The sequence below is a fragment of the Sorex fumeus genome, unplaced genomic scaffold (assembly GCF_029834395.1).
Source record: "Sorex fumeus unplaced genomic scaffold, SorFum_2.1 ptg000058l, whole genome shotgun sequence".
NCBI lineage: Eukaryota > Metazoa > Chordata > Mammalia > Eulipotyphla > Soricidae > Sorex > Sorex fumeus.
In genome coordinates, this window is record NW_026606115.1 from 1,627,942 (window position 1) to 1,772,120 (window position 144,179).

Below are 144,179 nucleotides of genomic sequence, written 5' to 3' on the forward strand. Positions count from 1 at the left end.
ATTGTAGGCCTCCTGAGCACCACTTCAGAAGACAAAAAATATTTTTTAAAGTATGGATACAGGGGCAAAAGTAATAGTACAGTGGTTAGGGTGCTTACCTTGCATGTAGCCAATCAGAGTTCTATCCCTGATAGCCCATCTGGTCCTCCAGACCACCAGGAGTGATCCCTGAGTGCAGAACCAGGAGTAAAAACTGGGGACAGATGGGTGTGGCACAAAGCAAACCAAAAAAAAAAGACAAGGACAGGAAAGTAGATTGGCATGTTTTAGAGGAAAGTTTTTTTTAAAAAAAAATCCCAACAAAGTTAATGATATATTCTACCTGACCTCGTTTTAATCAAAATATGAACCCCTAAGGCATTACTCAGTTGGTTTTCCTGCATTATGCAAACATGTAGAAAGTACCTTTTAACTGAAGACCTTAGCATTTCATTTTTACCTACTTGACTCTCCGTTACCCAATCATTTGTATTAGTATCAAGTAAAGCCAACAGGAATTACAGTAATATTTGCAAGGCTAAGTTTTCTTCAATAAATTTTAGTATCGTCAACCTGTATTTATGATAGTTTTATGAAAATAAGTGAATATAACTTCAATAGAAGTAAATACTGGATCCTTCCTGAGTTAGGAAATAATTTTGTTCCCCTTAATCCAAAGAACATCTGTGACCTATACTCAACTCTGACTTTCATCATCGTGAAAGCCCTCTTAAACCTGCTGAGATGAGATCAGTGATAATAAAATGGGAATTTTCCATTTCTTCGCATTATAAGTGAAATGTAATATAATTTAATTAAGTGGCTACATATCATGTGTCCTAAATTAAGAAATTGCTGGCTCTGTAACAACAGTTTTTTAATTTTTAGAAAAGGTACTCCAAAATCATGTTACCATTTCTAAAAGTGGTGAATGTCAAGGAGAGTTTTCAGAAGGCAGGGAGTACCTCCCAGAATTAAATTTGTATTAATACAAGAAACCATTTCTCAGGACAAAAAAACATATGTACATATAATTCTAACATTCTGTCTAGAGATTTTGGTTAATGTAAATATCTCCTCTAGGCTGAATACTCTTTTGATTAAAATGGTTTACTCAGTAAATTTAATATAGGGGACGTTGAGAAAATTGTGGAGGTAAGCAGATACTCTGATAGAGAATTTGGTGCCGGAATGTTTTATCCATAAAACCTTATTATTAATAGTCAATCACCATCCCCTTAAATAAAAATAAATTTAAAATAAGAATAAAATATATGTGGGCAGGAACAATAAGACAGCAAGGTGCTTACCTTGCATACATCAGACCAGGTTTGATCCCCATCACCACATATGGCCCCCTAAACTCTGCCACAAGTATCCTTGAGCACTAAGGCAAGATTAATCCCCGAGCACTTCTGAGTGTGGCCCCAAGCAAACAAAAAATAACAGAGATGCATGAAAGTCCAGGAATGTGGCTCAAGTAGAAGAGTATATGCCCTGTATGTGTAAGGCTGTCAGTTGGATGCCAGCACCACAGGACTTCTGGAGTACAAGTGATGAGGCCCTAGTGGCCCCTGAGCTATGCCAGATTTTAGCCCCACAGTTAAATAATTAAAGAGATACATAGCATGATATATAACCTTGGCTCAGTTATGTGACCCCTATAAGCTTCCATCTCTCCTTTATAAAGTGGAGAAAATAGAAGTCTTACCTAAAGTTCTTTGCGTTGTTTTGTGTACTGAATACAATTATGAGATTTTCCTGGAGTGCATGGAGTGTTCAATAAGTATTAGATGTTATTTTAAGGTAAAACAAATGCCACTATATTGTCCTAGCAAGCATACAAAACTGGATGTTTAAATCCCTGGACTTGAGTTCAGATTTGACAACTAAATAAATAGCAATAAAGACTTGGAATAAATGACATTTTCCCTTATAATTTAGTTTATTCATTTGTGAAAAATGAAGACTTTGGGTGCCACCATGTGATTAGTGGCAGAAAGCGTGCCTTACATTTATGAGTCCTAGGGTTCAAGATCCTTTACAGTACAGAAAGGGGAAAATAAGGAAGGAAATAGATAAAGGAAAGGGGGGAAAGAAGGAATGAGGGGAGGGAGGAAATGAGGAATGTAGGGAGGATAAAAGAAGAAAATAAGGAAGTAAGAAAGGAAGGAATATAGGAAAGAAAATAGAAAGTTTGGTAGAAAATATATTGATTAACGTGTTTTTTTTCAGAAGCAGAAAAAAATCAACGCAACTTTATAGTTGAATATTAGTCAATTCCATTGGTTGAAAATGGCATTAGGATGGCTAAGGTACATAGGGATATCAAGTGTGCAGGAAACCCACATAGCTAAAGGTCAGGTTCTCACTTCTTAGCCAGAACATCATTTTTTCTATATGGATTGAACAAGCCAATGATTGAGTAAACATTGATAACCCTGATATTCTTCCACCCCTTCTCCAAGGTCTAAAGGTTAGAGGGTGACTAATGCATAGTCCACACCTTACAGTGCACAGGGAGGTGCAACAAAAGCATGTGCCCTTGGATGGGACCCACAAATGTTTAGGTTTGTCTTTAGCTTTTAGGACTTAGGAATTAAATTAGACATCGGCCCCTTATTTTAGAATGGTGATATTCCAGAAATGATTTTCTCAACTGATTAAAATCCCAAGAAGTATATTTCCAAAATGAGTCACACTCTTTGAGTCCTTGCTAATTTACAGGTTCTTTAGAAATTACTTACATTATTTACCTCATTTAAACCTCACAATATAGTCAGGGATATGAAGTCCAGTGGTAGAGCATTTCCCTTGTATGTTCAAGGCCCTTGGTTCGATTGCTGACATTGAATGTCCAGAAAGTGTGGCTCCCCCAACAATTAAAGCAAAAAAAATAAAAATGAACTTCACAATAATTCTGTGATATACTATGAGGCAATGTTTATCCCTACACCGTAGATAAGGAAATCAGATTTCAGAGAGAGTTAGGAAATGGCAGATGTTTATTGTTTGAAAGAAATTATGACATGCCACCCAAATAATAAAGACACAACCTCTTCTCAACTTCCTAGAAGAGCATGGAGAGATGAGAAAGACCCATAGGCAGAAAACCTATTTCTCTTGTGATTATGATCATTCTCATTCTGTTTGTGACTCAACGACTGTTGTGACTCATCAGAGACTTAAGGTCACTCAGAAAATTGAAAATGACATTGGGTCTTAGTTGTAGAGCCAATGTCTGAGTTCTGAGGCTCTGATTGGTATCCTAAGCTGACCTCTTTTCCAACCACTACCACTAAATTAAACATGCTTTAGTCTTCCACTTCTGCCTGCTTTAGATATATATGATCAAAGGCAAAAAGGTATCTGTATGTGCTGTTGTGGGAAAGTGGAGCAAAGAGATAGGTGCTGACACACAAGGGAGCTTGACAATGCAGAAATTTCTAAGGTAGAGGAAGTGAGCAATGTCCCAGAGCAAACTCCCAGTATCTGTTGTGGTTGGTGAAAACGTAGTCTCTGGCACCTATGATGAAGTAAGTGGGTACCGATGTTGATCATGTGACAAGCCTCACTCACAAAGGATTATATACAAATAATTAAACAAAATTTTAAACTGGCCAGTTACATGTAAAAAATTAATTCAAACCTATGTCTCACACTATGAATAAAAGCCCTTCAAAATGGAGTAAAGAACAAGATATAGACCTGAATGCATAAGTTATATTAAGGAAAACACAAGCAGAGCTCTACTTGGCATTGAATCTAGAAGCATCTTCAATGATTCAATGCCATTGATCAAGCATACTGAAGCAAATATCAACAGATAGGATTGCATCAATTCAAGAAGCATCTGCACTACTAAACAAATAGCCAAAGCAAAAAAAGACATCTCAGATTCTCAGAGATAATATTTGTTCACCACTCTTTTGATGACAGGTTAACATCCAAGATGTATATATGTGTATATATATAAATAAAGTGATTACATATGTATGTATATATAGTGCTACATATGTATATATAACTGAATAAAGCACCATCAAAGATTATGGAAGGAAAGAAGGGAGGAAGAGAAAATTCCTCAAAGGAGATACACAAATAGTCAACATATATATGAAATAATGTTCTGCATCTCTTACCATCAAGGAAATGCATATCAAAACAATAATAAGATATCTCACTAGGTATGTCACACCATCTCACACATAAAAAAACAAAAACAATCAATGTCAGTGTGGATATGAGAGGGAAAGGCCTTTGTCCATTGCTAGTGAGACAGTTGGCTGGTTCAATCTTTTTGGAAAACACTATGGACTCTTCTCAATAAATTAATAACTAGGTTTCCATATGAACCATCAATTCAACTTCTTCGTATCTAACCCAGGGAACAAAATATATTTACAAAAGACATTTGCACTTATATGTTCACTGTAGCACTATTGATATTTGCCAAAATCTGGAAACAAGAACAATCTGTCCAAAAACTGAGTAAAGAAACCATGATATATATATATATATATATATATATATGTATTATATATATACATGGACACACAATTTTGTATTTTCAGCTATAAGAAAATGATTATGTATAACAAAATCATACAATTTTCTGCTGCATGAATGGATCTGGAGGGTGTCATGTCAAACAAAGCAAATCAGAAGAAGAGGGACAGATATAGAATGACCTGTCTCATGTTGGATATAAAGAAACAGTAAGGGGAAAACAAATGGCCAAAAACAATGGAGTATAAGAACTAGTCTTCAAAACTGAACTCCCCACAGTGAATAACATGAAGGAAGAGTTGATTGAGGCAGGAGACACTCATATATGGTGTGTAGTGTTGTAAAAGTGTATGTATGAAACCTATCATAAAAAGTATTGAAAAGTATAGTCCCTAAAATTAAAAAATAGAAAACTCAAACAGGTCTGAGTCTTGAAGTTTGGATGATGTGACAGCCATCTCTGGAAGAAACCATTTTGCAACATTTTTTGCCACACCATGCCATGCTCAGGGGTTACTCTTGAATATGCACTCAACATATGCTGATGCTTTACCGTCAGAAAACTCAGTTGAAACCTCGATACCAATACACTTGTCACATATTTTTCTCTTTCAAATCGTTGCCATATTTCCCAGGAGCTATCACTATTTTTTTAATTATTTTTTAAAAAATTTTTATTAACAAGCAAAATAATAGTAAAAAAACACAAAACAAATTGAAAGTTGAAACAGCAGTAAGTCAAATGGCTGCCTAAGTTCACAGATGCACCTGGGGTACATGTTCCCTTATTGCGAGACAAAAGCTTGGCACATGACTGTGCATTGAGATACACATGTGATCAAGAAGAATCGGAGAGCCAGAAACCACTGGAGAACAGAAAGCAAAAGCTTTTCATCAGGCAATTCCAAAGCACTCTGCTCTTTTCCTCTTCTTTGCCTCTGTATCCTCTGTAGTTCTGGTTCCAGCTGAACTTGTGACAATCCCAAATCTCTCCATCCTCCTTTTCAGCTTCTCATCATCTTCAGACTTTCTGGAGATTGAAGAGACATTCAAACCAAATCTTTGTGCTCGTTCCTTTAGCTTATCCAGATTAACCATAGGTTTGGAGTTAGATGACATTCCCTTTGATAAAACTGAAGAAATTCCAAATCTAGCTGCTCGGGCAGCTTTCTTACTCTCCAAAATCACAGGTACATTGGCTTTCTCTGCATCCTCTCAGTCTGTGGTATTTCAGATGTAATTTTTAGCACTTTTTTCTCTGTTGCCACATCAACTGTCTTTTCAGAGGTTCTTCCTCTTTAAAGGGCAGTTCTAAGGGCTTTGGTTCTTCCTCCTCTGTTTCATCTCCCAGTACATCTTCTTCATTTGCCTCCTCTTCAACATGCTTTTAAAGATATGCTTAGAGTCTGTTAATGAGATCTTGTTTTATTCCCTTGGTCTCCAATCCACGAGCAAGACATTCCTGCTTCAGCTCAGCAAGCTTCAGCTTATGCAGCTCCACCGTCTCCGTTGCCATCTCGTTGCCCCTCCCCGCCCCACACACCAGCAGCCTCCGCCTCCGAGAGCCTCTATCACTAATTTTAAGCCTAAATCTCCAAGTATTAGATGAAGAGCAATAAAAGGGTAGCTATTATGCAAGTAGTTAAGACATTTGTATTAGAACATTTCTGTGGGTATGTGTTGTTTAGTTAAGTCCATTTCAATTAGAGATGAGTGTTAAAATCACATAAGAACAATGGGTTTCTTTAGGGTTCACTTTTTTTTAAAGCAAAGTGTTAGTAATATGATCAATGATGGAGAAGATGTAAGTATTTAGGTTTAAGTCTCATCTGGACACTGACAAAATAATTGCTATTGGGAGATTATTTTGTCTTACTGAAGATTAAGTAACTCTTTAAAGATGGTGTGACTTCTGCAAAATATGAAGTTAAAGTTTAGAACATGTTGTATAACCCATATAAAGATGAATATTTGAATTTAAAAAGGTTTTTTTTTGGTGGTAGAGCATAGCTGAGTGTTTACTACCCACTTTACTATCTCTCCAGCCCCAACTTTCTTAGGTTTTGATGGGACCAAGACAGAACCCTACAAATTCTTGTGTGCTAATTAAAACCTCAGATACCTGGCTAGACGGTACCACTCAGTGAAGTTTGCATTGGAACCCTCCTCAACCTACAATCAGTTTTATCCTCATTACCATACTAAAATTATACCTCTAATGATGTCATCATTTTCCCATGCAATTGATGTATATTCATTGCATGTTCTTCAATTGTGCAATACCCGCAGTCCCCTCTAATAAGTATGCATGAATCTACTGGTAAACTACTAACTACATATATATACATATATATGTATAGATATACACACAAATACATACATATATGTATATATTTTTTCTTTGAGAGCCACCCCCAGAGATGCTCAGGGCTTATTCTTGACTCTGCGCTCAGTAATCACTCCTGACAGTATTCAGGGGACCATATTGGATGCCAGGGATCAAACTCAGGTCAGCCACTTGTAAGGCAAATGCCCTACCCATTGTACTGTTACTCTGTCCCCCAACATACATTTTTCACATCACTCTAACTCTACCAAACGCCCACTCATCTTTGAAGCTTGATCTACAGCCTATGGTGGTAGACATCCTGCCCAACCTAAGTTGTTTTTTATCAATAAAGGCATTATATTCTATTCAGTTATTCCTGTACTTTTTAGACAACAAGAAAATGCTGAAAAGATAGGATGTACCTGTTTCTCCTTCACTGGTTATTTCAGACTAGAAACAGATTTGTCTCCGTCAAACCCCTTCTAATCAGTAGCAGGTACAAAATAAGATAGCAGCTTTATGTAGAAATCTGAGTCTCCCATTAAATGAGTCAGTTGATTAATCTCTTTAATCTATGGTTTGCAGAGGTGTCGCTGAGATTTTTGAAAAACTGATGTTGGTGATTCATGTTCAGTCATGTCTAAATTAACCATCAACTTCATACCATACCTGATACCTGTTGGCAGAATGGGAATGTTTATCATTCTTTTTAAGACTGTGGCACCCATCTAACTTTGTTTACTTCCTGCCTATCAGTTGGTCCTCAGTCTCATGTTGTGACCTCTCATTGATGTGATTTTTCACCCGTGGTCCCCATGAAATATCCGGGGGCCCACAGAAATCTTTGGGCTGAGAAGTGCTGTTAAAAATACTGGTCTCGGGGCTGGAGAGATAGCACAGCGGGTAGGGAGTTTGCCTTGGTTGCAGCCAACCTAGGTTCGATTCCCAGCATCCCATATGGTCCCTTGAGCACCGCCAGGAGTAACTCCTGAGTGCAGAGCCAGAAGTAACCCCTGTGCATCTCCAGGTGTGACCTAAAAGGCAAAAAAAAAAACTTAAAAAAATACTGGTCTCACTAGATATTTAGCTCTTTCAATAAGGTATACCCTCAGATACCCTAACCTTTTGCAGGGCACACCCCAACATGTTTTTCTTGCTATGTATGTTTTCTTGTCTCCACATCGCTTTATTATCCAGTAAAATCCAGCAGGAATCACCCGTATGAGTCGTACTTGTCTTTTCAGATTTTAACCTTGCATTTTCTGTTTTCTCGGGTATTCTTTTCCATTCTTTGTTTGTAGAGATGACAGAGATTGAACTCATGAGCTCATATATGGGAAGCATGAACCCTATGCCTTGGGTACATCCCCAGCTCCTTCCCATCCATTCTGTTGGGTAAAGCCCTCCCTACTATCCTGAAAGCATAACACACAGCATATGTAACTCTTAACAGCTCACACCTAGCAGAAGGCCTTACTAACAATAGGGCAATTTGACCCAGCCTTGGGGATTGGTAAATAACCAATTGTCTCCTTAATGGGCAGGCCATAATCTGGTCAGTCAGTTCCCAGAAGCAATCCTATAACCTAGTTCACTTCATAATTTAATTACCTTGCAGGTTAGAAGAGTTGAGATTTCCAGATTGCTACAGAAACCTTCGCTCTACTAACCGTTTTCTCTTTTGTGAATAGAAATTTTGTTTGTTTTGGGGGGAAAGTTTAAATCAGCTATTTGATAGTAATTGGATGCATTTTAAGTATTATTGATCTTTCAAGAGAAGGAAGTTCTTTGACCTCTTACAGTCCCTTTTGTCTCCTGGGTCTTTTATTCTTTGCTCTGTAGTTTTAGGTTTTTAATCAAATAATGCTATCAAGTTCCACAAAAGAGAGCTGCTAACCTGGGAAATGACTCTTAATTGTCAGGCTGTTGCTAAGGGGCATACTTCATTGCACTGTCTAGATGTCACAAACTGAAATAAAAGTGGGGAGGACCTGGGAATTGTAAGGCACAGACAAAGAGAATTGGAGGAATCAGAAGTCTAAAAGTCTGAAGTCACATGAAAAACCATCCGTGGGTGTTGGAGAAATAGCAGGTAAGGAAATTACTTTGCATATTATTTTGCAACTCCAGTTAACCACCTATGGTCCCACAAGCACCAACAGGACTGACCTCTGAGTGCAGACAAGAGTAATCCCTGAGCACTTCTCAGTGTGGCCCCAACCTTCCCTGCCTACCACAACCAAAGTTCAATTCTATTATTTTATTTCATCATTATTACTATTGGGGCTGGAGAGATAGCACAGCGGGTAGGCCGTTTGCCTTGCATGCGGCCAACCCGGGTTCAATTCCCAGCATCCCATATGGTCCCCTGAGCACCGCCAGGAGTAACTCCTGAGTGCAGAGCCAGGAGTAACCCCTGTGCATGCCGGGTGTGACCCAAAAAGCAAAAAAAAAACATCATTATTACTATCATCATCATCATCATCATCATCATCATCATCATCATCATCATCATATATTTTTGTTAATAGCACAGCGGTAGGGCATTTGCAAGCGGCCAGCATGGCTGAAACGAGTTTGATTCCTCCGCCCCTTCGGAGAGCCTGGCAAGCTACTGAAAGTATCTTGCCCACACTGCAAAGCCTGGCAAGCTACCCGTGACGTATTCGATACGCCAAACACAGTAACAATTGTCACAATGGAGACGTCACCGGGCATGTTCAAGCAAATCTATGAACAATGGGAGGACAGAGACAGTGACCATTACTATTCTTGGTTTGAAGGCACCCAGATTGTACTCAGGACTTCTCATATGCAAGTACTGAGCACACCCGGGTGTGGTCCCCACATAAACAAATAAACAAACCCATCAGTAGTTGGCATAGACCAGGCCCTAGGTTCAATCCCAGGACATAAAAGTAAACAAAAACCAAACCAAACTAAGCCAAACCATGCCAAACCAAACCAACCAAAAAGCACATCTGCTGAGAAGTATGCACTAGAGGCAAAGAGGTATGGCCATAATTGCTTCAGACTCGGTGCTTGGAAGATGAATGAGTCGAGTTCTACACCAGGACATCCTGAAATGATACTCCAGCAGGAACCCTAGGAGAAGTGTAAGTCCTTAAGAGTGTGTAATCACAAATAAGTAGCTTGGGCTCTCTCTCCAGATGCATTCAGTGGCCATGAGCTGCTTCTCCAATATGTCCAACAGAGGCATGAAGGAGGGAACAGGACAGCAGGTTGATTGGTGATCGGTTGCTATTTATTCCTATCTTGGTCCCCCATTTATTCCATTCTCCCGATGCACCTACTCCAATCTCACTGAAAGCCCCATCCTAATCTTATCTTGCCCCTCATTCCTGTATCTTCCTGTCCCTCATGCTACTCTCCCATGCTCATTCTCATAGCCTCAGTATAGAGTCCAAACTCCAGGCAGTGGGAGAAGCAATTACACCTTGGTCAGATAGCATAATCAACATATGTAATGCCCTTTCATTTCTTCTGGGGAAGCTCTTCTAAGACAAAGATCTCCTCCGCTAGATCAGCTCAATGGTGGAATGTCATCTAAGCACATACTTCTCCTTTCCTTAGATATATAAAAAATCATCTTAGATTTACTTCTTAATAGTCTTTCTTGTCATTTTGTATGGGCACAGTAAGAGATATATTAAGCTTATAGGATAACTCTTCTGGGGACATCTAGCTATAGATCCCAGACCACAGTCCTCAGGCCACATTAGTACTTCCTAATCCCTGCAGGGTCCTTGTTCAGTCACTTCTCCTTGGATCACAACAGAATTTATCCACAACCATGCTCTTAACTTATTATAAGTTTTACGGTAACTGGCCTGTCCCGTTTTGATGCCAGGGTAGCTTACCGCTTACCCTGGATCCATCCAGTCCCATTACCGGGACCCTGCTTTGGGGCTGCTAGGAACTAAGGACAACTGAGGTTTAAGTTGAGTAAATATGACAGATGTCCAGGAGTAAATAATATTCAGAATTAATTAACTCCCAAGTTACAAAAGCATAGCATTAACTGTCTTCCTGTGTCTATACAAAAAGGATATTGCTCTAAAGTAAACTATGCAAAGGACGTAAGGGAAAGAGAAGAGCAATATTTTACTTACAAATACAATATTCAGAGTCCTTAGAAGAATCTGACCTTATAAGTCACAGAGTCTGATTTAGGGAAATAGGTGATTAACAGATAGGGTAAGAGAGCACAGAGGAGAAGTTAAATATAAACACAGAGTAAAGGGAGTGCTTCAGGAGCACTGCGATGGGTGTAACCAAATAAATCTAAATTCCTTGTGGCAGTGGTAGATGAGAAAGGAAAAATTAATGTTAAACCTAAAATGTTTAGAGCTATATTCCAACATAAAGAAATACTGAATCTTGGGTCTTTTGAGATAATTTTGGTACACTAGATTCTTTCTAGTGTCATAATTAAGCTACAGTGGTACATGGGGCTAAATACTGGCTATGCTCAGGGATTACTCCTAGTGGGCTAGAGGAACCATATGAGGTGGTAAGGGTCAAACCTGGGTTGACTGCATGCAAAGCAAGCATTCGACCAGCTATACTACGCTCCAGCTGCCCAATCAAACCTTTAATTATAACTAGTTATATTTTCTTTCCTAGCAGTCCTCTGACAAAGTATCAGCAGCTTTCTGGCTGCACTTAGCCAAATTAAAAAAATCAAAACATCTGGAGTGCTTCAGTCTCCATATGGTAACTCATATTCTTTTAGATTAGAGATTTGGTTTTGAATTCTTTGTTGAAAGGGCAAGGACCAAATAGATTGAGATTGCTAGGAACATTTAACTTTCATGTTCCTCAAGATTAGTTTTGAAGGAAATGATTCAGAGCAGGGTCATACTGCCCTTTGAAAGATTGCTGCTAATCTTAAGAGGGTACAAACAGACGTCATGATTTTATAAAAGGAAATATATTCCCTTTCCACCACCCCCTTATGTCCTTCTAGAGCACTGAGAAATATTACCACAGGAGTTTGTCTATTTGATTCCATTAAAGTTTTTCCATAATCCTGTTTTTAAATTGATAGTCATGTGGAAGATTGAAATGCAGTTGTTTTGCTTATGAGTCCTTCCCCTAAGCCATAACACAGGGCTCAACCTGATGCTTTCTTTTCTATCCAAATTGGACAAGATATCCTGTTATTTAATTTCAAAACGAATGTATTCACGAGGTAAAAAGAGCTATAATCATATTTCTGACAAAAGAGGGAAGTGCAAGGATGGAAGTGAATGAACCATAGAAGGGTAGTTCAAAATAGACTTTACAAAATATATTAACGTGGGTTTTTGAGTTTTAGGTTGTGTTTTGATACTTGCAGAGGTCTTGCAAGGTCTAGAGGAAACATAATCAAATCTAAATATTTATGGAAAACCATAAAGAAACTCTAGAACAAGTCCGTTTGTGGAGATGCTCAGGATCATCATCTGGGTCAGGTCAAAAGTGACTAAGCATTGGAGGAAAATCCAGAAACTACTGGGTGCAAGGGGAAATTGACACCAAAAGAACAATACTTTAATACAAGCTTCTAGAATATGAGAGCAAGTAGCAAGGGAGGAAATCTGGGTGGAAATATGATTATGGGTCCAAGATGGAATATGCCAAGTGTGGTGAGGCAAGGGCAGTAACTACAAGAGAGGTACAACAGTGGGGGGACCTTTAAGGGACTGCCTAAACTCTAGAGCTAGAGAAAAGGTCCATATCAGAAGATAGAAAGTAGAACAAGATGGTTAATGAACCTATCAGGCGATCTAAGAACCCCCAAATATATATTCCCATATAAGGGGTTTTGTAGCAGTTTCTCAAAAGCAGAACAACTCATACATATTGTCTATTCTCCAGAATAACTCCAGAAAGAGATACTGGAGTACTTAACATTTTCTTGCTCGCTAGGTCCATTTTAGAATAGAATGCCAGCATAGCATGGAGAATAAATCAGAGAGTTATATGGATAAGGAAGTATCACTCTGGGAAAGCTGGAAATTTGGGTTAAGTCCATGCTTATCAGATTGTCCTGATATGCTTAACCACCACCAAGTCACTGAACTCTCCAATCACTGGACTCTCATGTTAACCCTGTTGGGTTAAGTTTTAAGTTTTATAACTTAAAACTTTCAATTATCATAATGGTCCCTTCTCTACTATAACAAAAATAGTTGAAAATGTTCACTGTGGATAAGAACTGCATTCAGGAAAAGAAACAAACTTAATAACCTCTATGTATCTCATCTGTTTTGCAAACCATAATGCCCCGAAGGATTAGAGAGATATAACATTGGAGGGACCTTTAAGGGACTGCCTAAACTCTAGAGCTAGAGAAAATGTCCATATGAGAAGATAGAAAATAGAACAAGATGGTAAATGGACCTATCAGGTGATCTAAGAACCCTCAAATATAATATTCCTATATAAAGGGATTTGTAGCAGTTTCTCAAAAGCAGAACTTCTCTCTGTCTCTATGGCAGTCACTTTCCTTCTCTCTCTATATATCTATAGATATATATCTTTATCTATCTATATAGATCGATAGAGATAGATAGATAGATAGATAGATAGATAGATAGATAGATAGATGAGTAAAACTGGAGACATTGGTGCTGGGAAATGTACATTGGTGGAAGGATGGGTGTTGGAATACTGTGTGACTGAAACCTGACCATGAACAGCTTTGTAATTCTTTATGTCATGGTAATTCAATTAAAAATACTTTCTATTAAAGTTCATGAACTTTAATGTGTGGATGGTTCTTACATAGAGATTCATGCATAGGCTTCATTGGTTCATAAAAGATGTGTACACTATAAGCAAAGTATATGCATAAAATGAGGTGTGTGTATCTTTTTTGAGAGTAGGTCCATTGTGTTCCAAGTTTGTGTGAGACATATAATGGTGAGAAACCACTGAGACAAAGTAATTGAAAGAACAATGGAATAATAAAGTCATCTGCTTAAATGACCAAGAGGTCAGGATATAGCAAGAAATAACAAGACTGATGGTTGTCTTGCTCTAAAAAAGCTGTCAAGCCAGTGTATCTCCTTTGGAAATTACAGTCAGAGGCAGAGTTGTGAAGGCGAGCGGTTCTAATGGTACTTGTGAGGGTCCTCTGCTGCCAACAATGTTTGGTCTGGGCAAAACCTGGGTGGGCATCTGGCTATTTGATCAAAGCCTAACATTTACAAAGGGCCTCTGGATCTAACAAAAAATCCATTTTCAGATATTCACAGAAATCTACCCACAGGATTACTCAAAGTCCACAAGCATCAGACTCTCGAAGCTGGGGTTCCATTCACCAACCATTATGCATATAGTGAAATGCAAATTAATTTATATAAATTATAGATTAACTTTGTGAATCAAAATATCACTGTGTATTCCATTGCTTGGTAATGAAATATGCGAATGTTTTAACGGGACACTTTTGAAACCTTGTCCTTGACATTCTCTGCTTGCTGTTCATACAAACACACAAACATCACTAGAAGACTTTATACATTGTGGTAAAAATCACTTAACATAAAATACATAAGTTGTCGTCTTTAAATATAAAACACAGAGGGTTAACTATATATACATTATTGTGTAACAATTTGCTAAGACGTTTTCTTTTTTTTTTATTCACAATATTTATTTATTTATTTTTCTTTTTTTATTAGTGAAACACCATGAGGTACAGTTATAGGCTTACAAATTTTGTGCTTGGGTTTCAGTTATACAACGATCAAGTGCCCATCCCTCCACCAGTGCCCGTCATCCATCACCACGGGTCCCAGCATCCCCCCCCACCCCCCATCCCCCCTGTCCCATCCTGCCTCTGTGGAAGGGTATTCCCCCTTGTTCTCTCTCTCTTCTTTTGGGTACTGTGTTTTGCAAGAGAGGCGTTGAGTGGCAATCATGTTTGGTCTATAGACTACTTTTAGCATGCTTCTCCCACCCTGGGAGGGTCCTCACAACACCTTTCATTTGGTGCTCTCTTCTCTATCTGAGCTTCCTTTTCACCTAGCACGTGTGGCTGGCCTTTCATTCATGGAGCAAAATTTCTGGTACTAATCTCAGCCATTCCTGGGTGTTAGTCTCCCTTTTTGTTGCTTTATGTTCCCCAGATGAATGCAAACTTTCTGTGTCTATCCCGCTCTTTCTGACTCATTTCGCTTAACATGATACTTTCCATGTAGTACCACTTATATGTAAATTTCATAACTTCATCTTTTCTAACAGCTACATAGTACTCCATTGTGTAAATGTACCAAAGTTTCTTTAACCAGTCATCTGTTCTTGGGCACTCAGGTTTTTTCCAGATTCTGGCTATTGTAAAGAGTGCTGCAATGAACAAACAATTGCAGATGTCACTTCGACTATACCTTTTTGCCTCTCTGGTATATATTCCCAGGAGTGCTATAGCTGGGTCAAATGGCAGATCAAATTCTAATTTTTTGAGAATCATCCATACTGTTTTCCAAAAGGGTTGGACCAGCCAGCATTCCCACCAGCAGTGAAGGAGGGTCCCTTTCTCGTCACATCCGCGCCAGCATTGGTTGCTTTTGTTCTTGTGGATGTGGGCCAGTCTCTGTGGTGTGAAATGATATCTCATTGTGGTTTTGATCTGCATCTCTCTGATGATTAGTGATGTAGAGCATTTTCTCATGTGCCTTTTTGCCATTCGAATTTCTTCTTTGCAAAAGTTCCTGTTCATTTCCTCACCCCATTTTTTGATGGGGTTGGGTGATTTCTTCTTGTGGAGTTTAACCAGTACCTTGTATATCCTTGATATCAACCCCTTGTCGGATGTGTACTTGGTAAATATCCTTTCCCATTCTGTAGGCTGTCTTTGTATTTTGGTCACTGTTTCTTTTGAGGTGCAGAAGCTTCTTAGTTTAAGATAGTCCCATTTGTCTATCTCTGTTTTCACTTGCTTGGCCAGTGGCGTGACATCTTTGAAGATACCATTAGCTTCAATATCATGGAGAGTTTTGCCGACTTTGTCTTCAATAAACATTATGGATTCTGGTCTGATGTTGAGGTCATAAATCCATTTTGATCTTACTTTTGTGCATGGTGTTAGGCAGAGATCTGAACCCACTTTTTTGCATGTAGCCGTCCAATTTTGCCAGCACAGTTTATTGAAGAGGCTTTCCCAGCTCCATTTCACTTTTCTTGCCCCCTTATCAAAGATTAGATGATTATATGTTTGGGAGTAAATGTCAGTATATTCAACTCTGTTCCATTGGTCTGCAGCTCTGCTTTTGTTCCAGTACCATGCTGTTTTAATTATTACTGCCTTGTAGTAGAGTTTGAAGTTGGGAGGTTGATTCCTCCCATTTTCTTTTTCCCAAGAATTGCTTTAACTATTCGTGGGGGCTTATTGTTCCATATAAATTTCAGGAGTGTTTGCTCCATTTCTTTGAAGAATGTCATGGGTATCCTTATAGGGATTGCATTGAATTTGTACAGTGCTTTGGGGAGTATTGCCATTTTGATGATGTTGATTCTCCCCATCCATGAACAGGGGATATTTTTCCATTTCCTCGTGTCCTCTTTTATTTCCTGAAGTAGTGTTTTGCAGTTTTCTTTGTACAGGTCCTTTACTTCCTTAATTAAGCTGATTCCTAGATACTTGATTTTCTGGGGCACAATTGTGAATGGGATTGTTTTCTTGATGTCACTTTCTTCTCTTTCACTGTTTGCATATAGGAATGCCATGGATTTTTGGGTATTGATTTTATAGCCTGCCACTTTACTATAGAAGCCTATTATTTCTAGGAGTTTCTTGGTAGAGGTTTTAGGGTTCTCTAAGTATAGTATCATGTCATCTGCGAATAGTGAGAGCTTAATTTCTTCTTTCCCTATCTGGATGCCCTTAATATCTTTTTCTTGCCTAATCGCTATTGCAAGTACTTCCAGTACTATATTGAACAGTAGTGGAGAGAGTGGGCATCCTTGTCTTGTCCCTGACCTTAGGGGGAAGGGTCTCAGTTTTTCCCCATTGAGGATGATGTTTGCTGTAGGTTTGTGGTAGATGGCTATAACTATATTGAGGAAAGTCCCTTCTATCCCCATTTTGGCAAGGGTTTTCATCATGAATGGGGCTGGATCTTGTCAAATGCTTTCTCTGCGTCTATTGATATGATCATATGATTTTTATCTTTTCTTTTGTTGATATGATGGATTATGCAGATTGATTTCCGATTGTTGAACCATCCTTGCATCCCTGGGATGAATCCCAATTGGTAATGAAGTATGATCTTTTTGATGAGTTGTATTCTATTGGCTAGTATTTTGTTGAGAGTCTTCGCATCCGTGTTCATCAGGGATATTGGCCTGTAGTTTTCTTTTCTTGCGGTGTCTTTGTTTCCTTTTGGTATTAGAGAGATATGGGCTTCATAGAAGCTGTTTGGGAGAGTTTCTGTTTTTTCAATTTCCTGGAAAAGCTTGAGAAGAATTGGCAATAGGTCCTCTTTAAATGTTTGGAAAAATTCGCTAGTAAATCCGTCTGGGCCTGGGCTTTTGTTTTTGGGAAGACTTTTGATTATAGTTTCAATTTCCTTGATGTGAATAGGTCTATTCAGGTACTCTATATCTTCTTGATTCAGCTTTGGGAGATGGTAAGAATCCAGGAATTTATCCATTTCTTCCAGGTTCTCGTGTTTCGTGGCATACAGACTTTCAAAGTAGTCTCCGATGATCTCTTGAATTTCTTTAGTTTCTGTTGTGATATCCCCATTCTTATTTCTGATTCGATTTATTAGGGTTCTCTCTCTTTGTTTCGTTGTGAGTGTTGCTAGTGGTTTATCTATATTATTTATTTTCTCGAAGAACCAGCTCTTGGTTTCATTTATCTTTCGGATTGTTTCTTTGTTTTCCATGTCGTTGATTTCTGCTCTAAGTTTTATGATCTCTTTCCTTCTGCCTGATTTAGGCTCTTTCTGTTGATCCTTTTCTAAGGTCTTGAGCTGTGAGGTCAAATTGTTTATGTGCATCGTTTCTATCGACTTAAGATAGGCTTGCAGAGCTATAAATTTTGCCCTTAATACAGCTTTCGCTGCATCCCATAAGTTCTGGTAGTTTGTGTCTTCATTGTCATTTGTTTCCAGGTATCTTTTGATTTCATCCTTGACTTCGTTCCTGACCCACTCATTGTTCAGCATCGAGTTGTTTAATTTCCAGGTTTTTGATTTGGTTCTCCGTGTCTTTGTGTGATTCACTTCTATCCTCAGTGCATCATGGTCTGAAAAGATGGCTGATACTATTTCTATCTTCCTGATTCTGTTGAGGTATGTTTTGTGTCCTAGCATATGGTCTATATTGGAAAATTCTGTGCGCGCTGGAGAAGAATGTGTATTCTTTCTTTTTGGGGTGTAAAGCCCTGTATAAGTCCATAAGCCCTTTCTCTTCTATTACTTCTTTCAAAGCCAATAATTCCTTGCTGGGTTTTGTTCTTGTTGATCTATCCAGGGGTGATAAGGCGATGTTGAAGTCTCCAAGTACTATTGTGTTGGTAGTGATGTCCTCCATAAAATCTCTTAGCAGTTGTTTTAAATATTTATCTGTTCCCTTATTAGGTGCGTATACATTTAAGAGTGTGATTTCTTCCTGTTGTACATATCTCTTGATGAAGAGAAAATATCCTTCACTGTTCCTTCTAATCTTTTTCAAGTTGAAATTAATGTTGTCGGATACTAGTATGGCCATCCCAGCTTTTTTGAGGGAGTTGTGTGCATGCAGGATTGTTTTCCATCATTTGACTTTGAGTCTGTGTTTGCTCTGGCTGTTGAGGTCAGTTTCTTGTAGGCAGCAGAATGTTGGGTTCTGTCTCTATCCATTTTGCCACTCTGTGTCTCTTAACTGGTGAATTTAGACCGTTGACATTGAGAGAGAGAATGGTTATGGGGTTTTGTGTCATCTTTCTGTGCGGGTGTGTTGTGGTTGTAGGGTTTGTCTTTTCTTATAGTAGCCCCTTTAGCCCTTGCTTTAGGTTTGGTTTTGAGTCTATGAAGTTCCTGAGCTGCTGTTTATCTATAAAATAGTGTACTGTTCCTTTGATTTTGAGGGAGAGTTTAGCCGGATAGAGTATTCTTGGTGAAGCATTCATTTCAGTGAGTTTTTTGACTATATCTCGCCACTGCCTTCGGGCTTGTAGGTTTTCCTCTGATAGGTCTGCTGTAAATCTAAGGGATGCTCCTTTGTATGTGATTTCCTTCTTTGCTCTTGCTGCTTGCAGTATTGTGTCTCTATCAGCAGTATCGATCATTCTAACTATGATATGTCTTGGAGTGTTTTTGTTGGGGTCTCTTTTAGCTGGCACCCTTCGGGCTCCTTGAACCTGAATGGCTGCATTGTGCAACTCTGGGAAGTTTTCAGCAATGATTTGTTTGACGGTGTGTTTTTCGTTGGGATTGTTTCCCTGAGCTTCAGGTAGTCCCATGATTCTAGTATTGTTCCTCTTGGAATCATCTGCTAGGACTCTGATTCTCTGTAGAGCCATTTTGAGGTCCCTTGTCACTGTTTCTTGTTGCGTGTTGGCTTGTTGCAGCTGATCTTCCAGCTCACTGATTCTCTCTTCAGCTGTGGTCATTCTATTTTTAAGAGAAGAAACAGTTTCTCCTTTCATCTATGGAATCTTTTAATCGTGACATTTTTGCTCTCATTTCTTCTCGTAATTTGTCGATTTTTTCTGTGGTGTTACTGGCTGTCTGTCTGACTGTTTCATTGAGTTGATTGAACATCTTCATGACTTCGTATCTGAATTGTATGTCAGAGAGGTCCCTTAGGTGAGCTGTATCGACGGAATGTTCTAGATTGTTTTCGTTGTTCTCCCCTTGTGGTGGGGATTTTCTTTGTTTCTTCATATTGCTGAGTAGGTTGGGAACTAAATTCCTTGGGAACTAGGTTCCTTAGTATGGGAAAACAACCTGCGGCCGTGTAAGCGGCCGCCCACCGGAAATTAAGCCAGGCCCACTTTTGAGGCCACACTCACTTTTGAGGAGGCCACGCCTCTACAGAACCCTGGGTTTGGGATGAGATGGGTGCCGTGGTCAGGAGTGAAGAGGGCAGGGCAGACGCTCAAAACTGCTTCTCCTCAGGCATCTCGGCGGACACCTGGGGTCCTGCAGGGAAAGAAGGAGGTCCCAGGGTCGCGAGCCGGCAGCTATGCTGACCTGGATTTAGGATGAGATGGGCGCCGCGGTCAGGAGTGAAGAGGGCTGCTATGACATTTTCATCTTGCTAAATTAACTCTATCCTCCCAGAACAATGCTTCATTTGTCTACTAATTTATCATAAAAGCAAAATTATATTGCATTAAGTGGTTTTGTAGCAAGTGTACAAATGTGTTATAAATTTTTGTGACTTTAAGCATTTCCTATTTCTTGTTTTTTGGTTTTAGTCCACCACAAGAATCATAAAAGAGAAATTATCTGTGACAAATGTGATTTTATCACTTAGTTGTCAAGTTCTGCCAAACAAGGAAACCCATAGAGGTTCTATTCCATACTGCATAGGATGAGAGAACAGGCTTATTAGAGAGAGAATGAGGAAAACTTTGATGGGTGAAAGCTCCCTCCCCAGGTAAGAAATAAGCATTCTAGAAACAATCTTCCTGTATTCAAAATAGCCCTTGCTGCTTAAGAAGCATTCATTAATTTATTTTGGTGTGTTGGAGAACACTCAGCAGTTCTCTGGGGTCAGGGATGGAACTCAGGTCTCACATATGCAAAGCAAAAGAAACCTCTATTTGGAAGCTCCTGGGCTAGGTACCTATTAGTTTATTTTGTTATTCACCTCAGTGAGATGAATGAGGTCAACTAAAACACTTAACTACACTGAGACCCTGGGAGAGATATAGTTCATCTCAGGGTTTGATGTTAGTTGCTGTGGAAGGACAACCATAAGAAAAAGTATAGTAAATTACTATTATACATGTCAACACCCTCTAAGAATGCTGGTCTGAAATTATCTCTCATCACCATAGCCAACAGATTTTTTTTTCGGAAACACCATATCTTTATTTATTTATTTTTTTATTAGTGAAACACCATGGGGTACAGTTGTAGACTTATAAATTTTTGTGCTTGGGTTTCCGTTGTACAATGATCGAGTGCCCATCCCTCCACCAGTGCCCGTTCTCCCCCTCCACTAACCCCAGTATCCCTCCCACACCGCTCACCCCCCACATCCCACCCTGCCTCTGTGGCAGGGCACTCCCTTTTGTTCTCTCTCTCCTTTTGGGTGCTGTGGCCTGCAAAAGAGGCATTGAGTGGCAATCATGTTCGGTCTAGAGTCTACTTTCGGCATGCTTCTCCCATCCTGGGGGGATCCTCCCAATAACCCCCATTTGGTGCTCCCTTCTACATCTGGGCTGCCTTTACCCCTAGAGTGTGAAGTTGGCCTCCAAGCAATGGAGTAAACCTCCTGGTATTTATCTCGGCTATTCTTGGGTGTTGGTCTCCTATTTCAACAGATATTTTTTATCATTTTTGAAAATTATTTAAGCACTGTGGTTTACAAAATTATTTACAATAACAGTCACTACAGGTATTCAATGTTATGACACTAATCCCACCACCAGTACAAACTTCCTTCCACCATTGTCTACAGTTTCCTATCCCCAACCAAGCGTTCCTGCTTAGCAGGCACAAAATAATCTATTTTATGTTACTTGTTACAACTAAATGGATAATGGAATTATCAAATAATACTCCAGTAAAAGAAAATTTGTCAAAATTGCTGTATCTGACCAAGGAATCATTAAGTCCTTGTCTGAGGGTTTAAGCTATTGCTAGTTGAGTTGTTTTTGTGTTTTGTTTTTATTGAGCTTAGTTGGCTTTTATGTTGCTTTCCAATCTAATTTGGTGTGGTCCTACTGGGATTTCAGTATTGTGTAATTTGGAGGTGATGTGTGAACGTGCACTCCAGAAATTACAGGATTAGTAGAATTGGACTGAGTTTATATGGCAGTGGTCTCCAATGGAGACATTACTGGGCCCGCTCAAGCAAATCGATGAACAACGGGAGGACAGTGACAGTGACAGAATGTGGCTTCCAAGGCTTCTGGAAGTATAGAGCAATAAGGCTGTCTGCTTCCACTCTGAGAATATCTCACAGTTTTAGCCTGAAAAACAGTGTACCTGGAATTTTTTTTTCAGTTTGGTTTCTCTGTAGAGATTAGTTATGGAGTTGGGCTGTTGGCATAGCAAGGTTGTGGGAGTGGCTGCTAGGGCTTCAGCAGGCTAGAGATTCAGCCCACCCCTTCCCAAAGGCACCCTGGAATTTTCAGCCAGGAGACCAGTGTACTTTGAACTTGACAGGCTTGGCTTTCATCTCCAAAAGATCTCATTTAAAGCACAAAAAACCATTTAAGAGTCAAAACCAGAAATCTGGCATTTGGCATTTGGCATTTGGCATGTCCATATGAATCACATTTCAGACTTGCTAATTTCTGAGAACAGCTCTGGGCATTGAAGGTGACCTTAAACACAAAGAAAAAGAAAGCCCCAAAAGTGATGGTGTACTGATAGAAGTGTAATAATTCTGGTGTAGCTGGTAAAAGTTCTGGTGGGGGGAACTAATTTTAAGTCCCATACTGAGTTGTATTCAGATAAAATAGCATCAGTGAACACACATATATGTATATATATGTGTGTGTATGTGTGTTTATATATGTATGTATATATGTATTTATATATGTATGTATATGTGTGGCTTGGAAAGAGGTTTTCTCTGGCCTACCATTATATAATGTTTTGTTACACAGATGAGATAGAATAATATTGCAAGAGTAAAAATATTATAATTATTAGGAAGTTATACACTTTGAGTGGGCTGGAGCGATAGCACAGCGGGTAGGGCGTTTGCCTTGCACATAGCCAACATGGCTGACGCGAGTTCGATTCCTTCGCCCCTCTCGGAGAGCCCTGCAAGCTACCGAGAGTATCTCGCCTGCAAGCCTACCCATGGCATATTTGATATGCCAAACACAGTAACAAGTCTCACAATGTTACTGGGTTCGCTCGAAAAAATCGATGAACAATGGGAGGACAGTGATACACTTTGAGTATGCATTGTTTTTCTTGGAGGAGCAATACCTGGATGTGTTTAGGGATCACTATTGGTATGTGTATAGGAACACTATGTGGTGCCACGGTCAGCAGTGTATAAGAGTCTTAACTCTTAACCGTTTGTACTGGGTGGTCTTCAGTCCCGTTATTGTATTTTAATGTAATTTATTTAGTTGTAAGTTTAGTTTCAGTTTTAATCACTATTAGATGTGTTTAAAGATTGGTTTCTAAAGTGTCTGAAACGTTAACAATTGACTTTTTGACCCACTATGTGCTTGATCTAGCACATTATGGCCAGGACACTGGAATGTACTTACTTGATCAAGGAGAGATTAATCTGGGTTCACTGTCTTCAAACCTTCAGATCATGTAAAGTACAGCCCCTCCAATCCAGTTTTTTCAAACTGCTGCTGTCTCTTGCTCCTACTGGGAGGCTCCCCATTTTATCACTTCTCAAAGAATATCCATGCTATAGATTCCCATTTCTCATCCTCTGATCCAAACACTTAGTGGTTCTAAGGCCCAGCATCAGGAGTCAGTCTTGCCTTGAGGACTCCTATGATGGTTACACAAAACACTCTGATTTAAATATATATGTATATGTATATATATACATATATATTATTGAATTACCATGAGATACACAGTTACAAAGTTGTTAATGATTGAGTTTCAGACTTACAATGTTCTAACACCCATCCCTTCATCATTATACATTTCCCACTACCAATGTCCCCAGTTCCTTCCCCCTCCCCTAGCCTACCTTTATGGCAGACACTTTTCTTCTCTCCTTTTCTCTTTTCCACTTTCCTTTTGTGAATTATGGTTTGCAAAACAGGTACTAAAAGGTTATATTCTCTTTTTTTGCTTTTGAGGTCACACCCACCGATGCACAGGGGTTACTCCTGGCTCTGTACTCAGGAATTATTCCTGGTGGTCCTCAGAGGACCATATGGGTTGCTGAGAATCAAACCCCGGTCGGCCATGTGCAAGGCAAATGCCCTACCCGCTATGCTATCTCTCCAGCCCCTAAAAGGTTATATTCTTTTACCAGTTTTCAACACTCACTTTTTGTCCAGAATGATCATTTCCAACTCTCATTGCCATAGTTTTTCTCTTCTCTGTCTTAACTGCCTCCTCCCTCCACTTGTGGCAAGCTTCCAGTGATGTACCAGTCCTCCTGTACCTTAAGTATTACTGCTCTTGGGTATTAGTCTCATACTTTGTTTTTTTTTATATCCTACAGAGGAGTGCAGTCAGTCTATGTCTGTCCCTATCTCTCTAACTCATTTCACTCAGCTTGATACTCTCCACATCCAACCATTTATAAGCAATTTTCATTAATTCATTTTTCTTGGTGGCTGTGTAGTATTCCCTTGTGTAAATGTGCCAGTTTCTTTATACAGTTGTCTGTTCTTGGGTACTTGGATTGTTTCCATATTCTAGCTATTGTGATAGTGCTACAGTGAACATAGAAGTGCAGATGGATTTTCTCCATTGTGTTTTTGTGCCCCTAGGATATTTTTTCAGGAGTAAGTAACCTTGATTTACCCAGCAAGCTGGACTCTCCTACTCAAGACTGCTCCTCTATCTCCCAAGACTGCTCACTATCCAGGTCTGCACAGAGATCAGCTGGGGTCTTGGGTTAGGACAAAACCGAATGTGAGAAATAAGATCCTACCTTCCTGTCAGTAACTGTCATGCAATAAGTTCTCTGCTATGCTCACTATATTCCAAACAAATAACCAAGAACAACCAGATCTACCAGATTTCTTTATGTGCTGCTTCTGAAATATCCTAGAATGTCTGGTGTGTTACTTAACCTATATAAAACTTTCAACTGGAACATTTTTCATCTTTAAGGATTCAGTTCTGGCATTGCCTCCTCCAGAAAGTCTAATCTGGACACCTCCCCATTCATTATGGGTTTTTGTTTGTTTGTTTTGTTTTGGCAAAACTTAACTGACTTAGAAATCACTTATGGAAAGGCATGGGTAAGAATATCCGGTGCCAGGGATTCAACCTAGGTCATGTGCATGCAAGACAATCACTTTACCCACTGTACTGTCTCTCTGGCCCTTCCCAAGCATTATTAGGTTCCTTTTGTGTAAAATTCCTCCACACTCTGTGAAATGCTTTTTGTTTTCTGCCCTAGCTGTTCAAGGACATTGATGTATCACTCTCTCCATCTTAATGCCATCTGTATTTTTCCCTTTATTTTATTAGTGAATCACCATGGGGTACAGTTACAAACTTATGAACTTTAGTGTTTGCATTGCACTCATACCATGATCATTTACCATCTCTCTGCCAGTGGCCATTCTCCCTCACCAATGTTCCCAGCATCCCTCCTGCCACCCCCACCCCATCCCTTACCACCTCACCCCCGTTTCAGTGGCAAGGCATTCCCTTTTATTCTCTCTCCTTTTGGGTGTTGTGGTTTGCAATAGAGGTATTGAGCAGTCATCGTGTTCGGTCTATAGTCTACTTTCGTTAATGCCAACTGTATTATGTGTTTTTTGTAAATATCTGTTCCATTCTCAAGTAAATGGATTAGTTGTTGTGTTAATACTTTTTCAGGGTCTAGATTTCGGATGACTTCAGGTTTTCTGGAAGTTCCTGTAACTGAAAGCTACAGTTGTGAGCACCCTCTCATCTAAACTTCAGGCAAATGTGATCACTAAGATCTCTCATCCACTTTATTTTTTGAATATGTGTCAAAGTTTTTATTAAACTTCTTAATAAGTGAACCAGTAAGAAGTTACAACCATTACCTAGAGAGGGTAAGTCACCCCAACTGAATTGCAAAATGTTTTTAAAATACTGTTTCTTTCAGCTCCTCATGTATTAAAAAAGCAAGACCATATCTGTGCAGAAACCCCATTGTGCTCAATGCAGAACCACTTCTAGCTAGACCTATAGCTTCACCATTATGGAGCAGATTCACGCAGCTAATCTGAACTGACATAATGACTCATCCTTTATGAAGTTCTCCAACTAGTGAGATGTTCCATACTGATCCTTTTCAGTATACCACTTTCTGAGCATGTTATGTATGAAAAAAGTCCAGTCAATCTAAAGAATATTTAATAAAGTTCATCTGAACCCCTGGCCAGAGTCTTTAGTCCAGCCCAACTTCCTCTTTATTCTAGAAAGTAAAAAAAATCTTCCTGAACTGATTGTCAGAGGTGGTGGTGCCTTGAATGCTATCCTCTTGTTATAAGTAGTTTGATTTTTCTACAATGCTTTGGATCTTTCTCTTGGATAGTGCATCACCAAGGGCAACACCCTGGCATTTAGTAATACATTTTGTTCAAGGAAAATCCAAACCCCCTTTTCTAAAGGACTGATGGTCAACAAACCCCTCCCCTTCAGATATCTGACCACTAACAAGGGGACTGAGTTTACAAGGTCCTATTTGTTCATTAAGGGAGTTTAAAAACATTTACAAGAGATGGAAACAGACCAGGCACTTCATAGGATTCTTGGCCCTGTGAACCATCCTTGAAAATTTTCTCCTGTTGCCTTCATATTAAAAAAGAAAATGTCTACTTAAAATTTCTTTGAAAAGTAAGACAGTGGTTGCCATGAGAAAAGAAGCAAAATAGGAAAAATGGGTTGACTGTTATTTTATGGTGCGGGATGGAAACTAGACTTTGGTGTTGATTTCAATGTAGTATATGCAGGTGGAAATGTGGGGAAATGTATGCTTGAAATAGATATAATGTTATAAATCAGTTTTATTTCACAGTAAAGGTGTAAGGGGCTTTCCTTTCACCTAGGCGACCAGGGTTGAATTACCATCACTACATATAGTTTCTTGTGCCTCAATCAGGAGTGATCCTGGAGCACAGAGCCAAGAGTAAGCCCTGAGCACCATAAGTGTGTGCACCCCAAATCAAAATATATATGCATATGCATACAATAATTAAAAGGAAATTATCAAATGATGCAAACAGTTAACGTGCTGGTATATTTTCTCATTAAAATTGTTGTGCCATACTATTTATATCATTGTGCCTACTATTTATATCATTGTGAATCTTATTATTTCATTTACTGTAGCGTCTAAGTTTTATTTATGGTTTTTCATTTAGTATGTATATGCATATATTATAAGTATATATATCAGGCTTATTACTAAATAAAAAATCACTTAGTCACTTAACTTCCCATTAGTCGTCGATTTGCTTGAGCGGGCGCCAGTAACGTCTCCATTTGTCCCTGTCGCGTGCTAGTGTAGCCCAATGGCATCTGTTCGCTCCGGGAACATGAAGGGCCTCAAACCCATCATTCATGATCTTGATGAAGAAGTCTGACCATCTGGAAGGTGGGCGGCCACGCGGTCTTTTGCCATCCCGTGGAATCCAGTCGGTAACAGCTCTAGTCCAGCGGTCGTCTTTAAATCTCATTACGTGACCAGCCCATCTGATTTTCGACACCTTGGCAAATGAGACAGCGTCCCTGATTCTTGATCGTTGACGGATGTCAGAACTCCGGATTCTTTCTCTCATTTGAGTGAAACGTGATATCCCAAGCATAGCTCTTTCTATTCTTCTTTGGGAGACCTGAATAGCGTTCTCATCTTGTTTGCGTAGGGCCCAGGTCTCTGAGGCATATGTTAATGCAGGAAGAACAGTGGAATCAAAGAGATGTGCCCGGAGCCGGAGGTTCTTCGTCCTCTTAGCTATTTCTTCGACGTTCTTGAAGGCGTTCCAAGCCGCTCTCTTCCTCCTGCGCAGCTCGGTGCCAGGTCATTTGTCATGTTGACCTCTCGACCTAGGTATACATAGCTGTTGCATTCGGAGATGGTCGTTCCATTGAGAGCGAATGGGGCATCAGGAACAAGGCTGTTTCTCATAAACATTGTCTTCTTAAGATTCAGCTGTAGTCCTACCTTTCCACACTCACGGTCAAAGTCGGCCAGCATTTGTGCCGCTTGGCTGATGTTTGGTGTTATTAAAACAATGTCATCAGCAAAGCGGAGGTGGTGTAGTTGCCGACCATCTATCTTCACTCCCATTCCTTCCCATTCCAGTCGTCGCATGATGTTCTCGAGGGTGGCACTGAAGAGTTTCGGTGAAATGGTATCACCCTGCCACACCCCTCTCTTTTTTTTTTTTTGTTTTTTTTTCACCCTTTATTTTATTTTATTTTTTTTAAAGTTGTAGATTTACAATTTTTTGTGCTTTGGTTTCAATTATACAATGATCAGATACCCATCCCTCCACCAGTGCCCATTTTCCACCACCATGGATAATATCCCTCCCACCCCCATCCCCCCATCCCCCCGTCTCTGTGGCAGGGCAATCCCCTGTGTTCTCTCTCTCCTTTTGGGTGTTGTGGTCTGCAAAAGAGGCATTGAGTGGCAAACATGTTCCCCTCTCTTGACATCAACCATCACTTCTTTGTAGAATGGTGAGATCCTGGTAGTGAATCCGCAATACAGCTCACGGAGGATCTTGATGTATTGGGCTTGAATACCCTGATTGGCTAGGGCTTCAATGACCGCTTCCATCTCAACAGAATCAAAGGCCTTCTTTAAATCAATGAACGTTAAACAGAGCAGCATCTTGAACTCCCGAGAAACCTCAATGAGCTTGGTTATTGTGTGGATATGGTCGATGGTGCTGAATCCTTTGCGGAACCCTGCTTGCTCGCATGGTTGTCCTTCATCTAGTGTTCTGCCAAATAAATAAATAACTAAATAAAAAATAAAGTATAAATATGTGTTGATTGCTTGCTGTGGATGGTCTCAGTTGGACAGTCAAAATAAAGAGAGAGATCTAGGATCTAGCTGGTGTTTAGTGGGTTATAATTTAGTACTTTTGAATGCTTACGATGAGCAAGAACTTGATAAGCAACAGTTCAGGTAATCCTTGCAGCAATTCTATGAAGCACATGTTTTTATTTTTAATTTTTTAAATTTTATTGAATCACCGTGAGATAGTTACAAGGTTTCATGTTTGGGTTACAATCACACAATAATCAAACACCCACCCATCCCTCTACCAGTGCACGTTCCCCACCACAATATCCTTGGTAAAACCTCCCTTTCCTACCCTCCCCCTGCCTTCATGGCAGATATGATTCCCCATAACCTCTCTCTACTTTTGGGCATTATGGTTTGCAGTACAGACCCTGAGAGGTTATCATGTTTGTTCCTTTATCTACTTTCTGCACACATCTCCTATCCCAACCTATTCCTCCAGTCATCTTTTTCTTAGTGATCCCTTCTCTATTCCAGCTGCCTTCTCCCCTTCGAAGCAGATGTTCTTAATACAATCTTATAGCTGTGGAAGCAGATACAGAGACCTGAGATAATTTCTCTAAGTCTCTTTATGTCTGTTATAAGTGATGGGAAAAGATTCTATCTACAAGGGTCTGCCATTAGAAGTGAGTGTTGTCACCACTTGACTAACAGTTTATGGGTAGATGCATGAATGAATGCAGTGAAAAGTTCTGTCCCCTTACACAGATTCACAGGGAGTATTTTATTAATGCAGGATTAACCCAAACATTTTCCATGGCCACCTGAAAGAGCTGGAGCGATAGCACAGCGGGTAGGGCGTTCGCCTTACAAGCGGCCACCATGGCCGACCCGAGTTCGATTCCTCCACCCCTCTTGGAGAGCCCAGCAAGCTAACGAGAGTATTCAATATGCCAGACACAGTAACAACAAAGTCTCCAATGGAAACGTTACTGGGCCCGCTCGAGCAAATCGACGATCAACGGGAGGGCCTTTACCTTTACCTTTACCTTTACTCATGGATCACTCTTTTTTCTTTGCCTTTTGGGTCACACCCAGCCAATGATCAGGGGTTACTCCTGGTTCTGCGCTCAGGAATCATTCTGGCAGTACTTGGGGGACCGTATGGAATGCTGAGAATTGAACCCAGGTCAGCCGTGTGCAAGGTAAACGCCCTACCGGCTGTGCTATCGCTCCAGCCCCCTCATGGATCACTCTTGACAGGGCAATGTGGGAACCATAAACAGTGTCAGGCATTCAACTGGGGTTGGCAACATGCAAGACATGATCCTTAACTTTGTGCTCTCTCTCTCTCTCTCTCTCCAACCCCAGGATGTGATTCCCAAAGACTCTTTACCAATCTAAAGCAGCTTGTCTTACACCCATGAAACCTTGACTTCTGAAAGTGGAGTGAAAATTATTCCCAGATAATAGGCTGTGAGAGAGAAAATATCCTGGCAAGAGAAACAATCTGAAGACAAAAGTTGTGTGAGCGGATGGTGTTCAGTCAGAAAAAAATAATTCTCTGAGTCTTCTGAAATAGGTCTCAGCCACCTTAGAGGACTTTTTTCTCCCAATGAAGTGCCACCTTGAAGGCACCCCACTTCAGAACACCCATGTGGTGTTCAGTAGGATTGAGCTTCTCTTGGTATGTAGTGTGGGTATCAGAAGTTAGGGATTTTTATTATGAGTCATGGACTAGCCATTAATACTTTTTTCCCTTGCCTTTAATACTTTTGTACAGCTAGAGTTCTCTTATCTATCAAATAAGAGAACAATATTGGCTGGAAGCAAGAGTCTGGGCTGGATGGCTTTCATAAGAGGAAAGTTTAACCCATACCTGGCAATGATGCACAGAGGTCAATCCAGGCAGGACTCAGGGATCCTTATGTTGTGTAGGGGATCAAGCTAGATTCATTCATGTGCAAAGCAGGTATCTAACCTGTGTAGTATCTGGTCCTTGGATTATTTTTAACTAATTGTTGAAGTTTTTAAATAAGGCCACACGCATTAGTCCTTCAGAATCACCAGGGATACAATTGGAGGGGTTCAAGGATCCATATAGTGCCAGGTAATCCCTTTCCCATGCTATGTGTACTCTATCACTCCAGCTCTCCTGTATCCCTGGGCTTAATGACTTCTTATGTCCTCTTCCTACTTTGGGAGATATACCTCAAGAACTATGGAGATTAAACATTCCAAATTTCTCATTCTACCTTTGAGTTCTACAAATATACAAATATATATTCAGGGTTTTTTTTGAGTGGCAGAAATATGGTCAAAATGGCCACAGATGTTGGGAGAGGAAAAATGAGCTAGTTAAGCTGTGAGGACAGTTGTGAGATCCTTGAGTTGTGTCACTTGGGGGAAAATGTTCACATGAAGGAGGGTCTCAAAGACAGTAAATCTTTAGATACTGTAATTAGAAAGAATATATAGAATAGAGGAATGGACAGTGGAGAATTGTGGTAAGTAGGGGGTTCAAGAGGATAAGAACCATCATTGTAGGGGCAGAAAGCCAGGATTCCCATTGTTAAGCTGTATGGACTTGAGTAAGATTATTTTTTCGACAAGACATCCTTTCCAAAAGATGAGTTAGGATTCAGATTAGGAATAAGAGGACCTTTATCAACATGAGAGTATCTCGCCCGCACGGCAGAGCCTGGCAAGCTACCCGTGATGTATTTGATATGCCAAACACAGTAACAATAAAGTCTCCAATGGAGACGTTACTGGGCCCGCTTGAGCAAATCGATGAACGATGGGAGGATCGTGACTGACTTATCAACATGAAATTAGATAATGCTTAGCACAGCAGTTTTGCTAGTCTTTTGCTGGCATTGTTATGGAAAGTTCCCAATCTGATACCCACAGATAGAGTTGTTCTCCAGTGTCTATGATGTAGCATAATGATATAATTTTATAGTACAATAATTAATACTATTATATAATTTATATTATTTATAATTATATGTAATATAATAAGTTCATTATAAACGTTCACAATATGGGCTGTAGGAACACAGTGACTTGTTTTCTGTTTTGAAGTTAAAATAGATTTTATTTGAAAGTTTTGAAGAGGGTGGAGAGAGAGAGAGAGAGAGAGAGAGAGAGAGAGAAACTTGCACAAGAGAATGTGGATTTCTCCAGAGTGGAGAGAGCCCCAGTACACATGCCAGTGTTAAAGTATGGAAGTGCACATCTCAAGAGGGGATATGCAGGGGACACTTGTGCTTGTTCACCACATTCAATCGACAACAACACATGTATTCAGGCGGCACATGCATGCAAGCCTCGTTTATTCTGAGTTAGCTTATATAGTGTTAGTTTCTCCCAAGCTGCCCCGCATGGGGCTTTCTACCTAGGTCAGAGTCCATTGCTAACGTAGTTGCCTATGGGTAGATTTTGAAATAGTTTATGGTCTTCTTTGACATGCCTTTGCTCCTGATGGAGCTTCTGGGGTTGAGGCTGGGGACAGCATTCTCTGGGCCTGCTGTGGAGCCAGAAAAAGGTCTCATCAGGCCTCAGTTCCTGGGTCCACAAAGTGGGTCCTGGAAGACCTGGGGCTAGTTGGTTTTATTTCTTACCAAGTACTCATTGCCATGAGGGGTCATTTTTCTTATCTGCCTGCCTGCCTGTTTGCTTCATATTCCCTCTAGAGATTTCACCACCTTTCCCCAACTTTTGTGAAGTGCTGTTTTAAACTGTTGGGACATAGGCCAGTGACATAATTACATGTACTGCTATTTATTATCTGTAACTTTACCATGTTAGAGATTGACTTCTGAGCTTATGGTGATTTATAATGAGAAGTTAAATGTGGTTTTGATTTTGTAATATTTATTTTTTGGTTTAGGGCCACATCCAGTGATGCTCAGAACTTACTCCTGACTCCAGGCTCATGTATCACTCTTGGTGGTGTTTGTGGAATCATATGCAGTGGCAGGGGTCAAACCAGAGTTGGGTACATGCAAATCAAGTCTTAACCTCTGTACTATCTTTCTGGTCCCTACATTTTTAAATCTTAGAAGATAGTTTAGCATGTAGTTGACATTAAGTGGATATTTAGCCTTTGGAGTAGGAAAGGTGTAGGAACATAGCGTGGTTGTCCTCTTGATTTGGGTGTAAATGGCATCCTAAATGAGGATAGAAGATCAAATCCAGTCAATATGAGAAAAGGATGCATGTAGTTCTTAGGTGGTGAAAATGCAGTCACTGTATTAGCTATGATTGACTATTTCCATGAAACCAATCCACCCCTCACCAATGGGAACTCATTCCTATAGCATGCTTAAGCAGAGAATCAAATTCCATCTGTGAACTTGCTGCCCAATCCTAACCACTGTTTTGTATGAAAGTCTTTTTAGTGTTTAGAGGTACCAGATCCTGGCTCTGCACTCAGGGATCATTTCTTGACTGCGTGGGAGACCATATTCCAGGGAGTGGACCTAGGTTAGCTGCATGCAAGACAAGAGCCCTACCCACTCTACTGTACATTGGGTTGGCCAAAGGCAGTATGGTTGGGGAGTTTCAACATTAACAATATAAATCAATTGAGAAAGTACTAACATGAGCTCTCTGCCAGCCCCTGATCTCATCTGGGAGTAGAGAAACCCTAAAATACAAGAGGAAGGGTATGTTTAAATAGAAAAATTTGTGGGTTTAGGGTATTTATTCTTTACTTCTTTTCTTCTGACCTAATTTTGAGACTGAGAGTATTAATTTAATTTTTTATATTTTATTTATTATTTAAAAATTTTTTTAGTGAAACACCATGAGGTACAGTTGTAGACTTAAAATTTTTGTGCTTGGATTTCAATTATACAATGATCAAATACCCATCCCTCCACCAGTGCCCATTTTCCACCACCACGGGTCCCAGAATCCCTCCAACCCCCCATCCCTCCCATCTCATCCTGCCTCTGTGGCAGGGCATTCCCTTTTGTTCTCTCTCTCTCTCCTTTTGTGTGTTCTGGTTTGCAAAAGAGGCATTGATTGGCAATCATGTTTGGTCTATAGTCTACTTTCAGCATTTTTCTCCCATCCTGGGAGGATCCTCCCAACACCCTTTATTTGGTGCTCCCTTCTCTATCTGAGCGCCCTTTTCCCCTAGCATATGTGGCTGGCCTCCAAGCCATGGAGCAAACCTCCTGGTACTAATCTTGGCAGCGAGACTGGGAGTATTTTTTAGGAACACATCTTTAGGAGAAATCAAAAATGTCAGGCTGAATCCTAGAGGGGTGGAAACAGAAAGTGTTGGCTATGGTTTTGTTCATGACTAAAGGTACATCAGAAAATATGACCTCCTTTTAAGATGGTCTGAGACAAAGAGAGAGAGAAAGTGAGAGAGAGTATGTTACTCAGGCATGCTGTGCAGAAGAAGTGCCTTGGAGAGAAGATTATGCCTTTTTCTGTGGTGTATCTGCTGAGAAGCAGAGAGTGGCAGAACAGGCAAGAAGGCAGTGTCCAATAAAGTCAAGCATTTTCTCTGGGGCCTACTTGGGCAGGAGTTCTGGGTTTTCTCAATGACCCACAAGATCATGTTACAAAGCACAAGGCCAAACCTACATGGGATTTTATGGTTCTGCATTTAAAATGTTCTGCCACACTTGCTTTCATCAGTGATAAAATAGAAATCTTGCAAAGTTATCAATGGTAGTACACACAAACAAGTATTGTAGCTATGAGTAAACAATGCTGAGGTTTTCCTGATAGACTCAGATCCGTCCATGCCACTGATTGTTCCAGTCAATTTTGCCCAAAGGTTCATACTTTGGCCTATTGTGGAGAAATCAAATTGAAATGAAAAACAACTCATGTCATTTGCTTTTATGAACATTTAATAATGCCAAAGAAAACAGAGTAGGTAATGTATTTAGCTGTAAGTAATACCAATATACGAATGGATTTACAGAAAATCTCGGCCAGACTATTAGCAAAATGAATCAATACAATATTTGAACTAACAAGCGTTTCTAGTACATTTTCAAAACAAATTATGACCAACTTTTCAGAACACATCACATTAATATTACAATTCACATGTGCCTTACTACATCTCTCTCTTGCTCACACAAGAGTTTGATTACAAGGTACAAGGCTATGACTTTGAGAGATTTTCTAGTGAAATGTATTACAACCAATCAAAACAAGAACAAAACAGGTGCTTCCAAACATAACAGGTGCCAACAGCCATCCATTATATTCAGTTTCCAACAAAACCAAAGTGAAGTTATTTGACTAATTTTTTCTCTAAGGTTTGGACAGAGTTTTGTTAGATAAAACACTGAGACCACAGAACACTTTTTTAATGACCAGTTTTTACAGAGATTTTCTATATCAGTCACATTGTTATTACAATACAGATGAGATATTTTTTTCTAAAGATCTGGAGGAAAGAAAATCCTAAATAGAAATCAAGCATATAGAGGTAGTTGAAAAGCAATAGTGAGGGTGGAGTGTGGGGAGGGGTGGGGAGACATTGGGTAAGCACAATCTTAATTAATCTTTCAATTAATTACTGTTCAAGACTGAAACGACTACTTATTAAGCAAATGGAGTAACAGACAAACACATTTGCCACTGTTTAAAAGATTCACTTGATACTTTAATCCTGGCATTTCTAAGTATTTCATAAAATGATGAAACTAGTTTATCTAAGATAAGCCTATGATACCACAATGACCTATTTGCTCTTGAATCTCATTTACTGTTGCTGCTCTGACAATTGATTAATGCCAAGCAACCTTTTAAACAATGCCTAAGCTACAGTGTAGTTTTGTAAACTTCTGTTAATCATATTTGATGAGATGGATTTTCAAATTTTAAAGAATTACAGAATCATAGAGAAAAGGATTTGATATAAGACTAAATACAGAAATTACAGGCACTTCTCTTCCAAAGTTAACTAACCACCGTTGAAAAGATCCATTCTAGTGAAAGTATCTTCCTTTCACCGCTGGGTATATATAACCCAAATAGTTAAATAGTGAACCATGAGCATTCACATTCTAAAAGTAAGGTCTCCATCTCACATGGCTCCTTTCCCCCTCTTTTCTCCTTCAGCAAGGGCCATGAAGGGCAGCCAGCTGCTCTTCAGCATTGCCGTTGATCACCAAATTTGTAAACCCAGTAAAATCAAAGCCTTAAACCTAGGAAAGGGTTTACAATCTATCCTATATCCCTTATAAGGGCTGTTTTCCATCTGCATCTTCCTTCGGAATTTTTACTCGTGATTCTTCCTAGGGAAATAAAAATGGCTGTAAAGCCAGCATGTTGGGAACTCAATGACTGAGTTCCCTCAGTAAAACTCCCATCTTAGAAATGGGGTTGGTGTGGGGAACACAGTCCCCAGTGGATTCTAGTTCATCCACAGTGTGCAATCTGTTGGCATTTAAAAGTTCTCCAGGCTCCGTGAACAAGCTGCAGGAGCTCTGCTGCCAACCCCCAGGGGATGATCTGAGCCCAATCAGCTCTTTATGCTGAGCTGTAAGGGTCACAAAAGCAGTGACTCAACTATCCTGTGCTTCCTCAGCACTGGACTAGAAGCAGTAGGTCTTCAGTAAAGGCAAAATTTTGAAATCGTCAGTTCTCTGTGCCCCCATATCAGAGGCCAGTACTGTTTCTCATAGTTGTTTACAGAAAGTTCAATTCTTACATTTTGCTGGTTATTCACTAGCAGCAGTAGTACAGTACCAAACATAAAGTCATAATGTCCACTTGATACGTACACACACATCTATATATACACAATTACACCTATATGTACACACAGAGAAAAAGTATTACCAAAATACTAGGTAAATAACGAAACAGGAAAACTAACAAAATACAGGGAACTATCCACCAAGGGGGAAGTCTTGCACTCATATAGAGTTAATCCAATGTCTAGTCTTTCTACTCACATAACCAAGCTTTGTAACAAAATCAGCTCACAAGGGGGAAATGGTCATGATCTGTTGATTGTCCCTTTCAAATACATCTCAGAGCAAGCCAAAGTGTGTCTTGTCTCTCACCACTACAGTATTAAAATCTTGTAAAAGAATCTCAAAGGTGTTGCTAAGCCACTTAAGAGTCAAGTGCTCAATAAATTTGGATGGGGACTAAGTCAATGATGGTTGGAGGGGTTGCTCAGAATGGGAGATATGTGCTGATAGTAGGCTAAGGATCAAACATGATGGTCTCTCAGTATCTATATTGCAAACCATGATGCCCAAAGTAGAGAGAAAGAAGAAAGTTGTCTGCCACAAAGGTAGGGGGTGGGATGGAATGGGGCTGGTGGGAGGGATACTGGGGTCATTGGTGGTAGAAAACGCACACTGGTGGAGGGACTGGTGTCCAATCATTGTATTACTGAAACTCAATCATGAAAGCTTTGTAACTCTATTTTACTATGATTCAATTAAAAATAATAATAAATAAATTTGTCTGGGGATTGGGAGGGCGTGGAATGATCAGAGCTGCACTAAACAAAAAAACGCCACAAACTAACCTTAAAAGCCAGACAATGAAATCTGTTCTCCTGGCATTGTCAAGATTCCCAATGCATAATAGGGCACAAAGAGTGACAATTTAGTTATTTTAATGGAGCTGGAACTTAAGGTACTCTACTGAAACTAGAATTTAAGGCTTCCATTATATCAAGAAGTCTAGTTTTCCAAACATGAAATTTTAGCCCTATTAAAACAGGAAGAGCCTGGCAAGCTATCCGCTGTGTATTCGATATGCCAAAACCAGTAACTACAACTGGTCTCATTCACCTGACCCTGAAGGCTTCACCGACATGGCAGCACTGAGAAGGATGAGAAAGGAGAGGCCGACAAAATCTCAAGGCCGACCTAGGCTGCCACAAGAAAATCAGATGGGCTGGTCACGTAATGAGATTTAAAGACGACCGTTGGACTAGAGCTGTTACTGATTGGATTCCACGGGATGTCAAGAGACCGCGTGGCCGCCCACCTACCAGATGGTCAGACTTCTTTGTCAAGATCATGAACGATCGGTTTGAGGCCCTCCATGTTCCCGGAGCGAAGAGATGCCATTGGGCTACACTAGCACGCAACAGGGACAAATGGAGACGTTACTGGCGCCTGCTCGAGCAAATCGACGACTAACGGGAAGTTAAGTGATTAAGTGAAAACAGGAAATTTTGCCGTCATACTCTTCTCCCTTTCCTTCAAACCTCAGTTGTTTTTCTGTCTTTGCCTGCCTAAAGAGACTTATCCTCAAAGGTATTACCCATACATCTTTAAGTTATCATCTGCATGTCAGTGGCATAGATCTCTCTGAACATATTTAAAAGGGTTTGAAAACAGATATTTTGTGTAAAGGCAGTGTTTTAGGCAAATATAAGTCCCTTGTAATATTTCAGAACTTGAAGTAAGCTTATAATAGCTATCATTTTCCCTACCTCCTATAGGGTAGGCACTGTGCTAAGTTATTTACATATATCAATGGTCCTAGCCATAACTATTATCACTACTATTTGTTAGACAGGGGAAATAGGAATCGGTGAAATGAAATCACTCACCAAAAGGTGAATACATCTTGCAAGAAATGGAACATATGTCCTTTCTCTCTGATGCATTTAAACTAAATACCAAGAAAACACTCATGTCAGAACTATGCTATGGATCACATAACTGGGTACCAGGTGGAAATAAAGATCTTTGATTTCCTGCTCTCTGAACCTTGTATATCTATATTTTCATCCTTCACTGTTTGGCTCCGAACATCAAACCCAGTAACAGACAACACAGTGTTCCTTAAAAAATTATAGAAAAGATCATTTGGTTTTTGCTTACATAAGTCTCTTCTATGTTGTCCAGATTTTCTCATTCTCTTCTATTTCTGACCATGGGCAATGGTACAAGACGCCAGACTGATTACTGTGGGCATTAACCACTCACCTTAACAGAATGGATGGCAGCTAGGGAGGAATGTGGTGCAGCTGTCTAGTAAGGAAGATTATTTGCACAAAGGTACAAATGGCATGCTAGTCACTCTATTACTAAAACACTCCTATATGCACAGTATTTCCCAAGTTTCTCCTGGTATTGAAGGCTCAAAGTAACACAAGGCAAGTTAAATATTTAGCCACACTTCTTCCCCAACATTGAAATCTTTGACAAAAAGCAATTAGTAGAAAAGGCAGTGTTTAGTCCTTTGAAAAAGACTGAAAATCCAAAAACTATATATATATATATACATACACATACATATGTATATATGTATATACATATATACACATCAATATACAGTTTGGTGTATCTTTTAAAGGATTCTAGATGAACCAACTTATTTCCTTTTTATATAACAGACTGTTTACCAACTGTTTTCACAAATGCTAGCCAAGTCTTTGAAGCTTTCTGAACCCCAAAAAAGGTGGTTGTGGAAACTAGTTTGGCAAACTAGTGAGCCAAAATGAAAGCCATTCCCCCTGAAGGGTTAAATATTACCTTTCCAAAGAATTCCATTTTTAATTGGAGAGAAATTATATACAGTAATGGACTGTCAAAAGGAGTGCTGATAGCACATTGTAAGAGAAGACACTCCTCTGATTCATCTTGTTATTCCAGAAAAATAATTCCTTCAGCCTTGCTATATCTAACATATAGGAAATAGATTACTTGACTTGTACCTGGCCTATGTCTTAAGCTATGCCAAATCCTTTAACTATTTTTCCATTATCAAAATGGAATCATTAAAGAGATGATTTTAGTTTGATTCTAAACTTTTAAAAACATCTACATGGATATAGTATATACACACATATGTATATATAAAACTGTATCAAGAACTAGAATAAAATGTAAAGCAAAAATATTTCAAGCACAGATTTCACATTTGGCATATTACTTCCCCCTAGGTACATTGTAAAACATACCAATAAATAAAACAATACTTTTCCATACTGTACACTTAAATAGTTATCAACATACACCTAGAAAAGGATACAGTAGTGTAAAAAATAAGTGATCAACATGGAAAGAAGTATGAACATTATTATACACAATGCTGTATAAAATTTGAACCATTGGAATGAGACTTTAAGTCAATGAAAGAATGCAGTAACATCATTAGCATTTTCACCTCACACTTCACCCACACAGTCATTCATCTATGAAAGAAAGAAAATTAAACCAAAACCATTTGAGACTTTCAGAAATTTTTATGTCAAAATCAAATGAATTTTTTTTTCTTCTGGGCTCTTTTAACACCTCTATTGTGTGTCTAGTTGTGCAGCACATCAAGAAGCATCTTAAGACAGAAAGTTTCAAACAGGTCCCAATTCTTTCCATGGGACTATGCAAGTTCACTCTATGATCAATAGCCTCTCTGTTTGAGACTTCCTTCTGTTAAGATGTTATTGCCATTCGATATATTTACAAGACAATGCCCCCCTGGGGCAGTGAAGAGAGTAAGAATTCCTCTTCAGCCATCTACCTTTCTCACTGGTTTCCAACGAAGGCCAAGACCCGTTGAATTCCATTCAATCTATCTTTTAGGGATCTCATGGCCAGGAACGGGAGCTGAGCTCGGTTTTCCAGTGGGAGAACCGCTAAGATCCACCAGCACCAGGCTGGGCCATTAGGGTGTGCCTGCAACAGAAAGGCATAATGGGTTCACCCCTAGAAGCACTACCTGTCTGCACTTTTCCACAGAGAAAACCATCTCCCGTGAAGTTGCTGCTTTTATGTGTGGCAATGCCTGCTAACTGCTTCCAAATTGATTTACTCCTTATCTTAACTGAGAATATCACCACCCAGAAAAAAACCCTGCTTTTCTTAATCTCTCTTGCAGTGAAATAAGGTTACGAGATAAAATTCTGATGAGTAACATACTTTGGAAAGCGATAATGTCCAGGACATGCTCTGGTGAAGTCGACATGGGCCCTCTGTCTTCCATTTTCTTTACCTTTCCTCTAACTAAGACATTCAGAAGGTGATGACCTTCAATCACAATCTGAGGGAAAAGTTCTAAGGATGACAGAGCCTTCGGAGGAAGAATCTTGGATTGCTGAAAGATTTCTTGGTACAGAGTTGTTTACACTACAGTTACTTCTGGGAATGGTTGAAGCAAACATGCCAACATCATAGCAGATAAAATATACCTTATATCCAATGTGATTCGATAAGCTGTATTAGCCACTACAATTCACGTAAGTCCTGAGGATTTGCATGTTTCTGAACTTCCTCCATTACCCAGTGTGGATGAAGGCATGCATATGCCTTGTCACTCCACAGGGTCATGGCTCACTTCTCCCTGGAATCAGCACCTAAGATCTGTGGCCCCAATGTACAACAATCCCACCTGGCAAAAACAAACTCTCTCGTGAGAAAACCCATTCACTAGAGAGAAATCCCAGGGCTCCTTTTAATAAAGAGTTTTCTTATCCCACATAAATTTTTCAACAACATTCTGTTGGCTAGCAATTTCTCAGACACACCTTTTAGGCATTGGTGTTGCTTCTTACCAGGGCCCTAAACAAGATTTCTGCCCATGTTTTTCAGAAGATCATTGGTTTTCAAACCGCAAAGCAGCATGTTCTGATCAAAATATAACCATGTGGGATTAGTGGCTCCCCAAATTGGTTTACCTGATTCTCCCCAACACAACTTCACCACCCACTTTACTTCTCATTGTCTCTAGTTTCCTTTGAATTCCTTTTGTCCTTCACTGTGCTCTACAACTTTCTAAGCCTCTTGGTCTCAATTATAAATGTTAAGTGGACAGATTCAGATTTTTCTTTCCCAGATTTGCTAACAGATATTAAGGCTATGCTAGGACTGAGAGGGAAGAGGGTGGTGGGTGGGGGGAGGGGTGTTTCCATCTCTTGCACCTCTTCACCAGGTTAAGAGATGGGATCATTGAGGCTGAAGAATTGGCTAGATAAAACTAGAAGAAATTTTGTTGGGGGAATTTTTTCCTGATGCTTCTACCAAAGGGTATGATAGCTTTGCCCTAGTAAAAATGGAAAAAACACCAGTATTCCACCGTTTTGTGTCACTGAGTTCTTATGAATCACTAGATGACATCTGTGTTTTCTCTTGTGGATGGTGTTGTTATCATTAAGCAGTAAGCCTGTTCATAAGCTTGCGCACAGCTCTGTTGGAGTTCTGAGTCACAGTGACCCAGAGTCAGGAGCTAAGTAACTGGGAAACACTAATCTTTTCCCTCCAAAATTCATGTCTCCTTTGCCTGTCCAGTGCAGAAGGAAAGGTGTGGAAGCACCCCCAACACTGTGACCTAGTGAAAGCAAAGAGATTTCAGTCCATTACAGAACAGACTTTTTTTAAATCTTAGAATACAAGAGGAGACCTCTTCATATACCTACCTTATTTCAGAGATCAGAGAAATGTTGAAAAGGGGGAAGCAAGCAACTCTCCCAGGGTCACATAGGGAGGGAGGCAGGGCCAGTCTTTGGACAGGGAAGGTAATGTAAACTTTAATACCTTTTTATTGTCACAGAATTGGAGAATAGCAGTAAAGAGTCAAGGGTGTCTTTGAGGTTATGATGTATTAAAGCTAGAAGGTAGGAAAAGTTCACAGCATGTACATAGTGAGTGGATTATGGACAGCCTCTGATAGAGAGGCTATTCCCTGATTCACATTGGGCTGGTAAGCTTGGGGAAAGTTGATTTTCTAATCTCTCCCATGGACCATCACCAACCCGCAGAAAACAAAAAGATCCAATAAAACCTAAGGTGGTGTTTTTTTTATAACTTAACTCAAGGAACAGTTAAAGGTAGAATCTGTTTGCAAACAGATGACTGGATAAAGAAACTATCATACATCTACACAACAGAATACTAAGCAGTCATTAGGAAAAATGAAGTCATGAAATTTTCCTGTAAATGAATGGATATGGAGAGTATCATGCTAAGTGAAATGAGTCAGAAGAATGAGTCAAAAACATAGAATGATTGCACTCATTAATAGTATAGAAAGAAAAATTACTGTATGATATTAATAGTCAAAGGCAAGGAAAACGGGCCAGGAAGACTGGTCAATGGTTGGAATCTAGCACAAGTGCATGGGGGGAGGGCAGGTAAGTCAGAGAAGGGACCAGTATGACAATAATAGTTGGAAATGATCACGCTGGATAAGAACTGAGTATTGAAAGTAGATAAAGTGATATACATGATAGCCTTTCCATATCTGTATTGCAAACCACAATGCCCAATAGGAGAGAGAGAAAGAGAGAGAGAGGGGGAGAAAAAGGGAGGTATTGGAAAAGAGAGATAGAGAGAGGGAGGAGGAGGAGGGAGGGAGAGAGTGAGAGAGAGAGAAAGAGAGAAGAAAAGTGCCTGCCATAGAAGCAGGATAGGAGGGAGTAGTTGGGGGTGGTGGGAGGCAAACTGGGGACATTGGTACTAGGAAATATACACTGGTGGAGGGATGGGTGTTGGAACACTGTATGACTGAAACCCAATCATGAACAACTTTGTAATGGGTTGTCTCACGGTGATTCAATAAAAAATGTAAAAGAATAAAATGTGACATATAATTAATGTATTTAAAAAAACTGGAGTCTGTTTTCTCAGGACCTTCTCAGCCCTGAAAGGACAATGAAAAGGGTCTCAACTTACAAGGTCAAAAAAGAACCCCATGGAGGTGGGGGATTAAAAAAAAGACCTCACAATTCCAACAGGATTACAAATGGAAATCCTGTGAGGTAGCATGCCCTATCTCCTATTTCCTTCAGCAATAGAGGAGGAACCAATAAGCCATCCAGAAGTAGCAACCTTTTGTTCTTTTTTCCCAGAACACCCTTTTATTGAGCCTTATCATTACATGAATCTTGATCCATGCACATGACCGTGGAGTGGATCTGAACTCCCATTGAATGTTCTTATATTGGCAATGTCTCTGTTCCCATTTTATTACCTTGACTTAGCTTTCAAAATCTGTTTGGGACATAAGTTTCTACTGCTTGTCTTACTCCTATTCTGGCTTCTTGGGGTTCTTGTGGTTTTATACACGATACCCTGCCAAAAACCACCAAATTGGATTTGGCTTCTTCTCTATCCTTGAATTTTGGGTGGCAAATATGCACCCATCTCATCATAATCCCTAACCTGATTCCAAAGAGACAGATTTATATACCTTGATATCAGCATCTTTCTTTGGCATTGGACCAAAGTGATTGAGTATCCGCATCTTCAGAGATGCTCTGAGTGAATGAAACCATGATGATGCTTGTTCATAGACACAGTTGTGTAAACCCATGAGCTCAGCATAATCCTCTTCTTTAATCTGAAAGTATCAATGTGGAAGTGAAGCATTCAGAATTTCTACTTCATTCACAGAGTTGCTTTTGACACTTGACTCTCGTTGAGCAACCCCATCCCAACTCTCTAGAAAAAAGGTCACCCATCTCACTTTTTATTGTGTGGCCTATAAACAGCTACTCCTCAGCCAAATGACAGAACTGTGTGCAAATACAGCTGAGGGAAGAGGAAACACATGTGGAAAATCAGAGACTCAAATTGGCTGTAGTGGAAGCATGCTAATAAGTGAGGATAGGCTTTTTTATGCATTTCTATTTTCTACTGTTTGCATCTGTTTTACTAGAAAAATTTGAATGTCTCCATGTTTGAGTCTATCTTTTAAGTCAAATACATGTATTTGTGGTGCAAATGTTTATTAATCTTGTTCCTTGTGTGATTATAAATATAGTGATTATAAATATAGATGTATATGGGATTACATACCTCTTCTTAGACACATTGTCCACAAAACCAAGGCACCTGGCCATGTCAGCCCTCAGCCTTATGGGATTATGGACTGTTGGGAAGCACTTTTAGGCAGGTTGCACATTGTAAATTATAAATGTATGTGAGTCCCAGTGATCACAAAAAAGATAAATAAAACTTTTATGTGTGGATCAAACTCCAGATTGGGCTTTTGTCCTAACATAGAGTTAACTCTGAAGCTAAATGGGCCCTGGGATTGTTTGGCTATGATGTTTCTTATGCATTAACAGAACCTAGCAACTGAGTGGGTAAGCCAGGAAAAATGGTCACTCTCTAGCCACCCTACAACCTATGAGTTTCTATAGTTTACAATGCCGACAAACCAGCAGCCTTCAATGTTGCTGCAGCAAAGGCCCTAAAAAATGTCAATATATCCTTTGGCAACCATTTTTATAAGCCAAGCTGCAGATGAGCTGGTTTGGAATATTTTGGCATTGCCGCCCTCACCTTATGATCTTCAATGTATTCGATGTCAGCTATGTTGTAGCCATCTCGCAGGCTCTGTTGGAGGACTTTGAAGCGTCGCCTCCCTACGCTCTCAATCACTGAGCAGCCATCAGCAAAGAACTGAACGTATTTGATCTCCAACATGCAGCCATATTCAGCAAAATTTCTGTTTTTTGAAATAGAGTCAAGAAGGAAGTTTTAATGAATTCTTTTTGGGTTCTGTCTTCCAAGTCATTTCTAGAACTCTGTGCTGTGCCTCAAGGAGCATCTACCTATCCTAGAGTGTACAGTTGCAAGTATACAACAGGCACAGCCTGTGTGGGCAAAAATCCTCATGTATTAGTATTACTGATATCATTTACCAAGCACATACTATGTGCTAAGTGCCATGCTTGGTGCCTTATGTACACTTGCCTATCCTCCCAACAAATCAACCAAGGTAGGCACAGTTATTATACCACTTTCCAGATACAGAAAGTTTAGTGAATTTTCTGCAAGGCTGGAACTAGAATCTGAACACAGAATCTGAATCTAGGGTCCACACTATTATAAAAACAACTTAGACACTATCCAGCAAGTAAATATTAAACCCAGTATTCCTTTAAATAGAAGTCTTTTGCATGTCTATGTATGTAAGTACCCAAATTTGTCCCTGACACCACTTAAGCATATTAACATTTATTAATAACATTTATAAATAACATTGACCTTATAACTTATTAACCATTGTTATTTTAGGTCAAGGACATTTTTCCTTCCTTCCCCATAACAGTAGGGGTGACCCTGGTGGACCCTAGCACTGCTGGACCAGTAGCACTGTATTGCAGGACTGTCTGGTCCAGTTGACTGAGTATGACCAGGAGTGACCCCAAAGTAAATAATAATTAAACAAATAGACAAGTAGGCAGAAACGCCTATGGTAAAGTTGGAATCAGAGGATCATTAATGATCTATTTTAAGGCTCATGATGGCAAACTGCTACATTTCATCATCTGTTCACCCCTGACTCTTGGGAGTCACTTCAAACATAAGCCCTTTTAACCCCATCTCCCTTAACTTGCATAGATTTTCATTTACCCCTTCAATTGATCGCCAAGGCACATGCCAAACTGCATTGTGCCTGTCTCAATGCATCTCCGAATCATCAGGCGGTAACAAGGTTCAAAGACATGTAGTGGGCATGGCACGGAGGGATAAGCCATAGTACACACGAAAATAGGCACGTTCTTATTTAAACTGTGGGGAAGAGAAAATAACATGAGACTTAAAGCAATGGAGAACATAGAAAGATGGGCCAAACTCCATGTCTTTCCCTAGTGGAAAGCAGGGAAACATAAAAAATAATGAGATGCAACTGAAGCCACAGGCTGAGTCCTCTGATCTAGTACAGAGGTTAGTCTAAGGTAGCCTTTCTCCACCAGTGGCCCAAAGGCCCTTTGTAGGCCTTCAGGATAGTTCAAAGGGGTCATAGGTAAAAATTGCATCAACAGAGTTTAGGTATCATGAGACTAAGGGGCCAACCAGTAGTACAGAAGGCCACAGAAATGAAACAAAGTCTGGGGGAGGCTACAGTGGGGAAAAAGCTGAGAAACACTAGTCTAAGGCCTAAGATAAACAAAGTAATCATTCACATACTCTATTTTGACTTAAGAAGTTCTGGAGTACTTTAATGTTTTAGGCAATAGTTATCTTTTCTTCCTTCCCTCCTTTCTTCCCTCCTTTCTTCCTTCCTACCTTCCTTCCTTCCTTCCTTCCTTCTTTCCTTCCCTCTCTCCCTCCCTTCCTGCTTCCATACCTTCTCTACAGTCATACCCATCCCTTCTATTCTTTCTTCCCTTCATCCATCATTCCCTCCCTTTCTTTCTTTTCCCCTTCATTACTTTGTCCTTCCTATTTTCCCTCCCTTTCTTCCTCATTCCTCTCCACCACTTTCCTTTCTTTCTTACTTTCAACTCAAACTACTCTCTCCAAGTTTCTTACTATATAGGAACTAGTGGCCTAGCTCTTCAGAATAGTGGTGGGAAATTATCTGCATGACCCCTGTTATCATCTTACATGGGCCAAAACTCCACAGAATGTCCATACCAGGACCAATTGGGCAAGAAGGGAAAAATGGAAAAAATAATCTACCTCGGTAATGTTCCAACCCTTTTTTAACAATAGAATAACTGTGTACTTTCGTTGTAGATAATGGGGCCACCACACATTCAGAAAAACTGGTATATTGGCTTTGGAATCAGGACCCATGTGCATCCATAATTATTCATAACAACCAACATGGTGAATCAAGGCAAAAATATTGTATGGGTCCATCTATTTCATCAGCATTGGTTGTTATCTTACTAGTCTAAAAAGGAATATGGGAACCTATCAAAAGATAACAGACCATTGCACATTCTTAAAAATATGAATTTCATTCATTTCAATGAATAGTCCTCTTGTACTTTCTAGTGTTTTAATAGGGGAACTCATTATATGATAGCACTGTAGCACTGTCCTCCCATTGTTCATCCATTTGCTAGAGCGGGCCTAGTAACGTCTCCATTGTGAAACTTGTTGTTACTGTGTTTGGCATATCGAATACGTCTCGGGGAGCTTGCCAGGCTTTGTCATACAGGCGAGATACTCTCGGTAGCTTGCCAGGCTCTCCGAGAGGGGTAGAGGAATCGAACTTGGGTCAGCTGCATGCAAGGCAAAATGCCCTACCCGCTGGGCTATCGCTCCATATTATTATATGATATTTAAAAATTATTTTTAATTTTAAAACATTATTTCACATGACTGTGTTTTGGGGCTAGTTTTCTGCCTCATTGAAGTATGTGTTACAGCATTAAATGGTACTTCAAGGGGCCAGAGCAATAGTACAGATGGTAGGGCATTTGCCTTGCACACGGCTGACCAGGTTTGATCCCTGGCAATTATTATGGTTCCCTGAGCATTGCCAGGAGAAATTCCTGAGCACAGAGCCAAGAGTAACCCCTGAGAATTGTTAGGTGTGGCCCCAGAATAAAAAATTGCCTCAAAACATAGCTCAGAAGGACTCAATATATAAATCAGAAATAATGATAAAGTTGTCCCAAGCATATCCAATGTAAGTCAACAATAAAATAAGGATTTTCTCTCTGGTTTCCCAAGAAAACAATGTGAGAGTTGAATCCATTCTAGAATCTGAGTTTTGAAATGTTCTCTATTACATATCTCTATTCTGGGATCATAACCAGACCAGTTTTGGGGAGCTGGAGAGATACTACAAAAAGTAAGGAACTTGGCTTGTATGTGGTCAACCCAGGTTTAAAGCCTTACATCCCATATGTTCCTCCAAGCACTGCCAGGAGTAATTCCTGAGTGTATAGTTAGGAGTAATCCCTAAGCATCTCCAGGTATGACCCCAAAATAAAAGAAAACAATCAAAAAATATTATGTATGATATTTAGTGTAACTAGAGGGAATGCATTGTTTTAAGGGGGGATTCTCAGGTCAACCTTGACTCAAGTATAGGGAGGAGAAGTAGAGAAAGAGTGGAGGGGAGAGGGAGAAGAGACAGATGAAAAGCACCAGGGTCAGGGGAGTCAGGTACAAAGGTGGTGTTAAGAATGGTAGAGCCACATATCCAAATCACAGAGTCAACAACACTGAAATCAAGAGACCCAAACTTTAACAACTGAACTTACAATTGTTCCTGTCAAGAGGTTAGTAATATTGGAAGGGAACCGGGGAACATTGGTGGAGGGAAGTTGACACAGGTGGTGGGATCGGTGCTGCAATATTGTATGTATAAAACTCAACTATAAATAACTTGAAAGTCATGGTGGTATAATAAAAAGAAATTTTAAAAACATACTAGTTTTTGCCATCAACAAGCTTACCCCTGAGGTGAGGATCCACTGGGAAGGCAGAAACAAAAGGGCAGCCAAGTAAGAGGCAGAAATGAATAACCAGCTTCTACTTTTCCCAGTCATTGAGCTATCTATTAGTCCAGACAGGTACAGAGCTGGGAGCTCCTAGTTCATTTCTGTCCTTTACCTCTCACCATACCTATATGGCTGCTGACCATTTGGTGAATAATTTCTAAGCAACGATTCACTGATTTTAAGTCCATGGAGAACGAACTATTATCCCCAATATACAGATGAGGAGACAGAGGTCCAGGTGGGGTAAATGACTTGCTTAGGGCCCCAGAACTGGGTTTTAAGGCCAACTCTGGTGATCCTAAATTTTTTACCTCATCCTACCTCCTTATGTATTCAAAAAATTCTGACACTTGACAAGATCCCCTGATGAAACCATTCAAATTTCCTCCTGCCAGCAATACCAAGGTGCTAATGTCTCAACATGTCCTGGTCAAGTGCTGTGGTTTATGACCTCAGCAATGTACTGTCATGTGTTGAGCAAATGTCTCAGGGGTGAAGAAAAACCCTATTGGTGGCTTTCCTTTCACTGCTTTACATTTTATTGAGCTCCTCTCCCATGCCAATTTCAAGCTACCAACAAGCTCTCACTGAATGGGGAATTCCCATTGTGTTCAATGTGTGAACTGGGCTCTGGTTGGACTGAAACAGAAAACAGGAATATCATATACATACTTAGAAAGTTCTTCCATTTCCTCTTCATCAATTTTTGTTCGTTCTTCTAGATCTTCTGGAAGAAATTTAGCGATTATTTCCTCCATGGTGACATTTATTTTGTATTTTCTTGATGCCAAGCACTAGAGGAGTGGGGGAGAAGGCAATTAGATAATTGTGGAGTCATCAGAAGAACACAGAGCTCTGCTGATGTAATCACAAGACCCTAATGCCCATGTATGGAGGTAATTTTGACCCATTCCCTTCAGCAGCTGATGCTATCTTAATAGATGCATTATTGATATGTGAGTGTTTTTTAAATAACATACAACTGATGACTTCAGTACTTTTATCATTAATAAGGACATTTCAGCTAAAAATTATGTGCATTAATGTTTTCAAAGTATAATCCCTTTCAAAAAGCACTGGAATTAATGCCCTTGTTGTAACGGGGAAAAGGCCTTTCCTTTCCTTTTATTGATTATAGTGTTTATAAGCTCACTGATGCTCTAGCTAGAAAATGCTTATAGTCATTAGCAAAGAGGTTCACAAAGTAAAAAATTTAACCATTTATATTTTTCCTGCCTATTTCTCTCCATAAAATACTTAATTTCTGAATATTGCAATTCTGAAAATTTTGTAGATCTTAAGTTTTTAAAAATGCACTGAATAGGGCTTTTGGCTATTTCTTTTTAATATATCATCTAAGTTTCATGAAAATGATGTGACAAGCCATCTTCTAGCTTAATTGCTATTGCTCTTCTCCCAAACACCCCTACCTCATGCATATCTAAGAATCTGTCAGTATCAGGTGTTAAACTGAATGAACCAGACAATAGGATGGAAAATATCTGCAGAAAATTGCCTGCAACGGAAATAACACTTACAAGCCCAGCAGAGGGGGCTCCTGAGTGAAAAACTGCTGGCTTTAGACAATATTTCCTTTCCCAGGGAGACTGTGCTTCTAGTCCAAAGTAAGCATGATTGGAATAAGATATTAATCTCTCTGGGAAATGGTGTGTGCTCCTGTGTTAATACACAGAGATAGATAATATCAGTTAGGTTCTGAGTCTTGGAACCCACCACATCTATAGCCAGGATGCATTATCAGTCACCATCAACTACCTCCTGGAGAATCAAGCCCTCACTTTGTCTGATGCCAATCTTTGGAAGAAATCAGTGGCTCAAGAGGTGGCCAATCAAAGAAGAGTGCCTCCTTCACTGATGTTAAAGCTAAAAAATAAGAAAGGCACATACTAAAATGTTAACAGTGGCTTCCTAAGGTGATGAACATATGAATAGATTTTCTTCCCTGTCCATTTATATGGATATTTCAGAGGTTCTACAACACAAATTCATTATGTGTAAAGAATTATGTCTTCTCACCTATAAACAGATCAGCAAATGCTACCCCTTTACCTCTTGACTTTAGTCATGATATGACATTGATTTTCATCCCATTCATTATAAACCATTAGGGCTGCCTTTAGTGGTTATTTCACTCCATTCTTTTGGTTAAATTTTCTGTTTTGTTTTGTTTTTATTTTGGAAGGGAATTTTCAGTGGTACTCAGATTATGCTGATGGGTCTCTGCTCAGGGATCACTCCTGGTGGGACTTGGGGATCCATGCAATGCCAGGGATTGAACTGGAGTTGACTATGTGCAAGGCACCTTTATCACTGTACCATCTCTCTGGCTAACAGTTTCTTCGTTTAAATGCTGCAGTGCGGGGGTGAGAGTCACGTGATCTCTCTGAACCTAAAGAAGTGCTTTTCTTTCTTTTTTATTGTTATTTTATTTTTAATTTTTTAAAAAAATTTATTAATGAATTACCTTGGAGTATAAAGACTTACAAACTTTCGTGCTTGCGTTTCAGTCATACAATGACTGAGTACCCATCCCTCTACCAGTGCCCATTCTCCACCACTAATGATCCCAATATTTCCCACAACACCCCCATCCCATCTCCCCCACCCCACCCCACCTCTGTGGCAGAGCATTCCCTTTTGTTCTCTCTTTCCTTTTGGGTGTTGTAATTTGCACTAGAGGCATTGAGTGGCCATTGTGTTTGATCTACAGTCTACATTCAGCTCGCATCTCCCAACCCGAGCTGGTCCTCCAAATATCCTTTACTTGGTGTTCCCTTCTCTCTCTGAGCTGCCTTTCCTCCCAGCATTTGAGGCCGGCTTCCAAGCCATGGAGTAAGCGCTTTTCAATCTCTTTACACCTGTGGGTTGAAACCGCAACCTCCTTGGAAATTACAGGAGTCAAAGAACATTAATACTGGTTGTAAAGTGTGGCTCATAAGTCCTTGAAGGAGGGAGAACCAAATGGAAAATGGGTCTTCTTGTGCTATGGGAAAATCCATTGAGTTCACTTGAAAAACAAAGATGGCACTTTGTCTGATTCATTTTAGAAGCCCCAGAGCTTTTCAAGTAGCCAAGTATCTTAATGTATGGCAGCTCTGCAAGGTGGTACAAAAACATATCGAAGTCGTGGAATTTTTTCTGGGGAACCTATTATTGGTATCTTCAAGTTATGAATAAAAATTGCTGACAAGGAGACATTGGAGCCAGGAAGGACATACAGAATCACCTAGCATTACAGTGAGTCAAGGATTATGAAAGGATTAGAAGCAGGATCCATATTTATCATCATTACATTTGATTCCAACTCAAATTAATTTTATAAGAAGGAATTAATAGGGGGCTGGAGTGATAGCACAGCGGGTAGGGCTTTTGCCTTGCATGTGGCCAACCTGGGTTCAATTCACAGCATCCCATATGGTCCCCTGAGCACTGCTAGGAGTGGTTCCTGAGTACAGAGCCAGGAGTAATCCCTGTGCATCGCCGCGTGTGACCCAAAAAGCAAAAAAAAAAAAATGAAGGAATTAATAAAAAAGCTATATTTGGAGGCAGAGATATAGTATTGGGGTTGAGGTGCTTGTCAGATGACTCCGAATCAGGCCCCAGCACTAATTATGGTCACCTGAGCAAAGCCTGTGGCGATCAGGAGAAAGCACGAAGCACTACTGGGTGTGGTTACCCCCAATAAAAATCAATCAATTAATTATTTTTTAAAAGCGTTTTGCCTCACTTGCCTGGAAGACTTTATAGAAAGGGGAGGGTGGCTACAAGAAGAGAGAAATGGAGAAACAGTTTTAATGCTAGCAAAATGCAGTGCTTTGGTTTTCAACTGGACATAGCTAAAATACCCACTTCAAGATAAGCTAACAAAACCAACAAAGAGATACTCTTTTTACCTGTGAAAGACTGTCTTTGCAGAGTGGACATTTTGCATTGTGATCAAGGCATCTTTCAAAGCATTTTAAGCAGAAAGTATGCCCACAAGGTGTTGTAACTGGCTCGAAGAACAATCTGAAATTAAAAGGCAAATTTTAGGGAAAGTGAAATAAGACTATAAAATAAAATATAGAAGTACTCAGCATTAAGACATTATAGTATTATTTTGAAAATTGTTTTATATGCATGGGGGTATAAAATTTTTAAATCTCTGATGATGCTGCACTTCAGAAGAGCATTTGCCTTTTATTTCTGAACGGGATTTAAAACAATGCATTTATTGAGGTTTAGGATGTTGCTAGATCATTTTGTAGCATTAATTCTAGTCAGTTTCTTCTGAAGCATTCATATTTTCCACTAGCAGTTGCAGGAAAATGAAGATGCATAGACAGAGTGTTTGAATAGAATCCATTCTAAAATATTACCCAGCTTACGTATTTGCAAACACCCATATAAACAAAAACATTTACACATTTAATGCTTTTTAAAAATTACACATTTAAAGTCATATTACAACGGAAAAATACTTGGCTTATTTGTTAATCTTAATTTCATTTTTTACCTAAACAATTTTTACTGCCTGCAGGATCTCAAAATTGTATCTATAACAAACATATGGATAAATCATTTTCTTATGAAGTAGAGCAATAGCAATGTGATTACTGACAGATACATGGACAGACACGTACATGAACATATGTGTACTCACACATATTCAATAGGATTCTATTTTAATGGCTTTGCTACCTAGAGACTGGATATTTTCAAAGCATCTGGTGGTTTTTTAAAGCTATTCTGTAAATTCAGAGGTTCATGGACTGACTTTTTTCAAAGTGGGGGCTCACCTGCAGCAGGATCACTGGGTGGGGACAGCTGAAAATGATGATGGCTCAGGAGTGGGGCTCGCACTCCCCCAGAGGGCAGAAAGAAAGAAAAGACACCTGACCAGCCTATTTCGATCTCACAAGAGTGTTCAGTGGAGAGGAAGAAGCTGCTAGCTGCACAGCGCCCTCGTGTGTCCAGGAGGGGCACTAGGCGACTGGAAATCAAATTGTCAAAGCTAAAAAGTGAAATTGAATCTAGGCCAGGCAGGAAGATAAGTTAGAGGGCTAGAGTGCATGTTTTGCATGCAGAAGGCCTGGGTTTGCCCCAGTACCACATATTGTTCCCTGAGCATTTCCAGGAGCAACTCTCAAACATGGGCCTGAAGTATTATCTAAGCACCACAGGGTGTAGCCCGCAACCTCCAGCCCCTGCACCAAAAAAAATTTCAATCTATCAACTGAATGAAACTGAAGTCTAGAATTGATCAAGTCACTAAACTATGTGTATTATCTGTTGTGAAATGAAAATCTATCCAACTTGCCCTTCCAGTTCTGTGTCTTTTTTAGAAAAAGCTACTGTTCTCTGTGTGTGCATGCACACGCACACACATCACCTGGGGACCTTTTACTTCAAACAGCTTTTTTGATGCATAATTTATGCTCCTGGAACCGTGCAGCCGCATACGCGGCCGCGCGACATCTTATTATGACATCTTATTATCTCATTCCTACTTTGTACAAACTGGCAGGCTACTGAATGTAGCCTGCCCACATGGCAGAGTCTGGCAAACTCCCTGTGTCGTACCCAATATGCCAAATACCAGTAACAATGATGGGTCTCATTCTCCTAAAGAGCCTTGAATATAATCTCAGGGCTAGGATGAAGGAGACGTTACTGGGGCCTGCTCGAGGCAATCGACGAATAACAGGATGATTTGTGATTGTGATTTGTGAATTTATGTGCAATAAACTGAACATACTTAAAGTGCAATGACTTGGTTACTTCTGCCATATATTAACTTGTGAAATAATTTCCACTGTCAAGATTTAAAACATACCAATTATCTCTATGTTCTTTATCCAACTATCTTTACCATATCGGTCCCTTCTCTATCCCAACTGCCTTCTCCCCCATCACTTGGGACAGGCTTCTAAACATGACCAGTTCTCCTGGCCCTTCTTCCTACTCTTCTTGAGTATTAGTCTTACATTATGTTTTTTATACCCCACAAATGAAATCAATCATTCTATGTCTGTATTTCTCCTTCTGACTCATTTCATTAATCATTATACTCTCCATATCCATTCATTTATATGCAAATTTCATAATTTAAATTTTCCTAACAACAGCATAGTGTTTTATTGTGTAAATGTACCATAGTCTCTTTATCCGGTCATCTGTTCTCAGACACTCAGGTTGTTTCCACATCCTGGCTATTGTGAATAAGGCAGCAAGGTTTTTAAAAAGCTCCTAAAGATGATTTTCATAAGCATCCAGGGCTGAGAATCACTCTGTGATACAAAATTACTAAACTCTGTATAGACAAATCTTCTGATTTGGTTTCTAAGCCCAATTATCATGTCACCTATGGAGCTTTAAAGACAAGAAATCCTGCAAAGTCCCAATGGGGAAAGGTCAAACAGAGGGACAGAGATTTGATATTTTTACCAAGTCGATGAACATCTGGAATAAGAGGGTGACTTCTCATATATTTAAATGTTTTTTGCTTTTTGAATGTTAAAGTCCTGTTTAAATCTAATTTATCAGAATTAATGTACTTTAGTTATTGAATTGACCCCAAAATACAATCAATTTTTTAAAAAATTAATGATGGACATCTTAAACAAAGCACTAAGGAGAAAAAACTTTTGAAACAAAATCACTGTGACTGTTCTCCCGTTGTTCATCGATTTTCTCAAGCGGGCCCAGTAATATCTCCATCATGAGACTTTGTTGTTACTGTGTTTGGCATGTCGAATACATCACGGGTAGCTTGCCAGGCTCTGCCGTGAGGGCAAGATACTCTCGGTAGTTTGCCGGGCTCTCTGAGAGGGGCGGAGGAATCGAACTCGGGTCGGCCATGTTGGCTGCGTGCAAGGCAAATGCCCTACCCACTGTGCTATCGCTCCAGCCCGAAACAAAATCATTACTCATAAATGACATAATATTCGTAAACTTAGTGGTAGAACGCATGTCTTGCATGCATGAAACCATGAGTTTGACCACAAAACAAAAGAAAAGCAAACAAACGCCCAGCTTTTCTCCAACAATCAGCTCCAGGTAAGCAAAAAAAAAATGTGGAAGGGTTGAATATAAAGGAATATACAGTGAAAGCTTTACTTCTTCCTTTCCTATCTGAATGATCATGAAATATTTTTCTTGCCTAACTACCTAATTGCTGGGTAAAGCACTTCCAGTATTATATTGAATAAGAGTGGGGAGGGTTGGCAACCTTGTGAGAGAAGAAAAGTGCCTGCCACAGAGACAGGATGGGGTGTGTGTGACTTGAGGGAAACTGGGGAACTGGGGGACATTGGTGGTGGGAAATTTACATCGGTGAAGGGAAGAGTGTTGTAATATTGTATGACTGAAATTCAATCATGAACAACTTTGTGACTGTGTATCTCATGGTGATTCAATTTAAAAAAACGTACAGAATGACTATTAGAATTAATAAGTTGTTAACATTAGCAAGGATGCCGAATAAATATGCAGACACACATAGTCACACATATAGTCACACATAGTTCACACAAAAGTTTCATTCTATGTACCTTTAACAATCATTAGATAACATATTTTAAATATTCAATCATTTGTTTTGGGGGTTTTGTTTCACACCAAGCAGGGATCAGGACTTATTCCTACCTATGAACAGAGGAATAACCATTTTCAGAGCTTAGGGAACCATATATGCTGTCAGGGATCAAATCAGTTTCAGAAGCATACAAGGCCTCACCTCCTATACTATCTCTGTGCTCCTTAGAAACACATTTTTAAAAAAGATAGTATTTACAATTGATTTTTGGACATCAAGTGTATAGGATTAAATCTAATGAAAGTGGTATGAGACCTCTACTGGGAAAAAACCTCTAAATAGCTAATTGAAAGAAAATAAAGACTTATGAATGCATCAGTAAAGATCTCAATATGTTATTTCATTTGTTTTTTGTGGAGCATGACAATTTAATTTCTAAACTTGATAAGGCAGGGCTAAAGTTCAAGTACCAAGAGGATTCTAAATAACAGTCCTGAGGAAGATTTGCCCTACCACACAGAACTTTAGTAAAACCATAGTTATTAAAACAGTGGATGAATAGCTCAAGCACAAATAGACCCATGAAATAGAATAGAAAGCTCCCAAATAAATCCAGACGTAGTTTCTTGATCCATGACAAATATGACACTTCAAAGAAGAGGGGATATTTTCAATACACAAATAACATTCATGGTCAATGCTATTTGGAATAGCTGACTCTCTCTGAAGGGGAAAATACAGTTGAAATGTTACTCAGACCATACACAAAAACAATTCTATATTGACTGTAAACAAATGTAAAAGGCAAACAGTAAAAGCTTTCAAAGGTGAAACAAGAAAAATTTGAATTCAAGATCAAAGAACACCAAGAAAATACTAATTATAGGTGAGAAGGCAGATGATTTTTACTGTGTTAAAATTCATCGAAAGATTACATAAAGAGAGTAAGCAAGACACAGTGTCCATGGCATATGCAGTAAAGTACTTGTCTAGAGAATACATAGACATCAACAAGTCAGCAAATAAAAGCTAACACCTAATGTGTAAAAGCAGATGCATGGGCATACATAAAACTTTTCATAGTAATGTTATTCATAATGGCCTCAAACTGAAACAAGCCTTGAATAGCCACCTATCATAGAACAACTGACCAAATGTGGTAGATTTATATAATAATGTAAGAAGAATGTGATAATGAAAATGAACCCATCTCAGCTACATGCAATAACACAAATCATTCTTTTTTAATACAATGTAAGAAAATTAAAGTATATTGCTATTTATTATGAAAAGTAACACAAAATTGATCATTTTCAACCTTTGAAGTATTCATAGTATTTAATATATGAACATTTCCATGCAAAGGAAACATATTACTTTCAAAGTAATTTCCTTCAATCGAGATGCTAGAAGTTTGAAAACTCTATGAAGACTAGGTTTAAAAGATTTCTCTTTCTTGGTCCCAACTGAAGATCATCAACACTTAGGTGAATTTTTACATCAAATTTCTTTTCTATGCATTACTTACTGAAGTGTGTTTGTATTCTGTGTATCTTTGTTAATAGAAAGAAGCTTTATAAACAATACTGGCATCATTTCTGATAAAAATGCAGAGTGTTGGACATCACTAAATTATGCTGATTGAGAATGTATATATTAACAATATCTTCAGGTGATTAATACTATACTCTGTAGAAAACAATGTTTCACATTATTAAGAACCTCGCATTAATGTAATTTAAAATGATGGCTATGTCAATAAAAATTAATTTGGAGAAAAAAGAAGACAGAATAAAAATAATGACATTTTTAAACTAAGAAAAGCTACACTAGATTAATAAAATATGCATATATGGATACTTAACTGTTTTTTAAAAGGACATGCTTTGTAATCTCGAATATAGTGATTATAGGTAACAAAGCTGTGTGGTGTATGGGAAAGTTGTAAATAAAGTAAAACCTAAGAGTTCTAATAAGAAAAGAATTCCTTTTCTTCTTTCTTTTTAATTGTATGAATATATGTTAGTTGGATCTAATGTTGCAATTATTCTACAGCATATGAGAACCAAAGAATAAGGAAAAGAAAGAAATAGGTGACCAATAAGATAGAATACCAAAATTAAAAAACAAGAAAAAATAGATCAAAGTCATGATAGAGGTTTAGGGGAGAAGAAAAGAGTGAGAATTTGAAAGTAGCATCTGGACACCTTCTGGGCTTTGATCAATGCTGCATTACTCAAACTAAGAAGATTTATTGCTTGAATATCCACTTTACAGTATTTGTTTGTTAAGATAAATACCTTTATATTTTATGTATTTTCCACTGTGTATATTTCACCACTTCAAATGTTTCTCAAAAATGTGATTTGCAGGCTGATTTGGGAACCACTGCTGCGATCTAACTATGAGACCAGCCAAACCAGAATAGCTCATTTCCTCAGTAATTTGAATCCAATAAATCTGAATGCTTTTTATACTATTTGGTGACGCTAATGATGATGATTGATGAATCTGTATCTGCAAAACTATTTTTCCTTAGAATTTCAAAATCGGGCATATTGTTCATTTGAGAATGCAATCCACATCAAATGACAGTGCTGTAGCTGACTAACCACAATAAATTCTGACCTTTAATGAACAGATGAACACAACAGACACAAAGAAACCCAGGCACCTCTTACAAGGAGTGGGATTAAAGTGTTCCCAATCTGGAGGGTCACAAGTTTGCATGTGGCCCCAGAGGCTACATAATTATGCTTTGAAATCATTCAAAAGTTAGATGCTTCAGCTCTATCACCTTTCAGTCTTCAGTTCACTTCTTATCTCAGGACTACTTTCCCACTCTCTCAGGATTGCATTAATAAAAGGGGAGAACAGATAGAATCTCTTGCATTCCTACACATGTGCAATACTGTTTTATATATATATATACATATAGATGTTAACATTCTATGCTAAAAGAAAGCAATGAGGATTAGTTCCATTTCTCTTGAAGACATTAAGAGTCAAATGAACTTATCAAACTGGCAGGCTACCGAATGTAGCCTGCCCACACGGCAGAGTCTGGCAAACTCCCTGTGTCGTACCCAATATGCCAAATACCAGTAACAATGATGGGTCTCATTCTCCTAAAGAGCCTTGAATATAATCTCAGGGCTAGGATGAAGGAGACGTTACTGGGGTCTGCTCGAGACAATCGACGATTAACAGGATGATTTGTGATTTTGTGATTGTGAACTTATCCAAGGCCACATGACTAACATTAATAGCAGGGTTTCAGATGGAAGTCACATCTGATTTTTAAGTTTCCTTCTCCAAGGCCATATAATAGGATCAAGACTATAAATATATCTAGAACAGATATTATTCATCTACGTATAGCTACATATACTCACACAAGTACTGTTACCATTTCTTGTCTCCAGAGAGAAAACCAATAGTTGATAGACACAGATAGATTAATGGTAGATGAAAGATAGAGTGAGCTAGAAATAGATTGAGCCTTGAATTTCTCTCTCTTCTCTATAAAAGGTAAAGGCCCTCCCGTTGATCGTGGATTTGCTCGAGCGGGCCCAGTAACGTCTCCATTGGAGACTTTTGTTGTTACTGTGTCTGGCATATTGAATACTCTCGGTAGCTTGCCAGGCTCTCCGAGAGGGGCGGAGGAATCAAACTCGAGTCGGCCATGTTGGCCGCTTGTAAGGCAAACGCCCTACCCGCTGTGCTATCGCTCCAGCCCCTCTTCTCTATACTACTTTATATAATGATTTCAACAAACAGTTGGGGAGGCATTTGTAAATCAGAGAGGGGTCTGATTTATTTCATAAAAGTTTATTTACATTGTACAGTGATGGCATAAGTAATAATAATAAATGCTTTCAGTTAGATGTCAGCCGGGATAAAACATTTGGCTTGTCTGGAAGTAGCTATCTTTACCCACCCATTACATCTTTGCATTGTGTTCCTTTGCTGCTATCAGCTGAGAGCAAAGGAGGACCTAGGAAGAGAGTGGAAGGGGCGTGGAGGGAGAGAAAGAGAAGGAGGAAGGACAAAACAAACTAATTCCTCAACCACAAGTGATTTGAGTAGCCCAAACTAGGCTGGATATACAGCTTCACATTTCAATTGATGAAGAAGTCACTGGGTCATTTAGTTAACTGGTTCAAAATCTCCTTGTTATCCCAGGGGGACTGCTTGCTAGTAGTCATATAGTTGACCTCCAAAGACTAGGGGATCAATACAAAACACTGAAGACTGGGGGCCAGATATCTTAGTAGTTGGCATCAGAGACCAACTTACCTGAGCCGCAGGGGACACTCTTCCAGTCCAGCTTGAGAGGCTGGGAGATGGGGTAAACTGTCCCTCCATTGTTTCCTCCTTTGATTTTGTTAATGACATAAAGAAATTTCATGACAAAGGAGAGAAAAGAGCATGCACTTGAAAATGAACATAGGGAGAGCAAAAACAAGTGAGCAGGAGCAAACAAGCGAGTACACCAGAGACAGTGATAGGGAATGAGAGACAGTTAGACACACACAGAGAGATAGTGAATGAGAGTGAGCCTCAGAAAGTAAGAGGAATTCTACACCCAAAATTGGAATGTGGGTGATTCTAGAGCAGCCCTTGCATTCTTTCCCCTGTGGTATTTCTAAGCTTCTCTGGATATTTTCTCTCTAATCAGGATATGGTCACACTCAAACTTGTCTTTCAGCAACACAGCACCCAAGGGAGAAAGGGTTGGGTTTTATTCTAACAACAACACAACTGTCTAAAATCACTACCCAGCTGTTTGTCTGGAAGGATCTCTACCCTCGATCATCTCCCCCAACGATACACACATATCAAGTAGACATTAATAAGAACCTTTACCACAATAGAAAGAAGTAAAACACTCAGGAGGAGTAGAAAGAGAAACTGTGGTGAGACTAAGAATTCGCACTAAAACATGCCTATGAAAGCACCTATCAAAATATCATTCTACATTAGAGACCAGCCCTGTGGGAAGGGAGATTATCTGCTTCTGTTAACATTTAAGAGCCCTACCAAACAGAAATGCTCTCCAGACTTGGCAGATTTCATTTTTGTCATAAAGCAGGTAGAGTCTAGCTCTACTTACCAGTGTACACAATGCCAACTTCAAGCAAAGGTGAGTTTTGTTCACTGAGAACAGAGGGACAGGATAGGGAAATGATGGCTTTCAAACTCAGAGACATTTAACTAGAAAGAGGTATTAACTTCTTTGTGTTTATTTCTTGGACCAGATTTCCAACCCTTCTCTGCATCTCAGCTGTTGAGATCAGGGACAAACAAGATAAAAGAGAGAATGCAGAGGAAAGGGAACAAACCCCGAAGGGAAAACACAAACAGGATGAAACTGTGTTAGATTTTGCAGTTTCTGGATGTTGGGAAGAGTTGTGAAGGAGTGTAAGTGCACTGAAAAACTGGGATTTCTGAGTCAGCACAACTAAGCCTCTCCAAGTGTGATGTCTGGGAAACCAGGGTTCATACCATACACATTCTTAGAATCACAGGTAATGCTACCTGTTGTCTCTAGTTGGAAATAGTTTCCCTATATCTAAACCTGGGGTTCTGGTATGAGTCACTTGCTGCCTGGCAGGTAAAAGGAAACAGGTTGATTAAACTCTTCCTACTCTCGGCCATTACACCTGCACAAATACCACAATATGTAGGTAATGCTTCATGGGGAGGACTTTCATGTTCCATTCATAAAACTGTTCATTATTGGGTTTATCCAAGTTTTGGAACAAATCTGCCAGCTCACATTTGTTTTGCTAAAGGACTAGAAAGCACACATTGTTAAGGTAATGGCTAATCCTGCTCAAGTTGATGTAGATGACCGGCAAAGTTATTCTGAATACAGGTGCAAGTGATTGATGAGGAAGCATCTGTGTTTGGAAATGGCAAGAAAATGCTGAGGTGCCTTTTTGAACTGGATTACACTGGATGGTGAACCAAAAGATTGTTTTTTGATATCTTTTATTGAATTTGTATAAATATCTTAGCTTCCCTTTAATGAACTCTTTTTTTTGAAGAAGTACAGACACATCTGTGAATCTAATAAAATCCATGGACCTTGGTCTGAAACAAACATGAATGAATTTAGAATTTCAGGGAAAGAGTATATGTATCCATTAAAATCCACACATAATTACCCCTTAAGGATTCATGGACCTAAATAAAACGTTCCTGGTCTAGAAAAAAGAGCCTAACATATATTGAATAGTTTTTATATATCAGTCATTTTTCCAAGTACATTCAAAATATTTGGTAAAATAGCTTCTCACAACAAGACTTCAGAACAAGAACCCACCTTTGTTTGGACTGGCCATTTGTTGAATAGAAAATGGTCAAAGAAAAAGTCACTTGCTCCAGGTCACCTGCCATAAGTGGCAGAGCCTGGATTCAAAAGCAAAATAATATATCCACTTAGCAACAATGTCAAAGTTTGTGAAATGATATGAATGAAAGTCAATTTTACAGATGGGTCATTGATGCAGTAGCTTAAAGTGTGTGCATGTGGCAGAGAGTGGAGTAGAGAAGCAGGATAATTTGTCTGGCAAGAAAGCTAAGAAAGTAGGCAAGATGGGGCTTCTCACTGGCAAGTATAACATATCCTCTACTTACTACCATTCATGACAAAAACCAAAAATTAGTGAAGCCTTTTCCTTGGCTTCCAAAGAGTAGGCTTATGTAGCTACCACTAGGCCTTGGCCTTAAGTTTTACATGTTGACCTAAAAAAAGGAGCTTATTTCCAGGATCACAAATGTCAATACTTTCCAGTGCTAGGAAAGTGATGTCTATGGGAGACACAGATCAGTGTAAGGGGATGATGGTGTTATCAGACCATGACCAGAGCGAGAGTGTATGATGCTCTCTGGACTTTCCTTAGCCTGTCTGTTGAACCACCATTACCACAAATTCCAAAGGGGCCAAACAAAAGACATAGTACAAGCCTAGGGTCCAGCCATGTGTGACTTTGTGGTAGATTTTTTTCCATCTCACTCTTTAGGCATTTCAACTCAGGAGTGGAGGGTTTAGCACCTGTAAACAGATTCCAGAAGCTTGCCTCTGCAATCACCAGCATGGTGATTTTTGTTTCATTTGAATGCTTTTTGCATGCTAACCAACCACACAGAGGTTCAGACATCCGAGGAAGGATCATCAGATAGTAAATGGTAACAAAGCCCACTCACCTCATGCACAAGGCACATTCAAGGTCTGTTGCGTCAAAAGTTGCAAGCGGTTCACTAAAAGCAGGTACAGCTTCCTGCTCATTGTTGAAATCTGTAATTCAGAAAACAATGAGTCAGTACTAGATACACACAGGTGTCACAGGCTTCTCAGGTCTAAGGACTGAAACATTTGGTTTCAGTTGGCCATTCTCACCACTTCTGGAGACTTGGTGACTTGGTTATCTGATCAATGAGGTGGGCAGCCACAAAACTGACTTGGGTATTTTTCACATAGACAGAGGGATGCTTGTCAGGGAATAGATAGGTACCCAGGGGATAGGGACCTCAGTCCACAAGAACAGGCCCCACTCTATGAGCCTGGCCTCCCAAGAGAATTGAGGGTGAACTTGTCCCTACCCACCTCTCTTCAGCTGCTAATCCATGTAATCCAATGGGTAAAGTGCTGCATAAGACATGACCCAAATTCTCTGGTCTTACATACAATCCTGGAATAGGGAAGTACAGAACCAAAAAAGGTTGACCTAAAAGGAAGTAACACCATCAAGGGCATGAAGCATCATTCCTTGATACCCTGTTTGCCTTTATACCTTGACCTGCTACCATCACGTACAAAAGGCATGGTTCTGATCCTAGAAACTCTACACACTCTCTTCTCCAAATAACCTGGTAGAAATAATCCTGAGGTCACAGAACTAAGTGGCAGAGATGGGAAACATCCCCAGAACAGTTGGCAAGCTCATCTATATGTTGAGTGACTTGCATAGGCTTGATAAAGCCCTGGTTCCCAATGGGGGTAAAGGTGACTGTGTGTACCTTGCTTAGAAGCTTTGCTAGGAACAGATGGATCTTGAATTTCCATTTTGCAGAGTTTTCTTTTCTTCTCCTGGCATTTACCAGTGTTGCTAGAGGAAGCTCCAGAAGTTCCTGGAAAGGCAGCTGCACCCTCCTCCTCCTCTTCTTCTTGGTCTTTCATGTCACACTCCTGGGTTTCAGTGGTATCCATGGGGCTGGTGCTATCTCCCCAGGCTGCTGCTTCCTCATGATATGAACAGTGTGGGAGTTCCATATTTTCCTGGAGCAAGTAAATATCAAACATCAGAATACACTTAGAAGAATATTGTCCTCTGAGAGTCCTACAAACTGGGGATGAGGACCAAGCTGGAAAGCCCTGATACTTTTTATATACAGATTAATTAGAGGTGGAGAGGATTGAGGGTGCTATAAGGCTGACTTTGCACTTGCTGGTCACACTATACCTTTTACAAAGACTTGCCCAAGTTGGGTGGAATCAATGTGCCCATTTAGACAAGGACACAAAGTCAGGTCAAGACAATGGTTAAAGAAAAAATCATGAAAATATAGTAACCATCTTCTTTCTAATCCCAAGCATTTCCAAGCAATGTTACTCAGTATTTTCTCTTACCCTCATTGCCAAATCAGACCATCTTAAAGTCCCATACCCCAACTACCAAAGGAATTTTTCTCACATTTTGGTCCACATATGTTCAAAGGCCTCTGGAGGGATTCATGTTCTATATCTGGTGTCATTCTTATCAAATGAACTAGAAGCAAATATCTCCCTTTACTAGATTTAGAATAAAATATCTGCAAGTGACACATCCTTGGGAAAAATTATCAAGAATATCCTTGGCCTTTTAAAGGAACTTGCATCCAAATAAAGGGGTATTTGAAAATGGATCTATACGTAAATATAATGACAAGGTATTTATGCAGATTTTCCTGGAGAAACTTTCTCTACTCTCATCTTAGTCCATAGGTCAAGATAATGTTGGTTTTGCCTCTCCAGCTCCTCATACTCTCCCAAGATGGGTATATAGACAACTGGGAAATGCCTTGTGGGTAAGTGAGGTGGAGAGACTAAAGATGTGGTTTTCCTAAGTTTATAACCTGGAGCTAGAGGTTTGGGACTGTTTGACCATAGAAAATGGGATTTTCAGTTTTCCATAAGCCATGTGCATTATCTGCATAGGCCTACACTGTTTGGAAAAGCAAACTGCATGGAAAACCAAATTCTGTTCTACAGCTGAGTCCCACTGGAATGTCAGGGGTGCTATTTTTCTTCATTTCACATTGAGCTGGATAGGGAAGTCACTCAAGGCACTAAAATTCAGTGTTATTAGTGTTCTTAATAATGTAATGATGACATCTAACTATAATGGAAATACACTAGAGCTTCTCTGATTTCAGGAGATGCTCTAAGTTTTGTTCTCTTCTTCTCTTGCTCTCTAATCAGACACACCTGCATTTTATTAATTCTCCAGAGGAGGTAGATCAGCTAAGAAAATGTAAGAATTTCAAAACATAGCAGAGCATCTAAAATACTTCCTATGAGTTCCTAAGGTTAACATATAAATACTGGAAGCAGCCCACAATGGAGCAGAGTCTGTTGCCTCTGGGTTCCGGGAGAAGGGGAGTTTCATAGTAAAACTCAACTTTTTAAGTTTTTTCTAGACCTCAGCTTCTGCATCTTTGTCCTCTGCTATGAATTTCCAGGACATAAATTCCATTTCTGTTTAGTTATGTTCTCTTTTTTTGTCATCTTATTATTCATTTTGAGCAGGGCTAATGATTCGGTACTGGACTCTACTACTGAACTACCTCCCTGGAGCTCTCTCTCTCTCTTTGTTTTAAAGCAACAGTATTTGTCTTTCTTAGTACTTCACAAATCATTTCTCTCTCCTCTACTAGACCAATATTAAGTATTGGTATGAGCCAGCTGTACTAAGGTGTAAAAGCATAGTGCAGATATAAAAAGTTACTGCCATTTGAGGATCAAAGGTCTTGGCAAGATGAGCTCCCCTGGCATCCTAAGGTCAGAAGTTTGAACAAACAAATACATGGAAAGGAACAACTGGCAGGTTTTATTCCCAGATTCCATGCCTATGCTGATCAGGCCACCCCCACTTAATGTCCCCAGGGGAAGTTGGCTGATTCCTTTTTAGTTCTAGCAACTTAGTTGGATGTGCCCGTGAAAGCCAATAGAAAGATCAGGCGGATGCTACCCTGGGTTCACATCTGAAATCCAGGATGACCTTCTACCAAAGAACAAGACCCCAGGAGATGATATTGTTTCTTTCTAATGAACTGAAGAGCTGAGAGAAAGGGAGATAGTGCTTACCTTCCCCATGATTTCCCACAACACCGCCAAACAAAACATCACGAGCAAGTTGGTTAAGTTGAGTTTTACCTGTGCCAAGTCTGGTAGATTATGGATGGTGCCTTCAGTAGCCATTGACTCTACTTGTTCCATTAATCTAAGGTGAGGTGCCAACAGTTTCAGGATATCAGGAGATTGTTCCTGAGAATCCCCCGGGACTGATGGTGAAAAGAAACTAAGGAGAAGCTGTGACATAAAACAAAAGACTTCACTACTTGAGATTCTACAGATGCTGGGGTAATGGGGAAGGGTAAGAGGGGGAAAGGGCCGTAGGGATGGGGGAAACACACCAGGGAGGAAGGCTTGCAACTGCAGACCTTGGCACACTGGGATGGATGGGTGGTCCTCACATCTGAAATGTTATAGAACTCAGAGAATTTCTAGGTTCCTAGTTCCCATGCTTGGCTTCCTCAGGAGAGAAGTATAGCCCAGGAGGACAAATTTTTTTTAAAAAGACCACAGATGTTTCTGGGACCCATACCAGCATGAAATGCCTCAAGTTTTAAGAAACTACTGAGAGACTTACAAATGAGTGATGTGAAGGCAGTAAAGAAAGCCCATTGTGTGTGGGGAGGTGTTACTGGAGTCATGTCCAGTTAATCCCCATCTACAAAAGTGTACTGAGTTCTTCGACTTTTCTTTTCTCTGCTTATCCATTGGATCCCTCCTTTGCCACCATTATGACTGGATTTATAAGCCCTTCCACAGTGAAGTGTTAGAAAAGCAGACTCCAATCATTCTCCCTCTTCTTCAGGCCTCTCCTCCCACATTCTGATCTTCTATTTCCAGTAACTGGCATATCACTTTAAGGACTGGGAATGGGCAGATTCCTGGCTGTGACTGGTAGTCTTTTTAATTGGATAAAGTCTCTACGTGTGTATTGGGAGTGAGGCGGGGGCCAATAGCATGTCAAGAGACACCTGGAGTCAAAGACGTATGTTTTAGTGCAGGCTGCACCTCTAGCAGTCCACATTATTGCTCTACTTCTCTCCTAGGCCAGCAGAACTTATTTATCCATAATAAACATGTGAACCACAAGCTTCTAAACCAAATTCAAGTGTTTTCCATGATCCACCCCTACAGAGCTTGTAGAAACACAAAAGAATGTTCCAGGTTATATGATCAAGGCACAAAATGATCAAATAAATCTAACACAACACTGAAAGCTCATCTCCGGGAGTTTCTTCACAAAGTCATTTCATCTATCAGCCCCTGCTATATAGCAAAACCCAACTCAGGCTCCAAGTCTCAGTGCTAGAGATACCTTCCCTTTTAATCCACTTTGAGACCCCTGTTTGTCCTAGCAGCATACACTATACTCTTAGGCATGCCTCCCATGATGGAACAGATATAAGTCTTTCTCTCTAAACACATAGCTTACTTGGGAAAAGCCTCATCTTGAATGTAATTGAATGAAGACATCCAGCCCAAACTTCAAAATCAAGCCTTGTGCTCAAGTCTTAAGTCCTCTTCCAATGCTAGAAAACTCACTTCCCAGGTTGAAAATGGCAAAGCACTGAGGTATTCAATGCCCAGGACCATAAATGCCAGCTCCACTGGAGATAAAGGATGCTGAGAAACCTTTGGGAGTGTTCAACAGAACCAATCTACTTCCAAAGTAATCTCCCCCAAATCCCCTCCCCACAAAGAACACCATGGTCTTCAGTAGCATCACAGGGTACCAGTATCAAAGGGTCTAGACTGACAGTAGATCAATGGAGGCAGAGAGGAGGGATAAAAGTAGAAAAATGCAAAGAAGGCTAATGTTGTCTTTCCTGCTAATGCCAGTCCTCTTCCATGCCTTGGGAAAACAAAACTTGGAGGTTGTTCTTTGGGAGAAAAATATCAATCTACCTGAATAAAAATCTATTTACTTTCAGTGCCAGCCTAATAAAGGCCAAAACAGGTCAAGTAGGAGAAAATTAATCATTTGGAAAAACAAACACTCAAAAGAAACCCAGGTCTGTGAGCATCCAAGGCAGCTAAATTAGTGCCAAATACCTAGACCATCTCCATCAAGTTTTCAGCCTTGGAACTGGAACAGTCAGTGAAAAAGCTCAGCTAAGGGTCCTCAGAGTTCTTAAATGGTTGCCATGACCTCATTGCACTCAGAGGAAATGCACCTCTAAATTTTTGCTCCAGCTTCAGAATTTGGGAACACACTGTACAGAATAATGTTCACTTGTGTTGCCTGGCATTTATATTGCGTTATGTAACTAATGCAAGATTGTAGGGGCCTTGAGGACAGAGATTGTGCCTTAAGCTTCTCTTGGTCTCCAATAGAGCTCAGCACAATGGCTTTTTGCCTCATTATATTAGTCAGGCATCTGAAGCAGAGGAGAGGGAGAGCTCAGTACACCTAAGCCACCTAGGTTAACTGGACAATGGTCAAGTGAGAACAAAGAAACCACTCATCCATGTACCCAACATCTGCCTCTGTTGGCCTTCACATATCATGCCCCCCAAATCCAGCTTCTTCTAAGGTACTTCTGTCAATCCAACACAGAATGGGTTATTCCCATTGCTGTTCTCCATCCAGTCACAGAAGGCAGTACTAAGACTCCTGGCTTATCTTTCTGGGACAGTAGGAAGGGTCATGGCTAAGAAATCTGACTCTGGAAGCATGGTTAAGGTTGAATGCTTGGCTACAATTCACTAGTTGCACAATCACTGCAAAGTTCCCCAGACTCAGCTTCTTTTAACTTGTAACACCTACTCTCATAGGATTTTGTGGGGATTATACATAGACCCTCCTGTAAAACCACAACATAGTACCTGGAACACAGAATATCCCACTCAATGCTAGTTATGATAATAATTAAAATTGAAGCAGTATTACTATTACTATTATAAAAACCATCAACTCTAATGAAGAGTTAAAGAAGGGGCTATGCTTTGCTCACCTCAAGAACACCTTGTCCATATCTCACCACCTGACTAAAGTTACTTTCCATAAAGAAATCTGTGAGTAGCACAATGCTAGAGCTCAGTTTCCCATAGTTCATTACTTGGCTCAAGTTTCCTTTCAGGAGTCATTAAAAACCTCCTGCTTACCATCATCTAAGGTTTTGGGGAACCCAGTTGGACTGTGGCTCTGGGGGGCACCATGACAAATGGGAATAAGACACAGGAAGAGTCAAGGCTACCACTAAAGGTCAGCCTTCAATTACCCCCCACACTATGAAAGGACACTATGAGAGGACACTATGAGAGGACACTTCCCCCCCAGAGAAAAAAACAAATCCTGGGAGGAGTGGCTGCTCAAGTCTTGCTAATGCTCTCCAAAATCACAGGCAATTGGTCACTGCCACCACCATATTCTCTTAGGACTCAAGAGTTAGAGTGAACTGACTTCATTCTACTATGATGGTACTTTATGGTGCCTTGAATCTGAGACAACTCTGTGTTTTATCTCTATGGAAGTTTCTTGTAGGATGTAATGTTGCATATGAAAGAGAAAGGAGAACCAATACCCCATCTGGTGGAGCTGGCTGCCCTGTGTGGCTGGATAAAGTGTGATTTGTTCAAAGTTAAGCTTCATAACAACTGATGGAGGCACCCCCTGACCTTCTGTGTACATCTATATTCTCTTCCAGGAGCTACAGAGAGCTCACTTGGTCACTCTTAGGTCTGATTAGGTTTGGTTAGCCCAAGAACCACCCAGAGGCACAGTTGAAGAGTTAGGCATCCCTCACAGGCACCTACAAAAAGGCAAGAACCACTCCATCTGCTGGTACCCAACAGCAGGACAATATTGTTCACACTTTTGCCTCCTTCCTGTCCCCTTTATTCAGGGAGAAACCCAGGAAGAACTCCCAAATACCAGGGAGAGCAGTTTCTTTACCCCCTCCCTGGAGAAGACAAAGAGGTAGGAGCACACTGGGGAGGCTGAGCCAGATGTCATTCAACTCACCTTCTGGGCTTCAGATCTTGCTTTCTTGTCTTTTCCATCGAGGGACAAACAGAATAGAAATTCCTTCATAGCTTCCTCTAAGTTTCCCAGAGAGGCTAAGGCCTGTGCCTTTCTGAAATGTGCCTGAAAGTAAATATGTGCATTAATTTTAGGCTGTCAGTCTGTGAGATAGTGTGGGATGCTGTAAAGTGGGAGGTCCAGTGTGGGGGAAGCTGGGATTATGAGTGTACTAGTGGACACACATAGAGACAGAAAGAAAATAACAAATGCCCCAAAGCAACAGAACCTGAGAACTGGCCTACAGAATTGAACTTAGGGGTGGGGGTAGGATGAAGAGGCAGAACTGGGACCATGGCAGGGGAGGGAAGTGGGCACTCTGATGAAGAGTGCACTGTTCTTTGTTTTGTTTTGTTTTGTTTTGTTTTGTGAGGGCCAATCAGTTCTCTGGGCTCACTCCTGCTCAGGGATCACTCCTGGTAGGGTTCGGATGAAGCTTCTCCAAGACCTCAGAGGTAACTAAAAATGAAGTTAAAACTAGAGCTGTGCTATGCCCCACTTGGAAGACTTCCTTTCAGAAGACATGTAAAGGGCAGAACACATGATTTCTGTGGTTCTGTTCCCTTCTGTGCTCTGGCTGCATCTCTAAGAAGTTACAAAGAAAAAAAAGTTACACGTGATGGGGGAATAAGGGGTGGCAAATGAGGAAAGCGGGAGTGTGGTGTTGGAACACTGTTTGCATGAAACCCTAGCACTAACAATATTATAAATTGTGGTGCCACAAATTAAAAACCATAAAATAAAATGTATAAGGAAATTCCGGGCTGGAGCGATAGCACAGCGGGTAGGGTGTTTGCCTTGCATGCAGCTGACCGGGCTGACCGGAGTTCGATTCCTCTGGCTTCGATTCCTCCGTCCCTCTCGGAGAGCCCAGCAAGCTACCGAGAGTATCTTGCCCACACGGCAAAGCCGGGCAAGCTACCTGTGATGTATTCGATATGCCAAACACAGTAATAAGTCTCACAATGTTACTGGGCCTGCTTGAGCAAATTGATGAACAACGGGAGGACAGTGCTACAGTGCTATATATCATAATAGAAAATTACTCAGCTATAAGAAAGTGTCTTCTCCGAGGAACCCCCCTTCCTATTCCACCCAAGCCAAATGCTGGCCGGCATACAACATAACATACTCTCAAGACCTTCTTCACTTTGGCTCTTGTTTAAAGGATGGAAACACAAAACATGACAAGAGAAGTCCTCTTCCTCTCGAGCAGACCCTGACCTGCACTGATACAGTGTCTGAAATAGTTCCATTGTATCCCATTTGAGACACTGGTGACTTGTAGGAACCTGAAACTCTGTGCACCCTGGACATACTTTCTCTTGAAGGAATAGGTAAGATTTTCTGACAGTGATGACCCCAGGTTTGACGTTTTGTGGATAGGTACTTAGAGAAGTTGGGTTTCTGAAGGAGGCCTGCTGGAGTTTCATAAAGTGCTGCATAAACCCCAGCAAAGAAAACAGTCCCTAAGGACCCCAGTTCAATCCCCAGTACTATATAGGGTCCCCTGAACACCTCCAGTAGTGAGCACTGAGTCAGGAGTAAGCTCTGAGAACTGCTAGGTGTGTTCCAAAAGCAAAAAAAGAAATAAAAGAATAAGACATTGATGTTCTGTGAGATGTATTTTCCCCCTCCCCCCATTCCTCCATGTGACCTATGTGTTTCGAGTTACCAGAGGACAGACTGTATTAAGGTCTCAAATGGTACAAATAGCCAGTAATATTTCTTTCCCTCTGTTCTTTCTACTGATCCTGGGAAATTATAATCATGATTATATGCCAGGTGGGCTGGAGCAATAGCACAGCAGTAGGGCGTTTGCCTTGCACGCGGCAGACCTAGCCAACCTGGATTTGATTCCTCCATCTCCCTCGGAGAACCCGGCAAACTACGGAGAGTACTTCACCCTCATGACAAAGCCTGGCAAGCTACCCATGACGTATTAGATATGCCAAACACAGTAACAACAAGTCTCACAATAGAGATGTTACTGGGCCCATTTGAACAAATCGATGAACAATGGGAGGACAGTGCTACAGTGCTATATGCCAGGCACCTAAACATCTTGGATGTGTCAGCTCATGTAATGTCTACGAAGTTTAATAGGTGCTTTGAAAACCACCATTATAAAGGATATGAGTCTCAGAATGTTTAAGTTATTTGCCCCAATCTACACAATAGAACTCAGTGCAATCTCGCTCCCAAGACCATGTTACCAAGCCCAGGCTGGCCATCAGGTGGAGATTGACATGGGAAAGAATCCAGTTCCCTTGCAGATCCCCGAGTCACCTTTTGCCCAAGGACTTCCAAGTTCTTTTCAAAGACATATAATCTAGTGGTCGCCAATCCCAAGAAGGCGGACTTTCCTGTCAATTCCTGCCAATGACCTAGACTATCCCTGTCCCTCCAGTTAACTGCACACTCACCTTGAATCCCATAGGACGGAGCATGCAAGCTATTTCTGCATCGTGCAGTGCTTTCTCAGGATCCTCCAAGGCAAAATAAATCTGAGATCGATTGCTGTAAAGCAGGTGGTCATTTGGAACTGCACAATAAGAGAAAAAACCCACATTATTACCTCCCCCCATTGCAGGTGCAGGATTACTGAGCAAATGCTAAGTTATCTAGAGCTCTTCTACTGGGATTTAAAGGGTTAGGTTCTATTTACAGCCCGAAAAATGTCCTGCTACCACACCCACTCGACAATCTGGGTCTGAGCATCCCAACTGAAGGTAATTTTTGCCCCTCTCTCAAGCAGTTCCTTAGAAGGCCTGTGGTGTCCATAGCTCATTGGCAATTTTGACAAAGAAAATCCTGGCATGTGACTATATATGTGGTTAGTGCCTGGAAGCCTGCCTTCTAAGAGAGAAAGCAAATAGGCCACAATATTTTGTTGTTGTTATTCATTGTTATTGATATTCTGTGGCTTACAATGCTATTGATGATGTTTTCATAATTATGGAAGTAATAATAATAGTTATTATTGTTGATATTATTAATTAAATATATTTGGGAACTAGTGAATCAGAGTTTGGGGTGAATTTTTTATATTTGTATATTGTCCCTAAATATATCAGGTACACCAGGAGGCTGGTCAGCCCATGCGATCCTAGAACTCAAGAGTCTACCCATCCATCTTTGTACCCTGGGGGACCCCAGAGCAGTGAACTGATCCTAGTGTTTGCTAGACTTGTGGGCTAGGGGTTTCAAGGTCAGGGTGTGGCTGTGGTGCATGTGGGATGGCGCGTGGGTGGGGTATCTATTTCAGAGAACATCCTGTGATAAGTAAGCGGTAACAATGAGTCACAGTGCTTAATAATTCCTGATGAAGGCCTGCTGGGATTTCATAGAGAGAGCACTGTAGAAACCTCAGCAAACGAGCTAGCCTCCAGGGACTCCAGTACAATCCCCAGCACCACATAGGGTCTCCTGAGCACTGCCCAGGATTGACCCCTGAGCAAGTCAGGAGTAAGATGGTAATTGTTCTTAATAATATTATAAAATAATATATAATTATAATAATATACCGATGTTATTAATTATAATGTTTTAATAACAAATAATAAGGATACTTAATTATAATTAATACAGTGAGTTATGGGGCAGTGGGGAGCAAATTCTCCCATCTTAGCCACCAGAAGATAAGTTCAAGGTAGTGTTCTAGTAACATTAACAATATCAGAGTCTACAAAGTCCAGCACGGAGGACATTTCTCTGGGAGGAAAATGGGTAATGCATTTGCAAAACGCTGTCCTCTTTTAGCAGATGGGCACATAAAAGTAGAGCTGGACAGGGATTCTGGGAATAAAATAAGCTTGCCTCTCCCCAGGCTGGATGATCTGATTCAACCAACCCATTCTTCAGAGTTAGAGGAGAAGGCACCTACTCCAAGTCTTAAACTACTTGGCCACACTCATTGTGACCCACTGGTTTCCTTTATGGAAATGGGGGTATGGTACTTAGACATATTTCCCAACAAAGCCACTCAGGAGGTAAGGGAGGATTTCCTCTTTGAAGGGTGAAGCTGGTCTTTATCTCTTTATCCTGATCACTATGACGGGGTTAAGAACTGATCCACATAATTGAGTTGGGGGTATATGGTATTTGTGAGGAATGGGTTTTGCGTCCTTGGGAGAGGCAGGGGGTAAAAACTGTTGTTGGCTCTGGTAGTGGAAATATGTGCCCAAGAAACCATCATTAATAGCATTAAAATATGAATATTTAATATTTAAAACCACAAAATATGAATAAAAGTAAATCACAACAACAACAAAACATCCTATCATAACAAAGTTGCTATAAAAAATAACAGTGCCAGAAAAATCCCCCAGGGAAAAGTGCCAGCAGTACGGGAGAAGAGGAGGATGGGAAAAGACTTTCAGAGTGTTTTGGTGTGTGGTTGAAAGAAATGGAATCTCCCGTGAAGATCAGGTACCCTCCATCTGTCTCCTTTTCAGAACCATCCTCACCCCCCTCAAAGTGGTGTCCAACTTCTTCTGATGGTACAGGTTTGGTGGTTTTACCTCAGATGCATGCCAAAGCCTGACTGGGTGCCTCTTTCTTGCTCTCAACAGTTAGCAGATAGTATTTACTCTTCTCTGTCTCTGCCCTTGGGCAACATATGCCATCCAGGTGGCAGCTTGGTCTTCCAGGCCTGTCAGCTGAAGGAGGGGGGAGTTCCCCTTCGCCCTCAGATGCCAGAAGCTTCTGGATCCTGCCGAGATCTCCTGTTACCTATTGTAAGCTCGCATGGACATTTCAGTGCGGAACTCCCAACTCAAACATCAGAGTTGAGCTCAGTCAGGGCAGCCTCAGATCACAGATATATGTTTCCCCCCTAGCAAGCTTTGCAGGATCCCGCGACCCCAGGTTCTGAGCCTGTGGATGTTTCTGTGTCCCTGCAGCGTGGCGCTTCGTTGGGGCTCGCGGGAAACTACATCTTGTCAGGTGCAACAGGATGTCGGTCAGCCCACGCGGTCCTAGAAGTCAGAATCTACCCATCCATTTTGGTCCCCGGGAGACCCTCGAGAAGTGGCCTGGTCCTAATTTTTGCTCAACTTGAGGGCTAGGGGTTTCAAGGTCTGGAGTGGGCTGCTGGCGGGGTGAGCGAGTGGAGTAGGGTATCTCTTTCAGAGAACATCCTGTGATAAGGAAGCTGCGATAATGAGTCACAGGACAGCGGGCAGCAGGGAGAGAGAGTTCCCAACACCCTTCCCTCCAGCACCAGCCTCCCTCCCATGCCCTGCCTTACAAGCTGGCAGGATGGTTCCAGACCCCCAGGAGCATGGCTCACTTCGCTTTGCTCAGCCATTACACAATCCGCCCGCGGGAGGGGCAGCCTGGCCCTGGCCACTCGTCGTCCTTATGCAACCAGTGCTCTCCTGACCTAATTCCACTCGGGACACACCCCACCCGGAGCTGAGGTTCTGTAAAATCCGGCCGCAATGACCCCCCAGACCTCCGCTGGTTCAGTCGCTGTTACTATCTGGGGCTGGCGCGAGCCTGGACGCTCGGGCGCACAAGTGGAACTCAGCGACGCGAAGTTTCTCTCCTGGAAGGAAAGGGTCAGGCAGGTGCCAAAGGGGTGCCAGGTTCGCAGAAGGACAACGGGATGGTGCTACAGAGGAGTCATAGGAGTACTAGAGACCCAGAGCCAACCAGTAAAGTGACAGACAAATGACCAGCGATGTGGCGAGAAACCAGAAACCGAGGCTAACAGAAACGGAGAATGCTAGGCGACGACACGCGGGCACAGGCAGAAGACAACAAAAGAGCATAAGTAGCCAAACCCACCTAGAAAGCCACACTAGTGCAAAGTCAGAGGCCCAACTCCAGGATAGCTCCCCCCTATTCCCCGCTCCGCTCTGATCACGGTTGCCCGCCCTCCTGGTGCTCCCCGCTTTCATCCGAGATCTGTCTCCCACTTCCTGGTCGGGCATCAGGCACGCGCCCGAGGGTCGCATGGTGGGCTCACCTAGTTTAACGGCTTCGTTGTATTTCAGCAGCGCTGCCTCCACCTGGTTATCGCGGTACAGCTTGTTGCCCTCGTGCCGAAGTTGAGACGCCCGGGCCCGGCCTGGGAACATCTTGCTCAGGAGGCTGTTGAGCACTACATTGACTCGAAGCTGCAGCTGGGGCCGGGGTGGCAGCGGCAGGAGTGGCTCTATCGGCAGCGGAGGCTCGATAGGACCCAGCAGCCCTAGGCGCCGGATAAAGCGCATCCGCCCGGGGCTCAGCAAAGAGGAGAGCTTGACCCCGCACACAGCACAGCGCCGGTCAGCGGCGCGGCCGCGTTCCAGGCACAATTTGCAAAAGGTGTGGCCGCACAGTAGGGACACGGGATCTGAGAGAAAGCTGTGACACTTGGGACACTTAAAGCCTTCCCACACCTCTGTAGCCTCAAAGGCGGCCCTTGCCTCTTCATCAATCACCGTGGTAGTCGTTGCCGCTCTACACTCGGCTGGGAGCGCCTGGACGTTCCCCGCTAGGGAGAGCACCAGCTGCTCCAGCTGCTCGGGCACTAGCTGCTGCAGCCCTGAAAGCTGTTTGAAAATCTCGAGGGCTTCCCGGAGGCTCCCCTGAGCAACCAGGGCATTGGCCTGTGCCACCAGGACTTTGGTCTCCTGCTCTGAGACCATCTCGGACTGCTCAGGCTCGGGCTCGGGATCAGGATCGGGCTCGGGATCAGGCTCGGGCTCGGGATCAGGCTCCGGCTCCGGCACGGGCTCGGGCTCCGGTTCCGGGTCCGGATCCGGGACAGGCTCCAACACCGGCATTGGTACCGGAGTGGGCACTGGCACGGGCTCCAGCTCCGGCGCCGGATCCTGTGTGGATAAAGGTGCGGAGGCTTCAGTGTCCGCCTTCGCCGGCTCGGGACCCATGTCTATGTCTGTCACTACCGACGCAGGTTTTGCCGCTTCCTCCAGCTTGAAGTTGTGCTGCCGCTTAGCTCAGAATCTGCTCAGTCTGAAATAAAGCCACAAGGAAAGGGACTAAGCAGAAGACACGCGTCTAGGAGTAAGGGAGTCACAGCGGGGAGCAGCAAGTAAGGCGAGTTTAGACTGCTCGAATGGCCAAGCTGCAGCGCCCTGATCCCTATCGCACCTTGGGGACTCCAAGCCTGCCGGCCCGCGCTGCCTAATAACTGCCTTGTCTCAGCAAAGTGTTATATAAAATGGCCTCACGTGACACGCCGCTGTGCTGTTCATTGGCCAGCGGCAGGGAAATTGTTACAAAACCAGTCAGTTTTGTAACAGTGTTGCGCTTGCTTCTTTCCGACTTAGCTTTTCTTGGCTTCTTTTTTGGGGGTGTTAATTGCATTTATATTCCTTATTTCCCCCCTTACACTGCGAAGAAGAAGGAGAACGAAAAAAATTTGGAAGAAGGAGACGGAACGAAAAAAATTTAAAACTCCAAAGTCTCGCACGGGCTCTTCCGTCTCCACATCTTAAGGTCCCACCCTCCAACAAGCCGGCAAACAGGTTACCTCCTATACAGTCGCTCCGTCCCGGGACCCAGGACGCGGGACACTCCCCGCTTCCCCATCAACCTCCTCCCCGGAAAAGCCGGTACCTCCTGGAGTCGCGGTGTCTTGTCTTGTTGGGGGGCCACAAAGGTTCACTCTCTTAGGGGATGTCTGCTGGTCTGCGAATGAAAACGGATCGGGAGGATTCCCAGAAAGCCCCCTTCCCAGCTCCAAATTCTGATCCCGGCGTGAGGACCACGGGAATCCCAGCTCCGACGCTTCACACTCGGGATCCCCGCTCACTTCTCACCAGGAAGAATCTCCTAAAAGTAGTGAGCGCAGCGACGCACGGGCGCACGATCTCCGGCGCAGAGAGCGCCTTGGAGCAGGGAGCCAGTTGCCGCAGGAGTTGGGCGGCACTGAGGAACTCACCGAAGGAGGAGAGGAACGCACCAAACAGATGCGCTAACAGGTTCCCGCGCAGGGTAATACCCCAGCCCCACTCGCGAGGGCTTCTCTCCTTACCTTTTTCCCTTCGGAAGCGGGTACCTGCGCTGGGGCGGGTGGCGAGAGCCCTGGTGGGACACCCCGGGACCCCGGGGTCGCACCCGGACCCCGGGGCCACCCGTCTGATAAGCGCAGCTCCGAGGAGATGGTCTATGGGCTCAATGGGCACTCCGGGTCCATGGGGAAAGGACTGGTAACAGAAAACCGAGGCGACCGCCCCTCGGTAGAAAGTCTCCAGATGCCGACTTCAGACCAGCAGTCAGAAGATCTGTGCTCAGGTACCAGACTCCAGGCAGCTTAAGTATGACGCCCGCGCGTCACAGTGCGGGGCGTAAGGGGGCGCGTCACAATGGGGGCTGAGCCCTCCCGGGGCGGGGGGGGGGGCGAAGCGAGCAGAGCAAGCGCTCATGCTCGACTCAGAACCGCTAAGGGGTTATCCAGGGTGACTCAGTTACTTCCAGAATGCCCTGTGCACAGCCCACGCTCTTCCTCCCTCCCTTCACTTCTAGCGGGAACTCCGTGCACAGATAGGCAGAAAGGCTTAGATACCTAAAAGGAGCAAGGCTCTTGCTTCGCAAAGCACTTAGGAGTGCTCTTTTGCTCCCTGCCCAGAGCTTGGAGGCTGGGACTGGGCTTTCCTCCATCTGCCAGCAGAGCTTGTAGGTTGCAAGCAGTGCTAGGGGCAAATGCCCTTGGCAGAGCGCTGCTCCAGGTACCTGATGATCCTCTGCTGTAACAATTATTTCTTTCTTTTCTTTTTTCTTCTTTTCACTTTTCTTTCTTTCTTTTTTCCTTCCTTCCTTCCTTCTTTCTTTCTTTCTTTCTTTCTTTCTTTCTTTCTTTCTTTCTTTCTTTCTCTTCCTTTCCTTCCTTCCTTTCTTCCTTCCTTCCTTTCTCTCTCCTTCCTTCCTTCCTTCCTTCCTTCCTTCCTTCCTTCCTTCCTCCCTCCCTCCCTCCCTCCCTCCCTCCCTCCCTCCTACACCTTCCCCTCTCTCTTTCTTTCCCATTTTTTAAAACCTGAGCGACCTTGGGCAAGTGACCTAAGTATTTGCAGTTCTTATTTTCCCTTCAAAATATGATTTCTTTTTGGAAGAAGCGGGGGGGGGGGGGGCGTGAAGAAAAACGATCCTAAAATTTTTGCACTGACTTTTCACAGTAATTGTAGTTTTTGTCTCTTGACCAAAAGTAAGGGAAGAGCTTAGTTGGGACCAAATATCGCTTTAGTGTGGGGGGACAAAAGGCTTCTTCCAGGCTCCGCTTTTTGTGCTTGGTGCCCCGCCCCCACCCCCTACCCACGCCTCTCTGCTGAGTTTCATAGCAACATCCCTTGGGTCTCTAAGGCTGCCCTCGGTTGAGACTGGAGTAGAGGATCAGAGGGGGGAAGAGAAGTAGGAACACAGAGGAAAGACAAGAAATGACATAGGATGTAACTAGGAAGGTGTATGGCCCCTCAGCCTCTATGGAATGCAATAAGGAGGTTTCTCCCAAAAGTTGGAATATGACTCAGCAATTCCATTTTTATTTTCTTCTAACCCCTAAACACAACAACAGTTTGAAAAAAATGCTAGCTTTTATTTTCATTGTAGCACACAGTAACCACAATAAGGATGCAACCCAAATGTTCAATGACATTAAAAGGTATAAAGAACTTGTGGTTCACTTACATAATGGAATACTATGCAGATGCAAGAAAACATGAAATCATTCAATTTACTGCAACTTGAATGAAACTGGAAGGCATCATGTTAAGTGAAATAAATCAGAGAAATAAACTAGAGGGACCACAGAAATTGGATGATTTCACTTATCTGTAGAATAGAGATAAAAAAAATAACAGGAATAGACAGTATGGAACAATGATCCATGGCCTTGGATTAGAAAACTGATTACCAAGCAGTGAGGGGAGCAGTATAGGAAATAAAGATTGGTCTATACATTACACAAGGACAGTGGTGGAGGAGCTTTGACATTTTGGTGGTGGCATGAAACAATAACTTTGCACATCAATATCATAGCTAACACTATTAAACTATGCTACCTAACTTTAATCATTTAAAAATATGTACACACAGAAGACAGTCTTGCAGCACTGATTTTCTCACAACTTCCTGTGAAGCTCTGGCTATTTTTCTCATTGACAAGATTTCATGACACAAGCTAAACTTAATTTTTTGTTTGCGGGCCATATCTAGACTTACTCAAGGTTTAATCCTGACTCTGTCCTCAGGGATCACTCTCAGTGGTGCTCAGGAAATCCTATGTGCTATTAAAGCCCTGGTCAGCTACATGCAAGGAAACACCTTTATTTGCTATATTAACTCTCTAGCCCTCAACTTAACTATTTGTTTACAAAGGACTAATCCAGATGTTGGTGTAGAAAAGTACAGAATACTTTTGACAAAATAAAGTTAAGTAGTGATGGAATGGAATGGGGGTTAGATAGCTCCTTTTGATCAGGCTCAAATATAAGCTAAATTTACAAGCTAAGGATGTTTGGGTATTGGCCAATAGATGAAGTAGATGGCAATGCAGCAAGCCAAGGTAAAACTGAGGCTCCTGGATTTTGCTGAGAGTTCCTTTCACCCTTCAAATCTTTTGATGTTGAATGGATGTATTTTAGTCCATTTTGACTAGTATTCTCTAGCCTAGGGAGGCTATAAATAGGTCAGTGGTAGAGCACCTGCTTTGTCACCATGATTTCTTGAATTTGCTGCCCAGCACCACCTCCAATGCCAAGTGCAATCCAAGAATCCATCAAAGTCTGGTGAACAACTCAAGTGTGTGAACACTACAACCAAGTGTGTGACTCCTGGTCTCACAACCACAATAAATGGATAAGAAGGGGGATATCAATAAATAAGATAAAATTAAAGAACAATAATATGCATATTGTTGTGGTAGGATTATAAATATCAAGAATTGTTTCTCACATTTGGATGCTTGAAGTCTAAGATCAAGGTGCTGTCAGACAGGTATCTGGTGAGGGCCCAGCTCCTGGTTCACTTTCTGATTTTGTTATCACAAGGCCAAAGTGGAGGAGTATCTCTCTGGTCTCTTTGTTTAAGGATACTAATTCTATTCATCTTCCCAAAGTCACATCTTCAAATATCATCATATTAAGGAATCATTTTCTATGCATGAAAGGAGGGGTATTCAGTTTTATAGTAAGGATCAAGTTCTAGTCATTCACTGGCGTCTTAGGATACTTATGAAGGAAAAGGCGTGTCTGTGGGACAGATATGGAATACTTTTTATTAAATATTTTTATTCAGTTAAAGAACCATGATTTACAAAGTTATTGATAGTTGAGTTTTAGTCATACATATACTAATTTTTAAATTTTTTATTAGTGATTCACCGTGAGGTACAGTTACAGTCTTACAAACTTTCGTGTTTGCATTTCAACGGCATATACTATTTTAGCACCAACCCTATCACCAGTGTAAACTTCCCTCCACCAGTGTTCCCATACTGCATCGCCATCCCCAATCTCACCTGACACCTGGACCAGCATTTTACAAAGTTCAAAGTTCTGTGGTTGCAGCATAGATCTCATTTTTTAGTGTGACAAGTCCATATTTAGTTATAAAACTGTAACATTCTCTTACATCACCAGTATAACCCAACCAGTAGAAGTTCCAACCCTTATTCACTTGTTACATCTCTTTCTCATCTTTTCCCTCTATCCCTTGATTTCTTTCCTTCTATGTACTTCTCCTCCTTAAACTCTGGGGTCAAGGGTTATATAGGCATCCCCCCACTTGACTTCATTACATGTCCTCCTCTAGGTATTCTATATTGCGCTGATAACTGAGATCATCCTGCGATTTTTTTACTTCTTTCACTTAACATAATATTTTCCATTCCAACCATGTTGCAACAAATTGAATAATTGTATACCACATCTTCAAAACCCATTCATCTGTTGTTGGACACCAAGGTTGACTTCATATCTTGGCTATTGCACTAAGTGCAGCGATGAATAATTGTATGCTTATATTCTTTTGTGACAGGTAGAGATTTCTATGAAGGGTTCTGAGATTAATGACACTTAAAACCTTTCATTCAAGAACTTGATTTTTTAGACAAGTTGAAGAAGTTTATTCTCTAAAAATGTCTTTCTGTGCAGAACTGGAACACTGTTGACAAGTAAGCCTTCTTTAAGTTGTTTTATCTCCACTGCCCATTGGTATAGAGAGGCAATAGTAGGTCTTGGTCCTGCAGGCATGATGCCACTTCCCAGGTAACCTTTTTTAGCTGTTGCGTATGTCTCATGCTCACACTGAACTTGATCAGTAATGTTAATAGCTGTCTGGTAGCATTGAATATGCACAAAAGGAAAGGACTATCTCCTCACTGACCCCAAATCTTGGTGTTGCATTTTCAAATCTGAACTACTTATATGATACCATCTAATGTGTTAGTTTCTCTGGGAAGCTAGAAACACATCGTCACCACAGTTTTCTTTCCTTCTTTAACTTAACTTAAACATTACATTGACACATTTTGTGGACAAACTCTGAAATCTACTCAAAACTTCCTGCTCCAGTTTAAAAATTGGAGCTCCTGCCATATCACTACTGACCCCAGTGTTTAAAGAGAAGTACAGAGAAGGAAATAAATCAAGGGAGTGGGAGAAGAGACAAGAAATAATGGATAGACATGCACCAGGGCTTTAGTGATACTGGTGATATGAGTTAGTGTTATAGCCATATATCCAAAACACTTAATCACTTAATCACTTAACTTCCCATTAGTCGTCGATTTGCTTGAGTGGGCGCCAATAACATCTCCATTTGTCCCTGTCGCGTGCTAGTGTAGCCCAATGGCATCTGTTCGCTCTGGGAACATGAAGAACCTCAAACCGATCATTCATGATCTTGACGAAGAAGTCTGACCATCTGGTAGGTGGGCGGCCACGCGGTCTTTTGACATCCCGTGGAATCCAGTCAGTAACAGCTCTAGTCCAGCGGTCGTCTTTAAATCTCATTACGTGACCAGCCCATCTGATTTTAGACACCTTGGCAAATGAGACAGCGTCCCTGATTCTTGATCGTCGACGGATGTCGGAACTCCGGATTTTTTCTCTCATTTGAGTGAAATGTGATATTCCAAGCATAGCTCTTTCTATTCTTCTTTGGGAAACCTGAATAGCGTTCTCATCCTGTTTGTGTAGGGCCCAAGTCTCTGAGGCATATGTTAATGCAGGAAGAACAGTGGAATCAAAGAGATGTGCCTGGAGCCGGAGGTTCTTCGTCCTCTTAGCTATTTCTTCGACGTTCTTGAAGGCGTTCCAAGCCGCTCTCTTCCTCCTGCGCAGCTCGGGTGCCAGGTCATTTGTCATGTTGACCTCTCGACCTAGGTACACATAGCTGTTGCATTCGGAGATGGTCGTTCTGTTGAGAGCGAATGGGGCATCAGGAACGAGGCTGTTTCTCATAAACATTGTCTTCGTAAGATTCAGCTGTAGTCCTACCTTTCCACACTCACGGTCAAAGTCGGCCAGCATTTGTGCCGCTTGGTTGATGTTTGGTGTTATTAAAACAATGTCATCAGCAAAGCGGAGGTGGTGTAATTGCCGACCATCTGTCTTCACTCCCATTCCTTCCCATTCCAGTCGTCGCATGATGTTCTCGAGGGTGGCACTGAAGAGTTTCGGTGAAATGGTATCACCCTGCCGAACCCCTCTCTTGACATCAACGATCACTTCTTTGTAGAATGGTGAGATTTTGGTAGTGAATCCGCAATACAGCTCACGGAGGATCTTGATGTATTGGGCTTGAATGCCCTGATTGGCTAGGGCTTCAATGACCGCTTCCATCTCAACAGAATCAAAGGCCTTCTTTAAATCAATGAACGTTAAACAGAGCGGCATCTTGAACTCCCGAGAAACCTCATTGAGTTTGGTTATTGTGTGGATATGGTCGATGGTGCTGAATCCTTTGCGGAACCCGGCTTGCTCGCATGGTTGTCCTTCATCTAGTGTTCTGCCAATCCTATTTAGGATGACTCGAGTGAACAACTTGTAGATGACAGACAATAGGCAGATAGGGTGATAGTTGCCAATGTCATGAATGTCTCCCTTCTTGAACAGTAGTACGGTCCTGCTGGTTTTCCATTGGGATGGAACCTTGCATTCAGACAGGTAGCGAGTGAAGAGCCGAGCCAGTGTATTGATGAGTACTGATGGCAGGTTCTTCAGGTGTTCAGGTCTGACCTTGTCTGGGCCGGGTGCTGTTTGTTTCTTTACCGACGAAATGGCGTGTCAGATTTCGGAAAGGAGAACGTTGGGAACGACATATCCATCCTGTGGAATTTGGTATGTCGGCAAGTGGACATGGCTATGGAAGAGATTTGAGTAGAAGTCATGGATAATCTTCTCCATTGCCGTTTTGGAGAATGTGGTGGATCCAAAACACATACTCAACAAAACTGAAAACATGAGATCTAAGCTGTAACCACTGAAACTTTTTAATATGCTGTCAAGTTAACAGACAGGAATGGGGTGGAGTTTGGGGAGGGAGGGTATGGGAACATTGGTGGAGGGAAGTTGTCACTGGTGGTGTGATTGGTGTTGAAATATTTATATTCCTAAATTCCAACTATCAATAACTTTGTAAATCATAGTTCTTTAATAAAAATTTTAAAATGCAGCTTCCTTAAGTAATGGATGAACAGGGGTCAGAAGTTTTGCTTATACCAGTCTTGTTGGAGTGTGGTGTGGATATAAATATACAAAGCACAGAATCAACAATACTGAAAATTTGAGATCTAAACTTCAATGACTGACCTTTGAACTTGTACTGACAAGATGGTAGGAGTGGGGGGGGGGGATAAATGGGAGGCCACATGAGCATAGATACACTGGTGGAGGGGAGCCTGATACTGGTGGTGGGATTGGTATTGAAATATTGTATGCCTAAAACTTAACTATCAATGACTTTTAAAATCATGATTATTTAAATAAATGTTTTTAAATGGAGCTCCCTTGAGAAAGGGGAGAAGAAAGAGAGGATTCTTTCTCAGAGGCATCTACTCCTTTAGGAGGTCACAGTTTCCAAAGCTCCACATATTTGGCTAAGACCACCACCATGTGACTAAGTAACCAGAAAGTAAGAGCAAAGTTTAAACTGTCTGCCCCTCCTTTCCAATAGACTATGGAAAGCTTTCCAGCTGGACTCTGGGGAACCCTTGGGGGTTCACAGGAGACTACTGGGAGGCCTTTCTCCTACTCCCCTCAACCAGAATAGTATCACACCCATCTGTTTCAAATAGCGAGCTTTTGAGTACATTTTTGTGGAAGAACAGATTATGTTCATTTCCTCACTCTGAAGTAGTTTGAAAGTCATGGCCATTGACACCTATTTGTCTATCTTTGTTGAGTAACTTCTATATAACAGACACTTTTTATGTAACAATTCTAGTACTGGAGCTGTGTCAAAGTGACTTGTAGCTCCCAAATCCTCTATTACATAGAGTAGCCCATCCTTTACCCATGGGGACTTGTTATGACTTGCCACGAAGTGTAAAAACTCCATTAAGGTAAGAAGTCATGAACTTTTCATCTCCTTTTCCAGAGGATAGCATTTGAGTAAAATTTACTGCACATGGCCTTGGATTGGAAAAGGGAAAATCTCGTTGGAATGGCATACCTTTGCCCTGCGTCAGTCACAGACAAGAGAGACTAGAGACAAGAGAGAGGGGATGCAGGAACCTAATGGATTGAACATCTTTAATATGAGAAAGGTGAAAGAAATATCTTGGATGACAGAACCCAGTCAAAGCCAGGGTCTAGAATGAGGAAAGAGTGATCTCTACCATGGTATACACAATATGTGTAGAGACTTAGCCCAAGCTCTACATACTTTCTACCCGAATTTCTCATTTTATGGTGAGTGGTGCATTAATGATACAGTCCTTGATGAAAGGGGAAGGGGTTAGGCAGCATATATCACTGGCGTTAATGACATTGACATGCAAATACTGTCCCTTGCTACCTAGAATAGTCAAAATCAAGAACAAAATGCAATTTTACAAATCAACCACGGGGAACAAAAATATAGCATAGGTGTAAGGCATATCATTTATCTCACTTTTATCCCCTGCATAATATAAGATCCCTGAAGCCCCATCAGGACTAATCCTTTAGCAGAGATTCAGGGGTAAACTCTGAGCACAGTGAGGTGTTGTACTATCCTCATCCCCACTAAATACAGATCAACTATGGTTTGACAAGTGAGGAAACTGAGTTCTAGAGGCAGCAAGAGAGTTGAAACAGGTCACAATGGTGCTTTATGACAATGCCAAATCAAAGCAAGGGCTTCTGATTTGCTTCAGGACCTTCCCACATCATAAAAATTTCCAAACATGATTGCCACTCAATGCCTCTCTTTCAAAACACAGTACCCAAAAGAAGAGAGGGAGAGAACAAGGGGCAATGCCCTGCCACAGAGGCAGGGTGGGACGGGGGGGATGGGGGGTGGGAGGGATGCTGGGACCCGTGGTGGTGGAGTGGTGGAGGATGGACACTGGTGGAGGGATGGGTACTTGATCATTGTATAACTGAAACCCAAGCACAAAAATTTATAAGTCTATAACTGTACCTCATGGTGTTTCACTAATAAAAAATGCAATATATATATATATATATATACATTTTAAAAAAGCTAGAAATTGAGCTCCCATTTGACCCAGCAATTCCACTCCTGGGAATATATCCCAGAGAGGCAAAAAGGTATAGTCAAAGTGACATCTGCAATTGTCTGTTCATTGCAGCACTGTTTACAATAGCCAGAATCTGGAAAAAACCTGAGTGCCCAAGAACAGATGACTGGTTAAAGAAGCTTTGGTACATCTACACAATGGAACACTGTGTAGCTGTCAGAAAGGATGAAGTCATGAAATTTACATACAAGTGGTACTACATGGAAAGTATCATGCTAAGTGAAATGAGTCAGAAAGAGAGGGATAGACATCGAAAGATTGCATTCATCTGGGGAACATAAAGTAACAAAATAGGAGACTAACACCCAAGAATAGCTGAAATAAATACCAGGAGTATTACTCCATGATCCTGAGGACAGCCGCACATGCTAGGGGAAAAGGCAGCTCAGATAGAGAAGGGAGCACCAAATAAAGGGTGTTGGGAGGTTCCTCTCAGGATGGGAAATGCGTGATGAGAGTAGACTATAGTCCGAACAAGATTGCCGCTCAATATCTCTTTTGCAAACCAAAGCACTCAAAAGGAGAGAGATAACGGAGGGGAATGCCCTGCCACAGTGGTAGGGTGGGATGACGGGATGGGGGTGGGAGGGTTACTGGGAATGGTGGAGGTGGAGAATGGGCACTGGTGGAGGGATGGGTATTCGATCATTGTATAACTGAAACCCAAGCACAAAAATTTGTAAGTCTACAACTGTACCTCATGATGTTTCATTAATAAAAAAAATGAAAAAAGAAACTTCCAAAGGACCTTTCAAAGTGAATCAGCCTGCGTTCAGATTGCCAAATTATAGGATTAAACATTCACCAAATATATATCGAACATATACATGTGCTAATGGATCTGGCATTCACAGAGCAATAATAGGAGATGACGTATTTCTCCAGTAGCTAACTGAGGAAGCAAGAGGCAAAGATTTAAAATAGTTAAGTAAAATAACAGGCACTACGTGAGAAGTGCCAAGATTGGGGAAACAGCAAGTTCAAGGAAGAGTTCTGAGGAGATCCTACTCCTTATCTAGGTCAGGTTAGAAAGGATTACAATAGGGAACACGTGTCATTGCTCAGCTCAAGAAGATTCCTTTCATACTAGGGGTCAAGTGACTGGAAAGAAGGATATGAAATTTAAGTAAGATGGGCTGTTGAAGACAGAGGAATTTGTGTTTGTAAAGACTATGCCATATGTTTATGAAACTCAGTTTGGTCTCTATGGGGGAGAAGGGTGGACACCATTAATTCTTCTTTTTTAAATTTTATTGAATCACCATGAGATATTTACAAGCTTTCATGTTTGGGTTACAATCACATAGTGATCAAACAGCCATTCCTCCACCAGTGCACATTCCCCACCACCAACATCCCCGGTATACGCCCCCCTATCCCACCCTCCCCCTGCCTCCATGGAAGACAATATTCCCCATACTCTATACTTTTGGGCATTATAGTTTGCAATAAAGACACTGAGGGGTTATCAATTTTGATCATTTATCTACTTTCTGCACACATATCCCATGACACTATTCATTCTTGACTAACATTTTCTCAGTGGGAAAAGTGAAGATCCAATTCAAAATATTCTAGTAAAGTATTCTAGTAAAGTATTGGTGACTCTAGTTTCTCTACTGATCAGTATGGACAAATAGACAACAAAGCAGTAGATTTTGCTCCTGGAAAATCTGATGGAAATTTTTACTTTGTTTCTCTATAAGATTGCCTGTGTAACCTGCTTGGTTATCCAGAGAGTTTGTTGTCCAGAAGGGGAAAGTGTGTGCAGCTAATCACCTACCCATTTTCTTTGTGTGTTCTTTACCTAATTGTCATTATGCCCAGCATCATTACTTTGGGGCCTAGCTACTGGCAACTCAAAACGTACAGTGCGGTTAGTCTCCATTTTGGTCCCCAGAAATAGAAGGGATTCATAGCCATATGCTAACTGTTTAAAGAAAAATCTGTAATAGCTACATTCAGGATAATTTTCTCCCTAGGAGGAGGGGGCCTAGGAGAACTGATGCTGGGCACCATACTTTTTGGGAGTGTTGCCCAATGTGAAGCTCCAGATATCTAACAGAGCACAAGGTGTGTCTTAGTAGGAAATTGCAACTAGGTTAGCTGGAGGGAAAACTTGGCAGCAGGAAATGATTTCAAGTCTTTGACAAGACTGAGAAATAGTAAATATCTGGATTTGAATCTTCTTTTAGAAATGGTAGTAAAATAGGCTGGGTAGAGAGTGCAAACTGTCATCTGTCTGATAGGACATGTGAAAAGAGTATCATAGTGAAGATGACAAAACATATTAAACAGATGATCTTCATGATCGCCATCAACACAACTCATTGTAACAAAAATACCTGCAATAAATCTCTTCTAAAGAGTCCAAAGTTTGGGGTCAGGATTGTCATCCAAGTGATAGAGCACATGCCTAGCATATTCAAATCCCTGAGATTCATCTTTGGCACCACACATTCCCCCAGGAACTGCTGGGTTTGACTCTAGTGGCCACTGAGCACATCCACCAGCCCAGGCCAGGATCTACCAGGAATGGCCCCAGGATTCTACGCATTTTTAGGTGTTGGGTGTGACCCCTATTTTAAATAATAGTAATTAATGAATAATTAATGGAATACGATCGACTGGCTCAGCACCTCCATGAATGTGCGAGGAACGCCAAGAGAGAGATAGCCACAAAAAGTCGCCTATCTTCGAAAACTCTTGAGCTAATTCGCCAGCGTGGTTTGGCGCATGCCTCAGGCAACCGTAAGCTAACATCGGAGCTTGCAAAGCATAGTAAATGATAAGAAAGATAAAATTGTCATTTTGACCACTTTAGCCTGTTTTTTTTTGGTCTTAAGAAGTGTTTAATGTTTCTTAGGAAGGACACACATTAAAATTTCTCACAGAACAGATAAGCCAACCCATAATTCTGGGGTCCTGAAAGTGACTTAAAGATTTGTTTTTGTTTTATAAAGCAGTTCACAATATTTGATTACATTTAATATTCAAACACCAGTCCCACCACCATTACACCTTCCTACCACCATATTTCAGATGTTTCCATCCTGAACCCCAATCCTGGCCCCAAAGAAGAACCAAAATAATATATTTTATATTGTTTGTTATGAAAATCTGCTGAGAATGCTAGAAAAAAGTATCCTACAAAAGTATACATATATATCTGTAACTGGAGTGATAGCACAGCGGGTAGGGTGTTTGCCTTGCATGTAGCCTACCCAGGTTTGAATCTTCCATCCCTCTCGGAGAGCCTGACAAGCTACTAATTGTATCCTGCCCCCATGGCAGAGCCTGGCAAGCTACTGTGGTGTATTCTATATGACAAAAACAGTAACAACAAGTCTCACAATGAAGACATTACAGGTGCTCGCTCAGATAAATTGATGAACAATGGGCCGACAGTGCTACACAGTGCTACAGTGCTACATATATCTGTAAAAAATGTATATTTCCCTCTAAGATTGGTTGTATTCTACTTTGAACCCTGTCAAATGTGGTGCAATAATCCTGGAGTAAGGGTTGAGTATGGACCACTTTAGACTCTTACTAAGTGCACTCACATTTGTAAATGACCATTACATTAATCTATCTGTAGAATTTATTAAGGAGTTGGGTCATCCCCAGCAGTGCTCAAGGGTCACTCCTGGCACTGTACTCAAAGAATCACTCCTTGTAGCATTTTCTGAACCATATGTGGTGCCAGGGATCTGCTGTGTGCAAAGCAAGCACCTTAATCCTTTTACTATCTCTCCATCCTCTGCAGAACTATTTTTTTTTTATGTTGCAGACCTAAACTCTGTCTCTGTTAAACAATTCTCCACTACTTATTCCCTCCAACCCTTAGAAACTTCTATTCTACTTTCAATCTCTGTGAATTTGATCACTCTAGGTAACTCAAATAAGTGAAATGCACTGAACCTCTACTTCAGTTATTTTCTTCTTTCACTTAGCCTATTGTCCTCAGTGATTCATGTACCAGGCATCAGAATTTCCTTCCTTTTAAAGGCAGAATTGTATGGGCTCCATTGTGGGGTGTCTATCTTATTTCTCCATTCATTCAACAATGGACTGCTCTCAGCTTTGGGTTAGTGTGAATAATACTGACATATACATAAGTATACAAACAGCTCTTCCTGATTTCACTTCTTTGGGGTATGTACCCCAAAAAATGGAATTGCTGAAACAAGTGGCAATTCTATTTTTAGTTTTCTTTTTAGGAATCACCATACTGTTTTCCACAGCAGCTGTAACAGTTCATATTCCCAACAGTATTGTGTATGGGTTCTAAAGTCTCCATATTCTGTCTCACACCTGTTGTTTTATATTGTTGTCATCTTATAATAACCACTGTACTGGCTGTACTGTGACATCTCAATGTTGTTGTAATTTGCAACAATTAAACTGGTCAATTTCTCTAATGACCAGTGATATTTGGTATATTTTCATGTGCCTATCAGCCATTTGTATATCTTCTTTGGAGATACATAATGTCTATGAAAATACTTTGCCTGTTTAGAAATTTAGGTCTTTTTTATATGTATATTTAAGAGTTGTCTATATCTTGTGGGTATTAATCCTTTATAAGATTTGCTATCTTCTCTACTATGGTTTTTAGAAAACTCTGCTGATAGTGTCTTTATCTGAAGATACTGGCAGAGCTATTAATTATAATTAATATATTATAAGCTATTAATTATAATAAAGATAATAACGATTTGAGTCTTGAATTCAATGTATTTTGATTCAAAACTTTGGCTAGTTGATGTTTGTCAAACTACTTAATCTCTTTGCATCTGCTTTTATTTCTTTATCTGAAAAATGGGGGTGATGCTTATAAGAGGATGAATCTCTTTAGATTTCTTTGGATGTGAGTAATGAGAACTTACATGTAAAATCTTATGAAAGAACCTAGCCCAGGTTAAATGCTCAGTGAGTGGTAGCCTTTATTTATACTGAGTATAAGAAGAAACCAGAATGATGTCATGGAAATATGATATTAGTTATTATCAAATGATTGAGTAAGCTAACACTGTTAAATAACCAACCTGAGCAAAATCATATTACATAACACTTAACATTTGTGTAGCAAGATGTCATTCACAAAGCATTTAAACATTCATCATTCATTCAAGAGGCTCTGCTGAAAACATAATGGTGAGTAAGATGTGGTCCTGTAGAAATGAGTGGGGAAAATGAACAGGAGAAATAGTCGTATTAATCAGTGTGCTGTGCACTAAGATACTAAGATGATAGGCTCATAGGGTGTTGGGTTGGGGAACAGAGGAGAAGTTCAGACTGGAGGAGGGCTTCCCAAAGGGTAGCCATGAATTATAAAAACACTGAATTATACCAGGGTTATGAGAAAGATGGGTAACTGGGAAGTGTTCTAGGGAGAGGAAAATGTTAGTGCAAAATCTACAGGGAAGAATGAGGGGCTCATTATAACTCATAATAACTATGAGTTTACTACAACTGAAACCTAGGATTAAAGGGAGAGGTAGTATGAGAGGAGCCTGAAGAAGTAGGAAACTTCAAGGCATGGACCAGGCTAAGGAACTGGGACTTCCACCTGAGTATCATAAGGAGCTCTTAAAACGGTTTTAACAGATTTAGGACATAACACAATATTTAGTTTAAAAAATATATTTGGATGCAATGTGAAGAAGCAAATGAAATGTGCAAAGCCCAGAGAGAAAGATGAACTAAGGAAATAATGAATTTAATAGAAATTATGTTGAGAATGTTGAAAGTTAAAGAGGCATTTGGGATAAAACAGCAAGTGTAAGAACGTGTTGGATAACCGCAGCTGACTGAGTGTAACTTTGTTCCCAACATCATTATCTCCTTTAAGATGAGCAGCAGCCACTGAGGAAGCTTAATTCACTTGTACAAGGTCCCAGAGCCAGAAGGAATTTGAGCAGGGGTGTGTCTTTTCACCATGATATCTCACTATTCTAAAATCTGTTAAATCAGTTTCTAGATCTTTATCAATGTCTAGATCTTTATGAGTAGATTCGTATAAAGACTTAAGTCCTGTATCCCCCACCACTGCTTTGTATAAACTACTAAATTGTTAGAGGTATATTGTGTATGTTTGTTTGTTTTATAAGGACTACATTGAGCAATTGTATGGTAGAGAGCTAGGGCCACTCCTGTCCATGTCCTGTGGTGCTTGGAGGGTGATAGGGTGCCAAGGATAAAACTCAGGGCTTTACATATAATAACCATGTGATCCATCACTTGAGCTATATCCCTGTCCTTATCTGAATTTTTAATTGGTTTAAATGTGTGAGTTTCAAGATTTTATTTTCCTTCTGTTCTACCAACCTTTCTATCCCAGAGAGGCTTTGAGAAAGAGTCTAGGCCTCAGAAGGAATGGGTCCAGGTTATAGGTTTGGCTGATAATTCACTGTCTCTTCATTTCCATAAGTAACTCTCTGGGGTGAAAAGGGAAGAATGGAAGAATGGAAGTGTATACTCACATTTAATTAGAATGAATATTTTTTTTCTAACTTAGTATGTCATCATTCATTTTTTAAAACTTTTTATTATCGAATATCCTTTAAAATAATAATCCCGTCAGGATCCAAGATTGTGGTCTAGTGGTAGAGGACCTGCTCCACATTTATGAGGCTCTCAATTTGATTCCTGGCACCATAAATACAATGTATCCCATTAACGTGAATCGCTATGATCTCATGAATATACTTGGTAATCTTTCCTTCTCATCCCATAACTCCCCATCAGACAGACACAGATGGTAGGAATTATCTCTAAAACTGCTCACCCAAGAGAAGGTCCATGTCCTATCATTATTGTGCACAGCATTATGTGAGTAAAATAGCCAGTTATGATGCACTGAAATTTTAATTTTGTCTCTCAGAATCTAAGACTCTTTTTGCAGGGTAGGAATGCAGTTTACTGAGATAGAAATAGGTAGGGAGAGGAAACATGGACAAAGACTGAGGGTGAATGTAGTTTCTCAAACACCCATCTCATATGTCTGTCCTGAGGCATCAATGAGATGATGAGGAAATATCTCTGTGAATGGCAACGACCTGAACCAGGGGACAGTGATAGGCAATATGACTGACATTTCAGAAGCCCCAGGCAAGGAAAGTTTGAATAAAAAGTAGCCTCTGGTGAGCCAGTTTGTCTAGACCCTGCAGGTCTGTAGCTCCTGTATCCGTAGGTGCAAGGAGGGACCAACCAAATGAACACAAGACACAAGAGACAGAGTGCAGTTTAGAAACAGAGAGAAAAGGGGACAGGCTTCATTGAGGGCTACAGGCTGTTATATAGGGTCCGGGGTGACCCAGTCACATGGTAGTAAGGTCAGCAACAAGAACTTTACATAGCATTCAAGGTAAAACATCCGTACATCAAAGGGTCTTATGGTAGCAGCTGCAACCTGGGGATATCTATGGATAAGTCCAGATTTATGCAAGTATATGCCTGCCTGTTCATGGTCACCGGACAAACATCTGTTAGGGTCAGAGGGTCCTGGTAGGCCTCTAAGGAGGAAGCTCTCAGGGTCTGTGTGGTCCCCGCAAAGGGGGCTCAGTAATTCAAGGTCTCATAGAGCAGTCTTGGCTCCCGACAGGCAGCTATACCATCGTACTCTCAGCTTTTCACAAGGACTGTGAGGTATACAGGGTTAAGGGAACTACACTAGCAACATCTCTCAGGCACGGGAAGCCCTTGGTGTGCTCCAAGGGCCAGAACATTCAGTACTCCAGGGCCTAAAGGGCCTGTGGTGACTACAAAATTTCACCTCATATACTGTCTTGGTGTGAAAAAATATTTTGAATCCTGACAAAAACAGAAGAGTCATTCTGTTTGGGGCAAGGTGGTCTGTCCACCGACTCCAGGTATTCTCTAGAGAGACACCAATCTCTGAGTAATTTCAGGTACTGGTGCCCAGACTGAGAACTCTGTATTGTTTTTTCTCTTTTGGAGTGAGGTTAGTAGCCTCTCCCCTATGCCTTCCTACTTCTGTAAGCCCCAGCACTCTCGCCCGCCATCCACATCTGCCGTCTTGTCAACTTTTTGTCCTCAAGACCTCTCCTGAAGCAATAAAATGTTTAATAAATTCTTAAACAAAGACTTACCAACCCTGGAATATGATATAAAATGCTTACATAAATTTGTTTTCTAGAAAAAAGTATATGCATATATACATATATATACACTTTACTATAATTATATACTTATCTTTTTACACTTGTCTTTTACATGCATATATTATTTACTACTGGTATATATTACATATATGCATAACTAGAGTGAAGTCTTGTATATATGGCATATTTGAGCGAAATAAAACACTTGAGGGTGTTTGATTTTTGCAGTGGACAACATAGATGCTTTTTTTTTTCGTTCTATGGGTAGCACCTGGCAACGCACAGGGGTTACTCTTGAATCATGCACTCAGGAATTACTCCTGGAAGTGCTCGGGGGACCATTTGGGATGCTTGGAATCGAACCCTGGTCTGTCGCATGCAAGGCAAATGCCTACCAGCTGTGCTATCGCTCCAGCTCCCATAGCTGCCTTTTAGGCCGCCCCTTACCAGAGACCTTCCAACAAATCCCTCGTGTCTGACTTCCTGGTGAAGACAATATCCTTTTTCTTCTTTTACTCAAGGTTTCATCTTAAAAACAACAACAACAAACTAACGACTCTCTGAGATACAGGCCTTGTGGGAAGTTCTCTCTTACTGTCCTCCCCGGTCAGGACATTCTGCCCATCTTTGGAAGCTTTGTTCTTCCACCTCTTGGAAGCCTTTTCTGAGAAAAATGTACACATCATGACCTCTCCTGACACTCTTGTCTGAACAATGGAAAGAATCCTAATATTACAGCTAATCATATGAGTCATATAAATGTTTCCTGTGCAGCCTGTTCTCCCAAATAATTAGTGAGCCCTTTGTTGCCAGAAATGGTAAAACCTGCTTCTCTGTCCCCAAGAACAGCTCCTAAAATTCACTACACAGAAGTATATAGTGAAAGTTGCTGCTTGAGAAACCAGGGATGTAGCTCATACCTTACATGTGGTAGGCCCTAAGTTACATCACTAACACCACAAGCACCATGAGGTGTAATCCCCAGGCACAGGAAGGTTTAGAACAGTCAACTTCAATGGAATTACAGATTCTGCATTCTTGGAATAGATGTAAATGAGTAGAATTGTGGATCATATGGCAAGTCTACTTTTAGTTTTTTGAATTTTTTCATACTATTTTCTATAGAAGCTGAACCAGTGGGCATTCCCATCAAGAATGAATGAGGGTCCCTTTTTCACAGCATTTGAGCCAACACTGATTGTTTGGAGACTTTTTGATACAGACCATTCTCAGTAGTCTGAGAACTGTTGTTTTGTTCTCCAGTGATGATGTATAGTTTTTCATATGCCTTTAGTCCATTGGTATGTCAATGAGAAAGTATCTGTTCTCTCCTATTCCTATTTTTGGTGAATACTTTTAAATTTACAACTGCTTCATGTATCTTGGATATTAGCCCTTTGTGTGGTGTGAAAATATTTCCCCCATTCAATAGGGTGTCTGTTTACTTCTGCTGAGTTCCTTTTTCAGTGCAGAAACTTTTAAGTTTGATGTAGTCCTATTTGTGAGGTGATCTCATGGAAGATAACTCTAAGATCTATATCCTGAGTAGTTATGCCTACGTTTTCTTCAATGGATGTTGCAGATTCAGACCTAACATCAACAGCTTTTAATGCACTTAAAATTTCTTATTGAGAGTCTATGCTTTAAAATACTATTAACAATGGTTTGTCATGCACATAATTTCAATACCAGAGTCATCACCAATATACCCACCTCCCTTCCTCAAGGACTCCAACACCCCTCCCTTCTTTAATTCACTTTGAATTAACTTCTGTGAATGGAATGAAGTAGGGTCCAGAAGTACCACATTTTGAAACACTAGATATTTAACAAAAAAGAACAGTGAGAAGTAGAGGAAGTTCACGTGAGCCCTATGCATATTCTAACTTAAAATACAGGTTTATTAAGTGATAATTTGTATACCGTAAAACCCAGCCACCTAAAGTGTACAATTCTATGGCTTGTAGTATATTCCCAAATCATCAACAATTTTAGAACATTATACTTCAAAAAGAAATTTCATACTCTTTGGCTATGTAATCTCTATTTTCTCTAGCCCTAAGCAACTACCAATCTATCTTCTGCCTATTTCCCGATTTCAGACATTTCAAATAAATGCAATCATGTAGCATGTGTTTTTTTCAAATCTGACTTCTTACACTTAGTGCAATTTTTTCAAGGTTCCTCAATGTTGTGGCATGTGTCAGTAAGTGCTTAATCCAGTTAGTGGTCAAGTAATATTCCAATATGAAAATAGAGCACAATTTATGAATTAATTCATCAGTTAGCTGAAATTTGGTGGTTTTTACCTTTTATTATTATACATAATATTTAAACTCTAAGATTTTTGTAAACATATGCTTTTCTTTCTTCTGGGTATATACCTTGGAAGAGAACTGTTGGAACATATGATATTTATTCTTAAAATTTATTTATTAAGGAACTGTGATTTACAGTTATTGATAGTTGAGTTTTATGCATATACTATTTCAATACAAATACCATTACCAGTATGAACTTCACTCCACCAGTGCTCTCATATTCCCTCCCCACCCCAACCCCCACCACATACCCACTTGTCAACTTGACAGGCAATTAAAAAGTTTTGTTTGCTGCTTAGTTTTCAGTTTTGTTGACTCAATGCTTTGGTTATATAGTTATATCCTTCAGTCATATCGCTGGTATACTTGAAGCCCTGATGTCTGTTTATCCATTACTTCTTATTCTCTTTTTCCCCTTAGATTTCTTTCATTCACCATAATTCTCTCTAAACACTGGGATCAAGGGTGTTCTGGGCATGCCCCCCTTTACTACAATACATTTACTAATCCAGTTTTCCAAGGATAAGTGATATCATCCTTTATCTTTTGTTGTATACTGTATATCACTGATACGTTTTTGTATCTGAATACCTGTATACCTATATACCTATATACTTATATACCACAGATAAGTGAGATCATCCTATGTTTGTCTTTCTTCTGGCCTACTTCACTCAAAATGGTATCTTCTAGTTCCAGTCAGGTTGCAGCAAATTACGTGATTTCATCATTCCTTGCAGCTGCCTAGTATTCCATTTGGTATGTATTCCACATCTTCATAATCATTTCTTCTGTTCTTGGACACCTTGGCTGATGCCATATCTTAGCTATTGCACTAAGTGAAGCAATAAATAATGGTGTGAATATGTCCTTTTGAGAGAGTGTTTTTATGTCCTGGGGGTAGATGTCCAAGAGTGGAATTTCTGAGTCAAATGGCAGTTCAATTTTAAGTTTACTGAGAACTTTCCATACTGTTTTCCATGGCGGGTGTACCAGACAACATTTCCACCTGGCGTGGATGAGAGTTCATTTTTAAACATATCCCCACCAACATAAATCGTTCCTACTATTTTTGATATGTGCCATTTTAATTGGTATTGGTGTGATATGGTATCTCATTGTCATCCTGATTTGATTTCTGTGATAGTGAATGATACTGAGCATTTTTTCATGTGCCTACTGTCCATCTATTTGTCTTTCTCTGAGAAGTGTCTATTCACTTCCACTATCCTTTTGTTGATAGAGGTTTTAAATTTTTTGTATATTTGTGAGTAATTTATGTATCCTGGATTATCAAATCTTTATCTGATGTGTTGAATGCAAATATTTTTTCCATTTCAGTTATCTGTCTTTTAATTTTAGCCCATAATACTTTTGCCATGCAGAAGCTTTTTAAGTTTTTTGTAGTCCTATTTTATTTTTTGATTTTTCTACTTCATTCTTTCCAGTGGTATCAGGTCATTGAAGGCAACTTTGAGGTCCAAATCTTGAAATGTACTGCCTCTACTTTCCTCTATGTACTTTATAGTTTCTGGTCACATCTCAAGGTCTTTGATCCACTTTGAATTGACTTTTGTGTGAGGTACAAGTTATGAATTCAGCTTAAATTTCTTACACGTAGATGTCCAGTTTTCCCAGCACCATTTATTGAAGAGTCTGTCTTAAGTCCATTTCATGTTCTTAGCTCCCTTATTGAAAATGAATTTCCATATATATGGGGTTTTGTCCCAAAATATTCAATTCTGGGGCTGGAGCAATAGTACAGCGGGTAGGGCGTTTGCCTTGCACCCGACTGACCCATGTTCAATTCCCAGCATCCCATATGGCCCCCTGAGCACCGCCAGGAGTGATTCCTGAGTGCAGATCCAGGAGTAACCCTTGCGCATCGCCAAGTGTGAACCAAAAAAGCAAGACAAAACAAAACAAAGTATTCAATTCTGACCCATTGATCAGAGGGTCTATCTTAATTTCAGTACCATGCAATTTTGAATACTATAGTTGTATAATGCAGTTCCAAATTAAGTAATGAAATACATCTCAGTTTCTTATTATTCAGTATATTTGTGGCTATTTGTGGTCTTTTTGATATCATACAAACTTTATTATTTTCTAGATCATGGAAGGGTATCATGTGAATTTGGGTGGGAATTGCATTGATTCTATATAATAGCTTGGGTAAGGTAATCATTTTAATAATATTGATTCCTCCAATCCATAAGAATTGGGTGTTTATCCACTATTAAGGTCTTCTTCTATCTTGTTCCTATCTGATTTAAAGTTATCATGGTATAGATCTCCTGCATCTTTTGTTAAGGTTATTCATAGGTACTTCATGCTTTGTATTCTATTTTAAATGAAATAGATTCCTTGATTGCTTTTTCTTCTAATTCATTATTTTTATATAGAAATGCAACTGATTTTTTTGATACTGACTTTGTAGCCAGCCACTTTGCTGTATTGGTTTATTGTTTCTAGAAGCTGTTTTGTGGAGTCTTTAGGGTTTTATGAGTATATTATCATGTCATCTGCAAATAGTGATAAGTTGAGTTCTTCCAATACAATTAGAATCCCTTTGATTTATTTTTCTTGTCTGATTGCAATAGGCAGGATTTCTAATACTATGTTGAATGAAAGAGAGAGAGTGGACATCTTTGCTTTCTATCTGATCTCAGATGAAATTGTTTCAGTTGTTCATTATACAGGAAGATACTGTCTATGGGTTTCTTATAGATGGCCATTAATATCTTGAAGAAAGTTCCTTCCATCCCTATTTTGTTGAGTCTCTTTTTGTTATGAATGGATGTTCTATCTTGTCAAGGCTTTCTCTGCATCAATTAAAATGATTATATGATTTCTTTCTTTCATTTAATTAATATTGTGTATCATGTTTATTGAATTTTATATGTTGAACCATCTTTGCATCTCTTGGATCAATCTCATTTTATCAAGGTGTGTGATTTTTGATATATTGTTGCAGTATGTCAACTAAGATTTTGTTAAGGATTTTTCAATAAATATTCATCAGGGAGATTGGCGTGACATTTCCTTTTTGGAAATATCTCTGTCTACTTTGGATATTAGTGTAACTTTAGCTTCATGGAAGGTGTTAGGAAAAATTCCTATGCCTTTAAAATTTTGAAAGAGCTTAAGAAGTACAGGCACTAAATCTTCTTTGAAGGTATGATAGAACTCACCAGAGAGCCCGTCTGGACTGAGACTTTTTTTCCCAAGGGAGATTCCTAATTACTGTTTCAATTTCCTTGCTATTGTAATTTTCATTGCCCTGTTTAGGCTTTCTACTTCCTCTTTGCTCAGCTTTGGGAGATTACATAACTTTAAGAATTTATCCATTTCTTCTAGGTTCTCCAGTAAGAGCATAAAGTTGTTCATAGTAATTTCTCATTATATTTTGAATTTCTGAAGGATTCATTGTAATTTCTCTCTTTTAATCTTTGATTCGATTTATTTGAACATTTTCTCTTTTTTGCAAGTTAGTCTGGCTGAAGGTTTCTATATTATATATATACTTTTTCGACGAACTAGCACCTAGTTTTATTGATTCATTGACTTGCTTTTCTGATTTCTATTTTTATTGCTGATCTTTTTAAAAATTTATTTACCTACACATGGTAATTTTTGGATTTCTTTGTTGTTTATTCTCCAAATTTTGGAGATATGTGAGTAGGTTGTTGATTTGGTTTTGCACTTCTTTCTTAACGTGGGCATGCATTGCTATGAATTTCCATCTTAGTACAGCTTCTGCTGTATCCCATAGATTATGGTAGCTGTGTCTTTATTCTCACTAGGTTCAAGAAATCTTTTTATTTCTTCTTCGATTTCCTCTTTGATTTAATTATTGTTTAGCAGTGTTTTTCTTTCAGCTTCCAAGCATTGGAACTTTTCCCCCTTTTCTTTCTGTGATTTGTTTCTACTCTCATGCCATTGTGGTCTGAGAAGTTGGTTTGTACAATTTCTGTGCTTGTAAATTTATGTATGTTTGAATTGTATGCTAATATGTGACCTGTCCTGAAGAACTTTTGTATGTGTTAAAGAAGAATGTGTATTCTTGTAATGCGGGATGTAGAGCCTTGTATATGTCCAACAGTCCCCGTTCCTTCAGCTCTTCGTTTAGGGCTCTTGTCTCTTTACTGATATTTTGTCTGGTCGATCGGTCTCTTCAGGAAAGGGGTGTGTTTAAGTCTCCCGCTACTATTGTATTTCTTTAGGTTTGTGAGCAGGAGCTTGATGGACTTTTCTGGGTCTTCACTTGGTGTATAGATGTCCAAGACAATATTTATTGATCTATTGTTCTCTTGAACAATAAGTAGTGTACATCAATGTCTCTAATTTCTTTATATTTGTATGGAATTTGGTCATATTAAGGTTTTAAAAATTATTTCTCCAATTCTATGAATTTTATTTGGACTTTCATGAGTGTCATTTGAAGTATACTTTAAAAATTATTTATTTTTTAAAATTGAACCACAGTGAGATAGATACAATTACAAAGTTGTTCATGATTGGGTTTCAGTCATATAATATTCCAACACCCGTCCTTTCATGACTGTACATTTCCCACAATCAATGTCCCCTGTTTCTCACCCGCTGTCACGTCTATGACAGACACTTTATTCTTCTCCTTCCCCTCTTCCTCCTCCTCCTCTTCTTCCCCCTCCTCTTCTTCCGCCTCCTCTCCTTCCTCCTCCTCCCTCTTCTTCTTCCTCTTATTCTTCCTCTTGCTCTTCCTCTTCTTCTTCCTCTTCCTCTTGCTCTTCCTCTTCTTCTTCTTCTTCTTCTTCTTCCTCTTCTTCTTCTTCTTCATCTTCATCTTCTTCTTCTTCTTCTTCTTCTTCTCCTCTTCTTCATTCTCCTCTTCTCTTTCTCTCTTCCTCCTCCTCCTCATTTTTCCTCCTCCTCCTCCTCCTCTTGCTCCACCTCTCCCACCCCTCTTCCTCCTCCCTCTCTTCCTCCTCTTCTCGTCCTTCATACTTTTCTTTTTCTCTCCTTTTGGGCATTATGTGATTTACCCACTTGTCTGTTCTAGGTCTGACTCATCCAATATGTTTAGAAAGAATATGGACATTCCTTAAAAACCTAGAACACGATCTCCCATTTGACCCAAACATACTACTTCTGGTAATATATACTGCAGGACCAAAATACACAGCATAAACACTATATGCACTTCTATGTTCATTTAGCACTATTCACAATAGCTGAAATTCAAAAACAGCTTGAGTGTCTGAGAGTATGTGATTTTATACTTTGATTTTGATTAGGTCTAATTTATGTAATTTTCAGTTTGTTTATCACCTTTTTGGTATGAGAAATAAGGTTCCCTTTCAAGTCTAAAGTATATTGTTCTCTATGTTCTGTATATTGTTCTCTGTGTAAACTCACACAACTTGGGGGGCACGGCACCCACACGGCGGCGGCTCTATCTCTCCCGCCACCCGCGTTCGGTAGTCTCACCCTTCTACCACCCCGGAGAGGTCGATGGCGATGGTCAGGCAGAGGAAGGAACGAGGCCCAGGCTGGTTGGTATTAGTCGTAGTTTATTCTGATTCTTTCCTCTTCTCCTCTGTCTCTCTATCTCTCCCCCATTCTTCCTCCCCCAGCTACTTCATTCTCCTTCTCCATTCCCCTTCATCCTCTCTGAACTCTCTTCTTCCTTCTCCTGCCTCTCTGAACTCTCTTCCTCCTTCTGCCCCCTGCCTCACTCCTACAGTATAGTTAAATCCTCTCTCCAAGAGCAATTGGGGAAAACAATTACATAGGTGCGGTCACAATCAATAGGGGTGGAGATCAACAGGGGTAGAAATCTTAGCCTCAGGGAAGACCGCTCCTAGGACAGATCCTTCCTTAGCAGGAGGACCCACCCTAGAGCAGAATTCCATGGGCGTGCCTCTCCTCTCCTTGTCCGACAAGCATACAAGAATACAATATAAATCATTTTGTATGGATACAGTAAGAAATATCTTAAACTTATAGAATTGCTCTCCTAGGGCCATCTCGATCTCAGACTATGGTGCTCAGGCCAGATAGTCTTTCCCACCCCTAGCAGGATCCTAGTCTTGTCGTTACCTTGGATCATGACAGCATTTGTCCATGATCAAACTCTTAACTTATAGTTAAGAATCGTGGCACCTTGGCCTGGCCCATTTCGCTGCCAGGGTAGCTCACTGCTTGCCCTGGGTCCATTCAGTCCCTCGTTGGGACCCTGCTTTTGGGGTGTTAGGAACTAAGGGCAACTGAGGCTTAAGTCGAGAAAGATGCCCAGGAGTGAATAATATTCAAGGCCAATCAAATCCTAAGTTACAAAGCATAATGTTAACGTTCTTTCTGTATCTATACAAAAAGGATATTACTTTAAGGTAAACTATTCATAAGGCATAAGGAGAGGAAAAGGGCAATATTTCACTCATACATATAAAATCATAGATTTCTGGGAAACTGATCTTACAAATTAACAAAGTCTGATTAAGGGGAAAGCTGATTAACTGGGTGGGAGAGCATAGGGAAGATTGTTTACAGATAAACACAATGGAAGTGGAAGTGCTTCAGGAGCACCGTGATGGGTGTAACCAGATTAAACCTAAACTTCTTGAAGGACAAAGCAATGTTACCCAACAGTTCTCTATGTTTTCTTGTAAGTATTTTTTTAATTTATTTATTTATTTATTGAATCACCATGGGAAAGGTTACAAAGCTTTCAGGTTTAGGTCTCAGTCATGCAAATATCAAGCACATTTCCCTTTACCAAAACTTATTTTTTACCATGAAGAACCCCAATAAAACCCCACCCCCCACCCCTCCCAGTCCCTATGGGGCAGATGAATTCTACTTAACACTCTATCTGCTTTGATTAGATTCATTGTTTCAATAAAAGATTCACCACTATTATTTAGAGTTTACCCCCCCACCCCCAAATCAGACATGCTGACAAAGCATTGTGAAGTGATTTGCTTTCTATAGCTGGGTTCAAGAATTATATGTTGGTTTTGGATTTCTGCTATTTTACTTATTGACCCTGGAAGTATTTCTACTGAAAGTCAGATAGTTAAGAAATTGGTTTCTGTGCTCTGGAGTCGTGGCCGTGCTGGAGAGCCGCTAGTGGGGGGCAACTGGTGGCCTCAGTAGGGCGTGAAGGACGAACCGGAACGCCCCCCTTCTCATGAGGTTTTAGTCGCCCCCACTCCCCCGGCCCATACCTGCTGTCCACAAGGCTCCCATGTGGCCGCCATCTTTCTTTCCAGAGAGGAGAAGGCGACTGGGGCAACACCCTTTCCCCTCCGGACAGACATGATGGCCTGGATTAACGCATAGTCCGTTCACTTTTCTGCTCCAAGCTGCCGGGTTCTGCACCAAGTCCTTGTGCTTCTGGGGCCGTGGCCGTGCTGGAGAGCTGCTCGCGGGGGGCAACTGGTGACCTCGGTAGGGCGTGAAGGACGGACCGGAACACTCCCCTTCCCATGAGGTTTTAGTCGCCCCCACTCCCCCGGCCCATACCTGCTGTCCACAGGCTCCCATGCGGCCGCCATCTTTCTTTCCAGAGAGGAGAAGGCGACTGGGGCAACACCCTTTCCCCTCCGGGCAGACATGATGGCCTGGATTAACGCATAGTCCTTTCACTTTTCTGCTCCAAGCTGCTGGGTTCTGCATTAAGTCCTTGTGCTTCTGGGGCTGTGGCCGTGCTGGAGAGCCGCTTGTGGGGGGCAACTGGTGACCTCGGTAGGGCGTGAAGGACGGATTGGAATGCCCCCCTTCCCATGAGGTTTTAGTCGCCCCCACTCCCCCGGCTCATACCTGCTGTCCACAAGGCTCCCATGTGGCCGCCATCTTTCTTTCCAGAGGGAGGAGGGCAGAAGGGACCAACACCCTTTCCCCTCCGGGCAGACATGATGGCCTGGATTAACGCATAGTCCTTTCACTTTTCTGCTCCAAGCTGCCGGGTTCTGCATTAAGTCCTTGTGCTTCTGGGGCTGTGGCCGTGCTGGAGAGCCGCTCATGGGGGGCAACTGGTGACCTCTGTAGGGCGTGAAGGGCGGACCGAAACGCCCCCCTTCCCATGAGGTTTTAGTTGCCCCCACTCCCCCGGCTCATACCTGCTGTCCACAAGGCTCCCATGCGGCCGCCATCTTTCTTTCCAGAGAGGAGAAGGCGACTTGGGCAACACCCTTTCCCCTCTGGACAGACATGATGGCCTGGATTAACGCATAGTCTGTTCACTTTTCTGCTCCAAGCTGTCGGGTTCTGCATTAAGTCCTTGTGCTTCTGGGGCCGTGGCCGTGCTGGAGAGCCGCTCGCGGGGGGCAACTGGTGACCTCGGTAGGGCGTGAAGGACGGACCGGAACGACCCCCTTCCCATGAGGTTTTAGTCGCCCCCACTCCCCCGGCCCTTACCTGCTGTCCACAAGGCTCCCATCCAGCCGCCATCCTTCTTTCCAGAGAAGAGAGGGCGAATGGGGCAACACCCTTTCTCCTCCGGCAGACATGATGGCCTGGATTAACGCATGGTCCGTTCACTTTTCTGCTCCAAGCTTCCGGGTTCTGCATTAAGTCCTTGTGCTTCTGGGGCCGTGGCCATGCTGGAGAGCCGCTCGCGGGGGGCAACTGGTGACCTCGGTAGGGCGTGAAGGACGGACCGGAACGCCCCCCTTCCCATGAGGTTTTAGTTGCCCCCACTCCCTCGGCTCATACCTGCTGTCCACAAGGCTCCATGTGGCCGCCATCTTTCTTTCCAGAGAGGAGAGGGCGAATGGGGCAACACCCTTTCCCCTCCGGACAGTCATGATGGCCTGCATTAACGCATAGCCCATTCACTTTTCTGCTCCAAGCTGCTGGGTTATGCATTAAGTCCTTGTGTTTCTGGGGCTGTGGCCGTGCTCCAAACTTAACTATGATTTTCAGAGAGAAACGTTGGGTGGTTTACTTCCCATGGATCACTTTGTATATAGAGAGATGTCGCGCGGCCGCTCATGCGGCCGCGCGGTTTTGAGGAAAAGTCCAAGTTCCCGCATACTCGAGCTGTGGTTGTAGAGGCTTCTGGTCACCGGGGTTCCATCTGGGAGAGGCAGGATGCGGTACCTACCCCATCTGGGGCTTCCCGATGATCTCGGCTCTTTTTGGAACCTGTTTTATTTTTTTCCTTCGGGATCTGTGGATCCCGCCCTCCATGTTGTCCTTCTCTTCAGCTGAATGCTGTAAAGATGGTGCTGGGGGGCGGGCTGTGGGCGTGACTTCCGGAATCCCGGTGACCAGAAGCCTATACAACCACAGCTCGAGTATGCGGGAACTTGGACTTTTCCTCAAATCTGCTGGGACTACAACTCCCAGGTAACCTCAGATTCCGGAAGTCACACCCACAGCCCGCCCCCCAGCGCCATATTTACAGCATTCAGCTGAAGAGAAGGACAACATGGAGGGCGGGATCCACAGATCCCGAAGGAAAAAAAAACAGGTTCCAAAAAGAGCCGAGATCATCGGGAAGCCCCAGATGGGGTAGATACCGCATCCTGCCTCCCCCAGATGGAACCCCGGTGACCAGAAGCCTCTACAACCACAGCTCGAGTATGCGGGAACTTGGACTTTTCCTCAAATCTGCTGGTACTACAACTCCCAGGTAACCTCAGATTCTTGTAAGTATTTTATAGTTTTGATCCCTATATTTTTAATGCACTTGGAGTAGATTTTTGTATATGATGTGCAGTACAGTTCAACTTCATTCTTTCTCATGTGGTTATCTGTCTCAGCATTATTGATTATAAAGACTGTTATTTCACCACTGAACAGTCTTGGCAGTCTTGTCAAAAATTAGTTGACCTTAAACACATGGATTTATTTCTGGACTTTCAATTTTATGGAATTATGCTAGAATCACATTATCTTGATTATAAAAGTGTTATAGTAAAATATGAAACCAGGAAATATAAATCATACTTTATTCTGTTTCTATTCTTAAAATTTGATTTTGGGCTACATATAAAAGTGTTCAGGACTTACTCCTAACTGTCTGCTCAGATATCACTCCTAGCAGTTCCCAGGGGATTGTATATGAAGCCAATGTAAGGCAAGCTCCCTACCCACTGTAATATCACTTTATTCTTTCTCAAGACTGTTTAGATTCTTTGGCATCACTTGTAATTCTATAATAATTTTATAATTTTCTTACTAATTTCTAAAGAGAGGCCAACTGAGGACATTATAGGGATTGCATTAAATTCAAAAATCAATTTGGAAAGCTTTGCCATCTTCACAATATTAAGTTTTCCAATACATGCGCATGAAATGTTTAGATTATGTATTTCCTTCTCTTTTAATTTCTACCACCACTCCCCATTTCCTTTTGTTGTTGTTCTTAATGTGTTTTTGTTTGTGATGTTGGAGGACACATATTAAAGTTTTTATTTAGACAATGAGGTTTATAAAGTGTATGCTTGTTTACAGTAGAGTTTCAGTATCTGAGCAATCAGATAAAATGTTTCCAATTCCAATTTCATCACCAGTGACTGCATCCCTCTACCAATGACCTCAGGTTCACTTTCACTTCCTACCTTCCTACCTGTCTCCTTGACAAACTCGTTTTTCCATTTTATGTGCCACAGCCACATTTCTGAGGGCATACTCTTGGCTTTGCTCTTAGGGATCACTCCTAGAGAACTCAGGGGACTATATGAGGTGCTAGACATTAAATACTGGTATGCAATGTGCGAAGCAAGCACCCTACCCACTATACTGTCTCTCTGGCTCCCAACAGACACAATTTAAAATTTAATTATTTTTGTGTGGGTCACATGCTTTCTTTGTGTTAGGTACAATGGTTTAGATATGCACAGATAGGTCACCTCTACACCACAGATGAACCTAGGATCTTCAACCTTGCTTGTATTTTACTTCCAGACCAACCTCTTGTTACTAGCATTTTGGTTTCTGTAATCTAAAACTAAAGATTTACCCACCTTTTATAAAGTCCAGTTCCAAGATGTATTATTGTATATGTCAAAGATTAGTGAAAATTTCTGCTGTTTTTTCTTGTCCTTCTGACTTCACTTAAAATCAAGATTCTCTGATTCCCGACAAGTTGCAGTGAACTGAGTGGTTTCATCATTTCCTGTGGCTTCATAGTCTTATGTTGTGTATGTATACCACAATTTCACCTACTCTTCTGTTGCTGGACACCTGGGTTGTTTCCATATCCAGGCTATTGTACTAAGTGATGCAATAAATGTGGGTGCACACATATTGTTTCTAATCAATGTTTTTGTGTCTTGGGAGTAGATACAAATAAATGGAATGGGTCACATGGGAGCTCTAGTCTCAGTTTCTTGAGCAATCTTGGTATTCTTTTCAGAGAGGTTGAATTGGTTAACATTCCCACAAGCAGTGCATGATGGTTTCTTTTGCACCACGTCTCTGCTAGGACAGGTTGCTTCTAGCCATTTTTATACATACTCTTTTCAGTAGTATGTGATGATATTTCATTTTCATCTTATTTGAGATTTCCATGACTATATGTTACAGTGAACACCTTTTAATATGCCTACTGGCTACATGGTTTCTTCAGATAAGTGTCTGTTTATGTCTACTCCCCATATTATGGGGCTATTTAGTTTATTGTTGATCTTTGGGAGTGTCCAAGGTAAATATTTATTGGATATTTACCCTTTATATGGTGTGATATGTACAAATTATTTCTTCCATACATGGGGTGTCTTTCAATTTTGGCTTGTGTTTCTTTTGTCACACAGAAACTTTTTAATTTGATATAATAGGTGGTAAATTTTGTTTAGCTTTGTTTCTGTTGTCTTATCAACGGAATTATGTCATTGAAAATACCTTTGGGTCCAAGTCCTGGAGCTTTCTTCCTCCATTTTCCTCAATGTCTTCTTTGAATTTTGATTTTTTAATAATTTAATTCATTATTGAATCACTGTGGGAAAAGTTACAGAGCTTTCGGGTTTAGGTCTCAGTCATGTAAGTATCAAACACATTTCCCATTACCAATACTTATTTTTAACCGTGAACCCCAGTAGAACCCCACCTCCCACCCCTCCCAATTCCTGTGTGGCAGATGAGTTCTAGTTAATACTCTATCTACTTTGACTAGATACATTGTTTCGATAGAAGATGCACAATTATTGTTTAGAGTTTATGATCCCACACCCAATCAGATATGCTGAAACAGCGTTGTGAAATGATTTGCTTTCTACAGCTTGGTTTAAGAATAAAATGATGTCACGCGGCCGCAATAGCAGCCGCGCGGTTTTGGATTTCTGCTGTTTTACTTATTAACCCTGGAAGTATTTCTATTAAAAGTTAGATAGTTAAGAGATTGGTTTCTGTGCTCTGGAGTCGTGGCCGTGCCGGAGAGCCGCTCGTGGGGGGCAGCTGGTGACCTCGGTCGGGCGTGAAGGATGGCCCAGAACGCCCCCCTTCCCATGAGGCCCCTGCTGCCCCCCGCCCCTGGCTCAAACCTGCTGTCCACAAGGCTCCCGTGCGGCCGCCATCTTTCTTTCCAGAGAGGAGCAGGCGAGCGGGACAACACCCTTTCCCCTCCGGGCAGGCATGGTGGCGCGGTTTAACACATAGTCCATTTGCTTTTCTGCTCCAAGCGGGTGGCTCTCTGTGCTAAGTCCTTGTGCCTCCGGGGCCGTGGCCGTGCCGGAGAGCCGCTCGTGGGGGGCAGCTGGTGACCTCGGTCGGGCGTGAAGGACGGCCCAGAACGCCCCCTTCCCATGAGGCCCTGCCGCCCCCCGCCCCCGGCTCAAACCTGCTGTCCACAAGGCTCCCGTGCGGCCGCCATCTTTCTTTCCAGAGATAGCTCTTTGAATTTTGATTTAATATCAAGATTTTTCACTTTGTATTGACTCTTGTGTTGGGCATGATACACAAATTGCAGTTTCATACTTTTGCATGAAGCTACCTAGTTTTCACAACACCATTTAAAAAAAAGGTTTATTTTTACTCCACTTCACACACCCAGCTTCTGTGTTGTAGATTATCTGTCCATATATCTAAGGGTTTATAATTTGGATTCCTAATTCTAAGCAATTTCTCAGACATCTATCCTTATTCCAGTACCCTGATGTTTTGATTACTATAGATTTATAGTACACTGTCAAGTCAGGTAATGCAATAACCCCAAATTTCTTATTTTAAGAATGACTTTGGCTGTTTGGTATGTTTTGTGATTACATAGAAATGTCCTGCATCTTCACATGCTGAGGGACAAGGCAGCTCAGATAAAGAAGGGTCCACTAAGTAGAGGGTTCTAGGAGGACCTGCTCAGAATGGGAGATGCTGGCTGAAAGTAGACTATAGATCGAAAATGATGGCCACTTAAGACCTCTATTGCAAACCACAACACCCAAAAAGAGAGCAAAAGGGAATGCCTTGCCACAGAGGTGGGGTAGGGTGGATGGAATGGGACAGTGGTGGTGGGATGGGTGCTGGGACCATTGGTGGTTGAAAATGGGCACTGGCTGAGGGATGGGTACTCGATCATTGTATGACTGAAATGCAAGCACGAAAATTTGCAAATCTGTAACTGTACCTCACGGTGATTCATTAATAAATTTTTTTAAAAAATATTCTGAGTCTGAAGATTTATTAACAGGATTTTGATAAGATTGCATTGAATTTATATACTGATTTGTGTATGATGGTCCCTTTGACAAAGTTATTTCTTCGAGTCCATGAGTGTGGAATATCTTTCCATTCCCTAAGATTATTTCTATTTGTTTCATAAGTGACCTATAATCTCATAGTAAAGGACTTCACTTCTTTTGTTACTAAGGACAATGTTTTAATGTAGAATAGCTATTTGATCTCTTCTTTCCAAGCTAATTATTTTCATATGTTTGTAGCCTACTGAGTTACTATACTGACTTATTACTTTTAGAATATTTAGTGGAGTCATTAAGATACTCTACTCATGTTATTTTCAAATAATGATAGATTGACTTATTTCACAAACTGTATCCCTTTGATTTCTTTCTTGCATAATTTCTGCATCTAGGAAATTTAATACTATTCAAATAAAAGTTGGTAAAGTGTGCGTTTTTGTCTAGTGCCTCATCTCAGAGGGGAAGATTTTATTTTTCCCCTGTTGAAAATAAGAGTAGCTATGGTATGAAAAACTATGCAGCTCTAATACAGAAAAAAAATCATGCAATTTGAAGAAATATGGATGGAACTAGAAGATATGCTGAGGGAATTCAGTCAGAAGGGAAGGGACAGGTATATTACTATCACTCTCATACATGTAATTTAAAGATAAACAACAGGTAGCTACAAAGGTCCAAACACAACATAATTGGAAAACTGATATACACATTTGAGTTGGGGGATTAAGAGGGAGGTGTTCTTGGGGTCCTCGGGAGGTGGAGGAATTACACTGGTGATTGGTGTGGTGTTAGAATTATGTGCATGAGAAACCAACATCAGTAGCATTGTAAATGACAGAATCTCAATAAAATTTTAAAAACTAAGAAAGATAGCTCTGTTTGTTGTAAATATTAGTATCTTGAGGAATTTTCCTTCTATGTAGTTTTTTAGCGCATTTTTATTAATGGGCATTTGGATTTTGTCAAAAACTTTCTCTACATTAATTGAAATATCCATAGGATTTTAATCTTTTCTTTTGTTGACATGGTACACTACATTAATAGATTAGCATATGTTGAAGTATTCTTGCATCCATTGTATGAAGGTTTATAATGCTTTTAACATGTTATTGGATTCTGTTGATTTTGTTGATTTTTCCATTGATATTCATCAGTTAATTTGAACTTTAAAAATTATATTTCTACATTCTTTAGATATTAGTGCAATTTGGTATCATAGAAATTGTTAGGGAAAATCCTGTTTAGATAATATTTTGGAAGACCGCAAGAAATAAAGGTGATCTGACCAAACATGTAGAAACAAACATAAACAAATGGGACTACATCAAACTAAGAAGCTTCTGCACTTCAAAAGAAACAGTGACCAAAATAAAGAGAGAGCCCACAGAATGGGAAAGAATATTTACCAAATATCCAAATTATACAGGATTAATGTCCAGGATATACAAGGCACTAGTAGAATTGTCCAAGAAAAAACCTCCAAACCCCATCAAAAAACAGGGAGAAGAAATGAGCAGAAGCTTCCTCAAAAAAGAAATACAAATGGTCAAAAGACACATGAAAAAATGCTTCACATGGTTAATCATCAGGGAGATGCAAAACAAAACAACAATGAGATATCATCTCACACCACAGAGCCTGGCACATATTCAAAAGAATTAAAAACAAACAGTGCTGGGGTGGATGTGGGGGGGAAAAGGACACTCTTTCACTGTTGGTTGGAATGCCGGCTGGTCCAGCCTTTCTGGAAAACAGTATGGACATTCCTTCAAAAACTAGAAACTGAGCTTCCACATGACTCCACAATACAACTTCTGGGAATGTATCCTGAGGGTGCAAGAAAGCACAGTAGAAATAACATCTGCACCTGTATGTTCATTGTAGCACTGTTCACAATGCCAGAATCTGGAAACAATCAGAGTGCCTGATAACAGATGACTGGTTAAAGAAACTTTGGTCCATCTACAAAATGGAATATTATACAGCTGTTAGGAGAGACAAAGTCATGAAATTTGCATCTAAGTGGATGGACATGGAGAATATCATGTTTAAGTGAAATGAGAAAGAGAGGGACAGACATAGAAGGACTGAATTCATTTGTGGAACATAAAATAACATAATATGAGACTGACACCCAAGGACAGTAGACACAAGGGCCAGGACTATTGCCCCATAGTAGAAAACCCGTCTCATGAGCTGGGGGAGAAGGTAGCTGGAATAGAGAAGGTACCATTATGTGAATGATAGTTGGAAGAATCGTTCGAGATGGGAAATGTGTGCTGAAAGTAGATAAAGGACCAAACATGATAACCTCTCAGTGTTTGTGTTGAAGACCAAAATGCCCCAAAGTAGAGTGAGAGTATGGGAAAAATTGTTTGCCATGGAGGCAGGGGGAGGATTGGAAAGGGGGATATACTGGGGACATTGGTGGTGGAGAATGTGCACTATTGAAGGGATAGGTGTTTGATCGTTGCATGATTGAAACTCGAACATAAAAGTTTGTAACTGTATCTCATGGTGATTCAATAATAAAAAAATTAAAAGGAAATAAGGGGTGTTGGTAGGATCGTCCCAGGATGGGAGAAGCGTGCTGAAAGTAGACTATAGACCAAACATGATTGCCACTCAATGCCTCTTTTGCAAACCACAACACCCAAAAGGAGAGAGAGAACAAAGGGGAATGCCCTGCCACAGAGGCAGGGTGGGGATGGGGGTGATGGGGGGTGGAAGGGATACTGGGATCCGTGGTGGAGGGAAGGGTATTTGATCATTGTATAATTGAAACAAAAGCACAAAATTTCTAAGTCTACAACTGTACCTCATGGTGTCTCACTATTAAAAATTAAAAATAAAATAAAATAAAATAAAAAAGAAAGTTGATAGAGACTCTGAACATCAGAATAACAGAAGTTGAACATAAGATTAAATAAAAGAAAATAAAGGTGATGTTATGGTTATGGTGAAAGAGAAACTGAGAAATTCTACATGGAGCTGGAGAAGTTCTATAAAGTTCTATAAAGAAGATCTCACCTTCTACAAGATCATTGTCGGTGATTTTAATGCCAAGATAGGACCAAGAAGATCAGTCGATGAACTCCACATCGGGACCCATGGCCTGGAATGGAACGAACAGGGTGACAGACTGTCTGAGTTCATCATGTCAACCAAAACCTTCCATGGTAACTCACAATTCCAAAAGGCTGAATCTAAACGTTGGACATGGGAGTCTCCCGATGGATGGTTCCACAATGAAATAGACCACAACATATTCAATCGGCGGTTTTGCCTAACCGATGTTGCTGTTGTCCCAAAATTCCAAACGGGATCAGACCACCATCTTCTTCGTGCAAAATTCTACCTCACAGAATGAGGAGAAAAGAATGCAAGGTTTAAGAAGAAGACTCCCAGAACAACCACCAACTGGGAGCTCTTTGGCTCTGTTGCGGCAATATGGGAAGATGCCATCATTGACAACATTGATGAGGAATACGATTGAATGATTCAGCACCTCCATGATTGTGCAAGGAATACCAAGAGAGAGATAACCACAAAAAACCGCCTTTCTTTAAACACTCTTGAACTTATTCGCCAACGTGGCTTGGCACATGCCTCAGGCAACCACAAGCGAACATCCAAACTGGCAAAACAGTGCAGAGAAGCCATCAAGGATGACCTCAAAAACAGGAGAGCAGCAGTACTGGTAGATGCGGCAGAAGCTGGGAAAAGCATTCGTAAAGCCCGCCTGTCCTTCACCAACTACAAAACCAAGATGACTGCCCTCCGACATCATGATGGATCTATCACATCTTTCAGAAGGGCAATGGAGAAGATTATTCATGACTTCTACTCAGATCTCTTTAATAGCCACGTCCACTTGCCCACATACCACATAGCACATGATGGATATGTCGTTCCCAATGTTCTCCCTTCCGAAATCCAACATGCCATCTCGTTGGTAAAGAAACAAAGAGCACCTGGCCCAGACAAGATCAGACCTGAACACCTGAAGAACTTACCATCAGTACTAATCAATACATTGGCTCGGCTCTTCACACGCTACCTGTCTGAATGCAAGGTTCCATCCCAATGGAAAACCAGCAGGACTGTACTACTATACAAGAAAGGAAACATCCACGACATTGGCAACTATCACCCAATCTGCCTATTGTCTGTCATCTACAAACTATTCACTCGAGTCATCCTGAATAGGATTAGCAGAACACTAGATGAAGGACAACCATGTGAACAAGCTGGATTCAGAAAAGGATTCAGTACCATCGACCATATCCACACGATTACTAAGCTCATTGAGGTTTCTCAGGAGTTCAAGATGCCGCTCTGTCTAACGTTCATTGATTTAAAGAAGGCCTTTGATTCTGTTGAGACGGAAGCGGTCATGGAAGCCCTAGCCAATCAGGGCGTACAAACTCAATACATCAGGATCCTTCGTGAGCTCTATTGCGGATTCACTACCAAGATCTCACCATTCTACAAAGAAGTAATCATCCATATCAAGAGAGGGGTTTGGCAGGGTGATACCATTTCACCAAAACTCTCAGTGCCACCCTCGAGAACATCATGCGGTGACTGGAATGGGAAAGCATGGGAGTGAAGATAGATGGTCGGCAACTACACCACCTCCGCTTTGCTGATGACATCGTTCTAATAACACCAAACATCAGCCAAGCAGCACAAATGCTGAACGACTTTGACCATGAATGTGGAAAGGTCGGACTACAGCTGAATCTTACAAAGACAATGTTTATGAGAAACAGCCTTGTTCCTGATGCTCCATTCGCTCTCAACTGAACCACCATCTCCAAATGCAACAGTTATATATACCTAGGTCGAGAAATCAACATGATGAATGACCTGGCACCTGAGTTGTGCAGGAGGAAGAGAGTGGCTTGGAATGCCTTCAAGAGCATTGAAGAAATAACTAAAAGGACAAAGAACCTCCAGCTACGAGCACATCTCTTTGATTCCACTGTTCTTCCTGCATTAACATATGCCTCAGAGACCTGGACCCTATGAAAACGGGATGAGAACGCTATTCGGGTCTCTCAAAGAGGAATCAAAAGAACTATGCTTGGAATATCACGATTCACTCAAATGAGAGATAGAATCCGGATTTCTGATCTTCGTCAACGCTCAAGAATCAGGGATGCTGTCTCATTTGCCAAGACATCAAAAATCAGATGGGCTGGACATGTAATGAGGTTTACAGACAACCGCTGGACTAGAGCCATTACTGATTGGATTCCACGGGACATCAAAAGATCACGTGGACTCCCACCTACAAGATGGTCAGACTTCTTCGTCAAGACCCTAAATGATCGGTTTGAGGCTCTGCATGTTCCTAGAACGAACAGATACCATTGGGCTACGCTAGCACGCAACCGGGATGAATGGAGACGTTACTGGCACCCGCTCGAATAAATCTATGAATAACGGGGATTAAGTGATTAGGTGATTAAGTGAAAGGTGATAAGTCTTCTTTAAAAATTTTATATAAATCAACAGTGAAGCAGTATAGAATAGAGGTTTGATTCTTGGGAAAATTTTTGTAACTGTTTCAATTTCTTTGCTTGTCGTTGATCTGTTCAGTTTTTTACTTATTCCTCATTCAATTTTTGAAGGTTATATGGTTCTAAGAATTTATTCATTTCTTCTAGGTTCTCAGCTTGATAGCATAGTGTTGTTTGTAATAATGTCCTATGATAGTTTGTATTTCTAAGGAGTGTGTTGTATTTTCCCCTTCTGTGATCCAATTTATTTTGGATGTTTTCTCTAAGTCTTCACTCATGAGTCTAGTTAAGGTTTTTATTCTGTCAAATAAGCAGTTCCTGGTTTTATTAACCACATTTATAAAAAAAAATATTCCGTATCATTAATTTCTTCCCTATTTTTATTATTTCTCTCTTCCAATTTGTTTTGGGGTTAAGTTTTAGTTTCCTTTCTAGGTCATTAAGATATTAATTAAATACTCCCATGAGGGACTCTCTGGCACGGCCATGGCTCCAGAGGCACAAGGACTTAATTCAGAGCCCGGCAGTTTGCAGAAGAAATGTGAATGGACTATGCGTTAAACTACAGCTCCATGCCCTCCCCCCCAGGAGGGAAAGGGCATTTGTCTCTTGTGTCTTCCCCCCTCCCCCGGCGGCATGGTGGCAGCTGCCTCAGAGCTTATTGGAAATCCATGTATGAGCCGGTGGTGACGGGGCAACTGCAGCCTTATGGGAAGGGGGGCAAAACCGGCTCATCCTTCATGCCCAACCGAGGCCACGAGTTGCCCCCCACAAGCAGCTCTCTGGCACAGCGATGGCTCCAGAGGCACAAGGACTTAATTCAGAGCCCGAACATTTGCAGAAGAAATGTGCATGGACTATGCCTTAAACTACAGCGCCATGACCCCCAGGGAGGGAAAGAGCATTTGTCTCTTCCGCCTCCGCCCCCCCCCCCCCCCCGGCCGCATGGTGGCTGCTGCCTCAGAGCTTATTGGAAAGCCAGGTATGAGCTGGTGGTGACGGGGCAACTGCAGCCTCATGGGAAGGGGGAGCGAAACTGGCTAGTCCTTCACACCCGATCGAGGCTACAAGTTGCTCCCCACGAGCGGCTCTCTGGCACGGTTATGGCACCAGATGCACAGAAACCAATCTCGTAGTTATCCAGCTCTTGGCAGAAATCCCTCCAGACTTAATTAGTAAAATATTAGAAATCAAAAATCACACGTCGACTATTGTGGCTGCACCACATCATATGGTTTTCATAACCAGCAATAGAAAACAAATTACTTCAGTATGCCTTTTCAACAGTTCTGATTGTTGGGGGAAATTCCAAACAATAATGGTGCATCTTTTGTCGAAACAATGAATGTAATTCAAGTAGAGAGAGAGAGTTAAGTAGAAATCATCTGCCTCACATGCATCGGGAGGAGTGGGAGGGGGCATATAGGGGTTCTTGGTGGTGAAAAATAATTACTTGTGAAGGAAGTGTGTTTGATCATTGTTTGACCGAGACTTAAACTTGAAAGCTTTGTAACTTTTCTTATGGTGATTCAATAAATAAATTTAAAAAATACTCCAAGATTTACTGAAAGGCGTTTTATATTTAAAAAAGACTCTTAAGACACCAGTAATTCACAAGCATGTATACAACCTCAGAGATACACACAAACAGCCACACGTCCCATTATGCCAACATTCCCTCTGAATCAAATGGAATAATCTCCCTCAAAAAAAGTCACAAAGTAGTTGGATCCATTAGGAAAGAAAATCCATCCATTTGCTGCTTAGAGGAACTAAAAGTAAAAACAAACTCTCAGAGTAACTACAAACTTAGAGTGAAAGGAGTGAAAACAAACAAGACAATAGAAGAGGGAAAAACTCTGGTACGGCCATATATATCTGATAAAATTCTATTCACGATCACAATCACGATCATCCTGTTGTTCATCGATTGCCTCGAGTAGGCACCTTCTTCCCAGTCCTGAGATTTTAAAAGAGCCATATTCAATGCTCTTTCAGGGTTAGGAGAATGAGACCCATCATTGTTACTGGTATTTGGCATATTGAGTATGACACGGGAAGTTTGCCAGACTCTGCCGTGTGGGCAGGATACTTTCAGTAGCCTGCCAGGTTCTCCAAAATAAGAACGAGATAGTAAGATGTCATGGCCGCGTGCTTCTGGGAGCTGGGTTTTATAGTCTCTGGGTCTTGGCCGTTGATGGGACCAACCTGGCGCTGTTGGCAGCTGGTGGGTGTGACACCTACCTACTGGAAGATGGGGGATCTGGGTGGAGAAGGTCCAATCCCGATCCGAGCAGGCTTGTAGATCTCAGCCCTGGGACCCTCATGCCTGGGTTCCTTCATGCATGAGGCTTGTCCGGAAATGTGGAGAGTGGTCTCAGCATGGCTGTGGCTGGTTCTGGAGGTCTTCAGCTGCTGGGGCTCTGCTCGGGTGGGTGGAGGGAAACTCATCCCGCCCCCCTCCAAGAGGCCCTGGTGAGACCAGCCAGGCATGGGGGCAGGAGACTCTGAAATTTTATTCAATATAAGAAAAATAATTAGAGACAATTGAGACACTACTTATTGATCAAGTGAACAATAAATAAAGAAATATTGCGATCAACATTTACATATCAAATGAAGTCTTAGCAATGTTCATAAAACTTCTGTTAACAGCCCCACAGAAACCCATTGTGAAAACAAGATAGTAGTGGGAGACTTCAACACACCACTTTCCCCAATAGACAGATCAATGAGATATTATCAGTAAAGAGACAAGCGCTCTAAACAAAGAGCTGAAGGAACTGGGACTGTTGGGCATAAACAGGGCTCTACATCTCGCATAAAAAGAATAAACACTCCTCTCTAAGACACATGGGACATTCTCCAGTTTAGATAACATATTAGGGCACAACTCAAGCATACATAAACTTAAAACTATATAAATTGTACAAACCAACTTCTCATATCACAATGTCATGAGAGTAGAAATTAATCACATAAAGAAGATGGATCACTTGATCACTTGACGTCCCTTTACTCATCGATTTGCTCGAGCGGGCGTAAGTAATATCTCCATTCACCCCTGTCACAGGCTAGTGTAGCCCGATGGCGTCTGCTCATTCTAGGAACACAAAGAGCCTCAAACTGATCTTTCAGGGTCTTGACAAAGAAGTCTGACCATCTCGTAGGTGGGTGGCCATGCGGTCTTTTGATGTTCCGTGGAATCCAGTGGGTAATGGCTCTAGTCCAGTGGTCGTCTCCAAATCTCATTACATGTCCAGCCCATCTGATTTTCGATGCCTTGGCAAATGAGAGAGCATCTCTGATTCTTGACTGTCAACGGAGGTCGGAACTCCGAATTTTATCTATCATTTGAGTGAAGCGTGATACTCCAAGCATAGCTCTTTTGATTCCTCTTTGGGAGACTCAAATAGCGTTCTCATCCTGTTTTCGTAGGGCCCAGGTTTCTGAGGCATATGTTAATGCAGAAAGAACAGTGGAATCGAAGAGATGTGTCTGGAGCCGGAGGTTCTTCGTCCTCTTAGCTATTTCTTCGACGCTCTTGAAGGCATTCCAAGCTGCTCTCTTCCTCCTATGCAACTCAGGTGCCAGGTCATTCATCATGTTGACTTCTCGACCTAGGTACACATAACTGTTGCATTTGGAGATGTTCGTTCCGTTGAGAGTAAATGGAACATAAGGAACTATGTTCTCATAGTTTTATGAGACTGTTTCTCATAAACATTGTCTTTGTGAGATTCAGCTGTAGTCCGACCATTTCCACACTAACGGTTGAGGTCAGTCAGCATTTGTGCCAATTGGCTAATGTTTGGTGTTATTAGAACAATGTCGTCAGCAAAGCGGAGGTGGTGTAGTTACCGACCGTCTATCTTCACTCCCATTCCTTCCCAGTCCAGTCCTCACATGACGTTCTCACGGGTGGCACTGAAGAGTTTCAGTGAAATTGTATCACCCGGCCGAACCCCTGTCTTGACATGGATGTTCACTTCTTTTTAGAATGGTGAGACCCTGGTAGTGATTTCGTAATACAGCTCACAGAGGATCCTGATGTATTGAGTTTGAATGTCCTGTTTGGCGATGGCTTCGATGACTGCTTCTGTCTCTACAGAATCAAAAACCTTCTTTAAATCAATAAATGTTAGACAGAATTGCATCTTGACCTCCCAAGAAACCTCAAAGAGCTTGGTTATCATGTGGATATGGTCGATCGTGCTGAATTCTTTCCGGAACCCTGCTTGCTCACATGGTTGTCCTACATCTAGTGTTCTTCCAATCCTACTCAGGATGACATGAGTGAACAGCTTGTAGATAACAGACAATAGGCATATCGGGCGATAGTTACCAATGTCGTGGATGTCTCCCTTCTTGTACTGTAGTATAGTTCTGCTGGTTTTCATTGGAATGGAACCTTATTCAGACAGGTAGCATGTGAAGAGCCGAGGCAGTGTATTGATGAGTACTGATGGCAGATTCTTCAGGTGTTCGGGTCTACCTTGTCTCGGCTAGGTGCTGTTCGCTTCTTTACCGACGAAATGGTGTGTTGTATTTCGGAAGGGAGAATGTTGGGAACGACGTATTCATCCTGCTGAATTTGGTATGTGGGCAGGTGGACATGGCTATCGAAGAGATCCAAGTAGAAGTCATGGATAATCTTCTCCATTGCACTTGGGGAAGATGTAAAAGATCCATCAGGATGTCGGAGGGCAGTCATCTTGGTCTTGTAGTTGGCGAAGGACAGGTGGCTGTTGTGAATTCTTTCCCTGGCTTCTGTCGCATCTACCAGCACTGCTGCTCTTCTTTCTTTAAGGTCTTCTTTATCGCTTCTCTGCACTGCTTTGTGAGCTCAGACATTTGCTTGCAATTGCCTGAGTCTTATGCCAAGCCACTTTGGTGAATAAGTTCAAGGGTTTTCGAAGACAGGCATCTTTTTGTGGCTATCTCTTTCTTTTGTCGTTCCTTGCACAATCGTGGATGTGCTGAACCAGTTGATTGTATTCCTCGTCAATGGTGTCAACGACGGCATCTTCCCATGTTGCCTCAATGATGCCAAAGAGCTCCCAGTTGGTGGTCGTTCTGGGAATTCTCTTTGTAACCTTTGCATTCCTTTCTCCCCACTCTCTGAGGTAGGATTTTGGACGAAGGAGATGGTGGTCTCATCCCGTTTGGAATTTTGGACAACAGCGACATCAGTCAGGAAAACTGTCAATTGAATATGATGTGGTCAATTTCATTGTGGAACCGTCCACCGGGAGACTCCATGTCCAATGTTTAGATTCGGCCTTCTGGAATTGTGAGTTACCATGGATGGTCTTGGTCGACATGAGGAACTCAGACAGTCTTTTACCGTGTTACTTCAATTCTAGGCCATGGGTCCCGATGTGGAGTTCTTCGGCTAATCTTCTCGGTCCTATCTTGGCATTAAAATCACCAACAATGATCTTGTAGAAATTGTGGTCTTCTTGATAGAACTTCTCCAGCTCCATGTAGAACTTCTCAATTTCTCCTTGATCATAATTGGATGTTGGTGCATAGACAACGAAGATAGAAACTGCCGGCAGTGAGCCACATCTATTCAAGTGTAATCGTCCAATTTGGGTTGTTAGGCATTTGAATGAATCAATGTTTATGGCCAAGTTCATGTTGACAAGGACACTGACACTACTGACACCTCTTTTGCTGCATGTTCCGAGGAAGAGTTCTTCCCCAGTGTCGAAAACTGCGTGATGTGATTGACGTTTTCTCGTCTCTGTCAGACCAATGATGTCATAATTGATCTTTTGCTCTTGTACCATCAGGTCCTCAATGGATGCATCTGATGTATGCATGCATTGAAAGTACAGGCAGTTGTTTTTTTAATTAATGAAATACCAAGAGGTATAGATGTTGACCTTACGAGTTTTTGTACTTGGGTTTCAGTTCTATGATGATCAAGTACCCATCCCTCCACCAGTGCCCATTCTCCACCAGCCTGATCCCAGTAACTCTCCCACCCCTCCCATACCCCCATCCTATCCCGCATCTGTGGCAGGGCATTGCCTTTTGTTTTCTCTCTCCTTTTGGTTGCTGAGGTTTGCAAAAGAAGCTTTGAGTGGTAATCATGTTTGGTCTATAGTTTACTTTCAGCATGCATCTCCCATCCAGGGAGGATCCTCCCAACACCCTTTACTTTGTGTTCCCTTCTCTGACTGAGCTGCCCTTTCCCCTAGCCTATGCGGCTGGTCTTCAAGCCATAGAGTAATCCTCCTGTAAATTATCTCGACTATTCTAGGATATTAATCTCCTGTTTTGTTACTTTATATTCCCCAGATGAATGCAATCTTTCTATGTCTGTCCTCTTTTTCTGACCCATTTCACTTAGCATGATACATTACATGTAGTACCACTTGTATGTACGTTTCATGACTTCCTCTTTTCTAACATCCGCATAGTACTCCATTGTATAGATGTACCAAAGTGTCTTTAACCATTCATCTGTTCTCGAGCACTCGGGGCTTTCCAGATTTTGGCTATTGTTAACAGTGCAGCAATGAACATACAAGTGCAGATGTAATTCCGCACTTTTTTTGCCTCTCCAAGATATATTCCCAGGAGTGGTATAGCTGGATCAAATGGTAGCTCAGTTTCCAATTTTTTGAGAATCGTCCATACTGTTTTCCAAAAGGGCTAAACCAGTCAGCAATCCCACCAGCAGTCAAGGAGAGTTCCTTTCTTGCCACATCTGCGCCAACACCCAATGTTTCTGTTCTTTTGGGTGTGGGCCAGTCTCTGTGGTGTGAGGTGATATCTCATTGTTATTTTGATCTGCATCTCGATGGATGATTAGTGATGTAGAGCATTTTTTCATGTGCCTTTTAGCCATTCCGATTTCTTCTTTGACAAAATTTCTGTTCATTTCGTCACCCCATTTTTGATTGGTTGGATGTTTTCTTTTGTGAAGTTCAACCAGTGCTTTGTATATCCTTGATATCAATTCCCTTATCAGATGGGTATTGGGTGAATATCCTTTCCCATTCTGTAGATTGTCTTTGTATTCTGATCAATGTATCTTTTGAGGTGCAGGGGCTTCTTAATTTAAGATAGTCCCATTTGTTTATCTCTGTTTCCACTTGGTTGGTCAGTGGAGTGTCATCTTTAAAGATCCCATTAGCCTCAGTATCGTGCAGAGTTTTGCCTAACTTGTCTTCGATGTACCTTATGGATTTTGCCTGATGTTGAGGTCTTTAATCCATTTTGATCTGACTTTTGTGCATCGTGTTAGGTCGAGGTCTAAGCCCATTTTTTGCATGTGGTTGTCCAGTTATGCCAGCAACAGTTGTTGAAGAGACTTTCCTTGCTCCACTTCATATTTCTTATCCTTTATCAAAGATTATATGTTCATACATTTTGGGGTTGTGTGTACGGATATTCCACCCTATTCCATTGGTCTACGGACCTGCCTTTGTTCCAGTACCATTCTGCTTTAATTATTACTGCTTTTTAGTAGAGTTTGAAGTTGGGGAGAGTAATGCCTCCCCATGTCTTTTCCCCAAGAATTGCTTTCGCTATTCGTGGGTGTTTGTTGTTTTATATGAATTTCAGGAGTGCTTGATCTATTTCTTTGAAGAATTTCATGGGTATCATTATAGGGATTGCATTGAATCCATATAATGCTTTGGGGAGTATTGTCATTTTGACAATGTTCTTCCTATCCACGAACAGGGGATATGTTTCCATTTCCTCGTGTCCTCTTTTGTTGGAGTACACGGAGCTTAGGTCTATCGGATCGCACTCATCACAGTGCTCCCGAGTCACTCCCATTACTTTGTCTGCTTGTAACCACTTCTATGCTCTCTTCCCCAACCAATTTGTGAGGTCTCATCCTTCTTAGACACTGAAGCTGTACTGTAAGTTAATGTTGCCTTTCTCCTTTCCTTATGTCTTTTGAGCAGTTTACCTTAATGCAATGTCCTTTTGTATAGATACAGGAAGACAATTAATTAATATTATGCTTTATAACTTAGGATTTAATTGGCTTTGAATATTATTCACTCCTGGGCATCTGCCTTCTCAACTTAAGCCTCAGTTGCCCTCACTTCCTAGCACTCCAGGGGCAGGGTCCCGACGTGGGACTGGATGGAACCAGGGCAAGCTGGTAAGTTATGTGCTACCCTGGCATCGCGATGGGCCAGGCCAAGGTGCCACGATTCTTAACTATAAGTTAAGAGGTTGATCATAGGCAAATGATGTCATGATCCAAAAGTAACGATGAAACTAGGGCCCTGCTGCTAGGAATAGGAAAGATATCTGGCCTGAGCACTGCAGTCTGAGATTGAGATGGCCCTAGGAGAGCAATTCTATAAACTCAAAGTATTTCTTACTGTGTCCATACAAAATGATTAATATTATGTATGCTTATATGTTGGTTGGACAGGGAGAGGAGAAACACATCCTAGAAGCAGTTTCCTGTGTGTCCTGACTAGCTTGGATGAGACTGCTTTCTCCCCTTCAAACTGTCTTCAGTAAATGATTTCAGTATATTGAGACAGTTTCCCCTTTTCTCTCAGAAACCTAGCTGGTCTTAGATATGCAGTTCTCAGGTACTAGCCAGGATTGATCTTTGGGATGTGGATTCCCAGCTCTAGCCAGGCTGGTCTTTGGGATGCAAATCAAGGTGCTTGCAGCTTGTGAAAGTGCTTGTGAAAGGTTTCAGCTTGGCTTTGTATCTTCTTTCTGGAGGCCAATATTACTGGCCTGCAAATGTAGGAAACAATGTGGATGTAAAGAAACAATGTATGGTTTGCCACCTCAACATTCTTTCTGTAACTTCTTTTGATGACATCACTGTAATGCGCCTTTTATAGGGTCTATGATCTATATAAGGGGATCTTTGGGGCTCTCAGTGTGTGAACGTGCTTGAGGATTCCTGAGGCCTCCATGACATACATCTCTTCCATGTAATAAACGGCTGCTAAGACCAACCAGCTTGGCCTCGTTTCCTTCCTTCGCCTGACCATCGCCATCGACCTCCGTGGAGTAGGGAAACGGCCTGACCGCCGGCCTTTTTATTTTTTGTGTGTTTACACACTCTTTTGTTTCATAGAGTAGGTTTTGTAGTTTTCATTGTAGAGGTCCTTTACCTCTTTAAGTAGGCTGATTCAGAGTTATTTGATTTTCTGGGGCACGATCATGAACGGGATTGTTATTTTCCTGTCACTTTCTTCTGTGTCATTATTTGTGTATAGGAAGGTCTGGGATATTTGGGTATTAATTTTATAGCCTGCAACTTCACCGTACAAGTCTATTGTTTCTAGAAGTTTCTTGGTAGAGGATTTAAGTTTCTCAAGATATAGTATCATATCATCTACAAATAGTGAGAGCTTGATTTCTTCCTTTCCTATCTGGATGCCTTTAACGTCTTTTTCATGCCTAATCGCTATTGCAAGTACTTCCAGTACTATATTGAACAGAAGTGGTGATAGTGGGTATCATTATCTTGTTCCTGATCTTAGAGGTAAGGCTCTTAGTTTTTCCCCATGGAGGATAATGCTTGCCATGGGTTTGTCCTAGATGGCTTTGAATATCTTGAGGAAAGTTCATTCAATACCCATTTTGTTGAGAGTTTTCATCATAAACGGGTGCTCTATCTTGTCAAACGCTTTCTCTGCATCTATTGCTATAATTATATGGTTTTTATCTTTACTTTTGTTGATATGATGAATTATGTTGATTGATTTCTGAATGTTAAACCATCTTTTCATCCCCAGGATGAATCACACTTTGTGGTGGTGTATGATCTTTTTGATGAGTTGTTGGATTCTATTTGCTAATATTTTGTTGACGATCTTTGCATCCGTGTTCATCAGGATATTGGCCTATAGTTTTCTTTCTTGGTGGTGTCTTTCTTTGCTTTTGGAAGCTGTTTGGTATAGTTCCTGTTTTCTCAATTTTCTGGAATAGCTTGAGGATAACTGTCAGAAGGTCTTCTTTAAATGTTTGGAAGAATTCACTATTGAATCCGTCTGGGACTTGGCTTTTGTTTTTGGGAAGACTTTTGATTATTGCTTCAATTTTCTTGATATTAATGGGTCTATTCAGGTATCCCAAGTCTTCTTGATTCAATCTTGGGAGATTATAGGAATCAAGGAATTTATCTATTTCTTCTACTTTCTCTTGTTTTGGGGCATACAGATTCTCAAAGTAGTCTCTGGTGATCTTCTGAATTTCATTGGTGTCTATTGTGATGTCCCCTTTTTCATTTGTGATTCGGTTTATTAGGGTTCTCTCTGTCTTTCTTTGTGAGTCTTGTTAGTGGTTTATCAATCTTATTTATTTTCTCAAACCACCAGCTCTTGGTTTCATTGGCCTTTCAGATTCTTTTTTGGGTTTCCATGTCGTTAATTTCTTCTCTAAGTATTATTATTTCTTTCCGTCGGCCAATTTTGGGTTCCTCTTTTTGGTCTTTTTCTAAGATATTGTGCTGTGTGGTTAGGTTATCTGTGTAGGCCCTTTCTTCTTTCCTTAGGAACTCTTGAAATGCTATGAATTTTCCCCTTAGCATGGTTTTAGCTGCATCCCATAGGTTCTGGTAACTAGTGTTTTCATTCTCACTTGTTTCCAGGTATCTTTTGATTTTATCTTTGACTTCTTTCCTGAGCCATTCATTGTTCAACCTTGAGTTGTTTAATTTCCAGGTGTTTGATTTGTTTCTCGATGTCTTTGTGTGATTCGCTTCTATCTTCAGAGCATCGTTGTCTGAAAAGATTGTTGATACTACTTCTATCTTCTTGATTCTATTGAGGTATGTTTTTGTGGCCTAGCATGTGGTCTATTTTGGAAAAGTTCGTGTGCACTGGAGAAGAATGTCTATTCTTTCTTTTTGGGGTGTAAAGCCCTTTATAGGTCTATAAGCCCTTTCTCTTCTATTTCTTCCTTCAAAGCCAATGTTCCCTTGTTGAATTTTGTTCTTGTTGATCTATCCAGAGGTGATAAGGCAATATTGAAGTCTCCAACTTCTATTGTGTTGCTAGAAATCTTCTACTTAAAATCGTTTTGCAGTTGTTTTAAGTATTTAGCTCTTCCCTCATTAGGTGCATATACATTTAAGACCATGATTTCTTCCTGTTGTACATATCCCTTGATAATTAGAAAATGGCCTTCGATATCCCATGTAATCTTTTTCAACCTGAAATTTATGTTGTCGAATACTAGTATGGCCACCTCAGCTTTTAGGAGAGAGCTGTTTGCTTGCAAGATTGTTTTCCATCCTTTAACTTTGAGCCTGTGTTTGCTCTGATTGTTCAGATGAGTTTCTTGTAGACGGCAAAATGTTGGTTTAAGTTTCTGGATCCATTTTGCCACTCTGTTTCTCTTGATTGGTGCATTTAGACCCCTGATCTTGAGAGAGTTTATTGTATGGGTTTTTGTACCATCTTTCTATAGGGGTTGGTTATGCTTATAAGTTTTTTCCTTAGGGTCTCTTTTAGCTGGAACCCTTCTGGCTCCTTGGGTCTGTATGTCTGCATTCTTTAATTCTGGCAACTTTTCAGAAATAATTTCTTTGACTGTGTCTTTTTCATTGGGTTTCCCTCCCTGTCCTTCTGGAGCTCCAATGATTCTAATGTTTCTCTTGGTGTCATCTCCCAGGCATATGATTATTCTTAGAGCTATTTTTTAAGTCTTTTCCCATTGCTTTCTGTTCCCTATGCGATTTCTGTTGCTCATCTTCAAGCTCACTGATCCTATCTTCAGCTGTATTCATCCTACTGCTGAGGGCACCTACTGAGTTTTTAATTTTGTCTACTGAATACTTTGTTTGTGACACTTCTTTTTGTAGCTTTTTATTTCTGCTCACATTTCTTCCTGTATTTTCTCTACTATCTGTTCTACTGTTTCTTTCATTTCTTCATTTAGTTTTCTGGATATCTCCTCCATTGATTCTTTGAGTAGTTCCCTGAACATCCTCTGCATTTCATCTCGGAATTCTTTATCAGAGAGAGCATATTTGTGGATAACCCCAGTTGGGTATTCGGTACTCTTTTCTTCATCCTTTCCTTTAGCGGAGATTTGCGCTGTTTCTTCATGGTTTTTTTTGGTTGTCTAGAGGTAGAACCCTGGAATTCACTAGCACTGTTCCCTCTTATCATGGGAGAGGATTCTGGATAAGGTTGGTCAATGGTGGTCACCCTACTCCCTTTTTAGAGTCTGACATACCTCTCAGGTATTATTCTTTGATGTATAACAGGCACCAAGTGAAGCTTTGGAGGAGGTGCTCTCTAATACTGGGGTTCTTGCCAGCTTCTTGGGTAGTGGTCTCTTGTTAGAATTGGAGTAGGCCATTGGATTGTTTTTGTATTGTAATTGAGGCGGCCATAATTGTTTCCACAGAATTAGGTGATAAAGGCTGGAATGATAGTTGAGTGTGCTGGGAGTGGGAAATATAAGTTCAGCCTTTACGCCACCCACCTCGGAGAAGGCCACGCCCACTTTTGGTGAGGCCACGTCCCCTATGTGGAGCTCACACCCCCAGCCGGTCCCAGGGCCACTCCCACCCAGAAACCTGGAAAGCCGGCCCAAAGCGCTGGATGGGAAGTCCGGAGGCAATCAGGCAGGTGTTCCCCAAAGTCTCCTCTCGTTGCCTGGCGGAGGGAGTCTGGAACAAAATTCTCAGCCTATGGGGCTTCATTGATGAGTTCTTTAACTCTTCAAAGAATATTTCCTGCTTATAATCCTTAAACTCTTCCAAAATATTGAAGGCATATGAATCCTTCCTAACAGTTTTCATGAAGATAAAATTACACTAATACCCAAAGTAGACAGAACACATTTACAAAAGGAAATTTCACATGAATCTACCCTATGAATATCAATTGAAAAACCCTTAACAAAATTTTAGCTGACAGAATCTAAAAACATATAAAAAAATCATACACCTGATGGATCTGGTGTCAAAATATTGAATGTAACAAAAGTAGAGAAAGAGTAATGTGGAAATCATGTGCCACACAAGTAGGGGGAGGGGGTGGGATGTAGGGAATACTGGTTTTTTTTTGGTGGTGGAAAATGTGCACTGGTGAAGGGACAGGTGTTTCATCATTGTATGACCGAAACTTCAACCTGAAAGCTCTGTAATTGTTCTCATGGCGATTAAATAAATAAATTTATAAAAAAGAATCATACACCTGAAAAAATGGGATTGAACCCAGGGATGCAGAATTGACTTAACATACACAAATCAACATAATACATTATTTTAATAAAAGGAAAGAAAGAAACCATATGATCCCATCAATTAATGCAGAGGAAATCTTTGACAATATCCAATATTCATTGATGGTTAAAACACTCAAAAAAAGTAGGGGTGAAAGGAACCTTCCTCAACAAAGACACCACAAAAAAGAGAAAACTACAGGCCTATATCCCAGATGAACACGGATGCAAAGATTCTCAACAAAATACTAGCAAATAGAATTCAACAACTCATCAAAAAGATCATCACAAATCACAAATCATCCTGTTATTCGTCAATTGCCTCAAGCAGGCCCCAGTAACGTTTCCTTCATCCTAGCTCTGAGATTATATTCAAGGTCCTTTAGGAGCCTTGAAAAGATCATACACCATGACAAAGTGGGATTCAACCCGGGGATGCAAGGATGGTTTAACATTTGGAAATCAATCAACAATATCCATCATATCAACAAAAGAAAAGATAAAAATCATATGATCATATCGATAGATGCAGACAAAGCATTTGACAAGATCCAGCACCCGTTTATGATGAAAACCCTCGTCAAATTGGGGATAGTGGGGACTTTCCTCAATATAGTTAAAGCCATCTATCACAAGCCTACAGCAAGCATCATCCTCAATGGGGAAAAACTAAGAGCCTTCCTCTTAAGATCAGGGAGGAGAGAAGGATGCCCACTCTCTCCACTACTGTTCCATATAGTACTGGAAGAACTTGCAATAGCGATTAGACAAGAAAAAGATATTAAGGGCATCGAAGTAGGAAAGGAAGAAATCAAGCTCTCACTATTAGCAGATGATATGATACTATACTTAGAGAACTATTAAACCTCTACCAAGAAACTCCTAGAAACAATAGATCTATATAGTAAAGTTGCAGGCTATAAGATCAATACCCAAAAGTCCATGGCTTTCCTATATGCAAATAGTGAGAGAGAAGAAAATGACATGAAGAAAACAATCCTGTTCACAACGGTGCCCCAGAAATTGAACTACCTAGGAATTAGCTTAACTAAAGAAGTAAAGGACCTGTACAAAGAAAACTACAAAACGCTGCTTCAGGAAATAAAAGAGGACACCAAAAAATGGAAAAATATCCCCTGTTCCTGGATCGGGAGAATTAACATTGTCAAAATGGCAATACTTCCCAAAGCACTGTACAAATTCAAAGTGATCCTTATTAGGATACCCAAGACATTCTTCAAAGAACTGGAGCAAACACTCCTGAAATTAACATGGAACAATAAATGCCCATGAATAGCTAAAGCAATTCTTGGGAAAAAGAAAATGGGAGGAATGAACCTCCCCAACTTCAAACTCTACTACAAAGCAGTAATAATTAAAACAGCATGTTATTGGAACAAAAGCAGAACAGCAGACCAATGGAATAGAGTTGAATATACTGACATCTACCCCCAAATATATGCTCACCTAATCTTTGATAAGGGAGAAAGAAATGTGAAGTGGAGTAAGGAAAGCCTTTTTAACAAATGATGCTGGCAAAACTGGATGGCTACATGCAAAAAAATGGGCTCAGATCTCTGCATAATGCCATGTACAAAAGTAATATCAAAATGGATTAAAGATCTCAACCACAGACCGGAAACCATAAGATACATTGAAGACAAAGTTGGCAAAACCCTCCATGACATTGAAGTTAATGCTGTCTTCAAGCATGCCATGCCACTGGCCAAGCAAGTGAAAACAGAGATAGACAAATGGGACTATCTTAAACTAAAAAGCTTCTGCACCTCAAAAGAAACAGTGACCAAAATACAGACAGTCCACAGAATGGGAAAGGATATTTGCCAAATACACATCTGACAAGGGGTTGATATCAAGGATATACAAATTACTGGTTGAACTCCACAAGAAGAAACCATCCAACCCTATCAGAAAATGGGGGGAGGAAATGAACAGAAACTTCCTCAAAGATGAAATCCGAATGGCTAAAAGACACATGAGAAAATGCTCTACATCATTAAACATCAGGAAGATGCAGATCAAAACAACAATTAGATGTCATTTCACACCACAGAGACTGGCCCACATTCAAAACAACAAAAGCAACCGGTGCTGGCGCGGATGTGGCAGAAAGGGACCCTCCTTCACTGCTGGTGGGAATGCCGACTGGTTCAGCCCTTCTAGAAAACAGTATGGACGATTCTCAAAAAACTAGAAATTGAGATCCCATTTGACCCAGCAATTCCACTCCTGGGAATATATCCCGGAGAGGCAAAAAAGTATAGTCGAAGTGACATCTGCAGTCGTCTGTTCATTGCAGCACTGTTTACAATAGCTAGAATCTGGAAAAAACCTGAATGCCCGAGAACAGATGACTGGTTAAAGAAGCTTTGGTACATCTACACAATGGAATACTATGTAGCTGTCAGAAAGATGAAATCATGAAATTTACATACAAGTGGTACTACATGGAAAGTATCATGCTAAGCGAAATGAGTCAGAAAGAGAGGGATAGACATAGAAAGATTGCATTCATCTGGGGAACATAAAGTAACAAAATAGGAGACTAATACCCAAGAATAGCCGAGATAAATACCAGGAGGTTTACTCCATGGCTTCGAGGCCAGCTTCACAATCTAGGGGTAAAGGCAGCCCATATGTAGAAGGGAGCACCTAATGGCGGGGGTATTGGAAGGATCCCCCACAGGATGGGAGAAGCATGCTGAAACTAGACTCTGGACCGAACATGTTGACACTCGATTCCTCTTTTGCAGGCCACAGCACCGAAAAGGAGAGAGAGAACAAAAGGGAGTGCCGTGCCACAGAGGCAGTGTGGGATGGGGGGATAAAGGGGGTGGGAGTGGTACTGGGATCAGTGGTGGTGGAAAATGGGCACTGGTGGAGGGATGGGTACTCGATCATTGTACAACGGAAACCCAAGCACAAAAATTTGTAAGTCTACAACTGTACCTCATGGTGTTTCACTAAAAAAAAATTTTTTTTAAAGGGAAAAGAAAATAAAAAAGGAACCTTCCTCTAGATAATAATCGCCTCACTCTGAACAAGAACTGAGTACTGAAAGTAGGTAAGGGGACAAACATGTTAACCTTTCAGTGCCTGTATTGTAAACTATAATACCCAAAAGGAAAAAGAGAGAGTTTGTGTGAGAGAGAGAGAAAGAAAGAAAGATAAGAAAATTGCTTGTCATAGATATTGGCTGGAGACAAATAGGAGATATTGATGGTGAGAAATGTGCACTGGTGAAGGGAAGGGTTTGGAACATTTTATGACTGAAACCCAATAATGAACAACTTTGTAACAACTTTTTAACTGCATCTCATGGTGATTAAATTAAAAATAGATAATAATGGTCGCCAATAACAATAACAAATATGACTCATAAGTCATATTTTTCTTTTTAAATTTTTTTTAAAAAATTAAATTTTGTTGAATCACCGTGAGATTGTTACAAGCTTTCATATTTGGGTTACAATCACACAATGATCAAACACCCATCCCTCCACCAGTGCACATTTCCCACCACCAATGTCCCCGGTATACCCCCCTTCCCCACCCTCCCCGTGCCTCAGTATCTTTCTTACTGGTGAAATAATGAAAGAATTCCCCTGTCAGATAAGGTATAAGACAAGGATGTCCACTTGCTCCACTTATATTCCACATAATACTAGAAGTTCTGACAACAGCAATAAAGCAAAAAAAAAGGGAAAAAATGGAAAACAATAATTCAAACTATTACTATTTGCAGTTTACATGATTAAATAAACAGAAGATGCTAATTTGTTACCAAAAAGTTCCTAGGAACAATAAATCAATACAACAAAGTGAATGGCTACAAAGTCAATATACATTAAACAGTCTCGTTCTTATATACAAAGAATGAATCAGAGGAGAAAGTGATCAAAGAGTCTATCCTGTTTAAAATAATGTCCAGAAACATCAAGTATCTAGGAATCAGCTTAACAAAGGATGCGGAACATCTATACCAAAATAACTTTAAATCACTTAAGAGACAGAAGAAGAACCTTGGAAATTTGAAATACTTTCCATGTTCATGGATTCTAAGAATCAATATTATTAAAATGACTATCCTAGTCAAACTATTATATAGATCCAATGCAATCTCTAGTCAAATTCAGACTACATTTTCCACGAGCTAGAAAACTCAGCAATGAAGTCTGTATAAAACCTGAAAAGACCAAGAATAGCCAAAGCCATACTGAAAAACATGAAATTGGGAAGCATTTCATTACTTAATTTGGAACCCTATTATAAAGATATAATTATCAAATAAGCATGGTGCTGGAATAAAGATAGACACTCTGATCAATGGGATAGAATTGAATACCCTATGACAAAATTCCATCTATATGGGTTGTTAATTTTCAATAATGGAGCTCAGAACATGAAATAGAGTAAAGATAGCCATTTCAACAACAAATGTTGCTGGGAAAATTGAATGTGTAAGAAATTAAAGTTGGATCCATATCTTATACCACACACAAAAGTAAATTCAAAGTTGATCAAAGTCCTCAAGATAATCAGAAAACATACAGTACACTGAGAAAAATATAGGAAGAACACTTCAAGATTTGGACCTCAAAGTTGTCATCAATGGTCTGATAATACTGGCCAAGTAAACAAATGGAACTACATAAAAATTAGGAGCTCTTGAATGTCAAAAGAAACACACTAAAACTAAAAGAAAGCTAACTGAATAGGAAAAATTTTGCATTGAACACATTAGGTAAAGTTTTGATATCTAGGATATAGAAAGCAGTCACAAAGATCACTTGATCACTTGATTTCTCGTTACTCATAGATTTTGCTCGAGTGGGTGCCAGTAATGACTCCATTCGTCCCTGTCGCATGCTAATGTAGCCCAATGGCATCTGCTCATTCTAGGAACAAGAAAAGCCTCAGCGTCTTGACGAAGAAGTTTGACTATCTCATAGGTGGGCAGCCACATGATCTTTTGATGTCCCATGGAATCCAGTCAGTAATGGCTATAGTCCAGTGGTCATCTCCAAATCTCATTACGTGTCCAGCCCATCTGATTTTCGATGCCTTGGCAAATGAGACAGTGTCCCTGATTCTTGACTGTCGACGAAGGTCAGAACTCCAGATTCTTTCTCTCATTTGAGTGAACCGTGATACTCCAATCATAGCTCTTTCGATTCCTCTCTGAGAGACCCGAATAGCATTCTCATCCTGTTTTCGTAGGGCCCAGGTCTCTGAGTCATATGTTAATGCAGGAAGAACAGTGGAATGGAAGAGATATGCCCAGAGCCAGAGGTTCTTTGTCCTCTTAGCTATTTATTTGACGTTCTTAAAGGCGTTCCAAGGCGTCATGTTGACTTCTCCACCTAGGTACACATAACTGTTGCATTCAGAGATGTTCATCCCGTTGAGAGTGAATGGAGCGTCAGGAATATGACCATTTCTCATAAACATTGTCTTTGTTAGATTCAGCTGTATTCTGACCTTTCCACACTCACGGTCGAAGTCGGCCAGCATTTGTGCCGCTTGGCTGATGTTTGGTGTTATAAGAATGATGTCATCAGTGAAGCGGAGGTGGTGTAGTTGCTGACCGTCTATCTTCACTACCATTCCTTCCCAGTCCAGTCATTGCATGACGTTCTTGAGGGTGGCACTGAAGAGTTTTGGTGAAATGGTATCACCTGGCCGAACCCCTCTCTTGACATCAATGATCACCTCCCTGTAAAATGGTGAGATCCTGGTAGTGAATCAGCAATACAACTCACGGAGGATCCTGATGTATTGAGTTTGAACGCCCTCTTTGGCTAGGGCCTCGATGACTGCTTCGGTCTCAACAGAACCAAAGGCCTTCTTTAATTCAATGAACGTTAGACAAAGCAGCATCTTAAACCACCAAAGAAACCCCAATGAGCTTGGCTATCATTTGGGTATGGTCGATGGTGCTGAATCTTTTGTGAATCCTGGCTTGCTCGCATGGTTGTCCTTCATCTAGTGTTCTGTCAATCCTGTTTAGGATGACTCGAGTGAACAGCTTGTAGATGACAGACAATAGGCAGATCGGGCTATAGTTGCCAATTTTGTGTATGTCCCCCTTCTTGTACAGTAGTACAGTCCTGCTGGTTTTCCATTGGGATGGAACCTTGCATTCAGACAGGTTGTGTCTGAAGAGGGGAATCAGTAAATTGATGAGTACTGATGGCAGGTTCTTCAGGTGTTCAGGTCTGACCTTGTCTGGGCCAGGTGCTGTACACTTCTTTAACGCTTTAACAATGAAATGGCGTGTCAGATTTCGGAAGGGAGAACATTGGGAACAACATATCCACCCTGCGGGATTTGGTATGTGGGCAGGTGGACGTGGCTATCAAAGAGATCCATGTAGAAGTCATGGATAATCTTCTCCATTGCCCTTCTGGAAGATGTGATAGATCCATCAGGACGTCGGAGGGCAGTCATCTTGGTTTTGTAGTTGGTAAAGGACAGGTGGGAGTTGCAGATGCTTTTCCCATCATCTGCTGCATCTGCCAGCACTGCTGCTCTTCTTTCCTTGAGGTCTTCCTTTATTGCTTCGCTGCATTGCTTTGTGAGCTCGAACGTTTGCTTGTGGTTGCCTGAAGCTCGCGCCAAGCCTCGTTGGTGAATGATCTCGAGAGTTTTCGAAGACAGTCATCATTCTGTTGCTCTCTCTCTCTCTCTCTCTCTCTCTCTCTCTCTCTCTCGGCGTTCCTTCCACAATCATGGAGGTGCTGAACCAGTCAATCGTATTCCTCGTCAATGTTGTCAACAACGGCATCTTCCCATGTTTCTGCAATAGTGCCAAAGAGCTCTCAGTTTGTGGTCGTTCCGGGAGTTCTCTTCTTAAACTTTGCAGCCCTTTCTCCCCTCTCTGTGAAGTAAAATTTTGCATGAAGGAGACGTAGTCCGATCCCATTTGGAACTTTGGGACAACAGCCACATCGGTCAGGCAAAACCGTCAATTGAATATAATGTGGTCAATTTCATTGTGGAACCGTCCCCCGGGAGACTCCCATGTCCAATGTTTAGATTCAGTCTTCTGAAACTGTGAGTTACCATGGATGGTCTTGGTAGACATGATGAATTCAGACAGTCTCTCACCCTATTCGTTTCATTCTAGGCTATGGGTCCCAATGTGGAGTTCTTTGGCTGATCTTTTTGGTCCTATCTTGGCATTAAAATCACCAACAATGATCTTGTAGAAGGTGTGGTCTTCTTGATAGAACTTCTCCAGCTCCATGTAGAACTTCTCAATTTCTCCTTGATCATAATTGGATGTTGGTGCATAGACAACAAAGATAGAAACTGCTGGCAGTGAGCCACATCTCTTCAAGTGTAATCATCCGATTCGGGTTGTTAGGCATTCGAATGAATCAATGTTTATGGCCAAGTTCGTGTTGACAAGGACACCTACACCACTGACACCTCTTTTGTTGCATGTGCTGAGAAACCGTTCTTCCCCAGTGTCGAAAACGGTGTGATGTGATTGACGTTTTCTCGTCTCAGTCAGACCAATGATGTCATACTTGATCTTTCATGCTTGCACCATCAGGTCCTCAATAGATGCATCAGATGCCAGCGTATGTGCATTGGAAGTACAGACAGTCATTTTTGTCCTTCTTCGTTTTGGCAGCCTAGGTTGGCCCTGAGATTTTATGAGCCTCTCCTTCTTCATCCTTCTTAAGCTGCCATATTGGTGTCTCTTTCAGGGTCATCAGAATGGGACCCATTGTATTTACTGGTTTTGGTATATTGAATACACCATGAATAGCTTGCCAGGCTCTGCCTTGTGGGTGGAACACTCTTGGTAGCTTGCCAGGCTCTCCGAGAGGGATAGAGGCTTTTAGGGTGGCCTCTAATCACCCTTACAGGTGTTCCCATGCTTCAAACCACATTTCAACACATTAAAATATGGTGCAGTAATCTTGTATTAAGTGTTTTATGATGTGTCGCGCAGCATCAATGTGGCTGTGTGGTTTGGAAAGCGTCCTGGAGGGCATCCGCAGCTGAGTAGTGGAGGTAGTGGAGGTAATGGAGGTCTGCCGGGCTGCTGGGAGCAGGTGTAGGATCTCCGCTCCCGGGTCCATTGAGCCTGGAGTCCTCCATTACCTCCACTACCTCCACTACCCAGCCGCGGACGCCCTTCAGGACACTTTCCGGATACTCAAGCTGGGACTCACGCATGAGTGAAGCCCCAGAGAGCCAGGGCAGTGGAACTCTGTGACCTCGGACTCCAGAAAGATCAAGAAAAACGTTTTAAACCCTATAAAAATGGCCGACCCGATTTCGATTCTTCTGCCCCTCCCAGAGAGCCTAGCAAGCTACCGAGAGTATCTAGCCCACACGGCAAAGCCTGGCAAGTTCCCCATGACATATTCGATATGCCAAACACAGTAACAACAAGCCTCACAATAGAGATGTTATTAGGCCCTGTTGAGCAAATCAATGAACAACAGGAGGACAGTGAGAGTGATAAAAATGGGGAGAGGAAATGAATAGACACTTCTCAGAGGAAGACAGAACAATGGCCAGTAGAAAAATGAAAAAAAAATCTCAGCATCACTTCTCAGATAAATCAAAATCAATATGGCAATGAGATACCATCTCACATCAGTGGCAATGGAACATATCAAAAAGCTAGGAACAAACTGTGTTGATGGGGATGTGGCGAAAAAGAAACTTTTATCACTGCTTATATAACCCTATATTTGTACTGGCAATGCTATCTGGTAGAATCCTGTAGAAAACAGAATGGAGAGTTCTCCCTAATCTTAGAATTGAACGACTACATGACTCAGCAATTCTACTTTTGGGCATCTCCCCTTAGGACATAAAAACACTCTCTCAAAATGATTTATTCACACCATTATTCATTGTTACACTCAATATGATAGCTAAGATATGGAATTAACCACATGTCCAGTGACAAATCAAAGGATCATGCAGATATGGTATGCAGACACAGTGGAACACTATGCAGCTGCAAGAAGTAATGAAATCATACAATTTGCTACAAAATGGTTGGAACTGGAATATATCATGTGGAGCGAAGCCTGAAGAAGAAAGACAGAGAATGATCTCACTTATCTGTGCATGAGGAAATGTATTGTAGTAAAGAGGGGATGCCGATATCACACTTGACCCTGGTATTTAGACAGAAGGTCAGAGAAGGAAAGAAATCAATTGGAGCAGGAGAAGAGAACGAGAAGTAATGTATGAACAGACATCAGTGATTCAGTTATAACGGAGATAGGAGTGATTGATATAGCCATATATCCAAAACACAGACTCAATAAAACTGAAAACATGAGACCTAAGCTGCAACCATTGAACTTTGTAATGTGCCTATCAGTTGACAGGAGGGGATGAGTGGGGTGTTGGCTTGGGGAGGAATATGTGGACACTTGTTGGAGGGAAGTTGTCACTGGTGGTGGTATTGGTACTGAAATATTAAATACATAAAACCCAACTATCAATAACTTTGTAAATCAGTTTTTAATGCAAAAAGTAAAAGATAATTAATTTTTTAAAGCACAGCAGATAGGGCGTTTGCCTTGCACGTGGCCGACTCGGCTGGCATGAGTTTGATTCCTCTGCCCCTCTCGGCAAGCCACTGAGAGTATCTAGCCCACATGGCAAAGCCTGGCAAGGTACCCATGACGTATTCAATATGCCAAACACAGTTACAACAAGTTTCTAAGGTAAAAAAAGCTCCATGAATTACAAAGTTATTCCTAGTTGAAATTTAGGCATACAGTGTTTTAGCACCCCCAGTACTAATTTCCCTCCACCAGTGTTCCCAGCTTCCCTTCCACCCCCATCCTCACCAACTTGCATCTTGACAGGAACCTTTTAAATTGTGGGTCTCATGGTTTCATTGTTTGTCATTTGAATATTTAGGCACACTTTCTTTAGACCACAAATATGTCTGAATTCTCTTGACTCTTGCCCCCCTGTTGCTTCAAGTGTGTCTTTCCCACCCCCAACTCCTGCCTTTATTTCATTCTCTTTCCTTCCTATCCCTATACTCTGAAGCTAAGGGTGATCTAGGCATTCCCCCCTCTAAGGCATTACATTTCCTGACCCATCCCTCCAACCACCATTTTCTTAATGATCTCTTCCAGCTCTATTCCAGCTGCTTCTCCTCCCACTCATGAGGCAGGCTTCCAACTATCAAGCAATCTTCCTGGCCCTTGTTTCTACAGTCCTTGGGTGTCAGTCTCAAGTTATGATATTTTTAAATTTTTAAATGAATCACCATGAGGTACAGTTACAGACTTAAAAACTCTCATGCTTAAGTTTCAGTCATACAATGATCGAATATCCTTCCCTCCACCAGTGCCCATTCTCCACCACCAATGTTCCCACTATCCCTCCCACCACCGCCACCCCATTCTCCCTCCTCTGTGGCAGGGGCATTTTACTTTCTCTCTCCTTTAAGGTGTGGTGGTCTGCAATGCCATTAAGTGGCGATTAAGTTCATACTCCACAAATGTGAGCAGTCCTTCTATGTCTGTCCCTCTCTTTCTGACTCATTTCGCTTAGCATGATACTCTCCATGTCCATACACTTAGAAGGAAATTTCAAGATTTCATCTCTCGTAACAGCTACATAGTATTCCGTTCTGTCGATGGACCAACTTTAACCACTTGTCTGTTCTCGGGCACTCGGGTTGCTTCCAGATTCTAGCTATTGTGAATAGTGCTACAATGAACGGGCTGGAGTGATAGCACAGCGGGTAGGGTTCTTGCTTTGCACGCAGCCAACCTGGGCCGACCCTGGTTCGGTTGTTCTTCCCATCTCGGAGAGCCTGGCAAGCTACCGAGATTATTGTGCCAGCACGGCAAAGCCTGGCAAACTCCCCATGGTGTATTCGATATGCCAAAAACATTGACAACAATTCTCACAATGGAGATGCTACTGGTGCCTGCTCGAGCAAATTGATGAACAGCGGGAGGACAGTGCTACAGTGTGGCAATGAACACACAGGTGCAGATGTCATTTCTAATGTGCTTTTTTGCACCCTCGGGATACATTCCCAGAAGTGGTACTGTGGAGTCATGTGGAAGCTCAATTTCTAGCTTTGTTTTGTTTTTTTTGTTGTTTTCTTTTCAAATAAAGTTTTATTGTACCCCCTGGTAATTCATTTATCTCGTACACTCCATATCCGATGTTGGATGGGATTTTTTCTTTTTTTTCTTTTTATCCCTTAAAAAATTTATTAGTGAAACACCATGAGGTACAGTTGTAGACGTACAAATTTTTGTGCTTGAGTTTCAGTTATACAATGATTGAGTATATACCCATCCCTCCACCAGTGCCCATTCTCCACCTCCAGTACTCCCAGTATCCTTCCCACCCCCATTCCCCCATCCCATTCCACCCCTGTGGCAGGGTATTTCATTTTGTTTTCTCTCTCATTTTGGGTGCTATGGTTTGAAAAAGAGGCATTGAGTGACAATCATGTTCGGTCTATAGTCTACTTTCAGCATGCATATCTCATCCTGGGAGGATCATCCAAAAACCCTTTATTTAGTGCTTTCTTCTCTATCTGAGGGAAAAGGCAGCTCAGATAGAGAAGGAAGCACCAAATTTCTAATTCTTGAAGAACTGTTCATATTGTTCTTCAAAAAGGCTTGGCCATTTGGCATTCCCACCAACAATGAAAGAGAGTCCCTTTATTGTCACATCTGCACCAGCACTGGTTGTTCTTGTTCTTTTTGATATATACCAGTCTCTGTTGTGTGAGATGATATGTCATTGTTGTTTTGATTTGCATATCCTTGATGATTAGCGATATACAGCATTTTTATGTGCCTTTTGGCCATTTGTATTTCTTTTTAGAGGAAACTTCTATTCATTTCTTCTCCCCATTTTTGATGGGCTTAGAGGTGTTTCTTTTTAGTTAAATAGCATGGAATGAAATCTTTCATTACATTACTTGGTTTTGGTTTTACCCATGTTACCTTTCCTTAAGCACTATGGATAAAGTGTTTCAGAGATAAAATGTTGCTACAATACACTTTCCAAAAGACCATCAACATCCCGCCTGCACTGTCCTAGACATCCCGTACTCCCAATTTAGCAATACAGCTGGTTCTTAAGGTCGACGGCTTTTATATATTTTTATTCCTTTATTATGTTTTTCCATAATCCACATATGAGGGTGGTCATTGATTTGTTCTTTCTTTGACAATTTTCTCACGACGTTACATTCCAGTTCCACAAAATCTGGAGGATTTCCTCTTTTCTCATTGCTAACTAGTGTTCCAGTGGATACATACACCAACATTTATTTGTCTACTCCTCTATTCTTAGGTACTCAAGTTGTTTACAGATCTTGGTTACTGTGAATTTGTGCTGAAATAAATATAGGAATGCGAATATCTTTTTAAGTTAATGTTTTGTTCTCTTGGGTATAGACTCCTACTATTAGAATCACTGGTTCACGTAGAAACCCAATTATTTTTCTTTTGTTTATTTGGGGTTCTACATCCAGTGGTGCTCGGGATTAACTCCTGACTCTGTGTTCATTTATCATTCCTGGTGATATTGGGTACCATATACTATGGGGGAAGGTAGAACTTGGGTCATATACATGGGATGGAAGTACTCTGCCAAATGTGCTATCTCTGGCCCCACAACAATTTTATTTAGATATGTAAAATCTTAAACTCTCCCTGATTTTTGCAATCTTAATAAATTCCCAAGTATTATTTATGTGCATTAAACTTTTAGATGCATAATGCTCAAGAAAGCACTGTTTTCAAAGGAAAACCAAAGGATGAGGCAGGTTTGCCTAGAGTCTATTTTTGAAGATCTAGGCTTCGATTTTGGTTTAAAGAGCAATATTGAAAGGAGCTGGACTTTACCTAAGGTTAAGTCAATAGTTTGACACAATTTAGGTAAACTGACAAAGACATAAAGGGTTGGAATAAGGAGAAGAATAGAATTCACAGAGATGAGAGAAATATTTCCTGGAGAGGCAAAGATTGATAGGTTGTAGTGGCAAAATGAACAAAGGAAAATCTGGTTCCATGATAAAATCTGCAATATAATTACACAACCCACATATGTATGCAATATTTGTAGATATGCTTGTGAGTTATGCATACAAATATAAGACATAAAACATACAATATGGAAATGATAGCTCATTTAGTATAGTGATAACTTATTTGAAACTATTCGTTATTACATTGTATTGTAAATAAAAATTATCAAGCTTTGTTTTTTTTTTTGTTTTTTGGGTCACACCCGGTGATGCACAGGGATTACTCCTGGATCTGAACTCAGGAATTACCCCTGGCGGTGCTTAGGGGACCATATGGGATACTGGGAATTGAACCCAGGTCGGCCATGTGCAAGGCAAACGCCTTACCCGCTGTTATTGCTCCAGCCCCTAATCATCAAGCTTTAATGTTTAACAGGTGGTTTCGGAAACCTAGGCTTGATTTAGGAGGCTGTTCTGCTTCATGGTCTCCACTGAGGCCACAATTAACATGCTGGCCAAGAATGAAGTCTCATTCAATGCTTCTACTCGGGAGAGACTATTTCAAAATTCACCTACATGTTTATTGCAGACACTAGACTAAGGACTCAGTACCTCATAAGCTGTTGGCAGAATGCTCCTGGTTCTGTTTTGTTTGTTTGTTTGTTTGTTTTGTTTTGCTTTTTGGGTCCACCTGGAGATTCACACTAGTTATTCCTGGCTCTGCACTCAGAATTTACTCCTCTCAGTGCGTGGGGGACCAAATAAGATGCCGAGGAGCAAACCCGGGTCAGCCGCGTACGAGACAAACGCTCTGCCCCTTCTACTATCACCCCTCCCTCCGAACTCTTGATTCTTTACCATACAGATAAACCCATAGATAATCTCACAAAATGTCAACAGGTATCATCAGACTGAACAAGTGAAAGGGCAAAAGAGTCAACAGTAGATAAATCTTTTAAATTCTAGTGGCAGAAGTGACGTCTCATTGGCTTTGT

General features: G+C 41.0%; 1 protein-coding gene and 1 pseudogene across 2 annotated transcripts; both read right to left on the reverse strand.

The window, feature by feature from the left end:
* Positions 1-5,286: 5,286 nt before the first annotated feature.
* Positions 5,287-6,009, reverse strand: LOC130034237 (SAP domain-containing ribonucleoprotein-like; annotated as a pseudogene).
* A 29,095-nt stretch (positions 6,010-35,104) lies between these two features.
* LONRF3 (LON peptidase N-terminal domain and ring finger 3) lies at positions 35,105-78,883 on the reverse strand. Of its 2 annotated transcripts, XM_056125719.1 has the most exons (14): positions 78,664-78,883; positions 78,246-78,317; positions 76,648-77,639; positions 73,100-73,218; positions 70,617-70,739; positions 66,734-66,889; positions 64,339-64,597; positions 63,526-63,616; positions 52,688-52,802; positions 49,446-49,567; positions 45,940-46,098; positions 44,863-45,028; positions 43,766-43,915; positions 35,105-40,257 (listed from the first exon to the last, which is right to left on the reverse strand). In XM_056125719.1, exons 3-14 carry the CDS (start codon positions 77,552-77,554, stop codon positions 40,108-40,110), a joined length of 2,517 nt encoding a protein of 838 aa, XP_055981694.1. In that variant the 5' UTR covers positions 77,555-77,639; positions 78,246-78,317; positions 78,664-78,883; the 3' UTR covers positions 35,105-40,107. The 2 variants fall into 2 exon arrangements, with proteins under 2 accessions (XP_055981694.1, XP_055981695.1); XM_056125720.1 differs by lacking the exon at positions 66,734-66,889.
* Between the last annotated feature and the right edge of the window lie 65,296 nt (positions 78,884-144,179).

Bases quoted from the DNA above. Each gene is read 5' to 3' on its own strand.
- LONRF3 (XM_056125719.1), bottom strand. From the start codon at position 77,554: ATGGGTCCCGAGCCGGCGAAGGCGGACACTGAAGCCTCCGCACCTTTA. The intron at 64,598-66,733 runs GTAAAACTCAAC...TACTTGCTCCAG, and splicing joins ATCTACCAGACTTGGCACAG to GAAAATATGGAACTCCCACA. The intron at 49,568-52,687 runs GTAAAAAGAGTA...CCACTCCTCTAG, and splicing joins GCAAAGACAGTCTTTCACAG to TGCTTGGCATCAAGAAAATA.